We start from the raw sequence: 141153 nt of genomic DNA on the forward strand, positions 1-141153 counted from the left end.
GGCAGGGATTGGAACCAGATGAGCCTTAAGGTCCTTTCTAACCCAGCTCCTGCTGTGATTCTGAGCCCAGCACCTCGGGCCAGCTGAGGCTGTTGGCACAAACAAGGCCCACACTGAGTAATTCACCCCCAGCTGCCCCAAGTGTCCAGCTGGGTGCCTTTGGTTGAGTTTCTTTGTTCCATAGATGATTGTGGGCTGGGTCAGTGGGAGGCACCCTCAGCCTCTGGGTTGTGCACACAGGAGAAACTGAACCCTGGCTCACCTTGCAGTGATGCCTACATGGAAAGGTGGAAACTGGGCAGGCCTTGGAGGGATGTGGTTGTGACAACAACCCCGAGGGCAAGCTGGAGAGATGCCCAATATTGGGTACAAACCCACTGAGGAATGAAGGCTCAGAAGCATTTCTATACCCAGTGTACACCGGTAAAGATAACTACACACATTATAAAACCTCAGAATGGATTGGGCTGGAAGGAACCTTAAAGCTCATCCAGTGCCACCCCCTGCCATGGCAGGGACACCTCCCACTGTCCCAGGCTGCTCCCAGCCCCAATGTCCAGCCTGGCCTTGGGCACTGCCAGGGATCCAGGGGCAGCCCCAGCTGCTCTGGGCACCTGTGCCAGGGCCTGCCCACCCTGCCAGGGAACAATTCCTGATTCCCAATATCCCATCCATCCCTGCCCTCTGGCAGTGGGAGCCATTCCCTGTGTCCTGGCACTCCAGTTCCTCATGAAAAGTCCCTCCCTGGCTTCCTTGCAGCCCCTTCAGACCCTGGAAGGTGCTGTGAGGTCTCCACACAACCTTCTCTTCTCTAGGCTGAACAATCCCAGCTCCCAGCCTGGCTCCCCAGGGGAGGGGCTCCAGTCCAGAGCTGCTCCCAGAGCTCCATCTCCCGTGTTTGGGGGGTGCCAGGGCTGTATGCAAAGTCCCAGGCAGGGTTTCACATGGATACAGGTACATCCACACATTGTCCACAGATCTGGTGGCAGCTGAACCTCTGCCTAGCAGGGACAGAGCCACCACCTCCCCATGCCGTGGATGTTCAGTTTTCCCCGGCACAATCCTTCCCTCACTGAGCAAATGAGTTCGCTTAATAAAAATCCATCTTTCTGCTTCCCAGATGGGACGGGGGCAGATGGGATCTGCCTGTGCAGGAGCCCTCGTGCCCCCAGGCCAGGGAAGGGGGCCGGAGGGCTCGGCAGGGTGGGAATCCAGCTACAGTGAAACCCTCGGGCTCTGTGGGTAAACTGAGGCGAGCCGCTGTCCTTGCTGCCCGCGGGAGAGGGATCCCGAAGGGCAGGGATGGCGAGAGAGCTCAGCCACAGGGAGGAGTTCTCAAAGGGCTCTCTGACATCCTTCCCTCGGGAAAGCAGCGGCTCCGCACCCGCAGCAGCCGAATCTGGTGAGGAAGAGGAGGCACCGCACGTTCGGATGTCTCTCGCCGCCTCCCCGGCGCGCAGATCCAGAGCAGGGGCAAACACCCGCCGAGGTCTCCGGTGCCTCCCCAGGGGCTCCGAGCCGCGGTGCCCGGGGCGGTGCGGGCGCGGCTGCGGCGGGAGCTGGGGAGGAGGGAGCGGGCCCGGTGCCCGCCGAGCCCGGCCGTCCCTCTCCGCCGCTTCCTTTAGGTGGCACCGCTCCTCCAGGAATGAGCTCCCGGCCCCGCGCAGCCCTGCCCGGGCCGCGGCCGCACCGCGGGGGCTCCGCCGCGCACCGCACCGTCGGAGCGGCCCCTCCTCCCCTCGCCAGCCCGTGCCCGGCTCCCCCGTCCTCCCGCTCACTCCTCCAGCCAGTAAATCCGATCTAGGCTGATTCCTCTCACGTCAAACCACATGATCCCATAAAACATTCATCGCCTCTCCATCCCCGCTCGCTCGCCGCTCGCTCCCGGGATCCAGCGCAGCCGGCTCCGCTCCCCGCCGGGATCCGCCGCAGCCCCGGCCCCGTGCGTGCGGCGGGCGGGCGGGCGGAGCGAGGAGGAGGCAGGCGAGGCAGGCGAGGCGAGGCAGGGAGGGGGAGCCTCGCCTGGATGCTGACTCCAGCTCGGGGGCTGCTCATTCCCCCGATGAGCGAGGGCACCGGGAGCGCCCCCCCCTCCCCGTGCGCCGCCGCTCCCCGCTCGGGCTGAAGTTTGGCTCCGGGATCTGCCCCGCTTTCCCAAGGATTGTACCGCTGCCGCTCCACTTTGCGCCTCCAGACGTGCCTTCCCCGACCCCTAAGATGAAGAGGGCGATAGCTGAAGGTACGTGCGCCCCGGTCTCCCTCCGCCGCCGCGGCTCCCCCGGGCAGGGCACGGCGGCCGCGGCCCCAACTTCGCCCGGCGCCGAGAACTTCCCTCGCCGCAACTTTTTTTTTTTCCCCCGTGGGGTCTTCGGGAACGGCCAAGGTCCCACGAGGAGAAGAGGGGCCGGGGGCCGGGCCGGGAGCGGGCTCTGGGGCCGGGAGAGGCGGCGAGGAGGGCGCGGGGGGAGCGGGAGCGCCGCGGCTGCGGGAGCGGAGCGGAGGCGAGGCCGGAGGGGGAGCGAGCCCCGGGCACGGCTCGGCTCCAGCCGCGGAGCAGGGCAGCGGGAGGGAAGGAGGACAGAGGGATGGTGGAAAGGGAGCAGCGGGCTAAGCCCCCTCCAGCCGCCCCCCAGCCTGGCTTGGCTCAGATCGGCCTTGGGGTGACCGGGCGAAGTTGGTGCCTCCGGGGGAAGCGCGTCCGCACCCCGCATCCCGCATCCCGCACCCCGCATCCCGCATCCCGCACCCCGCACCCCGCATCCCGCGGCGGAGGGGCCGGGACGGGCGGAGAGGGGATGGGGCAGCCCGGCTTGCCCCGCTCGCAGCCCGGCCGCCGGAGCAGCCCCGGCCCCGCTCCCCGAGCCCGTCCCGCTCGCGGAGCCGCCGCACGGGGAAGTTCCCGGAGGCTCCGGGGGCTCCGCAGGGTCCCAGGGTGCGGTGGGGGCTCCCCGCAGAGCCCTCCCTCAGGGTTCCGCCGCTTCGTGTTCGGGAGCCAGAGGCTGGGGAGGGCTGGGGTTGCGGGGCTGGTGCCCCTTTCCATTCGCTCGCAGCGCCGGGGGACAGGCACGGAGCTCGCAGCCTGGCACGGCCGGACTCTCTCCGCACCTTTTCCATGCACTTCGGCGATAACCTTCGCTTCCCGGGCCCTTGTGCGGGCTGGGGCTGGGGCTGGGGCTGGGGCTGGGGCTGGGGCTGGGGCTGGGGCTGGGGCTGGGGCTGGGGCTGGAGCAGGGCTGGCACAGGGGCCGGGGCTGCGGCGGCTCCCGGAGCTCCCCGGTCCCGCCGTGCCGTGGCCGCTTGCGAGGGCTTCGGGGGCACTGGGAAGCGGCCCCGGCTCGGGGGGGACCCCGGGAAGCGGCCCCGGCTCGGGGGGACACTCGCTGCCGGGCTCAGCCCGCCGGAGCAGCAGCGTGTGCCGCCCAGGCGTGTTCGCTGGGAGCCAGCCCAGGATTGCAGTTCGGAACGGGAGGGACCAGCCCGCGGTGGGAGCTCCCGGGCTGGCCGGGGCTGGCCAGGGGAGGTTCGGGCGTGCGGAGCCTCTGACTCCGCTCTGTGCCGTCTCCGGCTCGCTTCCCGTTGCCGTCAGCGACACAGATATAATTCTCTTTTCCTTTCTATTTTGGAGGGCACTCTGGCTGATTTATTTGTGACGATCAAAGGACACATCCGAGCTGTGCTCCACACCGCACACTGCCTCCTCGAGAGGCTTTGTGTCGATGTGAAACGTGAAATGGCCAATTTATTGCTGTTTGGGGAACACCTCGGGAGCGGGCTCGGCTCTGGCAGCTTCTCCCCGGCCCGGAGGGGATGCTGAGAGCGCAGCCTCCATTTGCCGGGGCTCGGGGGCTGCCGTGGGTGTGAGCCCGGGGCTCGGTGCCCCGCTCGGCCGGTGCCGGGCAGCGCTGGGTGTGCCCCGATCCCCTCGCTCCATCCCCGCTGCTGCTGCTGCTGCAGCGCTGCTCTCCCCACGCACTGACACTCCCGGCTGCCGCCAGCGCCGTGTGGAACAACACGGGGAAAAATGAAATATAAAAACTGTGTTACAACGGCTTTATTTATAGAACGAGGCTTGGAGGAGTTTGGGGTTGAATTATTTGCTTTTTTGCTGCAGTTTATGAATTGCTCCTGTGAGAGGTTGGCTTGCTGGCAGGTTTGGCTGGAAAGTCCTCACGAACCTGGGGGATTCTGTTTAGCTGAGTGTCCATCCTGCTGGATCTGGACTACATTTCCCACTGTGGGCTGCCAGGATGCTTCAAGTGCCTTGTAAGCCAGAAATAGCCACCAGGGGCAGTTGGACAGGCAGAGCTTTCCCTGTTCTCAGCACTGGCTGCCTTATTAACACGATTCATTTTTACTCAAAAAGGGCTTTCTATGCTTATTCTTTTTTTTTTTTTTAACCCAAATACAAACCCCTATAATAGGAGAACCTACATCAACATCACCGATGGGAGAGCAGCCCTTTTTTTTCCTCTTGAGAGAAGACACCATTCATTGCATTATTCTGTATTTCCTGTCTTTATAATGTAAATTTTTTATCAAGGGCCCGCTGCATTTTCTGGGCTTTGTCCCCGCTTTCCCAGCTGGCGGCACAGAGCTCAGACCATGGGCCCATCAAAGGCTGTGTTTGGAGAGGATTTCTAAGGAGGAATGTGCTTAAAGAGGAATTTTAGGGCAAAAAGGTGGAGGTGCTGTTGCACCACTCGGTGCCTGGGCGTTGAACCGGTGCAGACATCGTTGTTCCCTGCTGGATCTGGGATGTTTTCCCAGACAAAGCTGGGCCAGAGGAGGAGTTAATGAGAAGCAGTGAGGAAGTGTGGAGGGCTGTGGGCAGCACGTGCTGAAGCAGCCGGGCCCCTCGTGAATTCCCTCAATGCCGAGCTCAGGAGCTCCAGGCTGGGCTTGGGAAAACCTCCCGGGAGCCTGGTGTGTCCATAAAGGAGTGAAAGGAGAGGGAGTGGCTGGTGGGAAGGAGCAAGGGGACATTTGTCACACAGCATCTCTGCCCTGCTCCCTGCCCTGCTATACAAGGGCAGGAGAGTGGCTGTGGCTCCATCCGCTCACCCTGTGGAGCTGGAAGCTGGCAAGGACCACGGGGATGCCCAGCTGAGATCCCACATTCCCTGTGCCAGGCTGTGCCTGCTGCCACAGGCCCTGGGTAATCTTCTTCTGACCCCAACCACGACTTGGGCCTCAGCTTTCCAAAGGAACAACCAGAATCCAGCAGCACAGATGGGAATTTTCCACATTTTTCATCTCAGAAGCAGCAAGAAGCCTGTGAGCTGGGGGCAGGGCAGGGGAGGATGCTCTGAGGCTGCTGCACCCCTGCACACACAGCCCTGCCCAGCCCTGCAGAGCCCTGCTCAGCCCTGCTGCCTGAGGGCACTGGGGCTCTTCCCTTCCCTTCCCTTCCCTTCCCTTCCCTTCCCTTCCCTTCCCTTCCCTTCCCTTCCCTTCCCTTCCCTTCCCTTCCCTTCCCTTCCCTTCCCTTCCCTTCCCTTCCCTTCCCTTCCCTTCCCTTCCCTTCCCTTCCCTTCCCTTCCCTTCCCTTCCCTTCCCTTCCCTTCCCTTCCCTTCCCTTCCCTTCCCTTCCCTTCCCTTCCCCCTGAGGAGAGGGAGGTGGCCCAGAGCTGTGCCCAGAGCAGGAGGAGGCAGGGCAGTGCCCGGAGCTGAGCTCTGATTTCTGCCCTGCTCTGCCCCGGAGCTGCAGCCGGGATTCACCTGCAGGGGCCAGGGAGGAGCTGCTCCCTGCAGGCTCAGGTGTTTGTTTGTCCTCTTCCCCTTGGATTTGCAATGCTCTCTGCTGCTGTCACCTTCATGAGACAGATCTCCGAGTGCCAGGTGCCTCTTTAGATGTTCCTCAGGAGGTTTTCTCTTTATGCAGGGGGCACAGCCCCCGTGGAACAGGAGCACCCTGCAGCACTGCACAGGGGGCTGGCACAGGCAGCAGCTCAGCCTGGGGCCTGCAAGGGCTGGGACTGAATTTCTGGGAGTGCTTGTCCTTCCTGGCACTTTCTGGGAGGGCTTGTCCCTCCTGGCCATGTGGGAAGCTCTGTGCTGTGTCCCAGAGCAGGTGGAGCTGCCTGGGATGTGTGAGGAGCAGGGGGTCAGGGCTCCTCCATCACAGACACCCAGCACTGTGGGAGGAGGAGTGAGGCTGCTGAGACACAAAGCCACCTTCTCCTCCCCTTTCCTGCTGTGGCTGCAACTCCTGGAGGTTTCCAGAGGCTGAGGGAAAAGGGGACAATTGTACTGAAAAGTCTTAATCAGCTGAAAGAGGCTGAGGGTGGGTCCTGCCGTGCCTGTGCAGAGGTGCCGGAGGAATTCGTGCAGAGTTTGCTCAAATGTGCAACCTCACCTCAGCCTGAGCTCTGTGTGCCTGGCGCTGCTCTGACACAGGGGAATGGGGCTCTGGGGGGCTGGTCACCCTCTGGGGGGGTTCAGAGGGGTCTGGGGGCTCAGGGCAGGTGACAAAGCTGCGTCCCTTGGGCTGTGGGCAGCTCTCGGCCAGAGCCTGCCTGTGGGCAGGGCACAGCTGTGGGGTGGGACAGGAGGGCACAGCTTGGGGTGGCACAGGCAGGGCACAGCTGTGGGGTGGCACAGGCAGGGCAGAGCTGTGGGGTGGCACAGGAGGGCACAGCTGTGGGGTGGCACAGGCAGGGCACAGCTGTGGGGTGGGACAGGAGGGCACAGCTGTGGTGTGGCACACACAGGGCACAGCTGTGGGGTGGCACAGAACACATCTGGTGGTGTGGCACAGGAGGGCACAGCTGTGGGGTGGCACAGACAGAGCACAGCTGTGGTGTGGCACAGACAGAGCAGGGCAGAGCTGTGGGGTGGCACAGAACACATCTGGTGGTGTGGCACAGGAGGGCACAGCTGTGGGGTGGCACAGACAGGGCACAGCTGTGGGGTGGCACAGACAGGGCACAGCTGTGCGGTGGCACAGGAGGGCACAGCTGTGGGGTGGCACAGACAGAGCAGGGCACAGCTGTGGGGTGGCACACACAGGGCACAGCTGTGGGGTGGCACAGAACACATCTGGTGGTGTGGCACAGACAGGGCACAGCTGTGGTGTGGCACAGGAGGGCACAGCTGTGGTGTGGCACAGACAGAGCAGGGCACAGCTGCGGGGTGGGACAGGAGGGCACAGCTGTGGGGTGGCACAGACAGAGCAGGGCACAGCTGTGGGGTGGCACAGACCTTGACCTGCCTGCTTTGCTTTTGGAGTGCTCCTAGAAGGCCTCTGGAGTCTGCTCTTGTTCTGCCTCCCTGGTATCCTTGACCAGGTCATTGAGCCTTTCTGTGATGTGGTCTCAGCTCTTCCAGCTCTGTCCTCACACAGTGATGCTGAGTTATGTCCCCAGGGACCCAGGGGATGCTTAAACTCAGCCCAGAGCTGGGGTGTGGAGGCTGAGCAGTCCCTGATCCCTCCCCAGCAGTGCCACAGAGGCAGGTGGGACACACTGATCATCTCCTGGGGGCTGCTGCTGCATCCACAGCAGCTCTGTGTCTCTGGGCTGGCCCACCTTCCTCCCAGCCTTCACACTGCAGATTGTACAGCTTTTATTGTCCCTCTCCTGGAACCAGGAGATTAGCAAAGCACTTGAGTTTTATTTGGAATCCTCCCTGGTTGTCAAGGAAAGCAGAAACACTCCACAAGCACATGCAAAGCATCGAGGAGACTGGAAACAAAGAAACACTCCAATGCTGGGGTTTTTAGTTCAGTTTCTGGAGAGCTCAGCAGTTTGAGGCATCCCCCTGATGCCTCTCAAGGAGCAGTGCTGGCTCCTGTCTGCAGGGCTCAGGCAAGCCAGGCTCAGAATGTTTGCTTTCATGAAACCATGGAATATTTTGGATATTATAATCTCAATACACCTCTTGCTCAAGCACAGCTGATTTCACAGCCAGATCTGGCTGCTCAGGGGCTTGTCCTGCCCAGCATGGATGTATTACCAAGGATGGAGCTGCCTGTCCTCCTCCACAGCCTGGGTGCAGCCCCAGCCCTTTGTCACCCGGCCTGGATCAGCACCATGGGTGCTCCTGTCCTTTTGGTGGCCTGGGGGTGCCTGGCTCTGTCCCTGGCTCTGTCCCTGGCTCTGTCCCTGGCTGGGGCAGGGCTGGGGCAGGAGCAATGGGGAACTTTGTGCTGGTTCCCTGTGAGGTCAGAGCAGGTGCTGGGGGGGCATCAAAGAGGGGTAAAAGCAGGGGTGACAGCCAGATGCCATGGCAGGGACACTCAGGGTGGCAATGGGACACTCAGGGTGGCAATGGGACACTCAGGGTGGCAGTGGGACACTCAGAGCAGCAGTAGGGACACTCAGGGTGGCAGTGGGACACTCAGAACAGCAGTAGGGACACTCAGGGTGGCAATGGGACACTCAGGGTGGCAGTGGGACACTCAGAACAGCAGTAGGGACACTCAGGGTGGCAGCAGGGACACTCAGGGTGGCAGTGGGACACTCAGAACAGCAGCAGGGACACTCAGGGTGGCAGTGGGACACTCAGGGTGGCAGCAGGGACACTCAGGGTGGCAGTGGGACACTCAGAACAGCAGCAGGGACACTCAGGGTGGCAGTGGGACACTCAGGGTGGCAGTGGGACACTCAGAACAGCAGCAGGGACACTCAGAACAGCAGCAGGGACACTCAGAACAGCAGTAGGGACACTCAGAACAGCAGCAGGGACACTCAGGGTGGCAGCAGGGACACTCAGGGTGGCAGTGGGACACTCAGGGTGGCAGTGGGACACTCAGAACAGCAGCAGGGACACTCAGGGTGGCAATGGGACACTCAGGGTGGCAGTGGGACACTCAGGGTGGCAGTGGGACACTCAGAGCAGCAGCAGGGACACTCAGGGTGGCAGCAGACCCTTGCAGACGTTGTCCTGTGCTGTGTTTGCTCTGTGCTGCTCCTGCCCCTTTGCTGTGGGCTGTTCCAGCCTGCTGTCCCTCATCAATGGTGATTAGCACAGCTCCCCTGGGGCTCTGCAGTCCCCAGATGCTCCCTGTGCTGACACCCTGCAGGGACAGGGACCTCTCTGAGGACACACGGGCCTGGCCACATCCCAGAGCCCTGGAGGTGCTGGGGGAGGCTCCAGAGCGGGGCTGCTGCACCTCAGCTCAGCTCTGCTGGGGATTTCTCTGTCCAGGCTTTGCAAAGCTCCAGCGATGGAGCCTGGCTGGCCTTGCCCAGCGCTGCAGCTGATGGAAAAGCCTCTCCTGATGTCTGACCTGCAGCTCTTGGCTGTGGCTCCTTGCTGTGTCACCTGGCCACACAAAGGTGTGCTCTGCTCTGCCATCCCTTCAGCTGCCCTGGAGCAGCTGGAGGCTGCAATTAAATCTCCCTTCATCTTCCCTTTGCCCAGCCCAACCATCATAATTCCTGCTGCCTGACCCTGCAGGACATACTAGCACATATATTGGGAATTAGGAATTGTTCCCTGGCAGGGTGGGCAGGCCCTGGCACAGGTGCCCAGAGCAGCTGGGGCTGCCCCTGGATCCCTGGCAGTGCCCAAGGCCAGGCTGGACATTGGGGCTGGGAGCAGCCTGGGACAGTGGAGTTCCAGCCCAGCCAGCCCAGGACAAGGGCTGGACTCAGCTCCTTCTTCCTTCCAGGAGCTGCATCCTGAGAGCATCCAAACCCTTTTGGTGCTTGTTGACTGGAGCTGACTCCAGGAACCTCCTTGTCCAGCATTTCTGTCCTTGACCCGTGCTCTGAGAGCCTTTATTGTCAGCTGTGCTCTGATCCCACCGCAGCTGCAATTCCACAGCAAAGCAGAGGGATGCAGGCCAGAGGGAGGCTCAGGGCCTGCATGGAGTTTCCAGCCCAACCCAGCTTTTCTCCTGCCTGCATGGAGTTTCCAGCCCAACCCAGCTTTTCTCCTGCCTGCATGGAGTTTCCAGCCCAGCTTTTCTGGGTCCCGCTGGAGCTGGACACGTTCCCTCCCTGGCTCTGGGAGTCCTGGTGCCTTTCCAGCGCTCTGTGCTTGGTTTTCTCTCTCCCTGCTGCACCTTCTGCTGGAAACAAAGGGATGTTTGCATTCCAGCGCGATGCTTCCCTTTCTTCCCTGAGTGCAGGGGATAATTACAGTGCCTTGCACTAATTGATCCCTTATTAGTGCTAATTGTGATTTACGTGGTGCTTTAGGAAGGGGCATTTCTGTGGCAGAAGTGATGCTCTAATGTCGCACTTGTGATGTGTCACCTCATCTCCCGTGAGCTGCTCATGGGGGAAGCGGGTTCACTTTTATTTTTTTGTTAAAAACCAATCTTTTGCAAGAACCATCTGGCTGCTAAATTCTCCTCCCGGAGCTGTGCGGTTTGCAGGGAGTTCATTTGCGTCTTTAGCTACTAAAGAGGAAGTAAAAGTGACTGATTAGTCTGAGACTGGGACCATTCATATCAAAGTGACAGATTTTGCGAGCTGGATTTGGGGAAGTGTTTAAAACTGGTGTGTTTTCATTAAATTGTGAAGGCTGTGGGCAGAAGTGCGCTCTGGGCGCTGCAGCTCAGGCTCAGCCCTGCACCCTGGGTTCTTCTGTCACTGTGAATTGTGGGGCTGCTCAAATTTCCCTCTGCTTGTTTGATGACTTTAAATATTGATTTTAATTGTGCCTCTTTCTGAAGGCTGTGAGTGATGGTGGGAGCCATGGACAATGATCCCTGAGCACAACACAGCCACGTGCACCGGGAGGGGGGAGCTCAGCCTGGCTCTGCACAGGGGAGGGAGAGAAGGAAAATACCTGTGGAGCCCCCAAACTCAGCTTTCCCTGCTCCCATGGGGGCTTTGCAGGGATGTGCCAGGAGCTGCTGGCCAGGCTGGGCTCTCAGAAGCCCTTTGGGGGTGCTGGGGTGAGGCTGGGAGGGCTCCACACTCTCCCCTGTTCAGAGGGGTCATTGGAAAGCCTCAGAGCAAATCCAGAGTTTGGGAATGTGGGATTTGTCTGTGCAGAGAGAAATGGTCAATGGGAGACAGCAGGACCTGTGGGACTTGCACTGCAAGGATCTGGAGGGACAGGACAAGGGAATGGCTCCAAACTGAGAGAGAGTGGGTCTAGATTGGAAATCAGGGATGATCCTTCCCTGGCAGGGTGGGCAGGCCCTGGCACAGAGCAGCTGGGGCTGCCCCTGGATCCCTGGCAGTGCCCAAGGCCAGGCTGGACACTGGGGCTGGGACAGTGGGAGGTGTCCCTGCCATGGCAGGGGTGGCACTGGGTGGGCTTTGATGTCCCTTCCAACCCAAACCCTTCTGGGTCCCTGGGGCACTGGCATGTTTTCAGAGCAGTGGGAGCTGTGCTGTCCCTCTCCCTGTGCCCGGGTTCATTCCCAAGCACACATCCTGATGGATCTGGCCCTGATCAATGCTCTGTGGCCGTGTAAACACGGTTAGCATTGGCTTTACACTAGAGGGCTGTCTGTCCCTTTCCCTTCTGAGAGCAGCCCTTGTGCCGGGCTCCCAGTTTGATGCCGGGGTGGGCAGTGCTGCAGGTGGGGTGTGGTGCTCGGCTCTGCTCTCTGCGCTGCCCACAGCAGCCCTGCCCGGGCTGCAGGAGCCCTTTGGAGCTGTTTCTGGCCAAGTGGAGCTCTCTGGCTCTGCTCCCTGTCCAGCCCAGCAGGAAGCAGCAGCTTCCACACAGGATTCCTTCCCCTCCTGCTCTTCCAGGCTCCTTCTGCTGTCAGGAGTGGGGCACTCTGGAGCACAGGGTGCTCTGGGTTTCCAGAGTGTGGCATTTCCTGCTGCTGCCCTGCCCTGCCCTGCTGAGGATCTGCAGCCCTGAACATCTGCACATCCAGCTTGGGCTGACAGACAGGAATTGCTCTGGAAATGGCTCTGGGGGCTGGAGGAGCCTTCAGTGTCCCAGGGCTGAAAGATATTTGCTGTGGGAATCTACAAAACCAGAGAGTTTTGGGGAAGTTGCAAAAGGCAGGCCTCAGAGACAGTAGAACTGTGACTGGAGCTAAGCAGTAGGCATGAGATTGGTCAGCAGAAAAATTATTCAAACTGTAGAAAAGCAAGGACAGATAGAACAATTGTCTGTGTATTAATGCTTTGGTAGAATAACTCTCTAAGCTACAGAAAAGTTTATCTAGTGAGATATTAAGAAGGTTGAAGCTTAATAATGGAGCTCTGTGTGTTGTGTTTTAAGGCTCACAAGCAGGTATTGTATTTGAAATAAGCAAGGATTGTTTAACCAAATGTACCTGTGCTTATAGTGATTGGATAGAACTACTGTCAATGTGCTTTTGCTTTGTGGGATTGGTTAAGAAGCTTATAAAGTGAGTTGTAACATTAAATTCTTTGTCTGCTGCCTGGGATGTGAGCTGCTGGCAGCTTCCCATTGTCATCACCATGTCATGAGGCTGATGCTGGAAAATAAAACAGCTCAAGGCACGTTCCAGCAGTCCTGTCCTGTTTGTGATTTGTAAATAACCCCCTACCAGTGTCATTTGGCAGCTGCTGTGTCGTTATAGGACACAAAATAAAACCATGTGGACACACAACTCTCCAAGGTAGAAAAGAGTGTGTTTAATTTGTGACTCTAACATTTATAGATTTTCAAAAGTGACAGTGGATTGGAGGGTGACAGTGCCACCTCTCCAATGACACTGGACAAACCAACAGTGCATCAAATTTTTGTTCTTCCATAAAAGAATGTAAAACAATCAGTTATTTACATAAAGTGTATGAGAAAGTTGGTTACAAGAATGTAAACACCAGAAGGCTTAGAAAAACTTAAAAAATCAGGGCAACACTTCTGCCTGAAAGTTCAGCTGGGACAGCTCCTCTGGCTCTCCTGTCACCTGTGGGGCTGGGACCTCTGGGGACATGGCCACCATGAAGCCTGCTTGCTTTGGTCCCTGCTGCCATTTGTTTCATGGAATCACAGAATATCCTGAGCTGGGATCAGGATCATCCAGCCCTGCCCAGACCCCCAACAATCCCACCCTGTCCATCCCTGGCACTGCTGCCCAAAGGCTCCTGGAGCTCTGGCAGCCTCGGGGCTGTGCCCATTCCCTGGGCAGCCTGGGCAGTGCCAGCACCCTCTGGGGGAAGAACCTTGCCCTGATCTCAGCCTGAGCTGCCCTGGCCCAGCTTCCTTCTGGTTGAATTGAATTGATTTGTTTCATTCTGTCCCCACTCCCCTTTAAGCCAGGTAAAGACAGAACCAGCTGGAGCCTGCCTGTGCCTGACAGACATGGTGTGAATTCAGGCCTGCCTGGAGAATTCCAGCCCCAAACACAACCCCTCAGTGCCTGCCATGTGCATCATGCCATGCATTTGTGGCACTGCTTTTTCCTCCTCCTTTGTGGCACTGCTTTTTCCTCTTCTTGGATGCCTGGGCAGTCCCTGTTTGGCTCAGTTTGGGCAGAAGTGGTGAGAATGGAGAGCAGCCCTGGGCAAGGGTGAGCAGGGCTGGGGGTGGGAATGAGCTGGGATGGCCAGGAGGGGTGGAGGGGGCACTGGTGGGTGCTGGGAGCATTCAGGGGCTGTGCCCAGCACACACTCAAGTGTTGCTGTAGGACATGAAAGAACACAAGCTCACACTGCTGCTCTCAAAGTGAAGAAAAAAGAGAAGTTTATTTTCTGACTCCAACATTTATACATTTCCAAGAGTGACAGTGGATTGGAGGGTGACAGTGCCACCTCTCCAATGACACTGGGCAAACCAACAGTCCATCAAATTTCTCCTTCTCCATAAAGGAATGCAAAACAATGAGTTTTTTACAGAAAGTGTGTGAGAAAGTTCATTACAAGAATGTAAACATCAGAAGGCTTAGAAAATCTTAAAAAACCAGGGTGACACTCAAGTGCCGAGGGTGGTTCTTTGGCACAAGTTGGTTTAGGAGCTCCAGGCACTTCTCTCCCTCCCTCAGTTTGTCCCTGATGTGTCCTGAGGGGGGGCAGGGGTGAACGATGGTGATGCTGAGCTCTGAAGGGTGGCACTGACCCCAGGGGTGGTGGTGGGACCGTGGGGACCAGGGCTTGGAGCTGCTCTGCATCCACCACCCACAGCTGGGGCAGCAGCAGTGGCAGCAGTGGCAGCAGTGGCAGCAGTGGCAGCTGTGTCCCAGCTGTCCCTGGGCTCAGGACAGGGATGTCCCCAGGCCCAGGGTCCCTTTGCGGGCATGGCAGAGGGATCAGGCTCAGCCCTGCAGGATTGGTGTTCCAGGCTTGATGTTCCAGGCTTGAACCTTGATTTCTGACATCAGGGGTGAAGTGAGAGAAGGAGGAGAAGGAGAAGGAGAAGGAGAAGGAGAAGGAGAAGGAGAAGGAGAAGGAGAAGGAGAAGGAGAAGGAGAAGGAGAAGGAGAAGGAGAAGGAGAAGGAGAAGGAGAAGGAGAAGGAGAAGGAGAAGGAGAAGGAGAAGGAGAAGGAGAAGGAGAAGGAGAAGGAGAAGGAGAAGGAGAAGGAGAAGGAGAAGGAGAAGGAGGGCTTGGAGGCAGAGCCTGGCTGAGGGGTGCAGCTTCATCTTAGGTGACCCCCAAGGCCACACCCTTGGGTTTGATGTCACCCACAAGGCCAAGGACCACTTCTCCCAAGCTTTTACCAAACCCAGCTTCTACCATGACACAGATTTTGCAGCTGAGGCACTGGGGGCAATGTGGGGTCTGGAGATCAGGCAGTGCTTGTTTGAACATCATTCCCACTAGTCAGGCACTGTTCCTGTTTTCCTGAGCCTGTGTCCTCTGCTGGGTGCAGAGAGGTCCCAAAGCCCTGGGAAGGGGCTCTGGGAGGGGCTGGGGGTGCTGCTGGCCTGGGATCGTGTCCAGTTCCTGTCCCCTTCTCTCCCAGGCTGCAAGGGAGCCCCAAGGGACAGCCCAGCCAGGGAGAGATGTTTGTACCAGTGGCACCATCAATGACCCCGAGCTGCATGGGGAGCCAGCCCAGGAGAGCCTTTCCTTGGCCATGGTGTTTCATGGGAAATGCTTTGCTTTCTCTGTGATTATTTTTGGCTTTCCTGGAGTTTCTCCAAGGCTTACAGTTAATCCTGAGCTTTGGGGTGGCCAGCTGGGCTGCAGGGACAGAGTCTGCCTCAGAACACTGGGTTTGGCCATTTCCTGGGGAGCTTGGGTGTGCTGGAGCTTGGAAAAGGTTAACCTGGGCACACCTGGGGTGTGTGCAGAGTGCTCTGCATGGAGACACAGCTGGGCCAGGGGAATGTCCCTGCCCATGGCAGGAGTGGCTCTGGATGAGCTTTAAGGTCCCTCCCAGTCCAAACCATTGCAGGATTCTGTGATGCTGTTTTTGTAGTTATGAGGACCCCCCAGCTCAGCCTGTGCCTGCTCCAGCCCTGCCCCCTCCCAGCTTCAGGTGCCCCCCAAGGCAGCTCCTGGGAGCTGAGCCCTCTCCTCTGAAGTGCTGGGCTCTGCTGGTTTCACCTGCATTTCTGAGTGTTCTACCCTGCCTCTCTCCTGAAATCAAGGCCTCAGCGTGGCCCATGTGAGCCCATGACTCCCTTGCTGGGACATTTGGCCCCAGCCCTGCTCCTGAAGCCAGCCCTAAGGCTGGGGTGGGAGCCCTGCTGTGACAGCCCCCGAAGCTCTGTGGGATGTCTGGGTGTGTTCCACCCCTCTGCAGGTGTGGGATGTGTGCCCTGGGGCTGTGCTGGCCCTGGGGTCACCCCGTGGGACAGGGGCAGGGCCAGCCCTGCTGTCCACACCATGGTTTAGTGACAGAGGGGCCAGCAGCCCCCCAGCACCTGCCCTGTGTGTACCAGAGCACGAGGCCCTCCCAATAATCCCTGCCAGCTCATCCCAGCCTGTCTGCCTGCTGAGGAGGGACACCAGGCTCTGAGTGCCCCTGCTGGGGCTGAGTGTCCCCAGGGGTGACCTGGTGCCCTGTGGCACTGCAGGGACAGTGAAACAGCTGCTCTAAACCAGGGGCTGCAGCTGAAAACGCCCTGGGAGCCCTCCCTGCTCAGGGCTGCTGTTTGCTGTGCTCTCTAACCCAGAGAGATCTGTGAGTGAAAGGTGTGAGCCCAGCACTTGGCATGGGCAGAGCTGGGATGATATTGGTATTACCAATCTTGCAGACAGGAATATTGGCTTGTCTGGCCCTGCTGCTGAACCAAATCACAGCAACTGTGCTGTTTCACCCCACAGACACTTTTGGCTGGCTGGGTGTGTGGTGTTTCACCCACAGACACTTTTGGCTGCCTGGGTGTGTGGTGTTTCACCCCAGAGACACTTTTGGCTGGCTGGGTGTGTGGTGTTTCACCCCACAGACACTTTTGGCTGCCTGGGTGTGTGGTGTTTCACCCACAGACACTTTTGGCTGGCTGGGTGTGTGGTGTTTCACCCCAGAGACACTTTTGGCTGGCTGGGTGTGTGGTGTTTCACCCCACAGACACTTTTGGCTGGCTGGGTGTGTGGTGTTTCACCCCACAGACACTTTTGGCTGGCTGGATGCTGCAGCTGGGCACTGCAGACAAGTCCAGGCCTGCAGGAGCTCTGGTGGTGCTGGGATGGAGCTTCCCCCCATAACAGGGGCTGCTCCTCAGGTTTCCCTCTGTGGAGAAGCTTTCAGGCGATGGTGAAGGAAAGGAGTCGGTTCTGAGGGAGGCTTTGGATCCAGAGCTTTATTCTGGCCCTCAGGCCTCTGAATGCAGCACCAGCTCCAACAGAACTCCCTGAGCCCGTGGCTGCTGCTCCTTTAACCCCGGGGAGAGGGGCAGGGAAGGGGCAGGCAGCCACCAAGCAGGGACAGGAGGGGAGGGACAAAGGGACAAAGGACACCTGGATGGCCCAATGCCCCCCAGGGGTAGAGGGCATCCTTTGGATCTGCCCAATCACTCGAGGCCCCTCTGGAATGCCAGGACTGACAGACAGTGCTGGGAGGGGGAAGGAGAGGTGACTGACACACCTGGCAGGGAATTACCAGGGGAGGGACCCGGGGTTCTGAGGTGAACCCTGAAATCACAACACAACGGGAAGGGATGGTGCAGCCAGGGCTCCAATGGCACAGGAATTGCCACCGTGCTGGGAGCCAGAACCTGCCCGGGTGTGCAGAGAGGACAAGGAGTGAGCAGGGATTGCCAGGGCACCCACAGCTCCTGGGACAGAGCCCCAGCCAGCTGTGGGGCCACTCTGCCAGAGCAGGTGCCTTGGGAGGAGGAGGGACAGGCACAGCCCCTGGGGACCGCGTGGAAAAAATCACAGAGCAGGGGCATGCCAGGCTGGGGGACACTGGGGCTGCTGGGGGACACTGCACACGTGGGGCTGGCTGTGTGACACAGGCTGGCTGTGTGACACTGGGAATGGGTGTGTGACACTGGCATTGGGTGTGTGACACTGGAGCTGGCTGTGTGACACTGGCTAGGTGTGTGACACTGGGATTGGGTGTGTGACACTGGGGCTGGCTGTGTGACACTGGGGCTGGGTGTGTGACACTGGGGCCGGGTGTGTGACACAGGCTGGGTGTGTGACACTGGCTGGGTGTGTGACACTGGGGCCGGGTGTGTGACACTGGGGCTGGGTGTGTGACACTGGGATTGGGTGTGTGACAATGGGACTGGCTGTGTGACACTGGGGCTGGGTGTGTGACACTGGGGCCGGGTGTGTGACACTGGGGCTGGGTGTGTGACACTGGGGCCGGGTGTGTGACACTGGGGCCGGGTGTGTGACACTGGAGCTGGTGTGTGACACTGGGGCCGGGTGTGTGACACTGGGGCCGGGTGTGTGACACTGGAGCTGGTGTGTGACACTGGGGCCGGGTGTGTGACACTGGGGCTGGCTGTGTGACACTGGCTGGGTGTGTGACACTGGGGCTGGGTGTGTGACACTGAGGCTGGCTGTGTGACACTGGCCGGGTGTGTGACACAGGCTGGGTGTGTGACACTGGGGCTGGCTGTGTGACACAGGCTGGCTGTGTGACACTGGCCGGGTGTGTGACACTGGGGCTGGGTGTGTGACACTGGCATTGGGTGTGTGACACTGGGGCTGGGTGTGTGACACTGGGACTGGCTGTGTGACACTGGCCGGGTGTGTGACACTGGGATTGGGTGTGTGACACTGGAGCTGGTGTGTGACACTGGGGCCGGGTGTGTGACACTGGGGCTGGCTGTGTGACACTGGCTGGCTGGGTGACACTGGCCGGGTGTGTGACACTGGGATTGGGTGTGTGACACTGGAGCTGGTGTGTGACACTGGGGCTGGGTGTGTGACACTGGGGCCGGGTGTGTGACACTGGGGCTGGCTGTGTGACACTGGGAATGGGTGTGTGACACTGGGATTGGGTGTGTGACACAGGCTGGGTGTGTGACACTGGGGCCGGGTGTGTGACACTGGGATTGGCTGTGTGACACTGGAGCTGGGTGTGTGACACTGGGGCCGGGTGTGTGACACTGGGGCCGGGTGTGTGACACTGGGATTGGCTGTGTGACACTGGCTGGGTGTGTGACACTGGCGCCCGGTGTGTGACACTCTGCACACACGTGGGGAGCAGGCAGGGCATGGGGACATGGGGACAGCTGCACCAGGGGCTGCCCTTGATCTCTTGTGGTATTTTCTGGGTCCCCCATCGTTGGGAGGAATAAATGAATCAGAGTCCACGTTCTCAGAAGCCTCATTTATTATTTTATGATCTGTATTATATTAAAGAATGCTATACTAAACTATACTAAAGAATAGAGAGAGGATACAGACAGAAGGCTAAAAGATAATAATGAAAAACTGGCGACTGACTCCTCAGAGTCTGACACAGCTGGCTGTGATTGGTCATTACGTTAAAACAATTCACATGAAACCAATCAAACATTGACCAGATGGTAAACAATGTCCAAGCCACATTGCAAAGCAGCAAAACACAGGAGAGGCAATCAGATAATTATTGTTTTCATTTTCTCTGAGGCTTCTCAGCTTCCCAGGAGAGAAATCCTGGGCAAGGGGATTTTTCAGAAAATATGATGGTGACAATCTGTCATGGGACAGGGCTGAAAATCAGCCTGGGATGGGCACACAGCTCATGAAGGTGAATGGGCCATGGCTTGTTTGTCACCCAGGAGGGACACAAAATCAGGGACATGATTCAAAACCAATGAAACAAAATGGTTGTGTTGCACACAGGGTAAGGACAGGCTCTGCCAGGCCCCTGGGCTGGGGTCAGCACTGCATGGGCAGTGTGTGAGCCATGGGTGTGGAGCTGGTGAAAGGCTCCTTCTTCTCCTTCTCCTTCTCCTTCTCCTTCTCCTTCTCCTTCTCCTTCTCCTTCTCCTTCTCCTTCTCCTTCTCCTTCTCCTTCTCCTTCTCCTTCTCCTTCTCCTTCTCCTCCCCCCATCTCTGGGAGGAAGTGGGAAGGGGGACAAGCCCTGGGTGAGGAGGAAATGTGAAGTGCAGCTGTGAGTTGGTGCCTCCTCCCTTGGGAAATGACAGTTCCTTATCCCTTGTCTCCCAAAAGGCACAAAGTGCTGAGGACACCCCGAGGGTTTGGCATGCACAGACCCTCCAGGGGCTGCAGCTGCAGAGGGAGAGGGGACAGGGGGACAGTGTACAGAGACAGGAGGGTGACAAATGGCAAAGGAGAGGGTTAATGGACAGGAGAGGCCTCCTGGGCTGCAGATCCAGGGCAGGTGCAGCAAGGGCCACGTTTGTATTTTCAGGAGACCATCCAGCCTGCAGCTCTCCCACCTCTGGCAGGGCTGCAGTAGAGCCAAGGCTTGGAGAGAGCCCTGCTCCCTGTGGGAATGCAGGGAGGGGGCACCAGCAGTGCCCACCAGAGCAGCTCCTCCTGCAAAACCAGCAGCTGGAGCCCTCTGGCCCTCTGGGAGCCCTGTGCTCTCCTCAGGTGACAGTTCTGGGCTCAGGGGCATCCCCAAACTCTGCTCCCTCTCAAGCAGTGCCACCTCAGGTTGTGTTCCAGAGGAGCTTTCCAGGAGGTGGGACCGGGAATGGGGATCCCTCAGAGTACAGCACAAACACCTGGAGGAGCAGCCAAGGCTTGGCCAGCAGAAGGTGACAGGAAATGCTGGATCAGGAAAGCTCTTTTAACAGTTTAGTGGTGCCAAAGGATGAAGGATGGACTCCATGAACCTGGAGGTGTTCTCCAACCTCAGGGACCCCGGGGTTCTGTGGCTGGTGCTGAGCTGGGGGTCCTGTGCCACCCTTGAGGGGACCCTCTGTGCTTTGTGCCCTGCCCAGGAGCTCTCCCTGTGCTCTGGGAGCCTCAGGCTGAGCCTCAGGGCTGTCCTTGCTCAGCCAGGGCCAGCCCTGCCCTCCTGGCTTGGTCACATGGGTGTGTGACCACCCCAGGGGTGTCCTGGGAGCTCTGTGCTCATCTGGGCCCTTTGGAGCTCTGCTGGGCAGGTTTCTGTGGGTTTGGGGCCTCCCTGGAGGGCTGCATTCCCAAGGGCACTGTTGGAGCAGATGTTGTGTTAGGAAATGCAGAGGTGGCTCCAAGGCCCTTCCCAGGGAGCGTCCACGCTGTCCCTCCATGGGGACAAGGAGCTGGTGGTGGCTCCATGGCCCTCCACAAGGTGCATCCACGCTGTCCCTCCATGGGGACAAGGAGCTGGTGCTGGTTTCCTCCTCCCTGCCCTGGGCTGCTCTGCAGAGGCAGGGCCAGTGTGGGGTCCCTCCACTGCCTGTGGCCCTTTGCTTTGCTCCCTCCCAGGACCAAAGGCCACTGTGGAGAGTCACAGAACCATGGAATTAGGGCTGGAAAAGATCTCCAAGGTCATCAAATCCAACCCCTGACCAACACCAAACCATATTGTGAAGTGCCAGGTCTGCTCACTTTTTGAACATCTCCAGGGATGGTGACTCCAGCCTGTTCCAGGTCCTGACCAGCTTTGAGTGAGGAAATTGTCCCTGATTTCCAGCCTGAAGCTCCCTTGTTGTGCAGCCTGAGGCCGTTTCCCCTTTCCCACTTGCCCAGGAAGGTGCCTGGTGCCACCTGAGCAGGTCCCTGAGCCCTGCTGGCACAGGCTGGCAGCAGCTCCTCCTGCCTGTCTGCCTGCCTGGCTCTCTGGAGCCGCACAGGGAATATGCAAATTTAACCTTTGCATTTTCTGTGCTGTTCTTTTCCTGGGAAATGTCACCGGGGGCACCAAGCTGGGATTGCCTGGCACTGGGGGAAAGAGCAGCAGTGGTGTGTGCCTGGATCCTGGGGAGGATCCAGCATGGAGCTGCCTCCTCCAGGGAGGGCTCTGGGAGCTGCCCTGCCCTGCCCTGATGTCTGCAGGGATGGTGACTTGGTTTGGAAAGACAGGAGTCTGCTAAGGAAGGCAGGAGCCTCCCCTGAAATGGAGAATGTAAACCCTCCCCACCCCTCTGAATTGCTGTAAATTTTAAATTAAGGGGCTCTCAGGCAAAAATATGGGAGCAGGAAATAGAAGTTCTTTAATAGCGAAGGAAAAAAATAAAATGATAAAATAAACAATGCAGTGCACTAGAACAACACTGCCAGAGTCAGAACCCAGCCTGACACCCTGTGGGTCAGGCTGTTGGCACAGTCCCATTGGAATTGTGGCTCAGCCCTCCTGCAGTGCCAGGGGTGGCTCTGCTGGAGCAGGGATCCTGTAGAGAAGGATGGATTCTGCCTCTGAAGATCCAGGGGAAGGAGAGGCAGCTGCTGTTCCTCTGGGCAATCCCGTGCAGAAGCCGTGCTGGTCTCTCAGAACCTCTGGATTATATCCGGGTAGGAATGCTTGGCTCCTCCCTCTGGGCTCACATCTCCCAATGGGATGCTGTAGTTCTTATCAGCCATGCAGGGACATTCAATGGCTGTTATCAGCAGATGTCCCCTCCCAGGGAGGTGTGAATGTGGTCACTCAGAGAGAGAGATAAGGCAAACTGCCCACTTGACAAAAGATAATCTGCCATACAGATGGGAATGGAAAACATCTTGCATTGCAATCTTCAACAGATGGATGGATGGGATGGGATGGGATGGGATGGGATGGGATGGGATGGGATGGGATGGGATGGGATGGGATGGGATGGGATGGATGGGATGGGTGACTGGAGCCAGAGGGAGGTTGTGTCCCTCGTGTCCCCAAGGCTGGGGGAGCTGTCAGCAGTGCCACATCTCCGGCTGCTGGGAGAGGCTTGGGAGCCAGTGCTGTGCTCCAGGGATGGATCCAGAGGCAGCTGCTGTGGCAGGAGGGAGCTCCCTGTTTGCCCAGAGAGAGAAGGGGAATCCCAGCTGGCAGAGCTGGCAGTGGCTGATGGGACTGTCCCAGCTGAGCCCAGACTGAGGTGAAGGGCTGGGATTCCTGGGAAGCACCTGCAGGACAAACAAGAGTGGGATTGCAGTGGGGGCAGGACTTACTGCAGGAGGGAGAGGAATTTCAGCACCAGAATAACCAAAGCCTTTATTAACACCCCTGAAGGTGCTGCCACATTGGCTTTGTGGCTTTTGGGAGCCCCTGCCAGGGTGGATGTGTTGATCTCTGCACCATTCTCATGGAATAATTCCATAATTCCACCGAGGAGCAGCTGAGGGAGCTGGGCAGGGGCTCAGCCTGGAGCAAAGGAGCCTCAGGGGGCCCTTGTGGCTCTGCACAGCTCCTGCCAGGAGGGGACAGCCGGGGGCTCGGGCTGTGCTCCAGGGAACAGGGACAGGAGCAGAGGGAACGGCCTCAGGCTGGGCCAGGGCAGGGGCAGGGTGGATTTTGGGGAAATTTCTAAAGACTGAAAGGGTGGTCAGGCACTGGCACAGCTGCCAGGGCACTGCTGGATCCCCATCCCTGGAAAAGCTCAGGAAGCTGTGTGGCTGTGGCACTGGGACATGGCTCGGTGCTGAACGTGGTGCTGCTGGCTCGAGGGTTGGACTCAACAGTCTCAGGGGTTTTTCTACCCCAGACAATTCTGTGGTTGCCATGGGCTGTGCCAGCCCCAGCTCTGGGTTCTGTGATTCTCCATGGGCTGTGCCAGCCCCAGCTGTGGCTCTGAGCAGGCAGAGCACACCTGGAGAGCCCCATGAGCAGCTCGGGGGGGTGGCCCTGGTGCTGTGTCCTCTGCAGAGTGACCTCAGCTGCCACTTTGGGTCTGTCTCTGTGTGGGACAAGTGCTCAGGGCCAGCAGGGCAGGAGCTCTCCAGGGACAGCCAAGGCTCCCCCAGGAGCAGCAGGGGCAGCTCTGGGCCAGCAGGACCCAAGAAAGCAGAGCAGGAGCCTTCACAAGCAGCCCAAAGTGAGCCAGGCAGGATGGGTGAGTTCCACAGGAGGACAGATCCATCTCCTGTTGGGGAAGATGAAACAGGAAAGCCTTATCAATATGATTGTCTGGCAAAAGATTGTAAGAATATAGAAACTATAAGTGAGATTGAAATGAAAGCAAGCTTTGAGATCCCTCAGTTACTGAACAACTGGAAAACAATGGTGTGGCCAGCTGAAGGTGATCCCCTTTTGATGGAACAACACCCTCTGCTTGCAGACAGGCCCAAGGGTCAGAGCAGACCCTACAGCTTGGCAGAAGGGGCCCAAAGAGGAGATTTTAGAGTTTAAAATGTAGCACAGGATGGTAATGTAATGATTCTTATAGGCTGTATGTAAATGCTATAGGATTTGTATCTTGTACTAGATTGGTGAGAATTAGAATATTCAGCACAGAAGAAGATTTATGGTGTTGTAATGGGAACCTCACTCTCTTACCCTTTTACTCTCTCACCCTTTTACTCTCTCACCCTTTTACTCTCTCACCCTCTCATCCTCTCTGCCCCTCTCTTCTCTCAGCCCTGCTCCAGCTGTGCCTGGCAGTTCCCAGCAGGGCCCTGCCCCCAGGCCCTTTGCAATGAACCCCAAGTTCCTGACCTGGCCCCAGAGATCTCTGCTCTCCATCCATCCCCACCCTCCTACCCTCTGACGCTCCTGCAAAATCCCAGCTCCCAGAGGGGCTGGGAAGCAGTAGAGTCACAGAGGGTTTGGAAGCAGGACAGATGCCTTGGAGGTGCCCTTGGAGCAGCCTGGGCTGGTTGGGGTTGCACTCCCAGCTCCAGGGCTCTGGGGGCAGTGGGGGCCCGGGGGACCCCCAGCCCTGCTGAGCTCCTGGGTTTTGGCTGCCCCTGAGGAGCAGGTTGGGCTGTGCTGGGTGATGGTTTTCAGAAGGCTTTATTTATTATTTTATGATATATATTACATTAAAACTATACTAAAAGAATAGAGAAAGGATTTCATCAGAAGGCTGGCTAAGCTAAGAATAGAAAAGGAATGATAACAAAGGTTTGTGGCTTGGACTCTCTGTCCAAGCCAGCTGACTGTGATTGGCCATTAATTAGAAACAAGCACATGAGACCAATCCCAGATGCACCTGTTGCATTCCACAGCAGCAGATATCCATTGGTTACATTTTGTTCCTGGGGCCTCTCAGCTTCTTAGGAGGAAAAATCCTAAGGAAAGGATTTTCCATAAAAGATGTCTGTGACAGTGCTGTGTGTGCTGCAGGTCTGCACATCAGAGAGGAGCAGTCACAAACCCACTACGAGGTGTATCCAAACCTCCTTAATTCACATCAATAACCTCAGCAGTTCCTGGCAGAGGGGCTGGAGTGCTGGGGAGGGCTGCAGGGCAGGGATGGAGCCATGGAGCAGTGAGGGGGTCCTCACCCCCAGGAGCAAGGCAGGGAAACAGAGAGAGCAGGGCAGGGTCCACATGGGAAAGCTGCTGCTCCCACAGTGCATGAGCAACTTCCAGAACCCTTGGATTTGCCAGATCATGGAATATCCTGAGCTGCAGGGGATCCACAGGGATCACTGGGTGGCTCTGGGGGGAAGGACCCATCCTGGGACTGAACCTCGGTGCTGTCAGCACCAGCTGAGCCCAGCCCTGGGGCTGAGGGGCTGGGAGAGCTCCCCAGGCTCTGCCCTGGGGCTGGGATGGGAAGGGGGGAGCAGGGCAGGGATCGGTTTCCATTGCTGGGCAACCCCAGAGCACCTGGCCATGGTGGGACCACTCAGGGGACTCTGGGACTGGCTCCTGGGGACAAGAGAGACAGAGCAGGGCCAGGCAGGCTCTGCAGGGTGTGGGATTATTTACAGCCAGGGGAACGGCCCCAGAGGCACCTGGGCACTGGAGCATCCCCAGCTCACAGCAGGGGCTGCTGGGGAACATTCCCTGCCCAGCAATCCCAGGAGCAAGGCCTGTGATAGCCACAGGAATTTCTGGTGATAGCCACAGGAATTTCTGGTGATAGCCACAGGAATTTCTGGTGATAGCCACGGGATTTTCTGGTGATAGCCATGGGATTTTCTGGTGATAGCCATGGGGTTTTCCTGGGCCTATCCATAGGAAACAGGCAGAACCAGGTCAGCTTTGTAATGCCTGAGAGAAGAGCCTCATCCCAAAGATGAGAGCAAAATCTAGCCCTGTTTTCATGTGAACCATTTTAAGGAGCATCTTTAGGCTGTGTGGCAGGTGGGAATGGCCAAGGCCTGGTTTATTTATTCTTTACTCAGAGGGTGGGCAGGCCCTGGCACAGGGTGCCCAGAGCAGCTGGGGCTGCCCCTGGATCCCTGGCAGTGCCCAAGGCCAGGCTGGACACTGGGGCTGGGAGCACCTGGGACAGTGGGAGGTGTCCCTGCCATGGCAGGGGTGGCACTGGATGAGCTTTGAGGTCCCTCCCAACCCAAACCAGTCTGGGATTTTGTGATTCTGAGCTCTGGGGCAGAGCTGCTGCTTCCCAAATCCCTTCAGGAGCAAACATGGGCTCTGGTGCAGATGTGGAGCTGCCCCTGGCAAGGGAGGCAGCAGAGGGTTCAGAGGCACTGCCTGTTTTCCCAGCCAGGGAGAAGCATGTCCTGGTGTAATTGCCTGGCTTATTTGGAAAAAACTCACTGTAGTTCCTAGAAATTCAATATTGAAAGCACTGAGTAGGACCCTCTGTGGATTAATTTTGAGGAGAGAAGAAGAATGAGGAATTTAATGCTCACTCTAATGAATGTCAATCTTCTCTCTTAATGAATAGGAATCACAGTTTGCTGCACATTGTTGGGAAATGAAAAGCATCCTAAGTTCCATTCACTTCCTTTTTTTTCCCCTTTCCCTTTCTTTCTTTTCTCCCCTCTTTGAGTGAGATAATGCTGTGCACAGCAGATGTGAACATTCATTTGTGAGCACGGAGGATTTTTATCTCTCCCTGTACAAGGCAAGGCTCTCCTTCAGCTGAGCTTTGTAAAATTTCCTGTACAATCCAAACATTGCTTCAGAGCTGGATCCTTCACAGCCAGCTGGGGTGGGGTTTTTCCCTTTTCCTTGGGAAACCATCCTGACAATGCAGAGCAGAGCTGGCCCAGCGTGTGCTTGATGTGTTTGCTGCTCTCAGCCCTGGCTTTGCTGCTTGGAGTGGCAGAGGTGAGGCTCTGGTGCCACTGTCACCCTGCAAGGGACACAAAAGGACACAACCCCCCCCCATACCCCATGGCATCCCTTCCCTTGGCAGAGGGATGCCCAGGAGTGATGCCAGGGGGGATTAAAGCAGCAGCTCTGGCTTTGGGAAGGGGCTGAGGCTGGCACAGGGCAGGGCAGGGGCTCCAGCCAGGACAGGGGAACTGCCCAGCACTGCCCAGCCCTGGGCCTCAGCTCCTGCCTCTGCCTGGGGATGGACGGCCCAGGGCCTCTGCAGCAGCACAGCCCCCCCATTGCAGCAGCACAGCCCCCCCATTGCAGCACAGCACCCCCATCTCAGCAGCACAGCACCCCCATTGCAGCACAGCACCCTCATAGCAGCACAGCCCCCCCATCTCAGCAGCACAGCACCCCCATTGCAGCACAGCACCCCCATCTCAGCAGCACAGCACTCTCATTGCAGCAGCACAGCACCCCCATTGCAGCACAGCACCCCCATCTCAGCAGCACAGCACCCCCATTGCAGCACAGCACCCCCATTGCAGCACAACACCCCCATTGCAGCACAGCACCCTTATTGCAGTACAGCACCCCCATCTCAGCACAGCACCCTCATTGCAGTACAGCACCCCCATCTCAGCACAGCACCCTCATTGCAGCACAGCCCCCCCATCTCAGCTGGGCTGGGGAGGTCTGTGAGCAGCAGAGCCCTCTGAGTGCCAGGAGCCTCCTGGTTCTTGTCCTGCTCCTTGGCAGCTCCAGCCCTGGGGGAGAGCCACGGGCCAAGGGATGTCCTGGAACTGCTGAGGGGCCAAGGGATGTCCTGGAACTGCTGAGGGGCCAAGGGATGTGCTGGAACTGCTGAGGGGCCAAGGGATGTCCTGGAACTGCTGAGGGGCCAAGGGATGTCCTGGAACTGCTGAGGGGCCAAGGGATGTGCTGGAACTGCTGAGGGGCCAAGGGATGTCCTGGAACTGCTGAGGGGCCCAGGGATGTCCTGGAACTGCTGAGGGGCCAAGGGATGTCCTGGAACTGCTGAGGGGCCAAGGGATGTGCTGGAACTGCTGAGGGGCCAAGGGATCTCCGGGAACTGCTGAGGGGCCCAGGGATGTCCTGGAACTGCTGAGGGGCCAAGGGATGTCCTGGAACTGCTGAGGGGTCCAGGGATCTCCTGGAACTGCTGAGGGGCCAAGGGATGTGCTGGGAACTGCTGAGGGGCCCAGGGATCTCCTGGAACTGCTGAGGGGCCAAGGGATGTCCTGGAACTGCTGAGGGGTCCAGGGATCTCCTGGAACTGCTGAGGGGCCAAGGGATGTGCTGGGAACTGCTGAGGGGCCAAGGGATGTGCTGGGAACTGCTGAGGGGCCAAGGGATCTCCTGGAACTGCTGAGGGGCCCAGGGATCTCCTGGAACTGCTGAGGGGCTAAGGGATGTCCTGGAACTGCTGAGGGGCCCAGGGATCTCCTGGAACTGCTGAGGGGCCAAGGGATGTGCTGGAACTGCTGAGGGGCCAAGGGATGTCCTGGAACTGCTGAGGGGCCAAGGGATGTCCGGGAGCTGCTGCGCTCCTGGCTGAGGGCTCAGCCCAGCCAGCCTGCACATCTGCCCTTTTCCATCGCTCTGTTTGGATCAGGGGGTCACCTCAGACCCTGGGGACAGTCTGGGGTCACCTCAGACCCTGGGGACAGTCTGGGGACACCCCAGCACAGGCCCTGGCACTGGAGACAGCAGCAGCAGCTGCTGGGGCTGCCAGAAGGCTCCGTGGCTTCTGGGGCTTTGGGAGGGACTTGGGGTGTACACAGGGGCTTTGGGGTGTATGTCAAGGTTTGGGGTGTACATGGAGACTTTGGGGTGTATGTCAAGGTTTGGGGTATACATGGAGACTTTGGAATGAATGTGGAGGTTTGGGGTGTACATGGGGGCTTTGGGGTGTATATGGAGGTTTTGGGGTCTCTGTGAGGTTTGGGGTCTCTGTGGGGGCTCTGAGGTGGGAGTGGAGGTTTGGGGTGTGTATGAGGGCTTTAGGTTGTATTTGGAGGTTGGGGGTGTATGTGGAGGTTTTGGGGTGTCTGTGGGGGTTTGGGGTACATATGGGGCCTTTGAGGTTCATGTGGGATGTTTGGGGTGTCTGTGGAGGCTCTGGGGGGTCGGTGAGGTGTGGAGCACACACTGAGGCCCCTCCTGCTGTCCCCAGCACCCAGGCTCAGACACGGAAGGGATGAGTGGCTGCAGGAGAGGGAAGGGAATTCTGAGGAGCCGTGGGACAGAGCTGAGGGCTGGCCCATCCATCCTCCAGGAGTGGAGCCCAGGCAGCCCCTGGGAAGGGAAGTGAGGTGTGAGCAGAGCCTGCAGCACCCAAGGCACTCTGGGATCAGGGTGAGAAACCCCAATCACTTGTTTTTTAAAATCTTAAAAGTTTAATGATAATAAAATGGTTCTAAAAATAGCAATACAATTAGAGTAATAATAATATGGACAATTTGAATTAGGACAATATGAGACAATAGAAACAAAGAGTTACAGACAGCCCGGGTACCTTTTCTGGGCAGCATAAACCCAAAAAAGGACCCACATTAACAGAGGATTAACCCTTAAAAACAACAGCCTGTTGCATATTCATACACCTCATCCATGATGCATAAATTCCACTCAAACACAGGATTCTGTCTGGGCAGTGCCAGCTTCTTCCTCTGAATCCTGACGGGGTCTCCAGGGCTGAGCAAGGCAGGAAGAAGTTCATTTATTCTGATGATGGGGCAATAAATTCTCTTTTTCTGAAAGATTCAGGTGTCCTGTGGCTGCTATCTGGTGTGAGTCCTTTCTTTTTAAATAGTATCTTACATAGCATAGTTTCTGTTTTAACATTTTGTTATAACCTAAAACTATATTTAACACACTACTAAAAAAATTAATACAGCATCACTTTCAAACATAACACATATAATATTCATTTCAATATTTGCAAGAAGCCAATCATAAAAGAGGCATTTTTCAGAACCAGGATGCAGATCAGGAGCAGGGCCAGGGGTCCCTGTGGCTGTGCTTTGGGATGTGGAGGGGAAGGGGGCAGCCTGGCAGGAAGGGCTGCTCTGGAAGGGGCTTTCCCCTGGTCTGTTCCGTGTGCAGATGGCTCCAGCTGAGCGGATGCTGGCTCAGAGCCAGGGGAGTTTAGAGTTGCACTGTTTTAAAATATTTATTAATGTGAAGATGTCGTTAGCACTTAAGCCGAGGCAATACTGTAGAAGTCTTTTTGCTGGAGTGGAAGTTAGTGATGCTGAAAAGCCATTAAACTGTAAATATAAACTATATTAAGTGCTCAGGAGCAACCTTAAATATCCCTCAGCTGGTTGCTGTGCCTGTGCAAGGCTGAGTGTCTGAGAGAGGATTATTCACAGAGATCTCTCTGCACAGGGCCTGGCTCTGCCCAGGGCCTCCAGGAGGGGCCTGAGGGGATTTACAGGTGAGATTTTCAGCTCAGGGGTTGCTGTTCAGTGCCTGATATCCCCCAGAACCGCAGGGTGCCACAGGCAGGGATAAGAAGGAGAGCATTCAACCCTGCCCAGCCTGGCCTTGGGCACTGCCAGGGATCCAGGGGCAGCCCCAGCTGCTCTGGGCACCTGTGCCAGGGCCTGCCCACCCTGCCAGGGAACAATTCCTCATTCCCAATATCCCATCCAGCCCTGCCCTCTGGCAGTGGGAGCATTCCCTGTGTCCTGTCCCTCCATCCCAGACCATGCACACTGAGCCCTGGAGAAGGAGCCTGTGGCTGAGATCCTGGGGTGGTTGCTGTCCCTGGAGATGGCTCACAATGCATTCAGCCCCTGCTGACGCTCCTGCCTGTCCCCATGGGCTCCCTGCCCAGTCAGGATCAGCCCTGATACTCCTGCCCTGCCAGATCAGGAGCTGGGATTTTCTCAGGAAGGGCTGCCAGAGCTCAGGGAGTCGGTGAGTGCAGTGGCCCCGAGGCCTCTCTCCATTCTCCATCCCTGTGCTCACAGGGACGGAGCTGATGGGGGTGGTTGGTGCTGACCCTGCCCTGGGGTCTCTGGGGTCTGGCTCTGCCCCCCAGTGTCTGCTCAGCATCCCCCAGAGCTGGGCAGCAGCAGCCCCTGAGCCCTCCTGTGCCCGGGGTCCTGCTCTGTGCCAGCCCTGCTCTGCTGCCCAGCTGTGCCCAACCCTCCCAGTCTGGGTTCAGGGGAGGCCATGGATGCTCCGAGGGCTGGAGCCAGGCTGGGAGAGCTGGGGGTGCTCACCTGGAGAGGAGAAGGCTCCAGGGACACCTCAGAGCCCCTTGCAGGGCCTAAAGGGGCTCCAGGAGAGCTGCAGAGGGACTGGGGACAAGGGATGGAGGGACAGGACACAGGGAATGGCTCCCACTGCCAGAGGGCAGGGATGGATGGGATATTGGGAATTAGGAATTGTTCCCTGGCAGGGTGGGCAGGCCCTGGCACAGGTGCCCAGAGCAGCTGGGGCTGCCCCTGGATCCCTGGCAGTGCCCAAGGCCAGGCTGGACACTGGGGCTGGGAGCACCTGGGACAGTGGGAGGTGTCCCTGCCATGGCAGGGCTGGCACTGGATGGGCTTTAAGGTCTCTTCCAACTATTCCTTAATTAACAATTCCATGATTCTGTGATTCCATGGATTTTGTTAACCCCAGGAGCTGCTGGGCAGCCTGGCCTTGCAGACCCTGCCTCCCTCTGCTGCTGGACCCTCCTTTTGTGCTCCAGCCTAAGGCTGGCACTTGATTTAGTAAACTCCCTGCACCCAGGAGAGCTCACATTTCAATCTTTAAATCCAACCTGAATAAAGATTGCAGAAGTGAGGAGCCCCCACTCTGGCTGCTGAGAGCTCACAGTGATATGGATTTCTTAGGCAATTAAATTGCACATAATAGAGTAACTGGATTGTACAAATTTAAAGAGCACCTGGAATATGCAGGCATATTCTGAAATTTCTAATCTCATATTTCAGCTCTAGCCCATTAATCTGTCATATTTAAGGCCTTTATTTCTTTTCTGTTCACCCTGCTGCAGAGTTGGGATATTGCTGGGAAATGCAGCTCTTCCATGTCTGCCTGGATCTCCTGGGCCACGGCCTGAGCACATTTTCCTGCTCACATCCTGTGCTCCATCCTGGTTTTCTGAGGAGAGTGGAGCAGGGCTGGGACAGTGCAGGAGCACCCTCAGCAGGGACAGCCCTTGCTGGGGACAGGAGCTGCAGCCCCACATCCCTGTCCCCATGCCCAGCCTGCCCACCCCTGGCTTTTCCCTTCTCACATCCAGCAGCCCCCCAGTGCTGTGTGCCCCTGCAGTGTGCAACCCCCTTCCCTCTGGGCTCTGCTGGCCCAGCTCAGCTCCCTGCTGGCCCCTGGGCTGCTCTCCTGGCCAGCTGGGCACCAGGGGGGTCCCCGTGGAGAGGGAGGGAGCTCAGAGCCTGTGCTGCAGCCAGGAGCCTCAGCAGCCACAGCTGCTGCTTCCACTGACTATTTGTGGGCTGAGATACAGCCAGGGGGATCTGGGCCCTGAGACTGGGGAGGATCTGGGGGAACACCTGCAGGACAGGAACTCCAGCCCTGGCCCAGCTGCCCAGGGCAGGAGGAGTCCCCATCCCTGTGGATGTGGGGGAGCGATGCCCTGGGCAGGGCTGGGGGAGCAGAGGATGGAGCTGGGGATCTCAGAGGGCTTTCCCAGCCCTTCTCACTCCATGACTGTTTGGTTTGTGCCCCCCACCCCGGGTGTGGCAGCGGTGTCTGTGCCTGTCTCACCCCCACAGGTCCCTTTCCTGCCTGAGTGACAAATTGCCTGTGTGGAACATTCCAAGTGTCCTCTGCAGGAGCCCCAGTGCTGCTGAAGCCCAGCAGGCCCCGTGGCTGGCAGTGGATGCCCCATGCATTTGTGGGTTTGGGTCATGGAGTTATCTGGGAGATTTTTTCCCTTTACAAATGCCAAGAGCAGCCCAGCTCTCCCCACAGGAGATCCCTCAGGGATTGCCTGGGGTACAGTGCTGGGACAGTCCCTGGGGTGGGGCATTTTCTGGGGTCCCCGTGGCAGGAAGGAATGAATCTGACTCCATGTTCTTAAAAGGCATTATATTATATTATATTATATTATATTATATTATATTATATTATATTATATTATATTATATTATATTATATTATATTATATTATATTATATTATATTATATTATATTATATTATATTATATTATATTATATTATATTATTATATCATATTATATATTACATTATATTATATTACATTATATTATATTATTATATCATATCATATATCATATTATTATGCTATACTAAAACTATACTAAAGAATAGAGAAAGGATACAGACAGAAGGCTTAACAAGTTACTAATGAAAACTTGTGACCCTGGCTAGAGTCCTGATACAGCTGGACTGTGATTGGTCATTAAGTTAAAACAATTCACATGGAACCAATCAAACAATGACCAGTTGGTAAACAATCTCCAGACCACATTCCAAAGCAGCAAAACAGGGAGAAGCAATCAGATAATTATTGTTTTCATTTTTCTCTGAGGCTTCTCAGCTTCCCAGGAGAAGAAATCCTGGTGAAGGGATTTTTCAGACAATGTGACAGTGACACCTGGTGTGGCCCTGTGCCCACCTGCAGCCAGTGTTGGGCTCTGCTCAGCTGCAGGTTTTGTTCCAGCAGAGGGGAGGGCCCAGGGCAGGGCCGTGTCCCTGGAGGCTGCTCAGGGTAGCACAGACAGGAATTCCAGCTCCTGCTCAGCCCAAAGCTCAGGCTGTGTGTCTGTGCCAGCCAGGGCAGCCCCAGCCCTGTGGCACCTGTGGCACCTGTGGCACCTGTGGCACCAGCTGTCTCTAGGCTGCTCTGGGGGGTTGTTGTGGGGCAGCCCTGGGCTGCCTCCACTCCCCTGACCCTGCCCCAGCCCTTTCCTCAGGGACTGTGCCTGCAGGAGCACTGGGATGGGATCTGACTTTGGGATTCCGTCTGCTTGTAAATCATAAAGTCATGAACAGCTTTGGATTGGGATGGACACCAAATCCACCCAGTGCCACCCCTGCCATGGCAGGGACACCTCCCACTGTCCCAGGCTGCTCCCAGCCCCAGTGTCCAGCCTGGCCTTGGGCACTGCCAGGGATCCAGGGCAGCCCCAGCTGCTCTGGGCACCTGTGCCAGGGCCTGCCCACCCTGCCAGGGAACAATTCCTAATTCTCAATATCCCATTGTCCGGAAAATTAATCTGCAAACAGAGGAGCCCTGTAACTTTATTTGAATAAAAGGAGAGGCAATTGGGCATCTCCCTGGGTCTCTCACATTGCTAGAGAGCACAGCCTCCTTTTTATCCCAATTTCCTGCCTGAATTTCCCTCTCTTTCCCCACTGGGTGAGGTACCTGCGAGGTACAGACTTCCCAAATGGCCTGGTACACATCCCCTTCTAATGTGCATCCCCCTCTTCCTTTTTCTGCATCTCTGTTCTTTTTCTCTAAGTCCAGGGATTTAGCACAGCCTTGGGTGAGCTTGGTCTGTGTCAATTAGTGGAACTCCTCTGGAATTTATGGTTCCTCCCACTGCTTCTTTCACCTCTCAGTATCTGGTTTTATCTACCAGCAGGCTCACAGGTTGTTTTAAAGACACCTCATTCCTTTCACCATCCAGCCCTTCCCTCTGGCAGTGGGAGCCATTCTCTGTGTCCTGTCCCTCCATCCCTTGTCCCCAGTCCCTCTCCAGCTCTCCTGGAGCCCCTTTAGGCCCTGCAAGGGGCTCTGAGCTCTCCCTGGAGCCTTCTCCTCTCCAGGTGAGCACCCCTAGCTCTCCCAGCCTGGCTCCAGCCCTTGGAGCATCTCTGGTGCCTCCTCTGGACTCTCTCCAGCAGCTCCAGGTCCCTCCTGTGCTGGCCCCAGGGCTGGGGCAGCTCTGCAGGTGGGGTCTCACCTGAGGGGCACAATCCCCCTGCCCCAGTCCCTGCTGGGGTCAAACAAGGAGCTCCTGGAGCTCAGCTGCCCCCCAAACACATCCCAGGCTGCAGGAGAGCCCTGGCCCTGCCCTGCCAGCTCCTCCTGGGAAATCCCATGGGGTACCCCCGAGTTCAGGCACCCCCAAAAGGCTCTCTGTCGTTTCTGCCTCTCTGGGGCAGGAGGAAGGTGGAGCTGGGAGCTTGGGCTGTCCCTGGGGTGGCTCTGGAAGCTCTGGGATCCAAGGCAGAGGGGCAGTGGCTCAGGAGGCTGTGCCATTGTGAAAAATGCATGTATTTTATGATTGGCTTTTCTCAAATATTAAAATGAATATCATATGTGTTGTGTTAGAAAGTGATGCTGTATTAATGCTCTTAAGTAGTGTGTTAAATATAGGTTTAGGTTATAAAAAATGTTAAAATATAAACAATGCTATGTAGGATACTTTTTTAAAGAAAGGTGCTGTTAGGATTTGGAGGAAGAAGCTGCCACTGCCCAGACAGAATCCTGTGTTTGAATGGAATTTATGCATCATGTATGAGGTGTATGAATATGTAACAGGTTATTGTTTTTAAGGGTTAATCCTCTGTTAACGTGGGTCCTTTCTTGGGCTCGTGCTGCCCAGAAAAGGTACCTGGACATCCGTAACTCTTTGTTTCTATTGTCTCATATTGTCCTAATCCAAATTGTCCAAATTATTATTACTCTAATTGTATTACTATTTTTTATAACCATTTTATTACTATTAAACTTTTAATATTTTAAAAACAAGTGATTGGCGTTTTTCACAGCCACACATGCCATCCTCCTGGGAGCCAAGGACAGAGGGGACTCAGGGGGCTGTGTCACACATCCCACCCTCCTGTGTCACCCTGGTTTTTTAAGATTTTCTAAGCCTTCTGATGTTGACATTCTTGTAACGAACTTTCTCACACTTTCTGTAAAAAACTCATTGTTTTGCATTCCTTTATGGAGAAGGAGAAATTTGATGGACTGTTGGTTTGCCCAGTGTCATTGGAGAGGTGGCACTGTCACCCTCCAACCCGCCGTCACTCTTGGAAATCTAAAAATCTAAAAAATAATCTATCTAAATCTAAAAAATCTAAAATAATCTACCTAAATCTAAAAAAAAATATAAATGTTGGAGTCAGGAAATAAACTTCCTTTGTATTCTTCACCTTGAGAACAGCACTGTGCGCTTGTGTTCCCTCGTGCCCTGCAGTGACACTCCTGGGGCAGCCGCAGGGCCCTCCCTGTGTGGCTCAGGACTCGCAGCCCTGTCTGCCACAGCACCTGCAGCCTCAGCTGGAGCAGCAGCGCCCTGGGAGCTCCTCTGAAACCCAGCCCGAGGGAAAGAGGCAAAAACCTGACCCGCTTTTGTTTGCTGCGCGCAGCCCAGGCTGCTTTCAACTCCTGGCCTCGATTAGGGGAAGCTAAATTGTTTTCCCGTGGAATTGTTCGAGAGTAAAGAGAGGTCTCGGGTGTTAATTCGCTCTTTGTTTTCGCTCAGGGAACCACGGGGGGTTGGAGCCTGGCGGCTCGGTGAGCGAGGCAGGCAGGTTTGTGTTGGTTTGTTTGCAAAATAAAGTTTAGGGATCGACTCTGCCGAGCAGAACGAGCCAGGATGGAAGAAAAGATGTGAGCGCTCTCTCAGGAGAGCTTAAAAGCCTGCACATCTCGCAGACGGTTTAGAAATTCAGAGCTGACCCTGCTTGCTTTGTTTAAAAAAAATTAAAATATAAATAAAAATCTGCTGCACAACCCCGCCCCCGTGGCTTTCTTTGTGAGGAACTTCTGACAGACTCGGAAATGCTCTGCCTGCTGAATAAATTATAAACCCCATCCTCGGGCAGAGGCTGCACAGCCAAAAGCAAATTAAATCCTCTTCATGGCAATCTCGAATGGAGACATTTGCTTCAGTTGGAGGAGCGTGCATTCAGAGGATTTACCTTTGCTCAGCCTCTCAGGAGGGGAATCTCTGCCTGGGGAGGGCTGGGAGGGCAGGGTGGGTGATGCTCTCAGAGAGGGCTCAGGAGCTTCAGAGCCAGGGGAGCCGGGGCTGGGCTGGCAGGGGCAGCCCTGGGTGATATAAACACGGGCAGGAGACCTTTCTGCTTTTTAATGCCTTTATTAAAAGTGATCAGAGCGGGTGGGGAGAACCAACGGGTCACGCTTACGCTGCTGCTGCTCCCAGGAGTGACAGAGAGGAGGAGGAGGAAGAGTGCAGCTTCATCCACTAGTCTGCAGGCAGAGCTGGGGGCTCCATCCTCACCACAACATCAGGAATTTCCCCGCTTTTAGGTTTGACATTCGAGCTCCTCTGTCCAGCCGACATCTTTAGATTAGGGTGAGGGGTAAAAAGGGCCTTAGTGGATACTGGATTCTGTTCCTCACGTCCAGACATCACTTTGATCTGTCAGTTCCATGTTGGCTCGTTGTTTTTAGGGGTTTTTTCTAGGTTTGGTCAGGGGCTTCTTCATTTTCATGCCAGCTCCGATGTCCCCTCCTCTTCACCATCCAGGTGCCATCCTCCAGGAAGCAGCAGGGTGCCACTGACAAAAGGGGGATCCCCAACCATCAACAACAGGTAGTTAACAAAAACACAGACCCCTGGTGTCACACAGACCCAGGGTGTCACACCAGCCCTGGTGTCACATAGACCCAGGGTGTCACACCAACCCCTGGTGTCACACAGACCCTGGTGTCACACAGACCCTGGTGTCACACCAACCCCTGGTGTCACACTTCCCCTGGTGTCACCTCCTCTGGTGTCACCCAGACCTCTTGTGTCACACAAACCCCCTGGTGTCACACAGACCCCTGGGTGTCACACCTCCCCTGGTGTCACACAGACCCTGGTGTCACACCAGCCCTGGTGGGCAGAGCTGTCACACGAACCCCTGGTGGCTGCTGGGCTTTGGGAGCAGCCAGCAATGGCTCAGCAAAGATCTGGGAAGGTCTCTCCAGAGTGGTCCCCAGGGAGCCTCGCTGGGGGAGCCCAGCCCTGTCTCAGGCACTGGAGGTCCCTGGGGTGCCACACTCGGAGGGGGGTGCTGCTGTCCCTGCTGTCCCTGCTGTCCCTGAGCCTGCTCAGCATCCCAGACACCCCAAACCCACGTGGCAGGGGATGCTCCAGGGCTGCTGAGCACCTCTGAGCTGGGGGTGAGCTCCCTCTGGGCACCCAAAGAGGGGAGAAGTGGGTCCAGAGCTGCTCCAACTGTTGTGATTCCCCTCAGGTGACAGGAGAGGCAAGAGCCAGAGGTTTGTACATTAGATTGTGCTTGAATTTAACAGCACTTGGTGCTGCAGAGCAGTCCCAGCTCCATCCCCTGCTGCTGCTCCCTGCACCCAGCATGTGCCAATGCAGCTGGCTCTGCCCCCAGCCTGGTGCCAGGGGAGTTCATAGAGAGCACAAAGGAGAACAGAACCCCCCTGGATCTTCTCCACGAGCAGGGGCTGTCAGAAATATTACAGATTGATCTGTATTTTATCTGGGAGGGAGGATGGCTCCTTAACATCATTAAGTGGTGACCTTTAAAACTCATCTTGTGCTGCCAGCCGGGCAGGCAGGGGATGGAGCGGAGACGGATGGCGGCGGCGGGGAATCAAATAAATTGTTTGCTGAGATCACTGCGGGTGTGTTTGCACTGGTGTGGAGGTCCCTGGGCCACTGCTCACTGTCTCTTTCTTTTTTACAGCAGAATAAATCCAGTTTGGTGCCCAAGATGAATTTTCAGGGCCATATGTCATGTTTTACAAGGGGCTGACAGCTCAAATTGGGGCAGAATAATGGTGCCCAGCCTGAAGTCACCTCGATGGCTTTATTAGATTCCTCATCCCCTAGCAGATGAGCAGGCTGGCTTTGGGGGCTGCTTTCTGCTGGGAAACTGATCCTGTTTAGTTCCAGCTTTGAGTGTTGGTGTGTGGGAAATGCTGCCAGGCCAGGTGCCAGTGCCAGGGCCAGGCTGGATGGCTCACACTGGGGTGCTCCAGGTGTGGGGCCTGTCCCCTGCACCCCTGGGACAGGGGAACATCCCTCACAGCCTGGGACTGTGAAGGGGTTGGTCCCACAGGGGTCTGGGCAGGATTGCCCTGTACCCTGTGAGCTCCTGTGTGGGGTCTGGGGGACTGCCCTGTACCCTGTGAGCTCCTGTGTGGGGTCTGCCCTGTACCCTGTAAGCTCCTGTGTGGGGTCTGCCCTGTACCCTGTGAGCTCCTGTGTGGGATCTGGGGGACTGCCCTGTACCCTGTGAGCTCCTGTGTGGGGTCTGGGGGACTGCCCTGTACCCTGTGAGCAGAATGGTTGTCACTCCCTGAGGGGCTTCAGTTGCCTCAGGGCACTGGGGGACTGCTGGATCCCCTTCCCTTGGGGCTGTGGTCAGGGTTGTTATTCCTGCCATAGCATGGAGCTGGATCCAGGAGGGTGAATCCCAGTTTGGGTTCATTTCCAGGAGGATAAATCCCAATTTGAGTCATAGCCATAGCCTGGAGCTGGATCCAGGAGGGTAAATCCCAGTTTGGGTGCATTTCCATTGGTGTGGCTCTCATCCCTGGGGCTCCCAGCACAGCCTGGGATGGTGCTTGGAAGGGGGGGTGGAGGGGAGGATGGAGAGGGCAGAGGGAGCCCAGGCAGCCTTGGGGCAGGAGGAGGACGAGGACGAGGAGGAGGAGGTGCTGCATCCTTTTCATGGCCCTTTCCTTGACCTCTAAGAGGTCACTGAGGACTCAGAGCTCATTCCATGCACTCAGTGAGAACAACCCAGGGGCACAGGGACAGAGGAGCTGCATCCCGAGGGGTGACAGGCCCTGAGGACACAGGAATAGCTCAGACACCAGCCCTGGTCCCCTCTGGGGACAGAAACTGGGGGTTCCCCCAGGCCCTGAGCTGCTGGCACAGCTCCTCTGGCCCCTGGGCTGGGGTGTGTTTGTCCCTTGTCCCAGGGCTGTGCTCCCAAGGGAGGTGAGGACAGAGTTCCCGTGTCTCCAGTGAGGATGTGCCTGACTTTGGGATGTCTTTGCAGACTCAGACAGCTCTTAAAGCAGAAGGTTACCCTAATTTATGGTGCCTGGATTTATGGGAGGTATATATCAGGCACAGTGTAATAGCTTTGCTGAGGCTCATCTCCTGGGGGGACATCCTGGAGTCTCTGGGAGCAGGGACAGCACTGGGAGCACTCACCAGCAGGGAAGGGACAGTCCTGGCACTGCCCACACTGCCCAGAGTGCCCAGCCTGTGCAGTGGGATCCAAAGCCCTTTGCCTTCTGGCACTGAATGGGAAACTTCAGAAGGGGAGATTTCCCAAAGCTCTACCCACCCAATCCATGCCCTTCCTGCAGGACCCTCCTGCAGTGCCCTGTGCCCACCCCTCTGCATGGCCCTGCCCCCAGCAGGGGCAGTTTGTCCTTCCTGTCCCTCCCTGCTGGTACCCAGAGCTGCTGGTGCAGTTCCTGGGCTCTCTGTGCCTCCTGGCCCTGGCACCTGCCCCAAGTGTCCCTGCAGGCAGTGCCACCTCCTGCTGCTCCTGCCCGTGGCAATGCCCCCAGTGCCCCTTGGCTGGTGGAACAGGCAGAACACCGCAGGGGCAGATTGGCTCCTCTCTCCCTTCCCATTCCCAAAGCCCCTGGGAGCAGCCCTTGGGAGGGTGGGGATGGAGCTGTGGGGACATCTCTGTCCTCTCCCTGCCCTGAGCTGCTGTGCCCCATTGTCCCCACACTGAGGGATGGCCCAGGGGCTGCCCAGGCTGGGGAGGTGCCCAGGCAGGAGAGCTGAGGGTGCTGGAATCATCTGTGGAACAGGATCCTGGGGCAGCCAGCAGGTCAGGAACTCAGCTGGGGCTCTTCTGGGAGCTGAGAATCCCAGCACTGCTGGAAACCTTAACAGGACCAGTGGGAGCTGCTGGGCTGGAATGGGGATCCCAGCACTGCTGGAAACCTCAGCAGGAGCCGGTGGGAGCTGCTGGGAGAGCCTGGAGCAGCCCAGGGCTGGCAAAGGCTCTGCTGGGCGCGGTGCTGGGGCGATGGGGACCGAGCTGGGCTGGAGCAGGCTGCACTCCCTGCAGGATAAATCCCTTTGTGACTCATTCCCGACGCTGCAGGCAGGGCCTGGAGCAGCTGATGGTGCAGAGGCACCGGGAGCTGTGGGCACAGGGAAAGAAAGGTGAGAGCATGGGCGGGGACAGGCGGGGTCCCGGGCACCGGCTGCTGCAGCCCCGGCCCACAAACCTTCCTCACATGCCAGAAAGCAGAAATGGCTGGGGCATCTCTGCTCCCGAGCCTTTGCTCCCACTGATATCCTGAAAAGCCTGAAATCAGCAGGAATTCCTTGGATTTCTCCTCAGACCCACCAGGGCAGGCTGAGCCCTTTCCCATCGCGCCGCCCCCTCCTGCTGGAGCTGCACTTTCAGAGCTGCTTTGCTGCGGCTGTAGGAGGAGGGGGGATGAAAATCTGCTATTCCTGGGGCCCAGGCTCTCCTGTCCTTCCTCCTCCTCCTCCTCCTCCTTCCCTGCAGTCCCTGTGTGGAAATGGCTGTGCCCACTCAAGAAGTTGGCACTGCTGCCTGAGGATGTTCTGCTTCTTTAACGGAGCCTCAGCAGTTACAAAAACTTGTCTTTAAAAATTCATGCTGTTCTGTATCATGTTAAATATTTATTCTAAAGGAACAATGCGTTCCCCCCTCCCCCCTTCTGCTATGATACCTATTTTGCATATGAGCTGATTAATTATTAAGCATCTACATTTTATTTTGACAAACAGAAGACGTGCTCCAGTCAGTTGGATGCTGTTGTGTTCTGCTGAGCTGTGAATTCACCTTCCCTCTCCAGGCACAGAGATCCTCCCTGGCTGTGTCCTGGGGCTCCCTTGGTGTCCTTAACCCTGCAGAGCCCTGGCCATGGAGAAAACTGCAGGATCCCCTTTCCCTGCCCACCCAGCAGGGAGCCAGGCTGGCTCCTCAGCCCCAGGTGTGTTTTTACCTGCCCTGTCCCTTGGCTGTGCCCAGGTGAAGGTGATGAACCTTTCCTGATGGGGACATCGCCTGGGCTGGGGCAGGAGAAGGTGCTGCTGGTCCAGCACACACCAGGCTGTGCCAGGGCAGCAGGGAGAGCCTGGTGCCAACTCCCACCCCTGGGCACCAGGGAATGGGGGAGAACTGGGATGTGCTGAGCCTGAGGCAGCTGGGTCCCTGCTGGAGCTGCTCCATGACAAACGTGGATGGTGGCACGAGGTCCAGGGGACATTTCCTGCAGGGGAGCTTGGAGCTCCTCTGGGGGAGCCAGGACCCAAATTCCCTGAGTGATTCCTGGGGTGGGAGGGAAGAGCTGTGTCCTTGGAGTAGAGAGCTGCCCTGGGACACAACCGGGCCTGTCCTCCCTGAGCCCTGGGGACACAACCAGGCCTGTCCTCCCTAAGCCCTGGGGACACAAACGGGCCTGTCCTCCCTGAGCCCTGGGGACACAAACGGGCCTGTCCTCCCTGAGCCCTGGGGGACACAAACGGGCCTGTCCTTCCTGAGCCCTGGGGGACACAAACGGGCCTGTCCTTCCTGAGCCCTGGGGACACAAACAGGCCTGTCCTCCCTGAGCCCTGGGGACAGAAATGGGCCTGTCCTCCCTGAGCACTGGGGACACAAACGGGCCTGTCCTCCCTAAGCCCTGGGGACACAAACAGGCCTGTCCTCCCTGAGCCCTGGGGACAGAAATGGGCCTGTCCTTCCTGAGCCCTGGGGACATAAATGGTCCTGTCCTAAGCCCTGAGCCCTGGGGACACAACCAGGCCTGTCCTCCCTGAGCCCTGGGGACACAAACAGGCCTGTCCTCCCTGAGCCCTGGGGACACAACCAGGCCTGTCCTCCCTGAGCCCTGGGTACACAACTGGGCCTGTCCTCCCTGAGCCTGCTGGGCACTGCCCCGCTGGTCCAGCTCTGGGGCTGGAGCCTCCTCCCAGCAATTCTGTGGGAGAGGGAAGCACACAGTCTGCAGCTCAGCTCACTGGGGCCCAGGGGTGTGCTCCTCCCAGCAGGAAAGGGCAGAGGTGGGATAGGTGGATCTTGGGTTTTTCGTTGTTCATTGCTACCCCCAGATGTGCAGGATGTCTCTGTTTCGGCCCATGCATCTGAAGAACGAGTCAGAGCTCTTCAGTTTTCGGTCTTGAAGTTGTTTATTAATTCTGTTGTTTATTAATTCTTATCTATAAAATTTTCTTTCTGCCCAGCCGAGATCTGCTCAGCAGGGCAGCCACAGGCACTCTGACCGCCCCAAGGTGGTGTTGTCCTTTTATACCACAAACTATGTATAACATATTTACACTTAATTCCCAATACCCATCACCTATGTTAGACAGTGCATTTCTACTCTAAACCAATCCCAAAGTGCCAACATCACAGCAGAAAATGGAGAACAAGAAGAAGAAGAAGAAAGGCTGGACACACCCAAGTTCCTCCATCTTGTCCCCATAACCCCCATACCAAAAATCCTAAAATCTACATTTTCACCCTGTGATAATTTTATTCTTATACTATTCAAACTTCTGTGGCTTTCACATCCTCATACAAAGCTGGTAACTTGCTCCAGGGGTCAAAATCAAACCCACAGGTGTTCTGGGCTGTGTGCCAGGGTCTCTGAGCCCCCCGGCGAGGTCCTTGGCAACTCTGGAAACCCAGAGGAATGCACTGAGTTCTCACAGGTGGAGAAGAAGAGCTCTGGCATCCCGGGGCCCATCCTGCTGCAGGGGCACCCCATGGCACTGCTGCTCTGACCCTGCAAACTCGAAACAAGGGCTGAGCAAAGATCTGATCCCAGGGCAAACCCCACTCCAGGATTATTAGGAATTAATCCTGCTTAGAAAATGGGATTACTGTTCAGGAGAGATGCTGAAAACCTAGCATTTGTATTCCTTGTGAGATTCCAGTGTTAGCCCCTCTTCTCCCCGCCCCAGATTTCCCAAGGAAGAACAAAAATAACTCTGAAGTTTTCCCATGGAAATGTGATCTCAGCTGCTTTGCAAACATGGGAGCATCTCTCTCTATCTCTGTGTGCTTCCCAAGCAGGCTTTGCACCAATAAAAATGCAGCCACGGGATCCATTTTGGAATCAATGCTCAGGAAAGCAGGAAAATGAAGCAAATCGGGCTGAGGTGTTTGTTTGGGGAGCTCTACCAGAAGAGATGCGATCCCTCAGTGCGTGCCCTTGAAAGGGTCTGTCAAAAACCCCTCCTCGGGCCCCACCCTTGGGACTGGAATCGCAAAGTGAAGAGACCGGGCAAGGTGGAGATCTCCAAAGCATTTGGAACAGATTCTCAGGGAACCTTTGTCTCGGGACGAGTTTGGGAGCTCTGTCACAGCGAGCAGGGACTGCCCGGGGGGCTGCGGGCAGGGGGCATGGCTGGGCAATGAATGCTCTCATTAACAGCTGGGCAATGAATGTTCTCATTAACAGCTTCATTAGCGAGCGGTGGCACCACGGGGGGCAGGAGCTGAGAGGTGGCACAGGGCTGAGAGGTGGCACAGGGTTGAGAGGTGGCACAGGGCTGAGAGGTGTCACAGGGCTGAGAGGTGTCACTGGGCTGAGAGGTGGCACGGGGCTGAGAGGTGGCACAGGGCTGAGAGATGGCACAGGGATGAGAGGTGGCACAAGGTTGAGAGGTGGCACTGAGCTGAGAGGTGGCACTGGGCTGAGAGGTGGCACGGGGTTGAGAGGTGTCACAGGGTTGAGAGGTGTCACAGGGCTGAGAGGTGGCACTGGGCTGAGAGGTGGCACGGGGCTGAGAGGTGGCACAGGGCTGAGAGGTGGCTGGGGCTGGGAGGTGAAGCGACAGCTCTGCGGTTCTGGAGCCCCGCGAGAGGCTGCAAACCCGGCACAATGCGATCAGGATCGGGATCGGGATCGGGATCTGGATCGGGATCGGGATCGGGATCGGGCTCGGGATCGGGATCGGGATCGGGATCGGGATCGGGCTCGGGCTTGGGCTCGGCTCGGTACCCATGGCCCGGGGCAAACCGGCCGTGGCACTCGGTGCTCTGTGTGCTCCTGTGTGGGGCTGTTCTGATCCACAGCTGCACAGAGAGCCCCGGGGTCACTCTGCCGCTGCTGCACTGGAATTCCAGCAAATCCCTGGGAACCTGGGGGTGCAGAAGGCACCAAGCCTGAGCAGGGCCCTTGTCCCTTCACTCCACAAGGAGCTGTGGGCAGGGCTGGGTTTGCGGCCTGCCCCACCCCTGCTTTTGGGAATGTTGGGAGTCCCACCTTGAAAGGGCCACTTTGGGGAGTCAGGCCCTGGCTGGAGTAGAAACAGAGCTGTGACATCCCCTGGAGGACCCAGAGCAGGGAACTGCAGGTGCTGGGTCCAGCCTGGGCGGGGTCGCCCCTGAGGGGCTCTGCTGGGACAGGGATGGAGCAGGGTTCAGCAGTGGAGTGTCCCAGGGGAGTGACAGGACAAGGGACAATGGATTTGAGCAGCCAGAGGGCAGGGCTGGATGGGATATTGGGAAACAGGAATTGTTCCCTGGCAGGGTGGGCAGGCCCTGGCACAGGTGCCCAGAGCAGCTGGGGCTGCCCCTGGATCCCTGGCAGTGCCCAAGGCCAGGCTGGACACTGGGGCTGGGAGCAGCCTGGGACAGTGGGAGGTGTCCCTGCCATGGCCAGGGTGGCACTGGATGGGCTTTAAGGTCTCTTCCCACCCAACCATCCTGGGATTCTGTGCCATGGGGGAATGGGAAGACTCTTCCAAAGGCAGGCCCGGAGCCTCCCTGCCCGGGCTGGGCATTGCAGGCTCTGTCTGGGGGCAGGGCTGCCTGGTGCCCGCTGACCAGGCTCAGGAGCAGGGCCAGCAGGGGGGCTCAGTAGGCACAGCTGAGGTGCAGGAATGCAGGAATGCAGGCTGGGGTTTGGACAATGCCTTGGAAGGTCCGGCTGATGGAGCAGCTGCTGCTTCTCCCTGCCTTTGTGGCTGGGGTCGATGACTGTGACTTTCCTTGAACTGAATTCCCAGCTGGAAGCAGGGCCTGCTTTGCTACCTCTGCTGGATTAAAGAGCCTTTGAGTGTCCACTGGTTTCCTCCCCTGGAAGTGCTCAAGGGCTGTTATCAGGTCACCTTTTAGCTTTTCTTCAGGGCACACTCAGATCAGGTGTCTTTACTTCACACCGTTTTTCCTGGCTCTTGACATCATTTTAGGCTCTTCACAACTGGTCTGAATCTTGTGCCTTTCTCTGAACTGCCTTGGGACAGATTTCCACTGGAGCAATATTCTAATCCTGCCTTCTCCCTGGTGCAGGGTGGGCCAGTTCCCTTCTGGACTTGCAGGTGGGATTAATGGTGGAGCTCAGTCCCAGCACTGTGCCTTGAGCTGGCCTTGGCTGCAAGCTCCATTTCCTGTGAGCAGTTGCTGGTTTTGGACAAACCATGGCAGACTCATGGATGGGTGGGGCAGGAAGAGCTGGATCTGCTCTGTTTGGGCACAGAAAATGAAGCTTTATTTTACTTTATTCCCCTCTCTGGGAACTGAATCTTGGCTGAAGGCTCATCCAGGAACAGCCAGTGCAGGGTGGCAGAGGCAGGGCTGAGCTCCATGCCCAGCCCTGCCCAGGAGTGACTGCCAGTGTCCCTGAGCCCAAAGCCATGAGCTGCATCCCAGCTGCTTGTGGCAGGGAGAGAGCTGCATCCTGAGGTTTCCAGGGTGAAGGGAGGGAAATGTCATTCCCCTGGAGGAGCCAGAGATGCTGGCTCAGCTGGAGCTGACGTTCCAGGGCCTTTGCCCACCCCAGAGAGCTGGGGACCGTGGCCAAAGCAGGAACTGCTTGTGCAGCCCAGGCTGGTGGGATGGTGATCCTTGGGAAGAGGAGCCAGCCCCTCTTCTTTGGCCCAGACCCTTTCCTGAGGCTGCCAGCACTGCCTGGGGCAGACCTGAGACATTGGGTGGCTTTCTTTGATACTTCCAGGACAGGCAGGACAGCCCTGAATCCCAGAATCCTTGAGCTGTCCTCCTGCTGCCCCTGTCCCCCAGAGGCTGGGCTGCGCTGGGCTGGGCTGGGCTGAGATGGGCTGGGCTGGGCTGGGCTGGGCTGGGCTGGGCTGGGCTGAGATGGGCTGGGCTGGGCTGGGCTGGGCTGGGCTGGGCTGGGCTGGGCTGGGCTGGGCTGAGATGGGCTGGGCTGGGCTGGGCTGGGCTGGGCTGGGCTGGGCTGAGCTGGGCTGAGATGGGCTGGGCTGAGATGGGCTGGGCTGGGCTGAGATGGGCTGGGCTGGGCTGAGCTGGGCTGAGATGGGGGTGGGTTGGGCTGAGATGGGCTGGGCTGAGATGGGCTGGGCTGGGCTGAGATGGGCTGGGCTGAGCTGGGCTGAGATGGGGGTGGGTTGGGCTGGGTTGGGCTGGGCTGAGCTGGGCTGAGCTGAGATGGGCTGGGCTGGGCTGGGCTGAGATGGGCTGGGCTGGGCTGAGATGGGCTGGGCTGAGCTGGGCTGAGATGGGCTGGGCTGGGCTGGGCTGGGCTGGGCTGAGCTGAGCTGAGCTGGGCTGAGCTGGGCTGGGCTGGGCTGGGCTGGGCTGAGATGGGCTGGGCTGGGCTGAGATGGGCTGGGCTGAGCTGAGCTGAGCTGGGCTGAGCTGGGCTGGGCTGGGCTGGGCTGAGCTGGGCTGAGATGGACTGGGCTGGGCTGAGATGGGCTGGGCTGAGCTGGGCTGAGATGGGCTGGGCTGGGCTGGGCCGGGCTGAGATGGGCTGGGCCGGGCTGGGCCGGGCTGAGCTGGGCTGGGCTGCGCTGGGCTGGGCCGGGCTGAGCTGGGGGTCCTGGCTGCAGGGAGGGTGCAGAGCTGTGCTCATGTCTGAAAGGACACAAAGCCCTGGCAGCTGGGCAGGACAGTCTGATTTTAGTCAGAATGGTCTCAAATCCTACAAATCCTCCATCCCAGGAGGGACAGTGCCCACTGACCTGTGCTCCACCCCAGGGTGCCTGATCCTGTGTCCTGTGCTGAGCTGTTGGGGTCTGTGTCCTTGGTCACTCTGAGCTTCACTTCCCCTGTTCCCTGCTCCTTTCCATGGATGCTCTGTCCCCAGCAGCAAGGAGAATTCCCTCAGCTGCAGGGAGCTCCAATCTGGTGGTGGACATGGTCCCATCACATGTCCTGATGGTGGAAATGGTCACATCACATCTCCTGAAGTTGGACATGGTCACACCACATCTCCTGATGGTGGAGATGGTCACACCACATCTCCTGAAGTTGGACAAGGTCACATCACATCTCCTGATGGTGGACAAGGTCACACCACATCTCGTGATGGTGGAGATGGTCACATCACATCTCCTGAAGTTGGACATGGTCACACCACATCTCCTGATGGTGGAAATGGTCACATCACATCTCCTGAAGCTGGACATGGTCACACCACATCTCCTGATGGTGGACAAGGTCACACCACATCTCATGATTGGTGGACATGGTCACACCACATCTCCTGAAGTTGGACATGGTCACACCACATCTCCTGATGGTGGAAATGGTCACATCACATCTCCTGAAGCTGGACATGGTCACACCACATCTCCTGATGGTGGACATGGTCACACCACATCTCCTGATGGTGGAGATGGTCACACCACATCTCCTGATGGTGGAGATGGTCACACCACATCTCGTGATTGGTGGACAAGGTCACATCATATCTCCCTCAGCCAGGGGCTTGTCCTGCCCCAGGGGACACAGACAGGCAGGGACACTCAGGTCTGCACAAAGCTCCAAGCAAGCACTGCTTGCTTCCCTCCTTTCCCATGCTTGGCCACGTTTCCTGCAGGAATCCCCTCCCCCACGGGTCCTGTAACATCCATTTTGGGTTTCCCATGGGTTTGGGGCCAGGGAAGCTCTCCTGGACACAGCACGGGGAGGGTGATGACTCCATCCTCCCCCACTGCCTGCTCCAGGCCCTCTCCTGGGAAAGCCCCCTCTGGAAATAGCAGGCTGAGTGTTTCCAGCTTCCAGAGTGCTTCAGGAAAGAATCACATCAAGGGCTCTTAATGCTCGACCTTTCCCATCTCCCTGCAGCTCCTGAGTGCCAGGCTCAGGCTGGGAAGTGCCTGGGGACACTTCTGCCCCCACCCAGCCTGTGCTTGGCAGAGAGCAGAGCTGCAGCTGGACAGAAGGACTGCCCTGGCACCCCCAGCTGCTGCTGCTGGGGACACCTGGGCCACCCTCTGCAGGGCTGCTGAAAGGTTCTGGCAGAGCTGCACACACGGCTCTGCCAGGGCACTGCCTGGGGACAGAGAGACTGCTGGGTTCTACTGGTTCATACTGGGTTGTGCTGGGTTGTGCAGGGCCATACTGGGTTTTACTGGTTTGTACTGGGTTATACTGCGTTGTGCTGGGCCATACAAGATCATACTGGGTCATACTGTGTTGTGCTGGGTTGTGCAGGGCCATACTGGGTTATATTGGGTTGTACTGGGTTATACTGGGTTATGCTGGGTTGTGCTGGGTTATATGGGGTTACACTGGGTTATACTGGGTTATGCAGGGTTCTGCTCAGTCATACTTGGTTGTATTGGGTTGTGCAGGGTCATACTGGGTTATATGGGGTTATACTGGGTTGTACTGGGTTGTGCAGGGTTCTGCTTGGTCATACTTGGTTGTATTGGGTTGTGCTCGGTCATACTGGGTTTTACTGGGTTATACTGAGTTGTGCTAAGTCATGCTGGGTTGTGCAGGGTCATACTGGGTTGTACTGGTTCATACTGGCTTATACTGGGTTGTGCAGGGTCATACTGGGTCATTCTGGGTTGTGCTGGGTCGTGCTGGGTCGTGTATGGGTTATACTGGGTTGTACTGGTTTTCCCTGGGTCATGCTGGGTTATACTGGGTTGTACTGGTTTTCCCTGGGTCATACTGGGTTGTGCTGGATCATACTGGTTATATGGGGTTATACTGGGTTGTACTGGATTATGCATGGTTCTGCTGGGTCATACTTGGTTGTACGGGGTCATACTGGGTTGTGCTGGATCATACTGGTTATATGGGGTTATACTGGGTTGTACTGGATTATGCAGGGTTCATACTGGGTTGTACTGGATTATGCAGGGTTCTGCTGGGTCATACTTGGTTGTACGGGGTCATACTGGGTTGTGCTGCTGGTTTGGGGCTCTAGGTTTCCCTGGATGAAGTCGGGGGAGCCCAGTGATGCCAGGAGTGTGGCATTGGGAGCTGGAGGAGGCCCCTGGGATCCCTGCAGGGAACTCCACAACTCCTGACAGGAGAGGGGGTCGGGCTGTGCTCCAGGGAACAGGGACAGGAGCAGAGGGAACGGCCTCAGTCTGGGCCAGGGGAGCCTCAGGGTGGACATCAGGAGGAATTTCCCCATGGAAAGGGGGGTCAGGCCTTGGCAGGGGCTGCCCAGGGAGGTTTGCAGTGCCCATCCCTGGAGGGGTCCCTGGAGGTGGCACTGAGTGCTCTGAGCTGGGGACAGGGTGGGATCAGCACAGATTTGACTTGGTGACTCTGGAATGCTTTTCCAGCCTGAATGGTTCCATAATTCTGTGATTCCAATTCCACCCTGCAGGAGCAGCTCCCAGCAGCTCCCTGCAGAGGCAGGGGCTGTGTGGGGCAGAGCTGTGGGACAGCAGCCCCAGCTCAGGTTCCACCTTGGAGCTGCAGGGCTTTGGAGTGGCTCAAGCACTGAGACACTGGAGTGCAGGAGCTCCTGTGGTCAGGCAGGGCTTGCTGTCAGCAGCTGGAGCTGAAATGTTTGAGAGCAGGAGGTGCCTGCTGGGACAAGGTCGGTCTGGGACAGCTGGATCCGAGGACAGAGTTGGCATTTCCCTCCTGACCAGGTGTGAGAGACAACTCAGTCCAGGGAGTTCAGTTGTGTCAGCTTTGGGGAGGTCAGAGGCACAACTCTGTCCTAGGGCTGTGCAGGCTCCAGGCAGGAATGGGACAGGCTGCTGGGGGCAGCATTCCCTGCCCACCCTGGCACACCCAGGGGCTGCAGGACACTGCCCAGGCCACAGCTCCATCCCGGCAAGGCTGGGCATGGGAATGGGCATGGGCATGGGGATGGGCATGGGCATGGGAATGGGGATGGAAATGGGAATGGAAATGGGAATGGGGATGGGCATGGGAATGGGAATGGGAATGGAAATGGGAATGGGAATGGGAATGGGAATGGGAATGGGCATGGGCCTGGGAATGGGGATGGGCATGGGAATGGGAATGGGAATGTGGATGGGCATGGGGATGGGCATGGGCATGGGCATGGGCATGGGAATGGGGATGAGAACAGGAATGGGCATGGGAATGGGAACGGGAATGTGGATGGGCATGGGCATGAGAATGGGGATAGGAACAGGAATGGGCATGGGAATGGGAATGGGCATGGGCATGAGAATGGGAATGGGAATGGGGATAGGAATGGAAATGGGAATGAGCATGGGCATGGGAATGGGGGATGGGAACGGGAATGTGGATGGGCATGGGCATGAGAATGGGGATAGGAACAGGAATGGGCATGGGAATGGGAATGGGTATGGGCATGAGAATGGGAATGGGAATGGGAATGGGGATAGGAATAGAAATGGGAATGAGCATGGGCATGGGAATGGGGAATGGGCATGGGGATGGGAATGGGCATGGGAGTGGGATTGGGCATGGGAATGGGCATGGGAATGGGAATGAGCATGGGAATGAGAATGGGAATGGGAATGAGCATGGGCATGGGAAGGGTTGGGGCTGCTGGTCTTAGAGGGCTTTTCCAAGCAGACTCCATGAGTGTGCACCCAGAGGAGGAACATCTCCCCAAAGGCACACACCTTGCCCTGGCCACTGCTCCTGGCCCTGCTGGGGGATCTGGTGATCCAAACCAGCTGCAAAATCCAGCTTTGCACAGAATCCCCTGGGTGGGTGGTGGCAGTGGCTGAGCTGTGGCCCAGGGCTGTTGTGTGCAGAGAAACCAGGGTAAGCACAAAGCAACTGGGGAAAAAATGATAAAAATAAATAATTTTTTTTTTAAGTTTTTAAAATTTAAATGAGTTTTATTTCTTTTCATGTTGCAAGGCTGCATTTTCTTTCCCTTATTTTCTGCTCCTCTTAGAGGCTGGTACTGCTGAAGTGGTTGTTTTGTGCTTTTTCCTTTAATTAGCTCCTTAGCAGCTTCCCAGCTTTCCTATGGAGACTTGTTCTTCTTCTGAAGTTGATTTCTTAAGGTTAGGCTTAAAAAAGCTCACCCATACGGAAAGACATGAAGTGAAAGGGAAAGCCAGGCTGTAGGAATGATGCAGACACGTTTGCTGGGCCTCGGTGTCCAGTTCTGATGCACTGGGAGAGATCCAGGGGCTGGGATTTGACCTTACAGGTCACAAAGATTGATCATCATCAATCATCAATCAACACAGAAATGGTCAGAGGACTGAAGCACTTTTCCTATTAGGAAGGGCTGAGAGATTGGAATTACTCAGCCTGGAGAGGAGAAGGCTCCAGGGAGAGCTCAGAGCCCCTTGCAGGGCCTGAAGGGGCTCCAGGAGAGCTGCAGAGGGACTGGGGACAAGGGATGGAGGGACAGGACACAGGGAATGGCTCCCACTGCCAGAGGGCAGGGATGGATGGGATCTTGGGAATGAGGAATTGTTCCCTGGCAGGGTGGGCAGGCCCTGGCACAGGTGCCCAGAGCAGCTGGGGCTGCCCCTGGATCCCTGGCAGTGCCCAAGGCCAGGCTGGACACTGGGGCTGGGAGCAGCCTGGAACAGTGGGAGGTGTCCCTGCCATGGCAGGGCTGGCACTGGATGGGCTTTAGGGTCTCTTCCAACCCAACCCATTCCATGGTTTTATATCCAATCAGAGTTTCCAGGTTGGACTTTTTGGGACTTGGGCACCTCAAGCATTGAAATTCTTCAGCAAACCCCTCCCTGTTCCCTTTGGCTGGAGCACAGGGCTGATTTTATCCTGCTCCCTTTGGAAATGTCAGCCCCTGTGCTCAGGAGTTTTACAGGCACCTTGTACCTTGCAAGCCAAGATCACTTTTTAATGCTAACAAGGAATCAATTTGTTTTGAATGTGCAAAGATTTTATGCCACTAAGAGAGAAGGGTTTTTAATATGGATATAATAAGCCTTATGCTATGTCCATGGTTTGAATAATCCATGGATTTCTCATTGTCCTGCCTCAGAAAAAAGATGCTGGAGTAAAGGAAAAGCTGCTGAGAAGGGCAGCCAGGGTGCTCAGAGGGCTGGGGTGGGCACAGACCCACATAGAGGTTTTACATCTTTTTGCCAGAGGTGTGCAGGGCAGGGCAGGGGGCACTGAGGAACTGGTCACAGTTCTGACCCTGGTGGCACTCGGGGAACAGGTGAGGCTGGAGCCTCACCACACATCCATCACCTGTGCAGGGCTTTGCCCCAGGATGCTGTGGGAGCCAAAGGACAGAGTGAGTTTGAAGAGAGGAAGGGCAAAGTGGCTCTCTGGGATCCACTGTGGCTGTGGAGCAGGTGGATAATCCCAAATGTGGAGTCTCCAAGCTCTGCCTGTTCCCTGTGCCAGGGCACACTCTGCCCTGCCTCACCTGCTCAGACCCACGTGGAGCCTCTGCTGTGCCAGGGCAGGATGAAAGCCCCATGAGCTTTGTAGTGCTTCAATATTCCAGTGCTTGTACAAAAAAAGAGTTTTAAAAGGGTTCACAGGAGCAGCCCAGACCCAGATTCCAAGCTGCTTGAAACCCTGCAGAAACAGGGATTTAACTTTCAGAAGCTGCAGATTTCATCATGGCTCACGTCTGTCTTTTTTTCTTCTTCTTCTTTTTTTTTTAATGGTTTTCTAAAATTACCAAAAAGCACCCACAGATGGTGGAGTTCTGATTGGTTTATTGTGTGTGAGTGTGAAAATCCACAGCATGTTGGTGCTCCCAGCTTGGTCTCCAGAGACACACAAGCCCTGCAGCTGATTGGTGAAATGAATATCACAGAATTGTGGGATGGGTTGGGTGGGAAGGGACCCTGCAGCCCATCCAGTGCCACCCCTGCCATGGCAGGGACACCTCCCACTGTCCCAGGCTGCTCCAAGCCCTGTCCAGGCTGGCCTTGGGCACTGCCAGGGATCCAGGGGCAGCCCCAGCTGCTCTGTGCCAGTCATGGCTCACATGGCCAGCACAAATATCCTAAATTATTGCAGGTGTTCTGATACAGCTGGAACTCTTTTAAATGGAAGCTCCAAATAACTTCATTGACTTTGCCAGTCCTCCGTGCTCTGCTCTCCCAGCTGGAAGTTTTGCTGGGAGTGGGATGAGAACAAGAGCTCCCCTTCCCCAAGCCTGCTCTGAGCCAGGGCCTGGCTGTCACCTCCTGAGGACATTTCTGTGCTCAAGACACCTGATGGCACCAGTCCACAAATGCAGGGTGGTGCTGTATTTGTGGGGTGCCCTTGGCAGGAAGGAATGATGAATCTGACTCCATGTTCTCAGAAGGCTCATTTATTATTTTATGATACTATATGATATAAAAGAATACTAAAATAAACTATACTAAAGAATACAGAAAGGATACAGACAGAAGGTTAAAAAGATACTAATGAAAAACTTGTGACTCTCTCCAGAGTCTGACACAGCTTGGCCCTAATTGGTCAAAGAGTAAAAACAATTCACATGAAACCAATGAAAGAAACACCTGTGGGTAAACAATCTCCAAACACATTCCACAACAGCAAAACACAGGAGAAGCAATCAGATAATTATTGTTTTCCTTTTCCCTGAGGCCTCTCAGCTTCCCAGGAGAGAAATCCTGGCAAAGGGATTTTTCCAGAAAATAAGACTGTGACAGGGTGGGACAAATCTGTCCCAGATTTCCATCCCCTCTCTGTGTGAGCTGGGGTCAGAGTCGCTCTGGCTGGACCATGTGGCACCTTCAGCAAGATGCTGTCACTGCTGTCCTGCTGTCTGTCACTGCTGTCCTGCTCTGGGACAGGACCCCTTCCTCCCTGGAGCTGGTGCAGGGCTGTGTTTGGGATTTGGTGTGAGGATAACGCTGAGAACACTCTGAGCTTATGGCTGGTGCCAAGCTCTGTTCACTCCAGATCCAGGAGTTCTCAGGATGCCAGGCTATGGCAGTGAGCTGGGATGGAACCTGGCCAGGAGAGCTGACCCACAGTGGCCACAGGGATGTTCCACACCACAGAAGGTCCTGCTTGGGGTAGGAACCAGGGCAGGGGTGGAGTCTCCATCCCTGCACATGCAGATGTGGTGATGGAGGAACTGTGCTCAGTGCTGCCCTGGGCAGTGTCTGGTTAATGAGGGCAGTGCTTGAGCTCCATGGCCTTGGGGGTCTTTTCCAGCCTTAACTCTGTGACTGTTCAGTGCCTGAAGGGGCTCCAGGAGAGCTGCAGAGGGACTGGGGACAAGGGATGGAGGGGCAGGACCCAGGGAATGGCTCCCACTGCCAGAGGGCAGGGCTGGATGGGATATTGGGAATTAGGAATTGTTCCCTGGCAGGATGGGCAGGCCCTGGCACAGGTGCCCAGAGCAGCTGGGGCTGCCCCTGGATCCCTGGCAGTGCCCAAGGCCAGGCTGGACATTGGGGCTGGGAGCAGCCTGGGACAGTGGGAGGTGTCCCTGCCATGGCACTGGATGATCTGTATGGTCCTTTCCCACCCCAATTCCATGATTCTGTGGTGCTGTGACTCTCATGTATACCCTTGGCAGGGAGAACTCAGAGCTCTCGTGCAGGATCCAGAGATGTCCTGGGGCCTCTGGAATCCCATCCCAGACACCATCCCAAGGAGCTTTTTATTCTGCTGCTGGAGCTTCCTTACAGTGGCATGCTGCTGCTGCTGGCCCTGGAGCAGCTGAGGCCTGCTGAGGAAACGCTCTTCAGTGGATTTGAGAAGGAAGCTCTTGGATAAGGAGAAGAGACCCTCAAGTGCTGATTTTCTGCCCAGTTGCCTCTTCTTGCAAGAGGCAGTTGAACTGCAGTGGGAAGAATGTTTTGCAGCACTTTGCAGCTCACACACTACACCAGGCCCTTGGTGTCCCCACTCATTTGAGCTCATTTTTCTCCTCCTTCCCTTTCCACAGGAACCTTTTCACTCCTTCACAAAGAACTTGCAATAAGAGCATTTCCGAAATCATTGTTTATTCAATATTTATGACAACCTTGGAATGCAAATTAAGTTGTAACAAATGAGCACACAGGTGGGTGCTTTGCTCCTACACAATTCCTGAATTACCCTCCTGGAGCCCTGATTTTCCATGGTTTCCTTGCAATGCTCTGATGGTGCCTGGGAGCTCTGTACTTCAGCACTCTCTGTGAATTTCCTTCCATTCCTGCCCTCCAGTCCTCCAGCAGGAGTGGGAGGTGTCCCCCTGAGCTGGACTTGACACATCTTGAGCAGGAAGAGAATGGAATCCTGGAATTCTTTGGGTGGGAAGGGACCTTAAAGCCCATCCAGTGCCAGCCCTGCCATGGCAGGGACACCTCCCACTGTCCCAGGCTGCTCCCAGCCCCAGTGTTCAGCCTGGCCTTGGGCACTGCCAGGGATCCAGGGGCAGCCCCAGCTGCTCTGGGCACCTGTGCCAGGGCCTGCCCACCCTGCCAGGGAACAATTCCTAATTCCCAAGATCCCATCCATCCCTGCCCTCTGGCAGTGGGAGCCATTCCCTGTGTCCTGTCCCTCCATCCCTTGTCCCCAGTCCCTCTCCAGCTCTCCTGGAGCCCCTTTAGGCCCTGCAAGGGGCTCTGAGGTGTCCCTGGAGCCTTCTCCTCTCCAGGTGAGCACCCCCAGCTCTCCCAGCCTGGCTCAGAGCAGAGGGGCTCCAGCCCTTGGAGCACTGGGATGTCCTGCTGGGCTCTCCCAGGTTTCTGACTTGACATCTCCAGCAGCTTGGAGTGTCCAGGATGAGGTAACCACTGTGCCACAGCCAGGGAAATCTGTTATTGGCATCCAGAGGTTCAGGATATCTGTGTAAGCTGTCCCAGTGAGTTCTTGGTCTGGACATCCCCTGTGTAAGCCCAGGCCCAGCAAAGCCAGGTGTGGGTGCTCTGCCTTCCCTTCACCTCCCCAGCCTCCTGTGAGCACCTCTGAGGAGCCCAGCTGGCTTCTCTTCCTCCCCTCCTTGTGCACACACACAAACTCTTCCTCTGGGGCTTCCCAAGGGATCCCTTCCCTATGGCACTCCCAGGCTGTGCTCTCCTGCCCAGCTCTGCCACCAGGGTGCCTGTGCCCCATGCTGGGCTCACAGCTCTGTTGGGAGATGCTCCCCTGCTCTGTCCTGCACAGGCCCAGCCTGGCATTCTCCAGAGCAAAGACTCAAACAGCAGCACTAAAATCAAGAAGAAAATCCTGTATTTGTAGCACCAAAACTTTGATGCTTTCTGGGTTTCTCTCCTCTGACAGCTGCAGCAGGAACAAGATCATCAAGATTTAATTCAGCCTGTGGCTTGAATGTGATCTCTGCACTTGTCCTGCAGCCCTTTCCCTTCTCCATCTGCCTCCCTGCCTGCATCTCAGCATGGATCACATCCAGCCAGCTGGATGGAATGGAGCTGTTGTCCACCCAGGAGCCACCCCTTGCTCTCTTTTATTCCTTGAACTGCTTTTTATTGCTGGGGTGTTGTGGAGAAGGAGCAGCTGTGATGTCCCTGTCCCCAGCCCCACTCTGTGCCTGCCAGCCCTGGTTCCCAGCTCTTCCCTGGAGGTTGGGTTTGCAGTTTGGGTGTCAGGAACAAGAGCTCTGAGCTCCTCCCTGTGCCCTTGCTCCAGCTGGGATAACCTTTTGTCCCTCCCCGTGCTTACACCGATCCCAGAGGCATTCCTGACACCTGCAGAGGAGCTGGGACACTCCCAGCCCTTCCTGCAGCTCTGGAGGATGAGGCAGGGCTGGGGCTGGGGCTGCCACCCCTCCTGCTGTCAGGAACCAAACCTCTGGGGGTAGAGATTTATCCCTTCCCCTTGCTCCTGAACAAAACCCTTCCGGGCTGCCTGAAGTAAATCATAAAACCTGGAATCTCCTGGGTTGGAAGGGCCCCACCAGGATGATCCAGCCCAGCTCCTGGCCTTGCCCAGACCCCCCAACAGTCCCAGCCTGGATTCCCTGTCGCTCCCTGGCAGTTTTTGCCCTGGGGGTGCAGGGAAGTACCTGGAGGAGAGGACCACGAAGGTGATGGGAGATGATTTAAAGGGCCTGGAGAGCCAGGACAAGGGGGAAGGGGTCCACACTGATAAAAAGTGGGGTTAGATGGGATATTGGGAATTAGGAATTGTTCCCTGGCAGCGTGGGCGGGCCCTGGCACAGGTGCCCAGAGCAGCTGGGGCTGCCCCTGGATCCCTGGCAGTGCCCAAGGCCAGGCTGGACATTGGGGCTGGGAGCAGCCTGGGACAGTGGGAGGTGTCCCTGCCATGGCAGGGGTGGCACTGGGTGGGCTTTAAGGTCCTTCCCACCCAAACCATTCTGGGATTCTGTGCTGACCCTGTGGGTGGTGGGGCAGCCCTGGCAGCAGGGACAGAGCTCCCTGGGGCACTGCAGATGCCAAGGGGATGCATTCCCTCGGTGCTGGTGGATCCCAGTGTTGAGAAGGCCCTGTCCCTGTGTCCGGGCAGCCAAACCCCCCCTGCTGGCCCTGCCCCATGTCCTTGGGTGGGCCCTGAGCAGGGCACGGCATCTGTGGCTCCCGGGAGAGCAGCGTCCGTTCCAGGTGAATATTAATCCTAACAGGAGGAGGCAGAACCATTGTTTACCCTGCTTTTGTTAATCAGTTTGTTTCCCTTCGTGATCCCAAAATGAAATTAAAAGGCTCTGTTTACATTGCTGAATTATCATCTGCTCCAGCAGGTAAAGCACTTTGGTGGAGAATTAATGGAGCCGCGGACAGATTTGTGTCAAAAATATGTGCATATTTTCCCAGCAAAGGATTTGTTTAACTGAGCTAGAATCTCATGGCTTTGTGTTTAAATAAAACATCAGCCACCAGCCACCCACAAAAGCTGCTGGAGGCTGTGGCCCTGGAACGAGTTCACCTTTAAAACAGCTGAGCTGGAGCCTTTTCTCCTGCTGCATTCTGAGGTGATGCTCCAGGAGCAAAGGCACCCTTGGAGTGCAGCTGAAGGATTTGTAATCTTCTCCAAGGAAACACCCAACCCTAATACCAGGGAAACACAAGGGAATGTGCACAGGGTTCATCCTGCAGCTCTTCTGCTGAATTGTCCTGGGGGCAAGGTGGGAATTTCTGTCAAATTCTCTCCTCTTGTCCCACAGCATAACCCAGCACAGGGCTGGGCCCTTGCACCTGCCTCAGAAGGCTGAAAAATATCCAATTCTGCTCAGTTTTGCTCCAGCTGCACTAAATTTATAAGCCAGCACAAGGAAGACAAGATCTAAAAACCAATTTAGCAAAAAATAGCCTTTGCAACTAAAAATTAATGCTTGGAAAGGCCTAAATGAAGCTTGAAAATAGCTTTTTTTTTCCCCTCTCCAGCCGATGATTCACGTGCCTATTTGCAAACAATTCAAATGCAGTAAATTGAGAGGAAATATAAATCAGGTTCCTAAGTGAAGCTGCATAAATCCAATAAATGATTGATGAGAGGATCCTGTTTGAAGGCGCTGCTGTCTGTCTCCAGTGCTGAGGCAGAAAATAACGGGGCCTCCTCCTCTTTGGCCCTGGCCAGTGGAGCAGGGTGCAGTGACCCCCGATCCCCCCGTGCCCCTGGCCACGCTGCCCAGGCAGAGCTGCAGAATGAGCCTGTGCCCACCCCACAGATCCCTGTGGGCTCTCCCTGGGCAGGAGGAGCAGGAATGGGCAGAGGAGCCAGAGCTGCCAGGGCAGCCCTGCAAAGGCTTCAGTGCTCCCCAAGAAATGTGGCACTGTGCCTTGGTTTGAACAGACAGGTGTCTGCTAAAGAAGGCAGGAGCCTCCCCTGAAATGGAAAATGTAAATCCCCTCCTCTGAATTGTTGTAATTTTGGAATTAAGGGGCTCTTGGGCAAAGATATGGGAGCAGGAATAACAGTTCATTACTAGGAAAAATAAAAATACAAATGCAATAGTACAAAAAAAGAAAACAAACCACAGCCAGAGTCAGACCATGCCCTGTCCCCTGTGTGCCAGGGGGTGGCACAGCCCCATCCCATGGGGGCTCAGCCCTCCTGCAGTGCCAGCTGTGCTGCTGCTGGAGCAGGGATCCTGCACAAGGGGGGAGTTTTCCTCTGCAGCTCCGGGGCTGCTGGAGATGGGCCTGGGCTCCCTCTGGCCATGCAGGGCAGCAGAAGCTGCTCCTCTGGGAATGCACTGGGCAAAGGCTGCTGTGCTGTGCCAGGCTCACATTGGATCCAGGTAGGAATGCTTGGCTCCTGCCCTGGGCGCAGCATCTCCCCATGGGATGATGGAATTGGATCAGCCCTGCAGGGACACTCAGTGGCCATGGACAGCAGAGATCTCCTGCAGGGAGGATTGGCTGGGGGAGAGATAAAGGAAAAACTGCCCCATGGACAGCAGAGAACTGCCCCAGCTCTGACACATGGGGACAGAACACAGACATTGCCTTGCAATCCAGGGCACACTGACTTCTCACAAGGGCATGGAGTGAGGGGACAGGGGGCGTGGCTGTAACTGGGATGCAGTAGATTTAGATGGGATATTGGGAATTAGGAATTGTTCCCTGGCAGGGTGGGCAGGCCCTGGCACAGGTGCCCAGAGCAGCTGGAGCTGCCCCTGGATCCCTGGCAGTGCCCAAGGCCAGGCTGGACATTGGGGCTGGGAGCAGCCTGGGACAGTGGGAGGTGTCCCTGCCATGGCAGGGGTGGAATGGGATGGGACTTAAGGTCCCTTCCCACCCAACCCATTCCATGGATCTGTGGTTCCATGGAGCTGATGCAATGGCTCAGGAGCCCCTCTGGCTCCAGGGGAAGGAGCAGCCCTGTCCTGCAGAGGACCTGCTGGTTCTGCAGTAGGACCATGCTGTGTCCCTCCACTCTCATGGCAGGTCCTGGGGAGAAGCTCTGGTCCCTCTGTGCTCTCGGGGACACTGGGCTGTGTGTCCCCTGCTGGCACAGAGGAGCTCCCAGCTCCCTGCCCAAGGGCAGCACGAGGGCGGCTGGAGCTGGTGCATTCCCAGAGGTGATGGCTGTGGCAGATGAATGGTAGCACAGAGACCTGAAAACCCTTCCAAAAATTCATCCAGGAGCTGCCCCAATCCAGTCAGGGCTCCTGCAGTCTGTCCCAGGGCTGGTGGCATGCTGTGTATCCAAACCTTTACTTGGAGCTCAGGGGATAAGCAGTGTCCATCTCTCAGGATACATCTGGAGGTGGGGGAATAGCCAGGGCATGGCAGCTGGTCAGCAGGGAGGGGCTGTGGCCACATCACCTTTCTCACATGAAGTTCTTGGTCACAGAATCCCAGGATCACTGAGGCTGAAAAATCCCCCCAGACCATCAAGTCCCAGCTGTGCCCAATCCCCACCTTGTCCCCAGCCCTGAGCTCTGAGTGTCCTGTCCAGGCCTTCCTTGGACACCTCCAGGGATGGGCACTCCAGACCTTCCTGGGCAGCTGTGCCAGTGCCTGACCACCCTTTCCATGAAGGAATTATCGCAAAATCCACCCTGCCCCTGCCCTGGCCCAGCCTGAGGCCGTTCCCTCTGCTCCTGTCCCTGTTCCCTGGGAGCACAGCCCGACCCCCCGGCTGTTCCCTCCTGGCAGGAGCTGTGCAGAGCCACAAGGGCCCCCTGAGGCTCCTTTGCTCCAGGCTGAGCCCCTGCCCAGCTCCCTCAGCCTCTCCTGGGGCTCCAGCCCCTTCCCAGCTCCGTTCCCTGCCCTGGACACACTCCAGCCTCTCAAGCTCCTTCTTGAATTGCAGGGCCCAGAACTGTGCGCAGCCCTCGGGCCCTCAGCAGTGCCCCAGGATCCTCATTCCCCGTGTCCCAGAAGCTCTGGTGGGCAAGGCCGGAGCAGGGCGGGTCTGTGTCCCCGGCCGGAGCTCCTGTGGGAGGGGCAGGGCAGTCGGTGGATCCTGCTCCTCCTAAACCCCTCTAAAACCCGCCCAAACCTCCTCCAAACCCCCCAAAGCCCTCCCAAGCCCAGCCTGCAGGGAGATAGATCGGCAGCAGCAGCAGCAGCAGCTGTTGGAAAAGCCCCCAGGGCAGAGTCTGGAAATGGAGATTCCAGCTGCCAGCACCCTGCCCCCAGCACGGAGCTGAGCCCAGAGCATCCTCCCCAGTGCCCTCGGGTGCCCTGGCGCCCGTCCTGCTGCCATTGAACGGTTCCAGAGGGCTGGCAGAGCGGGATGGGTCACAGCAGCCCTGAGGGCACGGCAGGAGCAGCTTTTTCCATCCCCACTGAGATGGGAGCATCAGAACGGGACCAAGCTCAGAGGAGTCACTCTGCAGCCGTGTGGAGCAGGATCATCTTGGGGTGCCACCTTTTCCATGTCTCCCCAAGCCCTCTGAGGGACCATGGGGACCGTGAGGGGCAGGGCTGTGCCCCACCAGTCCAGAGCAGATCTCTGTACAGACCTTTCACCTCACTGCCCTCATCCTGCCCCACCAGCAGCATCCCAAAAACGTGAGGAGTGAGGATGAGCTGTTTAGGAGGCATCAGTGCAGCCAGCATTGCAATGCCAGGGTGCTGGGAAGAGCCTGAACACAATCCAGAGCCTTGGCATTGGGAGGTTCAAGCATTTTTTCAGCATGTGACAGGCCAAGGCAGCTGCCACCAGCTCCTGCTCCCAGCCTGGCATAAATCAGCAGCAGAGGAACAAGGTGACTTGTCTCCACTCCAGGTTGTCCCTCTTTGGAGCTGGCACTGACACAGTTTTCATGAAAAATTTATTTTGCAAGAAAATGGGTTTTCAATCAAAGCAAGCATTTCTGCATGAAATATTATTTACATTGACATTTCCCCATTTTTTCTCAATGATACACTTCTCTTCCTTCCTTCTCCCACTTTCTTCCAAAGAGACGAGCCCAAAAATAATTCAGAGGCAGTGTTAATTTTTCAGTGAAAGTGTCTGGCTTTGGGTAACAGAGGACTGCATATTTTGAGAGAAAATCAAATATTTTCCCTCCAAAGTGAGAAAAAGTGAGTTTTCAGAAATGAAACCATCAACTGGTAATGAAGTGGGGGTATCAGAACGATCTGGGGAAGGGTTTGCAGAGAGGAATGGGGGATGCTGTGTCCCAGAGCAGCTCTGGGCACGGGGAGGGGACAGCAGTGTCCCTGCCCTCGGGTCCATCTTCCTCCTCATGACCCAGAGCCCACAATGTGACAAATTCATAATCTGCAGCAGAAATAATCCAATGCATTTTCTTTTTTTTTTTTTTTAACAGAAAAGGGGGAGGTGTTGTCTTGCACTAAATGGTTTATTTAGTTGTTGTTTTGCCCATCTCCTGCTCCTGCCCAGTCCTTGGTTTGAGCCTAAGGAGGCTCGATGGGGCATCTAATTGAGGCACCTAATTAAGGCACCTAATGAATCCACTCTGGTGGCACAGGAGGGTGGAGGCACCGTTCTGGTCCCTGGGGACAGCAGCTCCCACATTCCCACAGGTCCCACGTGGGCTGGCTGCTGCTGGGGCCATGCCAGCCCCTGGTGCCCTGGATTCAGCTTCCTCTGCCCCATTTCTGCCTGGCACATCCAAGTGCTCAGCTTTCCAAAAGTATTCCACAGGCAAAGGCTTTGCTTCTCCGAGCCACAGGGGATCATCCCTGCCTGTGCCTGGATCCAGAGAGCAGCACCTGCAGGTTCTGCACCCTCTGGGTGCTGGGCTCCCCTTGTGGGGCTCAGGGCCAGCCTGGGGGACTCCAGGGGCACTTGGAATGTTCAGCTGGAGCAGAGGACACTGAGCTCAGAGCTCACCAGGGGCTGCAGCTCCTCCCAAGGGCAGCTCCAATCTCTGCCCTGGGACAGGGACAGCACCCAGGGCATGGCTGGGGCTGGGCCAGGGCAGCTCAGGCTGAGATCAGGGCAAGGTTCTTCCCCCAGAGGGTGCTGGCACTGCCCAGGCTGCCCAGGGAATGGGCACAGCCCCGAGGCTGCCAAAGCTCCAGGAGCCTTTGGGCAGCGCTGCCAGGGATGGACAGGGTGGGATTATTGGGGGTCTGGGCTGGATGATCCTGTGGGTCCCTCCAGCTCAGGAGATTCCATCATTCTGTGAGGCCATCACCTGTGATCCCACAGCAGCCCTGAGCTGGGTGTTCATCCCCTCTCCCTGAGCCAGAGAGGAACAAAGGTGCTGGAGCCAGAGAGGGTCTGAGGCCATGGGCAGGCAGAGCAGCTGGAGCTGAGGCACTGCCCCATTCCTGCACAGGGATGCTCCCAGCTGCCCTTCCCAGGAGCAGAGCCAGCTCCAGAGGGGCCTGGGGGAGGCTCCCCGTGCCAGCTGTGGCTGGCAGCTGGCTGGGCATGCGGCCTTGGGAAATTCTTGCTATTTTCCAGCTCTTGCTCTTTTGCAGGGCTAGCAGAATTTCTCAGTGTGGAGACATTTGTCAATTTGCATAATTAAAGCACTGCAAACTCATCCAGATTCACAGATCTCTGCGCTGGCTCCCTGGAGACTCCCCACTCCTCTCCCATGAATTATTTATCGGCAGTGCTGGTTCTAACAGGGCCCTTTGTCTGCGCCTTTGCTCCACATTTCAGAGCTCCCAGGTGGAGATGAGGAGGCTCCCCCGAGGCAGAGCTGGGGACAGGAACAGCTCCGTGTCCCACAGCCCTGTCCTTCCACTCTGCTGGGTGGGATCCACGGGAATTCCTGGAGCTGCAGGGCTGCTGTGCAGAGGGAGCTGGAGGTGTTTGGTCCAAGGCTGGGCTCCATGGTCCTGGAGCTCTTTTCCAGCAGCAGGGATCCTGTGAGTGAGTGAGCAGCGGGGATGCTGTGACTGAGCTTCCTGTGCAGATGGAGGTGTTGCAGCAGGGCAGCCCCAGGGCTGTCCCCACACTGCTTCAGGCCTTGGCTGTATCATCAGCTCAGGGTGCCTGGTACCTCTGTCCCATGTCCCAGCCTGTCCCTGCATGGGACCTGAGGGCTGGGGATGTCCCTCCATGTCCCCTGAGCTGGCACTGCTGGGGCACCTCCAGTGCTGGGGCAGCTCTGGGACCCTCCTGACAGGAGAGACCTGGAGGGGTTGGAGCGTGGCCAGGCCAGGGAACGGAGCTGGGAAGGGGCTGGAGCCCCAGCAGAGGCTGAGGGAGCTGGGCAGGGGCTCAGCCTGGAGCAAAGGAGCCTCAGGGGGCCCTTGTGGCTCTGCACAGCTCCTGCCAGGAGGGGACAGCCGGGGGGGTCGGGCTGTGCTCCAGGGAACAGGGACAGGAGCAGAGGGAACGGCCTCAGGCTGGGCCAGGGCAGGGGCACGGTGGACACCAGGAGGAATTTCTGCATGGAAAGGGGGGTCAGGCCTTGGCACAGCTGCCCAGAGCAGTGCTTGAGTGTCCATCCCAGCTTTCCAGCAGCCACGTGGATGTGGCACTTGGGGACAGGGGTCAGTGGTGGCTGTGGCAGTGCTGAGCTGACAGTTGGACTCAATGGTCCTACAGGGCTTTTCCATCATTAACAACCCTGGGATTTCATGGTTCTGGAAGGAAAGGGGCAGTCTGAGTGCTTACTCTGACCCTGTGTGCTCCCAATCTCAGGGGCTGCTTTGCCTCTGGTGAGAGCACCCAGTGATGACTTTCTAGAAACCACAATTCCCTGGGTCAGGTCCAGGAAAAAATGGAGATAACATGAGGGAACAGCCAGAGGGAGGGAGAAAGGCAGGAGCAAATGGTGAGTACACAGAAACCTTGCCTGTGTTTGCAGGCTCTCCCTGCTGGAGTTGAGTGTGTACTTGTAAATCCCACAGCAGAGGAATACAAATATTTGTGCTGCAGAAACACTTCCCATGAACTCCTGGAGCTCCCCTGCTCAATTCCTTCCAGCCTTTCACAGGCCTCTTGTACTTCCTGGGCTGTGGGACATGGAGCTGCTTTTGCAGGGACAGGAAAGAGGGAAAATGGTTTTGAATTTAAATAGGAGAGATTTAAATTAGATGTTAGGAAGGAATTGTTCCCTGGCAGGGTGGGCAGGCCCTGGCACAGGTGCCCAGAGCAACTGGGGCTGCCCCTGGATCCCTGGCAGTGCCCAAGGCCAGGCTGGACATTGGGGCTGGGAGCAGCCTGGGACAGTGGGAGGTGACCCTGCCATGGCAGGGGTGGCACTGGATGAGCTGTAAGGTCCCTTCCCACCCAAACCATCCCATGATTTCTCTGTTTCCCTGGATCTCTCAGTGGTGCCTGCAGAGCAGTGTGGGGCTGAAGCAAGAATGAAATCAGAACTCAGAGCTAGAGCTGAGTAATTCCAGGTAAATCTGGGTGGCAGCTGCTGAGTGCAGCTTTGCTGGGCTGGGTGCAGGTCCTGGGGTGGAGCAGGGCAGCAGGGGGTGATGCTGGCACATGGAGGGCTCCAGGGAAACCAGAGTGGCACCTTCCAACCCGACAGCCCAGACTGCCCTGTCAGCCTGGGGCTGGAGCTGCTCTGCTGAGGGAGTTGGCAGCTTCAAACTCAGCCCTAAGAAGGTGCAGTGTGCCCAGACTCCAGGTGCCTGTGCAGTTCTCATCCCTCCCTGCCCAGGAATAAGGATTCAATAGCACCAGCACTTGTTCTGTGAGCTCCTGGGCAGTGGCAGCCCCATGAGCAGGAATGGCCCATCCCTGAAGGTGTCCAAGGGCTTGCAGCAGCCTGGGACAGTGGGAGGTGTCCCTGCCCAGGGCAGGGAGGTGACATGAGATGGGCTTTAAGGTCCCCTCTGTTAGGAAAATTAACCCACAAACACCAGCGGTTAATGTCCAAAAAGGAGACAGAGGAGTCCTTTGACTTTATTGCAATCAAGGGAGAGGCCATGGGGCATTCCCCTGGGGTATCTCCAATTTTTGGAGGACACAGTCTCCTTTTTATCCCAATTTCCCAGCCACATTTCCCTTCTCTCTTTCCCCATTTCTGAGGTACTTGAGAGGTTCAGACTCCCTGATATACCTGATACCAAAGATCCCCTTCTAATGTATAACCCTCCCTGTTAATTTTTAATTCTTATGGAATTTAGGGGTTTTCCTTCCCCATTGTTTCTTTCATCTTTCAATGTCTAATTTCATTTATCAGCAAACCTAAAGTTTATTTGTAAAAGCAAATCTCTTTTTCCATTCATTAATCAGTGGAATCCTTCCCATTGTTTCTTTTATCTCCCAGTGCTGGTTTTATCTACCAGCAGACCCACAGCTTGTTTGGAAAGACAAATCCACCATTCCTCTCACCTCCCACCCAAACCAGTCTGGGATTGGCTGAACTGGGAGCACTGGGAGTTGGCGCTGGCTGGGAGATTCATGGTGGTTTTTTGTCAGGAGCCCTTGTGGCCATGGCAGGGGGCTGAGAGCTCTGCTGGGGATGCTGGGGAGGTTTCCCTGCATGGAGAGCTGCAGGCTGGCCTCTGGGGGCTGCAATGTTTATTTTGGCCAGCCCAGCGCCGCCGGCTGTGCTCATCACAAGGTGTGATCACGCCTGCAGAGAGGCCTCCAAGAATCATTTTCAGCTCCCATCCCCTTGGTTCCAGCAGACAAGGCGAGAAATGGTACAATGCAGTTGGGGGCTATTGTGAAAAGCCTCTGCAAAGGATTTCTCACAGTGTGATGGAAGCTGGAATACTCATCTGGGCTCCTCTGGTTCTTTATTTTTATTTATTTATTTATTTATTTATTTATTTATTTATTTATTTGGTTTTCCCAGAGCCTGCTGTTGCTGATGTATTATTTATACAGCAGGAAATTAGACTCTGAGGACTCAAGTATTCTTCAAATAAGCTTCCTAATTCTGTCAATTAAGAATGCACAGGCTGCTGGGGTTCTGGCAGGGGATGAGCTGTGCAGGAGTGAAAGCTGCCCCTGGTCATTGCTCTGATGTGCTGCTGCAGAGATTTTCAGCTGGAGGAAAAAATCTCTTGGTCCCAAAATCAAAGGTGTGAGGTGCTGGGAGCGTTCTGTGGAGCAGCTCTGGCTGGTCCCAGGGGCACAGACAGCTCCCTGTGCTCTGGCAGGGGGATGCTGGAGTGCTGAGTGTGTGGTCACTCCCTGCTCTGCTCTGCAGTGAAATCTGGGGCCTTTCCTTGCTGGTAACAAACAGCCAGGGCTGGGAGCCTGTCAGGGATGAGTTTGGGGTCATTTACTCCCTAATTAATGCAGTAATTCTTCATGTGCTCCCGGTGTAGCTCTAGAGCAAATTAGTTAATGTGTAATTAATACATAAAAGAGCATCTTTCCTCCTTCACTGCCTTTCTTTGACCAAGCACTTCTAAATGAGTTTGGAATTCTCCTTCTGCAGCAGGGCTGGGCACAGGGCTGCAGGATGGGCTGTTCCACCTCCCTCAGGAAGGGGAAGATGAGGGCCAGAGGGAGCAGGGAGAGCCTGTGTCCAGCATCCAGCTGGGAGTGTTGCCTTCTGTGGGAGCATCGGGGGTGGGATGGTGGGGATGGATGGAGAGCAGAGATCTCTGGGGCCAGGTCAGGAACTTGGGGTTCATTGCAAAGGGCCTGGGGGCAGGGCCCTGCTGGGAGCTGCCAGGCACAGCTGGAGCAGGGCTGAGAGAAGAGAGGGGAGAGAGGATGAGAGGGGAACAGAGTAAAAGGGTGAGAGAGTAAAAGGGTAAGAGAGCGAGGTTCCCATTGCAATACAATAAATCTTCTTCTGTGCTGAATATTCTAATTCTCACTAACCAATCTAGTACAAGATACAAATCCTACAGCATTTCCATACACCCTATAAGAATCATTACATTTCCATACTGTGTTACATTTTAAACTCTAAAATCTCCTCTTTGGGCCCCTTCTGCCAAGCTGTAGGGTCTGCTCTGACCCTTGGGCCTGTCTGCAAGCAGAGGGTGTTGTTCCATCAAAATGGGATCACCTTCAGCTGGCCACACCATTGTTTTCCAGTTGTTCAGTAACTGAGGGATCTCAAAGCTTGCTTTCATTTCAATCTCACTTATAGTTTCTATATTCTTACAATCTTTTGCCAGACAATCATATTGATAAGGCTTTCCTGTTCCATCTTCCCCAACAGCCTTCACCTGCAGAGGGCTCAGCCCAGCTGTGCCCCAGCATTCCAGAGCCAGGGAAAAGCCCCGGGGTCGCTGGGCTCAGGGAGTCTCTCCAGCACATCTCAGTGTTCTGGAGCATTCCTGCACAGGAACCCAGCACAGGCAGAACTGGATGCTTGTCCTGCCCTCGGGCAGCTGTGAGAAAGGTGATACCTCTGAGGTGTCCCCTCCTGCCTGTCCTGACCTGGACATGTCCCTGCCACCACCGGCACTGCCTGGCTCTGCCTGAGGGAAGGAGCTTTATGGCTGCAGCACAGTTTTTCTTTTTTATCATTGCTGTGGATTTAATGTCCACTGCAAACGCAGATCTCTGCATCTGGAGGAGGGGTGGAGGCTGTTCTGCCTGCTCTGCTCAGGAAGCCCTCAGGAGGACAGGGACACAGCCTCAGGTGCTGCAAGGGGACAGGACAGGACTGTCACAGCAGGGCAGGGTGGGCTGGGGGATCCCCCTGCTCCTGGGGGCTGCCAAGGGAATCCAGGGCAGGATGGATTCCCGTGTGCCCTGGGAATGTGGAACCAGCCCTGTGCAGGCAGAGATGTCCCCAGCACCCTGCACCCTTCCCAGTCCCCAAAGGCTGGCAGGGGACACAGCCTGGGCCAAGTGACCTGGGGATCCTTCGCCACAGGGCAGAGAGAAATAATTCCCACTGAGGGTTCTGTGACCCTTTGTGCCCTTGGATCCCCCTCCCTCTCCTCTCAGCTAAACAAGTGTCTCCTCCCAGCCCTCTGCAGCCCCATCCTTGTGGAAAACGAGCAGAGCTGGGAGCACGGCTGTGACTGTGGAAGCAGTTTGTGCTCCTGATGGCAGTGCAGAGAGATGGGTTGGGATGGGATGGGATGGGATGGGAGGGGATGGGATGGGATGGGATGGGATGGGATGGGATGGGATGGGATGGGATGGGATGGGATGGGATGGGCTATCCCAGCCCTTTGGACTCACATCTCAGCAGCCCCCAGCCCTGGTGAGCTGCAGGAGGTGCCTGGGAGGTGGATGTGGGGCACGGCCTCTCCTGCTCTCCATGCAGCCAGAGCCAAACCCCAGCTGTGTCCCTGTGCAGGCAGCTGGGCACCAGCAGCAGAGGTGCTGCAGGGTGGCAGTGACCCTGCAGTGCTGGGGGAGCGCAGTGTGGCCCCTGTGCTGCCTCCCCAGCTGCTGTGGGAGGGGGAACAGCCTGGGTGCAGCCTCAGGGTCCCTGGAGCAGGGTGGGACAGAGCAGAGCCATGAGGGGAATGTCCCACCACCCCTGATCGGGGGGCTCTCACCTTTTGTGGCCCTGGCAATGCCCAGCCCCTCCCTGGGGGTTTTCCAGGGCCTTCCTCCCTGGGAGTCCTGCCTGCCACAGGACTCAGTGCTTTTGGCCATCCCCATCTCCCCTCGGTCCTCCCACTCCTGCCAGGACGTGCTGGTGCCTTCACTGCCTCTTCCCCTGTGCTTGGTGGGGCAGGAGCAGCCCATCCTCCCCCTGGGCATCTCCTCTGGGAGAGCAGCAAATCCATAAATTGGGAGCAAAGCTCAGCTCAGACCCACAAAGGCTTCAAGGCCTGGGTTGAGCAGGAGACAAAAGCTGCCAGCAGGCTCTGGCTCCCAGCTCTCCCTGCTGAGAGGAGCTCATGGAATCTGAGCCACACGTGGCATTGGAGCTCTCTGTGCCCTTCATGCTTGTGGGGGAATAAAGGCTTTTCTTGTGGGCTCTGTGAGCCGAGCCTCTCCCTCTGCACACGTTTGCTATGGAAACCAGGCCCTGCTCTGCCAGCTCAGCCCTCAGCAGCAAGGAACAGAACCAGGGCTTGGGAGACAACAAACACCAGAGAGCCCTGAGCCTCTGCTGCGCCTCACCAGGGCACACCTGGGGCAGCTCCCTGTCTGTCTGGCCTGGCTCCCAATTTGGGAGGGCAGGAGTAGGGAGAGGGACTGGGCACAGGGAGGGCAGAATGTTGTAGTGTGTTTTTATACTTTGTAATACTTTGAAGTAGTTCTGGTTTGTATCCCCATATTTTTCCCAAATGGTTTATCCCAGACTGTACCCCCTCCCTTTACCTGTGTAATCCCTCTCCCTGGATGAGATCATCCCCAAATCCCCACCCTGGCTCTCTGTCAATCACTCAGCCTCCCATCCCCTCCATCCAGAAGTTTCAGTCCAGGATGTCGAGTGATTAGCCACAGGCTAGGGGTCAGCCCCACAAGCCTTGCCCCATACGCTGTCCTAAATGTCCATCCCCCAGTACCCATCCCTTAGGGTCACTTATTGGTCAGTAAAATGTTATCTGCTTTTGGTTTCCACCTCCCTTTAAATGTCACCTTGGCACATCTCCCTGGGGCTCTGGGCAGGAGGCCCCTGAGGTGCAGGAGCTCCTTTGGGACTCCTAATAAGACCTTGGATTAACCCCTGCTAAGAGTCAGCCCTTTATCTTCTACTGATGTCTCTGGTGTCTCTTGTGCTGCAAAGGCACCAGCCCAGGTGCCCTCAGTACCCTTGGGGCACACACAGAGAGTGTCTCCCCCCAGCCCAGGTGCCCTCAGTACCCTCGGGGCACACACAGAGAGTGTCTCCCTGCCAGCCCAGGTGCCCTCAGCACCCTCGGGGCACAGAGAGTGTCTGCCCCCAGCCCAGGTGCCCTCAGTACCCTCAGGGCACACACAGAGAGTGTCTGCCCCCAGCCCAGGTGCCCTCAGCACCCTCGGGGCACACACAGAGAGTGTCTGCCCCCAGCCCAGGTGCCCTCAGTACCCTCGGGGCACACACAGAGAGTGTCTGCCCCCAGCCCAGGTGCCCTCAGCACCCTCAGGGCACACACAGAGAGTGTCTCCCTGCCAGCCCAGGTGCCCTCAGCACCCTCGGGGCACACACAGAGAGTGTCTGCCCCCAGCCCAGGTGCCCTCAGCACCCTCGGGGCACACACAGAGAGTGTCTCCCCCCAGCCCAGGTGCCCTCAGCACCCTCGGGGCACAGAGAGTGTCTCCCCCCAGCCCAGGTGCCCTCAGTACCCTCGGGGCACACACAGAGAGTGTCTCCCTGCCAGCCCAGGTGCCCTCAGCACCCTCAGGGCACAGAGAGTGTCTCCCTGCCAGCCCAGGTGCCCTCAGCACCCTCGGGGCACACACACAGAGTGTCTCCCTGCCGTGTCAGGGCTGCCCCCCCGGTCTCTGCCGACTCGGGACCGGCCGAGGGTTCCTGAGAGGCTCGCAGAGGGACAGAGACAGCAGAACAGCAGCATTCTCCCCATTCTGCTCATTTCTAAACAGATCCTTTTCTCCTCATTATTTCTCTTCTCAGTGTTTTCCAGCCCCTCCAGACAGGGATGCACAGAAATATCAGGCAGTGTTTAAAGAGGCAGCACACTTACAAACTAGGAGATGTGTCATTAAAAGCTCGGATTATTCCTGCTGTTCTGCTTTTGCCAGGAGCGTGGTAGGGACCTGCCAGGCAGCTCCTGGGAATGTCAGAGGCTGTGGCTGAGAGGAGCTGCCCAGCCCTGGGGATCATTTTCCTGTCATTCTCAGACACCTTGGCATGGCAGGAGTGTCCTGCAGTGCTGAGGAATGGGGGAACCCAGGCTTTGCCTGCACAGCCTCTGCTGCCAGGGCTGTCCCCAGTGGAGCAGCTCTCTGCAGAGCCAGGAGGGACAGGGAGCAGGCTCTGTAAAACAGGGGGCAAATCCTCCTCCCCTCAGGGCCTCGCTGGGGGCTGCAGCAGGGGTGTGTGGAAAACACCTTCACTCTCCTGGGAACATTTAAAAAGTGTAATAAAGGACAGTTGGAGACAAGGACCACAGAGCAAGGGTTATTATGGCCCCCTGTTATCTTCGGGATACCCCTTAAATACCTTTTAATTCCATCAGCCTGTTGCATATTCATTGACCCTCATGCATAGTAAACTTTTCCCCAAACCTGTTCACACATTCCAAGAACTGTTCAGCCTGGCTCCTCCTTGGATCTGCCTTTTTAGAGTGTGTGCATTCCTTGGCTGTGGTTTTAGTCCTATTTTACCACCTCCAGTTTTTGGGCCTTGCTCCACACTGCCTTCAGCCAGTGAGTGCTGATGGTTGGCAGATCTGTCCAGGTGTGCTCATCCTGTGTTCACTGGGTGTTATCCCATCCCAGCAGGCACTGTAACACAAGCACACTGATATCAGCTATTGCACTACTCTGTCTAGGCTTAATTAACAGCAGAAATAAAACCTAAATCAGAGTTACTTTAACACTGCACATATAAATCAATTTTAATATTTGCAAAAAGCCAATATTATGATATGTATCTATAACAGGTGTCACTGCAAAAAAAACAAAAAAAAAAAGAGAGGTCAGCCCCATGTGGATGTGTACATCCAACCTCTTTGTCCAGTGATGTTTATTTGATCGTTTGAAAGTCCCTGCAGGTCACCTTTGCCCGCAGTGGAGTCCAGGCTGGTGTTTCCTCATGAGCAGCAGTGTCCCAGAGCCTGGAGCCCAGAGTGATGCCCTCCTCTAAAGCCCAGTGATGAAATGCAGCTACAAAGCTACAAACACCCCCCGACCTCTGGCGTCTGTGGGGCACAGCAAATCCGTGCTCGAACCACAGCTGGCCCTTGAAAAGGGGGAGAAGAATCCACGCTCGCCTGGCTCAGCCCCAGGAGCCGGTCTGGGCAGTCCCCGGCTCTCCAGCCAGGCCCACATTTCAGGCAGGAACGCCTGAGCTGCCTCTGCGGCCACTCCAGCTCTGTAAATCAGCTCCCCCCGCCCGCCTGCCTCCCCAGGAGTGCTTAAATCAACCCTAAATGAGCTCTTTTAAGGAAATGCGGGCAATCAGCGCTGAGTTATTGCGAGGCACAAGGGCTTTCTTAAAAGCGACGAGCACTTATTGGTCATCTGCACTCCAGAAGGCACAGCCCTGTAAATCAGAGCCCGCGGGCCAGCCTGGAGCTCAGCCTGTGCTGGAGCATTGTCGGCATTGTCCTCCCTGCCTGCTGGCTTTTCAAACAATCCTCTGTCCTTCCAAACCATTTCCTGTCCTTCCAAACAATTTCCTGCCTTTCCACACCATCCTCTGTCCTTCCACACCATCCCCTGTCCTTCCACACCATTTCCTGTCCTTCCACACCATTTCCTGTCCTTCCACACCAACCTCTGTCCTTCCACACCATCCTCTGTCCTTCCACACCATCCCCTGTCCTTCCACACCATTTCCTGTCCTTCCACACCAACCTCTGTCCTTCCACACCATCCTCTGTCCTTCCACACCATTTCCCGTCCTTCTAAACCATTCCCTGCCCCTCCACACCATCCCCTGTCCTTCCACACCAACCTCTGTCCTTCCAAACCATTTCCTGTCCTTCCACACCATTTCCTGTCCTTCCACACCATCCTCTGTCCTTCCACACCATTCCCTGTCCTTCCACACCATCCTCTGTCCTTCCACACCATTTCCTGTCCTTCTAAACCATTCCCTGCCCCTCCACACCATCCTCTGTCCTTCCACACCAACCTCTGTCCTTCCAAACCATTTCCTGTCCTTCCACACCATTCCCTGTCCTTCCACACCATCCCCTGTCCTTCCACACCATTCCCTGTCCTTCCACACCATCCCCTGTCCTTCCACACCATCCTCTGTCCCTCCACACCATTCCCTGTCCTTCCACACCATCCTCTTCAGTGCTCAGCTCTGGTTTTGAGCCCTTCTCCTGCTCTTTCCACACTGCCCTGCTCGGAGCCTACAGGAAATCGGAAAATCATGGAAAATGTGCCCTGTTCCTGAGGAAGGGCTGTTGCTCTCTGCAGGGCTGGTGTGATTGGGGGACCTGTCCCTGAGCCTTTCCTCACCCACCCTGTTTGCCAACAGCTGCAAACCTCAGGAGCAGGGAAGGAGATTCCCAGAGAGCACAGTTTGGGATATTTCAAACCCCTCCTTCTCTCTGAGGTTCAGCTAGAGTTCATGTTTCATCTTTTTTGCCAGAAAAATAAAATATCATCATAAAGTTGTGAGGAGCCCCTGAATGCAGAAGCTGGCACCTCAGACAGTGCTCAGTACCCTGAGATCAGTGGTAAAGCCTGAAATGTGCTGAGAGCTGCAGCGTGGGAGTGCCTCACATCCCCTGCCTTGGGGCTGAGCTCAGGGGGGCTCCTGCCCCTCCCTGCCTCTCCTCCTGAGCCTGAGGAGCAGGGATGCTCCAGGGATGCTCCAGGGATGCTCCAGGGATGCTCCATCCTGTGTTTAACAGGAACACAGACACTCCCCACAGCCTGATCCCATCATTTCCCTGCCGGGGCTGGCAGTGAGTGACAGCTCTGTCACCTCCCTGAGGGAGTCATCCCCCGTGGGTCAGCCTCTGCCAAGGAAACCACAGGCCATGTTTGGACTTCCTTCTCTGGATTCTCCTGCTTTAAAAGCATCTCAGAGTTCCCTCTTGTCTGTAATGTCAGGGCAGTGGCTCTCAGGAGTTCACAGTTTATTGCAGGACACGTGAGCAGTCTCTGTTTTGTCCTGCACGTTCGAAGAATCAGTCAGAGTTCTTCAGTTCTTGGTATTTATTTTATCTTATCTAGAAAAATGTTTCTCCTGTCCAGCTGAGGTCCACTCAGCAGGACAGCCAGAGGCACTCTGCCTGCCCCCAGGGCAGTGTTATCTCTTTATACTAAAAACTTTGTGTACAATTCCTTTCCAATACCTATCACCTGTGTTGGACAGTGAGCTTCTACTCTAAACCAATCCCAAAGTGCCACCATCACAGCAGAAGATGGAGGTAGAGAAGAAGAAGAAGAAGAAAGGCTGGACCTGCCCAAGTCCCTCCATCTTGTCCCCAAAACCCCTATTCTAAAAACCCCAAAATCTACTTTTTCACCCAGTGATAATTTTATTATTACACTACTTAAACTTCTGTGGCTTTCAGGTCTTCATACAAAGCTGGTAATTTGCTGCACAGGTCATAATCAAACCCACAGGTGCTCTGGGCTGTGTGCCAGGGTCTCTGAGCCCCCTGGCAGGGGTCCTGGCAATTCTGGACACCCAGAGGGTTGCACTGAGTTCTGACAAGTGGTGATAAATGTCATCTGTCCCCCAGGATACCATACCTGCAGCCAGCTGTGGGTTTCTGGCAGGCTGGGGCAGTTTTGGGGTGCAGAAAGGGCAGCAGGAGCTGGAGTTCAGCACAGGGAGAGGCTGCAGGAGCAGTGGGAGGGCAGAGCTGAGTGGCAGCTGTCAGGAGATCAATGTCTGGGGATGAGAAACCCTCAGTGACCTCGCTCTCTCCAGGGCCTGGCACTTCACTGAAGTATTTATTATTTTTCCACACCGAGTGTGCCCTCTTGGGTGCCCAAACCTGGTCATGGTCACCGAACCAACCCCAGCTCCCAGGCCCTGCAAGGGGCTCTGAGGTGTCCCTGGAGCCTTCTCCTCTCCAGGTGAGCACCCCCAGCTCTCCCAGCCTGGCTGCAGAGCAGAGGGGCTCCAACCCTTGGAGCATCTCTGTGGCGTCCTCTGGACTCTCTCCAGAGCTCTGAATCCTCCTGCTGTTGGACCCAGGGCTGGGGCAGTGCTCCAGGTGGGCCAGGGGTCAGCAAAGCATGTGAACTCCAAATAATTGGTGACAGCTTGACGGTGACACCTCCCTGAGCTTTGCCATCAGGCTCAGAAGTGGGGGAGCCAAGGCAGAGGCTGCAGATCCATGGCCAGCAGCCACCCCAAAAGATGGACAGGTGGGAAGGGAGAAGGGAGGGAAGTGGTGATCTGCAGCTCTTCCTTCCCATCCCAGATGCATCAGGCAGAGCAGGGGTCCCAAGGGAGCAAGCAGAGCACAGCAGGAGCACACAGGGGGGAAGGAACCCTTCTCCCTGCCCTTCTCAGTGCAGCACTTCTGCTTTTTAATTCCCAGCTGTGTCGTGTCAGATACAGGAACAGTCCTCAGAGCAGGGCCTGGAATAAACCTTCTCCTTCTGCTCTCTGTCCTGCTCTCGGTTCATCTCCCGCCTCATTTGCTGCAAGCTCTGGTTGTATTTGTCATGGCAGAACTGTTTCAATTTCCAGTTCTCCTTGACAAGGCTCCTGACCCAGCCCATTTGCTGCTCTCAAATCCGCTTGGATGTGGCTGAGAGCTGGACAGCTCCATGCTCAGTGCCCTCCCTTTCTCTGGAGCCTCCCACCAAGCCCTGAGGTGCTCAGGGATGCACAGGCACAGCTTTGAGCAGGGGGATTTGCCTGGAAAGTGCAGGTGGACAGAGTTTCACAGGACACCAGGAGCCTCTCCTCATGCTGTAATGCTCCTGCATCAACATTTTCACTGTGAATTGGTGTAGGGGCTGTCTTTTGAAGAAACTGGTGATTTTTAACCTGCCCATGGGGTCTGACAGCTCTGCTCCCAGGGTTTATGTGCCTTGGAGAGCACCTGAGGGATGGCTCTTCTCGCCCAGCAGTTGTGGGAGTGTGTGAGAGTGTGTGTGCAGAGCTGTGGTGCTGGGCCAGAGCTGCAGCTGATCGTCCAAGAGGGGCTTGGTTGTTAAAAAATCCTGATTTACACCCGGGGGCTTTGCTTTCCACCCTTTTAATTCACCTTCCCATTTTCCTAGCATCTGTCCTGTGCTGCTGTTCAGAGTGTCTGAAATGTTCAGATCTCTTCATAAGCAAGACTCTCTCCATTTTCACCTTCATTTCTGCCTGGGGATGGAGCCCAGCAGTATCTGGGGCTGTTTGTGCTGTGTTTGGCAGCTGTGCCCAGCTCAGCCCCTGCCCTGTCACTGCTGAGTCAGGAACAGGAGTGAAGGTGACACACAGACTGCAGGTCTCTCAGAAGGCTGATCCAAGTTTATTAGAAACCCATTCCTTTTCATACACCTTTGCTGACTGGTCATTTAATCAACACCCCTCACACCACTGGCTAATTAAGGAGACACCCTTTGGTAAACATCTTATGAGAAACAACTGTTCCAAACACCAGCTGCAAGATTTCATTCTTACTCTGAGCTTTCCCAAAGTTCCCCACAACAATTCCTGGGAAAGTTGGACCCTGGGGCTTGGAGCAGCCTGGGACAGTGGAAGGTGTCCCTGCCATGACTGGGGTGGAATTCCATGATCTGAAAGGTCCCTTCCCACCAATTCCATGATCTGAAAGGTCCCTTCCCACCCAGAGCATTCTGGGACTCTGTGATTTGCCTGTAAAATCATCCCTCAGACCAGCACAGCACCACAGGGCAGCATTGTTTGGCCTCCTTTTTGTCATCCCTATCCAAGGGAAAGGAAGGAAAGGACGTTTAGTGCTCCACAAAAAGAAATATTTCAGGAGAAAAAGCTTGGGGAAAAGGGGACAACAAAATGCCACCTTTCCAAGGCAGAACTGTGGGCAGAGTGTGTCTGTCCCAAGTTCTGCTCTCCCCAGAGTCAGAACTTCCCTGGAATCCTCCAACTTAAAGCAGCTGCAGTCCAAGTGCTCTCTGCAGTGAAAGACTAAATGACTTACACCCTTTCCAAAGGCAGGGAAGGTTTATCAGGCTTTCTCTCTCTGCCCAGGCTGTCAATATCCACATTCCCCAGCCCCTGTCACCCCAGCCTGGGGCTGGCACTGGGCTGGCACCAGCCCTGGGGTTCCCTCCAGCCCAGGTGTCTGCAGCTGATGCAAACTTCCTGTGAAAAACCCCAATCACTTGTTTTTAAATTTTTAAAAGTTTAATAGTAATAAAATGGTTATAAAAATAGCAATATAATTAGAGTGGTAAAAATTTGAACAATTTGAATTAGGACAATATGAGACAATAGAAACAAAGAGTTATGGACAATCCGGGTACCTTTTTCTGGGCAGCATAAACCCGAACAAGGACCCACGTTAACAGAGGATTAACCCTTAAAAACAACAGCCTGTTGCATATTCATACACCTCATCCATGATGCATAAATTCCACTCAAACACAGGATTCTGTCTGGGCAGTGTCAGCTTCTTCCTCTGAATCCTGACGGGGTCTCCAGGGCTGAGCAAGGCAGGAAGAAGTTCATTTCTGCTGATAATGGAGCAATAAATTCTCTGTTTCTGAAAGATTGAGGTATCCTGTGGCTGCTATCTCAGTGTGATTCCTCTTTTTTTAAAAAAGTATCTTACATAGCATAGTTTCTATTTTAACATTTTGTTATAACCTAAAACTATATTTACCACACTACTTAAGAAAATGAATACAGCATCACTTTCAAACGTAACACATACAATATTCATTTCAATATTTGTGAAAAGCCAATGATAAAATACGAATTTTTCACACTTCCCTCTCAGTCTGAAGTTGTTTTCTCTGCCTGTAATGTCAGAGTGGCCGCAGAGGCCGTGCTCTGAAATGTCACATTGTTTGTGCTTCCTCCGGGGACACCGGGGCAGGGATTGCAGCTGAGGGTCAGCTCCCACCGTCCCTTTAAAGGCTGGGCCTTCATGCAAATGTTGGCAATGATCTCAGGCAGAGCTGTGGCCCCTTCCCTCCCCCTGCTGTCATTCCAGACAGTCCCTGGGACAGGGTGAGGGATGGAAAACCCATTCTGGGCTCCAGCTCCCCACCCCAGGGGGTGGAGAAATGCAGAAGAGGCAGAGGTGGGGCTGTGCCCTTCCAGTGGTGTCCCACTCCCTGGGCAGCTGGTGGGACCCTGTGCTCCATCAGAGTCCTTTAAGGTGCCACACATTGTCAGAATCTCCAAAATCCCAGTTACAGGGTCCCAGGGTGGCTGAGGCTGGAGGGAGCCCAGAGGGTCCCTGGTGTCCCCTGGTGCCCCAGCAGGGCCATGCCAGAGCTCAGGGCACAGCAGGGTGTGCTCACAGCTCTGCCATGGCCCCAGGGAGGAGCCCCCAGAGCCTCTCTGGGCTCTGCTCAGGGCTGGGCACTGCCCAGGGCAGCAGCTCTGCCTCCTGGCCAGGGGCAGCTCCTGGGCTCAGGCCCTGCCCGTGCCTCTGGGGCCATTGCTGGGCCTGGGGCAGAGCCTGGGGCTGCTCTGAGCCCTGCACACAGGGACAGACTGGGGGACACACGGACACACAGACAGGGACAGACTGGGGGACACACGGACACACAGACAGCGACACAGGGACACACAGACAGGGACAGACTGGGGGACACAGGGACACACAGACAGGGACACAGGGACACACAGACAGGGACAGACTGGGGGACACAGGGACACACAGACAGGGACAGACTGGGGGACACACGGACACACAGACAGGGACACAGGGACACACAGACAGGGACAGACTGGGGGACACAGGGACACACAGACAGGGACACAGGGACACACAGACAGGGACAGACTGGGGGACACAGGGACACACAGACAGGGACAGACTGGGGGACACAGGGACACAGACAGGGACAGACTGGGGGACACAGGGACACACAGGGATAGACTGGGGGACAGACAGGGACAGACAGGGACAGACTGGGGGACACAGGGACAGACTGGGGGACACAGACACACACAGACAGGGACAGAATGGGGACACACGGACACACAGACAGGGACAGACTGGAGGACACACAGACACACAGACAGGGACAGACTGGGGGACACAGGGACAGACAGGGACAGACTGGGGGACACAGGGACACACAGACAGGGACAGAATGGGGACACACGGACACACAGGGACAGACTGGGGGACACAGGGACACACAGGGATAGACTGGGGGACAGACAGGGACAGACAGGGACAGACTGGGGGACACAGGGACAGACTGGGGGACACAGACACACACAGACAGGGACAGAATGGGGACACACGGACACACAGACAGGGACAGACTGGAGGACACACAGACACACAGACAGGGACAGACTGGGGGACACAGGGACAGACAGGGACAGACTGGGGGACACAGGGACACACAGACAGGGACAGAATGGGGACACACGGACACACAGGGACAGACTGGGGGACACAGGGACACACAGGGATAGACTGGGGGACAGACAGGGACAGACAGGGACAGACTGGGGGACACACGGACACACAGACAGGGACAGACTGGGGACACACGGACACACAGGGACAGACTGGGGAACACAGGGACACAGACAGGGACAGACTGGGGGACACAGGGACACACAGACAGGGACAGACTGAGGGACACATGGACAGACAGACAGGGACAGACTGGGGGACACAGGGACAGACAGGGACAGACTGGGGGACACAGGGACACACAGACAGGGACAGACAGACAGGGACACACGGACACACAGACAGGGACAGACTGGGGGACACAGGGACACACAGACAGGGACAGACTGGGGGACACAGGGACACACAGACAGGAACAGCCAGCCAGGCACACCCAGGCACCCCCAGGGCTCAGGCCCCTCTCTCTCCCTGGGCTCCTCTCCAGGCTGAGCAGCCCCAGCTCCCTCAGCCTTTCCTGGCCCGAGCTGCTCCAGGCCCTGCTCAGCTCCAGGGGCTCCACCCCAGCCCAAACTCGGCCCTTTGCTCTGTTCCTCTCACCCTGGCAGGTTTCTCCTCTCAGACTGGGGGTTTATAAAAGCTCACAAGTCAGAAATGCAGATTTCCTGCCTTTTGTCTTTAATTTCACTGTGGTGCTGAGCTGCTCGTGCTGGGTGAGATCTGATCAGCGGTGACACAAAGTGGATTCAAACAAGTGCTGGGAGCTGACAGCCTCTTATTTATATATGGGTTTATTTTTTTAATCAGAGCCCTACACCACTGATTTATTAATTTCTGCACATCTCAGATGCACCAAGGCTTACAAGCATCTCAACAGAAACCTTTTGTGTCCCTGCTTGCCAGGGCTTTTCAATTCTCTCTTTCTCATTTAGATTTTCTTCTCAGTCTCCAGTGAATGCCACTCAGCCATGGGCTTTGCTCCTATTGTGATTGTCAGGAATGGTTGAATTCCCACCCCCAGGCAGGAGGGATCCCTTCCTTCTCCAGTTGTGGGGCTGCTCCTCCCAACATCCAGGGATTATTTTGACAGCTTAGAGAAATTGCTTTGATTTTGTGCATTAATGCTGCTCTCAAGCCTTAACACCTTTTTTTTTTTTTTCTCTCAAAGCTTGCTTTATTGCCTCCTCTCTGCTCTTCAGGAGCTGTTTTAAGTAGTCAGACTTCCACATTTGCCTTGAATATCTTCTCCCTCTTGTTTGAAGTCCCTGCCTTTGGAAAAGGGTGTAAGTCATTTAGTCTTTCACTGCAGAGAGCACTTGGACTGCAGCTGGTTTAAGTTGGAGGATTCCAGGGAAGTTCTGACTCTGGGGAGAGCAGAACTTGGGACAGACACACTCTGCCCACAGTTCTGCCTTGGAAAGGTGGCATTTTGTTGTCCCCTTTTCCCCAAGCTTTTTCTCCTGAAATATTTCTTTTTGTGGAGCACTAAACGTCCTTTCCTTCCTTTCCCTTGGATAGGGATGACAAAAAGGAGGCCAAACAATGCTGCCCTGTGGTGCTGTGCTGGTCTGAGGGATGATTTTACAGGCAAATCACAGAGTCCCAGAATGCTCTGGGTGGGAAGGGACCTTTCAGATCATGGAATTCCACCCCTGCCATGGCAGGGACACCTTCCACTGTTCCAGGCTGCTCCAAGCCCCAGGGTCCAACCTGGCCTTGGGCACTGCCAGTTCCTGAGTCCCATTGTGACACAGACTTCAAGCTGGGACTATTTTGCCCATAATTATCTGGGATTTTTTGGCTTCCCAGCTCTTTGCAAGCTGCCAGGGGTTGTCCTGGTGTGCCTTTGCTGTGTCCATGTGGTACCATCCCACACGGGGTTCCCTGTCATGGCACAGCTCAGTTCGGAGGTAAATTTGAACTGAGAGGTCACACAACATTTTCTCTCTTCTCTTCTCTTCTCTTCTCTCTCTTCTCTTCTCTTCTCTTCTCTTCTCTTCTCTTCTCTTCTCTTCTCTTCTCTTCTCTTCTCTTCTCTTCTCTTCTCTTCTCTTCTCTTCTCTTCTCTTCTCTTCTCTTCTCTTCTCTCTTCTCTTCTCTGGAAGTCCTGGAGTTCCTTCTCCTCCAGCTTAGTTAATTCACTGTCCCACACTGCTCCATCCTGTATTTCCAGGATCCTCCAGCTCTTTGGACACACAGTTAGGACATTTCCACCTGTGCTGCCCCAAGTTCACCTGTGGATAAATTCTCTCCCCCTTTCTCTGAGTTTCTTGGTGGTGTGGTTGAGGAAGAACATCAGCCCCTAAGAGCTGCTGGAGCAGGGATCAATGACAATTGGATTCTTTCTGATCGGCTCCAGGAGCCCCAGGCAAGGAGTAACATTTGGCAACAGAAGCTCAGAGCAAAAATTCCCTCCCATTCCCCCAGCTCTTCCCTCTCTCATTATCAGGCATCACCTCTCAGCTCCTGGCAGCTCCTCACACACAACTCTCTTATCTGCAGCCTTTCCCCTTCCTGATGAGCTGGAAGGAGGCTCATTTTCCCCACAAGGAGCAGTTTTCCAGCCTAGAACAATCTGCCAGCTCTTACCATAGCCCTCCCTGTCATTTCTCCATCCCCACTAAAGCTGAAACCTTCCCCAGCTCAGTTTAATTAACCTGCTATTTCCTGCCCTTCTCATTAGATCATTAACGAGATTTCTAATGAGCTGGGTGTGATGGTGGCCCCAGGGGCCTGTCCCAGCACGTGTCCTCCTCTCCATCCATCAGCCACTGAGCCCTGGGCTGGATCTCCCAGGCAGAGCAGGGATTCCTCCATGGGGTGATGTGGACAGGCTGGGTGCTGGCAGTCTGGCCAGAGTCAGATGAACTTCCCCAGGCATTGCTCTGGGAACTGTGAGAGACAACTGCTCACTCTGAAAATTTAAAGATGTTTATTAAACCTTGACAAAAACACAACAAAGGACTACATAAGGAAAAGCTGCAGCACTGGGAGCTGCCCTCATGCACACCACATGGCCCATTCATCTTCAAGATGGATGCTCAGTGTTTTATACCCCTGGGGCTGCACCAGCCAGCCCTGGCCCCTCCCAGAGTCTGTCACTCAGCTCTTCTGTGCCATTTATCAGTGCAGACTGCTTTGTACCTGCATTGGAGCTCAGGTGTTGCCATGCTGCACCCCCAAGCACCCCCAAGCTTTTCCATTCCCACCTGCCCCGTGCAAGGGACACCTGTGCAGCTTCTTTGTACCTGTCCTGGACAACAATACAGGGGGAAAGGGAACTGTGGGGAGAACAGAGGACATCTAAACTGCAATAACATAACTGTACATCACTAAAGCCTTTCTTAATATTCACACAATAGTGATCCCTTAATTGTGAGAGCCAATCATCTCATTATCCATCTATAACAGAACTTTTGAGAAAGATCAGAGAAAAAAATTAAAACAATCCTTAATCTTTACAACTAGTGTTTTAAACATGTTGTTTATTTGTAAGATGTATACCAAAAAAAGTTATTCCTAATTAACCAATAGTATAAGAAGTATTAATTAAGGACCAATCAACTCCAGCTTTGTCAGAACTATCTATTAAAAAATGTGCAATATCTAATAAACTCAACATTTTACCTTCTAAAAACAGAAGAATTTCTATCACTTCATTCATCCATCCTTAATGCCAGAAGAACAGAGAGGGGTTCCCCCAGTCCAGCAGAGCTGTCAGAAGGAGCTGCTGGTCCTGCAGTGGTGTGGTCCTGCCTGGGGGATCAGGGTGCAGGGCTCTCCCTCAGGCCAGGCTCTGAAAGGATAAAACAAAGAGATCTCCCTCCCTTGTGCTCCTTAGGGATGGTTCAGGAATGGTGCCTGGACACCTCTGCAAGGCTCTCCATGCCCAGCTGGCCAAGCAGGCCCTGCGTGCTCCACCAGCACCTGGGGACGGAAATGTGCTCCACGAGAATTCATGTGCCAGAAAAGTGCCTGGGATTTCATCTACATTTGACACCTAAACTCTAAACTTCCCAGGGAGCTGGGAGACTTGGAGAGGTGCAGGGGCAGCTGCAGTTCAGGTTCTGGCAGCTCCTGGGGACATTTGCCACTGCCAGAGGTCCCCTTGTCCCAAGGACAGGTCACTGCTGCTGCTTCACTCATGGAACCACAGAACTGTCTGGGTGGGAAGGGACCTTTAAATGCCACCCCCTGCCACCCCTGCCATGGCAGGGACACCTCCCACTGTCCCAATGTCCAGCCTGGCCTTGGGCACTGCCAGGGATCCAGGGGCAGCCCCAGCTGCTCTGGGCACCTGTGCCAGGGCCTGCCCACCCTGCCAGGGAACAATTCCTGATTCCCAATATCCCATCCATCCCTGCCCTCTGGCAGTGGGAGCCATTCCCTGGGTCCTGTCCCTCCATCCCTTGTCCCCAGTCCCTCTGTAGCTCTCCTGGAGCCCCTTTAGGCCCTGCAAGGGGCTCTGAGGTGTCCCTGGAGCCTTCTCCTCTCCAGGTGAGCACCCCCAGCTCTCCCAGCCTGGCTCCAGCCCTTGGAGCATCTCCATGGCCTCCTCTGGACTCTCTCCAGCAGCTCCAGGTCCCTCCTGTGCTGGGCCCAGGGCTGGGGCAGCTCTGCAGGTGGGGTCTCACCTGAGTGGGGCAGAGGAGCAGAATCCCCTCCCTTGGTCCCAACTCTGTGGGATCAGGCCAGGACATGCACAGAACAGAGCAGGATTTGTCCCTGGTTCCATTGTCACCCTGATTTGCTGTCACCCTCCTGCAGAGCCCCATGTGGCTCTGAGCAGGCTGTGCACAGGGGAAGAGGGTTTGGGCTGTTTTCCCAGAAAAAGGGCTGTGTGAGGGGCTGTCACCCCAAATAACAGCTAAGGAGGAAAGTAGGAAGGAAGGGGCCACAGGTGGTGAGGCAGAACCAGCAGCATCACATCCTGGGAGGAAACATTTGCACAAGCAGTGATTTAGGATTTGGGCTCTGGAGCTGAGGGGAGACTGGCTGAGCTTGCTCTGGAAAAGTCCTCCAGGAAGGGAAGGCAGAGACAGAGGCATCAGAAGTAGTGACAATTTGCAATTCCCAGCTTCACCCCAAAGCATTCCTGCTTTTCCTGTGAGAGGTCCCATGATGCCCTCCATGAGGCTGGGAGGGGATTTGCTGGACACTTTTTGTGGAGTTTTGGGGTTGAGAGGTGGGAATGCTGAGTAGGCCTGGGAAGCAAGGCTGGCACCAGGACCATTTTGGGAAATGATGTCTGGAGAGCTCCTGCTGGAGCCAGCAGGGTTTGTGCTCCTTGTCCTTGCTCCTGTCAGAAGCTGCACAGATCATTTCCCCAGGGAAAGGAGAGTTGGCTTTCACTTTGCCAGGAAAAAAAAGAGCAGGAGAACATGAGGAGATGGGTTTTTTTTGTTTTTTTTTTTTCTGCCTTCAAATCCACAAGATTTACTCTTCTTTTTCCTTGACTTGCATAATATGAGAAATCCCCCCAAAACCCTTGTGAATATGTTGGGATGAGCTTTTCCAGGCTGGAGGAGATGGGATATTCTGCTTGGAAATGAATATATTACCCATGAGGTGCCATTTGGGTGCCTGATGTTATTGCTCCTGCAGGTTTGAGCTTTCCACTGGCATTTCTGTGATTCTACTGTAATTTCTATTCATAATTTGACCAATTTCTTCCTTTTTTTCACTTGAGTTCATTCCTTTGACGAGATTATTCATATGTCCCCCACATCAGCAGTTGGTCCTTGGTCTCTCTTTCGTGCTGCAGGAGGTGAATTAAACAAAGATGGCAAATGAAATGGAAAGAAATTCACTTAGTCCCATGAAATATTAACAGGCACTTATGGGAAGGGAGCCCTGCTGGAGGGAGGGACCTGCAGGGTGGGAATTCTCTGTCCCCTGGACACTTGCAGGGCCTGGCTATGGGATGGTGATTGTCTTCAGTCAAATTTGTGGTTTGGTTCTTTCAATTGAGTGTGGTGTTGTGAGGGTTCCCAGGACAAGGTGAGAGATGAGAATTTGACTCCCAAGTTCTCAGAAGGCTGATTTATTATTTTATGATATTATAATGTATTAAAAGAAATGCTATACTAAAACTATACTAAAGAAAGAGAGAGGAGACATCAGAAGGCTGGACAAGAATGAATAATAAAAACTCGTGACAGACCAGAGTCCCGACACAGCTGGACTGGGATTGGTCATTAAGTTAAAACAATTCATGCGCTGGGTAAACAATTCTCCAAATCACATTCCAGAGGAGCAAAACAAGGAGAAGCTGAGGCTTCTCATCTTGCCAGGGGAAGAAATCCCGGTGAAGGGATTTTCCAGAAAATATCATGGTGACAATTGAGGAATGAGCCCCAGGGGCTGAGCTGAGGGCCAGGCTGAGCCTGTGTGCCTGGGGTGGCAGGGGAAGGACAGGTGGCCCTGCCACCAGGGCTGGAGGGGTGACAGCAACACCCAGCCCTGGGGACAAACAGCTCCCGTGGTAGGAGAAAATACTGATTATTCAAGGAAACCTTTTCTTTTCTCTGCAATCATCCTGAATACTCCAACAACTGTGGAGGGGGATGGCCAGCTGGGATGAGAGCCCATCCTCCAGGATGGTTTATGGACAATAATCCCACAGGGATGGATGCTCCAGCCCTTTCTCAGGAGTGAGTGTGGGAGCAGGGCCAGAACTTGCTGACAAGATCCTGGCTCTAATTCCTTATAAACCTGAAAACAAGAGGATTCCCAGAGGCAGGGAAGGCTAGGGAAGGTTGGAAGCAGCAAGTGTGAAAGCCTCAGAGGTGAGGAGAGGCTGCTCAGAGCAGGAGCTGTGCTGTGGAGAAAGAGGAGATGTTAACAGAGCTAAGGATCAAAGGCACAGAAATCCAGAGAAAAATACCTGGAAAAGCACTGGAAAAATACCTGGAAAATACCTGGAAAAGACTGTCCAGGGAGTCACCATCCCTGGGAGTGCTCCAGAAACGTGTCCCCGTGGCACTTGGGGACATGGTTCAACAGCACTGGGTTGGCATTGGACTTGGAAATCTTTGAGGCCTTTTCCAACCTGATTGAATCTACGATTCCATGAAACACCAATAATTTCCACTGCTTTATTTCCCAGAATTTTTTCCAAACCCGGTTGTCTTTTTTTTTTTTTTTCCTGATGTTGTTTTTAAAGGTATTGCTGTCACAATTATTTATTGATGGCATCACCTCAATGCCAGCAAGCCTGGGGCTTGGACCGATGTCCTGGTGGATGAGATGTGCACAAACTCCCCCAGCCTCTGCTCATGGATCTGGATTATCATAATAAATTCAGATTTATGTCAGGAGCTCGATTTCCATGGTGGAGAATATCCTGTCTCTGGAATCAATGGACAGTTATTAAATGGATTAAGAAAAAGGCAGCTTAAAACCCTCAAAATGCGATTGTTGGTGGAGGATCAGTGCAGAACAAGCTGCTTGCACAAGAGCTTTGCAGGATTCAGCTTCCACCCTGCTGTATTTCCCTGTTTTCATGAATGATCCAGAAAATATCTATAAATGACTGCCCGTGCAGTTGGCAGCTGGCTGGGATTTTGCCCTGATAGATAAAGCTGAAGGCAGGGCTCTAATGCAGAGCAACTGCAGCTGCCTGGGAGGGGGACAGCAGGAAAAAGGGAATTGAAATCCAGCAGGTGCCTGGCCTGGGAGCAGGGAATGGGGGCCTCTCCAGCACCTGGGAGCTGCAGGGCCTAAAACTGATTGAAGGCCCCATTGGAGAGCAGGTGATGATGGCCATTTAATGCCCTGTGGTGGGGAAATGGAGGGACACAGGGAACAGGGGAGGCTGCAGGTGGAACAGGAGTTTTATCCACCTGGAGGGAAAAGCAGGAGGGGGCTCTCATTCCTCTGCCTGCAATGAGACCTTGAGCTGAGGACTTGGGGCATGGAAGTCCGGTGTGAATTCCTGGTGGAATTCTGTGGGATCTCAGGGTGGATGTGAGGTGAGGGCAGCTCAGCCCAGCACCGGGGGCTCAAACCCTGCTGGGCTGCAGGATCCTTCCCCCATTGCTCACATCCTGATTCCCAGGAAAACAGGCAGCTGTGTAATTAGCAGCCTGTTGAGTCCTTGCTCAGCTTGGCACGTTTCAGAGGAATATGTTTATTTCTAGAGCTGTGGGTGTCGTGCTCCTCACCTGGGGAGCGTGGCTGAGTGAGCTGTACTCACCTGAGCCACACACACTTACCAAAAACCAGTCCCAGCTTGGTCTGGGAATGAAAGGACGAGCCAGGGATGTGTGCCTGGAGCTGGGAGAGATGCTGGGGGAAAGGGGAAAGGAGGGTGTGGCATTCACATTGTCTGGAAAAATCCCTTCACCCAGGATTTTTCTCCTGGGAAGCTGAGAAGCCTCAGAGAAAAGGAAAACAATTCTTATCTCATTTGCTTCTCCTGTGTTGTGCTGGTGTGGAATGTGTTTGGAGATTGTTTACCCACAGGTGATTGTTCCATTGGATTCTGCTGGGAGTTGTTTTCACTCTTTGGCCAATCAGGGCCAAGCTGTGTCAGGACTCTGGAAAGAGTCAGGAGTTTTCATTATTATCTTTTTAGCATTCAGTATGTGTCCTTTCTGTATTCTTTAGTATAGTATAGTATTCTTTAATATAATATAGTATCATAAAATAATAAATGAGCCTTCTGAGAACATGGAGTCACATCCTTCCTTCCTTCCTTCCTTCCTTCCTTCCTTCCTTCCTTCCTTCCTTCCTTCCTTCCTTCCTTCCTTCCTTCCTTCCTTCCTTCCTTCCTTCCTTCCTTCCTTCCTTCCTCCCTCCCTCCCTCTCTCCCTCCCTCCCTCCCTCTCTCCCTCCCTCCCTCTCTCCCTCCCTCCCTCCCTCTCTCCCTCCCTCCCTCCCTCTCTCCCTCCCTCCCTCCCTCTCTCCCTCCCTCCCTCTCTGGGGGGAACATGAATACAATAGGAGGGAGAGGGGGAGCATGGCTGGGCTGGAGGGGCTGGGTATCCCAAGGGGGATCAGGGATGTCCTGAGCCTGCTGAAGGCCACGTTGAGGTGGAGACCTCACAGACCCAGCTCCGGTCCTCCCCTGCTCCAGGTGACAAACCTGGGGATATCTGGAGAGCTCTGGTCCTCCAGGCCCAGCAAGGGGAGCAACAAGTTGTGAGCAGGGCAGAGAAATCTGCTCTCCAGTCCCCTGTGCCTGCTCTCTCCCGTAGTTGTTCTCTGGGACCGTGGCTGTGTCCAAGGTTGGGGTTGGAATGTTCTCCCCCTCCCTGTCCTGCCTGGGCTGCCTGGGGCTGTTTGCTCACTCTGCATCCACACACACAACCTAACTGAGGCCATGGGGGATGTTTGGAACAACTTTCCCTTCCAGGCTCTTTGCTGAACTTCATCCCTGCACTCCACATGATGCGGATGCTGGGGCTGCGAGCAAAAACTGAGATAATGTTATTTCAGATGGAAACCAAGGAAAATGCTGCCTTGGGCAAGGGGGCTCTTCCAGAAGCTGTGGGGGTGGGGTTTGCAGCTGGCAGGGGGTGCAGTCCCAGATGGCTGGGGGGGAGCAGGTGTAAATTCCATCTGGAGCTTCACCTCTCCTCTCCCTGAGTCACTCACACACAGAGCAGCCACCAACGCCAGCTTTGGAGCTGCAGGAACCTCTCCTTCTTCCTGAGAAGGTTTGGAAGATTCCTGGGGTACTTTGTGCCCCATGGGAGACCTAAATCATCTCAGGAAGCTGCATTTCCTTCCTTTGGACACCTGTTTGTCCCTGATTTTTTACAGATATGGCACAGATAATCCCGAATTCTGGAGGAGCTGCTTGTGATTCACAGTGAATATTTTGTCACTTCATTCTTCCCAGTGTGGGGATGGAAGGGTGGCAGGATCACACATGATCCTGCTCGTGCAGTGTGCTGGATGCATCCCATCTGGATAGGATGGCAACGAGGACTGGGCTGACTGAGGGTGCCCTCAGCAGTGCTGGAACCAGGGACAGCTTTTCTGGTCTCCTTCTTAGGGATCCGCTGGGTTTGGCTTTACTGGGCTGGGTGTGAGTTTTGGCCATGAGACTCTTGGGAAAAGGCAGCATGACAGGGACAGATTTGGGGGAAAAATCCTTCCCTGGCAGGGTGGGCAGGCCCTGGCACAGGTGCCCAGAGCAGCTGGGGCTGCCCCTGGATCCCTGGCAGTGCCCAAGGCCAGGCTGGACATTGGGGCTGGGAGCAGCCTGGGACAGTGGGAGGTGTCCCTGCCATGGCAGGGGTGGAATGGGATGGGACTTAAGGTCCTTTCCCACCCAGACCATCCCATAATCCTGTGACAGCTGTGACAATACCATGGCCATTGGTGGCTGTCACTTGGAGAAAGACCAGCTGTGACATTTCATGTAACCCTGGGATGGTTTGGGTGGGAAGACACCTTAAAGCTGAACTCATTCCAACCCCTCTGGTTCTCCCAGGCTCTGAGGAAGGACCCCTCCCTCCTCCTCCTCCTCCTCGTCTCCCTGTGTTCAGTGTGGCTGGGCCCAGCCTGGCAGGTGCCCAGTGCAGCCCTGGGAGGTGGATCAGGATCACAGCAGCTACTCAGAGCTGCTCTCCAGGATGAATTCAGGATTTGGAGAGCTCAGCAGATGCCTGTAGCATTTCAGGGATCTCTCCCTGCCCTGCTGCCTTCCTGCCCATTCCCTTCCCCTTTGGTGCCTCAAGTTTTCCAAATGCACATTCCAGGCCATGTGCTTTCACCTTCCCTTTGGGCACTGGGCTTTTTCTGCCTCTCATCCAGCTCCCACAGCCTTGGGTCCCTGCCTTTGGCACAGCTGGCCCCTGCTCTGTGCATCTCCAGGAGATTCTGCCCTCTCCTCCCACTGTCACTGTGGAATTTGGTACCTGGCAAAAGCCAAACTCAGCTGCTCTGAGCCAAATCCCCACAAACCCCATGTGCTCCCTGTCCCTGCTGCTGTGCTACAGGGGCCCTGTGCTGTCCCACTGCTGGAGAGGGCACCAGGACAAGGCTTTGCATTGTGTGTTCAGGAGAGCTGGACATGTCCATGGTTATTCCAGCTCCAGACAGGATCACAGGATCCTGACAAGGGCCACACTCCTGCTTGCACTGGGGAAACCAGTTCTGGGGAAGGCAATGGGAATACTGGGAATTTGGGTGGGCAGCAGCATCTGAGACCTGCAGTGTCTGCACAGAAAGGAGCAGAGTTGATCTGTGCCAAGCCCAGGACTGGAATAAACCCACCTAAGAGGCCTTTTCCACAGGAATTCTCCATAGTTTACTTTAAGCTCATCATTTTCTCCCTTTAAAAGGTCAAGAGCTTTCCCCTTCCAGTTGTGCCACAAATAGAAAGAGGTCAGGTGGCAACCATGCAGATTTATTTTGTATTACATGAGAACAGCTGAAAATTCTGCTTGTGCTGATGGGCCTGGCAGAGAGAGCCCCACCAGGTGAGGGCAGAGCACTCACTGCAAAATGGGCTGGTGTAGCCATTGGATTTCCCAGTGCCTATCCATAGGAATAACTAGGTCAGGTTTTCAGTGCTGAAGAACCTCAAAGATTATTCCTGATTTCATGAAAATAATTTTAAATACCATCTTTAACCTGGGTGGGGTTGGCCAAATCCTTATTTATTGTTCTCTGTAAGGGAGGGGAGGTGCTAAAATGGAATTTCCAGAGAAGCTGTGGAACTTCTGTAAAATCCATCTCAACCCCTGCACACATTTGTTGAAACCTTTGCAATTGTCCATCTAAATCTGTGCAAAATTCCATCTGAATCTCTGCAATTGTCCATCCAAAGCTCTGCAAAACTCCATCTGAACCTCTGCAAAATTCCACCTGAACCTCTGCAAAATTCCACCTAAACACCTGGAAAATTCCATCTAAACCTCTGCCATGGTCCCTCTGAACCTCTACAAAACTCCATCTGATCCTCAGCAATTTTCCATCTGAACTTCTGCAAAATTCTCTCAAAATGTCTGCCCAATCCCATCTGCACCTCTGCCATGGTCCGAGCTTCCCCTGCACCCCAAGTATTGCACTGTGGAGTACAGCAAAAACATCTGGAGCAGCATTCCTACAGGGACCCGGGGCTTGGAAGAATCCCCAAGAGGGGAAAGAAGGTTTTCTGTCTGGTAGGGAGCCAGGGAAGCTCTGTCTCAGGCCCCTGTTTGCCCAGGGCTTGGAGAAGGTGCCAGGGAAATGCTCCCACAATTTAGAGCTGCATTCCCACCCCTGTCTGCTCCTGGATCCCACCTCAGACCAGCCCAAATGTCCCTGGCCTGGCTCCCTGCAGCTCTTCTCACCTTCTTTTATTGGAATCAGGACTTCTCCCATTCCCTGGCCTCCCAGGGCACTCCTGGGCTGTAATAATTGATAATTGTTATTGTTAACCAGGGACCTGCTGACTCCCTCGGTATTTCCCTCAGAAGGGTTCTGTGGCCTTTTCTCTGAGCAGCTCTCACACCTCCGTGCCTTGCAGCAAGCCTTGGGAATTCAGCAGCATGGAAACCCTCTGGCTACAGAAGGAACTTTAATTTTTGTGCTCCTTGTTGGGTTCTCATTCAAATGGGCTGAAATACAAACTGCTCGCTCTGCCCTTCTCCTTCCTCTCCCTGCTGCTGCCCAGGGAAATGCTGGCAAAGCACCAAAAGCATAACCCTGACCAAATGTTCTTAGGCTAAAGCCAGGCTGCTGCCAAAATTTTGGGAGTGAGGGAGAGCCCGTGGCAGGGATGGGGAGCCCCACAAGTGGAGCTGCTTTGGCACATGCCAGGGAAGGATGGAGCTGTCCCAGGGAAGGCTGTGCTGCCCTGAGCTCCTGGAATGAGCTGTGGAGCTCAGCCCCAGCCATGCTGAAGAACCAGTGCTCAAACCGCCCCGGAGGCTTGGGAGAATGGAGGGGAAGAATTGCACAAGGTAGAACTCGTGTTTACCTTCTTCCCTTCAAAATATCCTTGCAATATTAAGTCTACAAACCACATTAAGGGAGTGGGATTTAAGAGGGGAAGATGAAGAGCTGAAGTGAGGAGCTGGCACATGCACTGCCTGGGATGCATTACGGAAATGACCTTTCAGCCCTGAGCACAGCTGGGATTTCTCCTGCTCAGACCTTGCTCAGGATGTTCTGGAGGGGCTGTGCTGCCAAAGGCAAGGAAGAGCTCCTCAGTCTCAAAGGTTAATGGGTCTGGATGCTGTCCCAGAGGATGTGGGATCAGGGACAAGCCAGGGCCGGGTTCAGGTGCCTAAATCACTGCCCCTGCTGCTGCTGCCATCCCAGCAGCTCCAGGCAGGGCTGGCACAGGTCTCACACGGAGCTGCACCAATCCTGCCCCCAGCACTCCTGCTGCCTCAGGCCCCCAGCTGTGCCCGAAAGGGAATTAGCTCCCCATTTTCAGGCTGCTGGGATTCATCCCCGGTGTTCTGGTGTGAGCTTGGGCTCGAGCTCCAGCCCCTGGACCTGGAGCATCCCCAGCAGAGCCAGATCCCCATTCAGAACCCCAGAGCTCACCCACCCCAGTGACCTCGCTGTCTGTCCCACCTGAGGGGGGTGTCTGGCACCCCAAAATGCCCATGGAGATACAGAGGTGCCCCAGGACCTGCTTCAGCCCCAAAATGCTGTGCTGCAGCTGCCTGGGGGTGGCAGCACCTGCTCTGCCCCACAGCTGTGACTCTGGTGCCTGTCCCAGGTGTTTCATGGAGGCAAAGCTTCACCCCCATCCTCTCTTCCGGGCTGGGGCCGCTCCAGCTGCACCTCCATGCTCCATCCTTCCTCTCCGCAGCAGAAGGGAGGGAAATTCCAGACCGCTCCGAGCCCATTGTCCTTCCTCGCTGACCTCTCCATCCACCTCCACTTGAAATGCATCAAAGCGCTGCCCTCTTCCCTGTGGCACAGGCACAGCCCCACCTTTGGCCACGGGACAAAGCGAGAGGCACCAGGAGCGGCCGAGGGCGGAATTTCAAACGATGCCCATAGAATTTCAAACGATGCCCGTGGAATTTCAAACGATGCCCACAGAATTTCAAACCATGCCCACTCCGAGTGGGGAATTCGGCAGCTCCAGCGTGTCCCTGCTATAAACAAAGGCGAAACGCTGTGTGCATCAGCAAAAGGCTTTGTATTGTCAAATGTTCTCTTTATGTCCGAGCAGGAGAGAATTCTGATGATTATTGACCCTGCACTGCAGGAAAGCCACATTAGAGTATCTCCAAATCAATGGCAGAGCAGAGCAGCGGGGAGAGGCCGCGCTCTGCAAAGGGCATCACATTGCAGCTCACTCTGGCCTCCTGAAAAAAAGTTTGCAAAGCATCTGTTGGAGGCCCCCGGAGCCTTTTCTTTCTAATTGCCACGTCTGACAAGGCGATGGCCCGGGGGAGCGGTGGGGAGGCAGATAATGGACCCACTTTAATTGCTTCCAGTTCCATGAGTCAGAACACTCGGGAATGGCAAAGGGGAAGCTGCAGCTTCACTGAAGGAGCTTTCTGGCTTTCAAGAAAGCTCTGGAGGAACAAATGCTAAACTCAAAGCCAAAGTCTTGGAGGGACTGAAGGTTCCAGGTTCTGGAATTTCTTTCATGTTTTGCTTTTGATAGGAACTCTGGAGTTAAGTTTTAATCATGTTCTGAAAGAGGGAGGGATGGTTTCTCAGCTAAGAGAGGAGGGGACAGGTGTCATTCCAAGAGCCTTTTCCTCAGGGATGGGCACTGAGATGGGAGCTGAGGTGGGGGAGTCCAGCTGGAGGTGGAGGTGGAGGATCAACACCCATTGGTGGTGATACAGATACAGCACTCGGGATGGATTTATCGGGAAGGTGAAGGGAGGATGCTGCTCCCCACTGGGAGCTGAGTGTGGCATGTTCTGGGAATGGGCAGACAGGGAACCTTCTGGCCTCCCTCCTCCCTGACAGCCCTGAATCACAGAATCACAGAATGCTTTGGGTTGGGAAGGACCTTTAAGCTTATCTTGTTCCACCCCCTGAGACCTTCCACTACCCCAGGTTGCCCCAAGCCCCGTCCAACCTGGCCTTGAATGTCTCCTGTCCTTCTGACCTCAGGGCAGGGGCGTTTCCTGGAAAAGTAAGGAGCTCACAGCCAGAACTGAACCCAGTGCTCCAGGAAAACAAATGAAAATATCCCTGTGCAAGGTCTGGGTGGCCGATGGCACTTGGTGTCCACGGGGATCTGGGACACACTGAGAGCAGGCCCAGCTGCTGGTTGGACAGCAGTCACTGGAGAAGGGTTTGGAGGAGCAGGGAAAGCCGTGGCAGGGTCCCTGGGGTCTCTGTCACAGCACACCCAGCCTGGCTGGGCACAGAAGGGTCACCTTGGCTTCCCATGGCTTCATCCACTCCTGCCCTTCCCCCTGGCCCTGCCCTGGCTGGGACTGCCAGGCTGGGCTGTGCCATGGGTCAGCCAGGACACGGCTGGGCTGCACGGTGGGAAAGCCACTGGAAAAAGGCTTTGGGGGATGATTGACAGGAACTGTCTCGCTGGAAGGAGCTAATCCGAGCAGCTCATGAACACCAGGTCCCTAATTAAAGCGCACAGCCTGGCCCTGCTGTAATTAATTTCCCAGCAGCTCTCAGTGCCACTGACTCAGCGCTGCTGGCAGCCTCGGGGCATGGGGGTGGGACAGGGGGCTGAGCCTGGCAGCAGGATGTGCCCTGTCCCTCCTGGGCACAGCCAGGAGCTGCCCAGGGGAAGGGGGACCCTGTGGGTCACCTGTGCCCGCTCAGCTGTGGGACAGCTGGCACAGGGCAGGGTGATGCTCATGGCTCACCTCTGGCAGCAGCTCTCTCCCCGTGTACACATGGATTTCCATGGATGTACCGTGTCCTCAGCTGGAGCTGGGACAGGGATGGTGTCACTGTGCCTCCTCTTGCTTGGCAGTGGGTTTTTGCATTCCCTCTGCCGTTTCCCATTTTTTCCTAAGGCCTGTGGGATGCACCCGGGCTGTGGCTGGATTGTCCCCAGGCCGTGGCAGGGAGGAGCAGCCTGGGGACAGCTGGATGCTGCCCCAGTGTCCCAGTGTCCCAGTCCGAGCTGTTTTGCTGCAGTGGGAGGTGTTGCATGAGGAGGTGACTCCAGTGTCACCCCCAGCCCCATCACCCAAATCACAGAGCTGCCGAGGGAGGCTCCACAAAGTCCCATTTCTCTGCCCACGGGGTTTCATTATCAGCTGCAGAGGGATGGCCAGAGAGTGGCCAGCGCTGTTTTAATTTCCCAGGAGGCTGCTCTTGGTGTGCCATGGCTGCAGCAGGGAGTCTCAGCTGTCTCCTTTTACCGTGCTTCATGCAATGGGACGTGACACGTCAAAACATGACAAGGCAGCCAAAATGTGTCACAACACTGCACTCAAACTCTGCCTTGCAGGGTTGCTCAGCAGCTGATAGCATCAGGCTCCAATTATCTCTGCATGCTGAGCTGGGTTTTTATCCCTTGTGGAATATGATATATGGGAGTCTCCTGCCTGTATTGGACTATTGGATCACATCAGATTTATTAACCACACACGGTGAATGGTTCTGACCAGACTGACACCCAAAGTTGGGATCCTGGCCTGTTCTTGCAGGAAGGAGACTTTCCCACCTCAGCTTTTCCAATTGTTATTCCTTCAGTGAAGATTTGGTGAGGTTTCTGTGTGATTAAAATCTGTTATTGTTGGTGTTTGACGTGGTTCCATTGGCCACGTCAGCACCTTCCAAGCTCTAAGGGAGGTGCAGCCACTGCCTTCAGATTCCCCCTGGGAATTTGCAAAGCTGGATTTGGCTCCAGTCTCCCCAGTTCATCCCATTCTGCTCCTCTGGGCTTTCCTGTCTGGCTTTTTGCACTCTGCTTTTCCACCTTACTTTGTAATGAGGCAACAACATTCTGGAACAATGTTTTGAGTTCTTCAAAGGGAAAACCCTCCCACAAAAGAGGCAAGACCCTCCTATAGAGAGGCAAAGCTGGAGATTCCCAGCGGTGGGGACGGGGATGTGTCCTTTGGCCAGAGGTGCTGTGATGAGCTGGGAAGGAGTCACAATGTCCCTGCTCACATGTGGCATTCCCAAATGGAGACTCCTGCTGCTCTGGCTGCTTTCCATTCATTTTATCTCCCATTTGAAGGAATCAGACTAATTACTGGCTGCTAATTGCTGGGAAAGCAGTGCTGGCACTGCCTCCCTTCCCACCAGCAGCAGGGAACAGCCTGGCTCTCCTCAGGCCGCTCAGCGGGACCTTCAGGGACCCTCGAGGTCCCTTTGGAGAAGGTGCTGCTGTGTCCATCCCCTCCCTCCCTCCAGGCTCATTTCCAGCTCCCAGCTGGGGAATTTGGTGACCCAAAATGCTTCCCTGGGATTCCAGTGCATCCCAACTCCTGAGGAAGTGGGTGAACATCACCAGGAAAAAAACTGTTCCTCTCTGGGGTTTTCCAGCCCTGTGGGGCTGCAATCATGCTTGGGACACATGGAATCTGTTCCTGCCTTGCACACTTGGTGGGATCCCTGAAGGAAGCCTTGCAAGTGACTTTTTCCTACAACAGCACAATGGAAAATCCTGCTGTTTCCTCCTCTTCCTCAGTGGCTGCACAGGTTCAAAGGAAAAAAATATGGGGAGAGAGGAAGGAGGAATATGTGGCTTAAAGTTTTGAGCAGAAGGAAAGGATCCTTTTGGCCCTGAGACTTCTCCAGGCAGGTCTGACCTGAAAGTTATTCTGGGAATGTCTCACAGTTATTTCTCCCAGGAGATCAAATCAGTCCAAAATTATTTGTGGAAAGTCACAGTCATGTTTTGAGAGCAGTGTGGGGACACCTGCTTGTTTGGAAGAGTTGTTCTGTGACCCTGCAAAGTGAGGAGCTGGTGGCACTGCTGGGATGGGATTTGGGGTTTCCTGGTACATCCCAGGTGCTTTTCCAGGGGCTGAGCTGTGCCAGGTGTGCCCATGGCAGAGGGAAATGCCCCAGAATCTGGTCCCTTTGCTCACAGGTAAGATCTTGGGAACAGGGCTGGTGTTGGATGTGCAAATCCAAAGCCCTGATCCCACACTTTCACCTCCTGAGGGTGCAGGGCAGAGGAGGCACTGGGACTCCATCTCTACAAGTGTACACTGATTTAAGCTCTTGAGCTGAGTGGCAGAATCCCATTTTTAATCCTACATTTTAATCACTGGCTGCCCTGGCATCTGTTTGTGGTTGGTGGTGCCACACTCGGAGGGGAAATTTCAGGCTTCTCTGCCAGGAGAAGCGCTCTCCATGACCCTGCCTAATCCCCACCCTATTTCTGTCCTTCCTCAGGAAGCAAACTGCTGATTTTGGTGCTTTGCTTGAACATCCCATCAGAAGTGGAGTCCTGCCCCGGGGCGTGTGTATGCTACAGTGAACCCAAGATCACCATCAGCTGCCAGCAGCAGGGGCTGACAGCCATCCCCACGGAGATCCCCATCCAGAGCCAGCGCATCTTCCTGCACAACAACCGCATCACCCTGGTGAGGGCCACCAGCTTCACCTCGTGCCGCAACATGACCATCCTGTGGATCCACTCCAACAACATCAGCCTCATCGAGCCCGGAGCCTTCTACGGGCTCACCAAGCTGGAGGAGCTGGACCTCAGCGACAACACGAACCTGAAATCCATCAACCCCGTCACCTTCCGGGGGCTCGTGCACCTCCACACCCTCCACCTGGATCGCTGCGGGCTCCTGGAACTCTCCACAGGGCTTTTCCGAGGGTTGTTCTCCTTGCAGTACCTCTACCTTCAGGATAATAACCTCCAGATCCTGCTGGACGACACCTTCATCGACCTGGCGAACCTCACGTACCTGTTTTTGCACGGGAACAAGATCAAGAGCCTGTCGGAGAACGTCTTCCGCGGGCTGATCAACCTGGACCGGCTGCTGCTGCACCAGAACAGGGTGAGCGTGGTGCACCGGCGCGCCTTCCACGACCTGGGGAAGGTGATGACCCTGTACCTGTTCAACAACAACCTGACCGTGCTCACAGGGGACACCATGGCCCCCCTGGTGTCCCTGCAGTACCTGCGCCTCAACGGCAACCAGTGGATCTGCGACTGCCAGGCCCGCTCGCTCTGGAATTGGTTTAAGCAGTTCAAGGGCTCCTCCTCGGAGCTGGAGTGCCACCTGCCCCCTCGCCTGGCGGGGCGGGACCTGAAGCGGCTGCAGAGCTCGGAGCTGGACAGCTGCGTGGACTCCTTCAACCAGATCCGCACCAGCGTCTTCAGCACCAAAACCAGGTTGGGGAAGCTCCCGACGGGGCTGCCCCCGCTGGGCTCCCACGACGGCTCCTCCAAGTGCTGCCAGCCAGAGATGGACAAGTCCTTTATTTACGAGGCCAAGGGCAAGGCAGGGCCCTCCTCCCACAGCAGCCGCTCATCCAACAACCACCTCAAGGAGAAGGAGAACATGTCCAGGCCCAAGTACATGGAGACGGACCGTTCCAAAAACGGCAGCAACAAGCAGATAAACGATTCCCCCTTTGGGACCTTCCCCAGCATTGTAGACCCTCCTTTGACCAAGTTGAGACCCGAATTTCTAGAGCCTATTGAACCTTCCACAGTCCCAACCAAAAAGAGGCAGGGCTGCTCTAAAAAGAACAGATCAAAGGCCCAGTGCCGCCTCACCCAGCAGGGGAACAGCTCCACGTTACAGCTCAGCCTAAGCCTTTTGATCCCCCCCTTGGTGTGGAGCTTACTGTTATTCTGCTAAAATTAACTCTTTTCCTGGGTTGATGACACTTTAATACTCGACTTTTGCTGACCTCCATAAATGTTGCAAACAAAAGCAGGACTCCCATCCACCCTGAGAAAGCTTTGTTACACAAAACTTAACTGGATGCCTTTATTAAAACAAACAAACAAACAAACAAAAACAAAACAAAACAAAAAAGACAAATACTGAGATGTACATAATTTATTTGTCCTGAAACCTGTGAATTATACCTTTGGTCTTCGGAACTGCACTTGCCCACAAAGCAGCTTTTGCTACAGCAGATGGTAAAGAAATATGGTTTATTTACAGGAAAAAAAAAAAAAAAGAAGTGTAAGAAATGCTCTGAAAAGAATGTCTAAAATCTGTTTGTAACTCACCATCTCACTGAACAGTGTTGCAGGTTCCCATTTGCAGAGGTAATGGATTTGATGCTGTTTTAATCCTATGTTGATGACTCTTGCAGTTTTTCCGTCTCCATTCCATCCTTCACACCACGTTTACAGGCAGCATTTGTTAAAGAATGCTGCCTGCCCCTTCACAAGATTGCAGTATATATAGATATGCATTTTATTTTACTTGTGTACAAGTATACAAAAAAACCTATAAAATAAAGATTTCTTTTTCCTAAGTGGTTGTCATCTGCGAGGGGTGAAGGACTGGGAGCAGCTGAAAAGCTGAAGATTTAAAAGGATGTGGAGTGTGATCTGAGAGTTTAACACCACAGTGATAAATAAGGCATTTTTGGATGGTTATGCAACCTATGACTGGTGCCAGCAAAGGGTTTGGTTGTGTGAAACATGCCCTGCTCATGCTCCTGTTTCCCTGCAAACTGTCCCACCTCCTCCCAGCATCACTCAGGTTCCAGAATGATCAGAAGAGCAGGAAATGCTGGCCCAGCCCCTCAGAGCTGGGGTAGAGGAATGTCAGAAACAATCCCAGGATTTGGGCAGGGCCATTTTTCTCCTGCTCTGCACAGATGGGCTCAGCTGTGTGGTAGGTCCTGAGTGGAGCAGCACTGGGATTTAGGGAATAGGGGGGTTCTCTCCAGAAACACAGGGCCTGGCAGCTCAGATGCCCATCCCTGGAGTCACTGTGTCACTGGCCTCATCTCCAGGGTGACCTTGGGATGCTGAGAAAATAAACCATTGCTGTCCATGTGCAGTGGATGCCACCCCATGGGACCCAGTGGGCCATAAAGTGGAGCTGGCTGTGCCCCCCTGGCACTGCAGCCACCCCTGGGCAGGATAGGAAGGGTTGGGCACAGAGCTTATCAGGAGGCTGCTTTTCTTTATCAAAGCACAGAGATTGTCCTGTGCCCCTCTCTCCTGCTGGCTTTGGAGGTCTCTGAAGGCAGGAGCAGCCCGTCACACACAGCTGCCAGGGGATGGGGGCCAGAGAAGGGCAGTGCCACAGTGCCAAGGGAATGTGCGCTCCAGGGTTATGGGTGGAAGTCAGACTGGGGGGCTCCAGGTTGCACCATCCCTTGGGGTTCCCAGCACTGAGATTGGTGCTGAGCTTCCCAGAAGGAGTGAGGCACTGCAAGCCAGGAGTGAAGGCCATCAGCAGGCCCATGGCTTCCTTCCAGCCTTGTCCTGGCCTCAGGAGGAGGGAGCAGATACCGTGAGGAGGAGCAGGAGGATGCTTGGATGGCTGATCTCCAACCTGGGGATGCTGTGGGGCAGGGCCTGTGCCCCACTCTGGGGTGCTGCTGGCTCTTCCCTCCTCTGCCACAGCCAGTTCCCACCTGGGTGAGTGCCAGGGAGTGCCCAAAGTGCTGCAGTTGTGATCCGTCTCCAAATCCATCCCTGGGGCTGCCAAAAAGGTGTGGCACAGACCCCTGGCAGTGAACATCTCCCTCGTGTCACCACAATGGGGACAGGCCTGTCTCTCCAGCTGGGCAGGAGCTGCTGTGCAGGACAGCCCTGGGATCCCAGCAGATCCCATTCCTGCCAGCCCAGCTCCATGACCCAGCCTCTGCAGAGGCTCCAGCTGTATTTGGGTGCAAATTCATGGTCCTGCCAAAAGGATGGGGCAGGAAATCAGTGCCTGTGCTGGGACAGTGCCAGATGAGCTGGCCAGCCCTGCCAGCCCTGCTGTGTGTGCCCAGTTTGGGGTGCACTTGCTCACACTCACAGGCCACTGACTGGGACCTCCCCAGCCCCTTCCTGCCATTCCTGCTCGGATCTGTCCCATCATGCCAGCATGGAAGGATTTCCCAAGGTCCTGTACTCTCTGCCTCATCCCAAGAAGCACCATCGAGACTCTTGAAGGACTCAAACCTACACTGGAATCTGAAGCTCAGGAGCAGAGAGCAGCTTGGTCAGCAGTGCCCCAAAGCCCATGGAAAAGCTGGAAGATCTGCTGGATGCTGTGACATGGAACCTCCTGTTTGGGTCATAGACTCAGTGTGACTCCCTTGTACAGCAATTAGTGAGTCTTGTGGTCCAAATTCCTGCTCCTTGGACACGAGGAAAACAGAGCAGGTGTCAAAAATTCAGGATGAATCTGGAAGGAAAAAATTGAGAAAAAAGAGACCATTGTGGCTTTCCCCCAGCAGCTGAAGGGCAGAGCTGGGAGCTGGGCTTGCCCTGCCCAAAGCAGGGTCCTGGGCAGTTGGGCTCCCTGTGGACAATGCAAAGCAGACAAGGAATTCCTGTCACTCATCCTGAATGGAGCAGGAGCTGCTCTCTGCCAACCCAGTGACACCATTCCTGCTTTCTAGAGCTCGGCTCTGCTGTGCTTTCAGTGGCTCCTAGGACTATACATTGGCCACAAGCCCAGGAGAGTCCCTCGTGCTAATTTCCTAGATTTCCTGCTGTCCAGATGCCAATTCTGTGTTTACAGCCATTGAAATGACAAATATTGGAGAAGGGGATGCAGTGGGCAGGAGGAATTCCCATAAAAGCTTGGTGTTCCAGAGGCTGAGCCCTGGTATTGCTGAGGTAGGAAAGGAACTCAAATGAAGGGAGTTTCACCCATGCTTTGTGCTTTGCTGGGGTTGGCACAATTCTTTCAGATACTCCCAGATTTATTTTACACTCAGATGTCACTGAGGTGAGTGGGATTCACCCAGCAGGGCTCAGGACCTTGTTGGCTGTTCCCCATCTCAGGATCCTTCCTCTCCCTTCCTTTCTCACCATGCAAGTCACACTCAATGTTCTGCTCCTGTCACTGATGCCAGCAATGAAATCAGAGACAAAGGCAGCAGCAAAGAGCCAGGAGGGATGGGATCCCTGGGAAGAATGGGCTCCTCATCACCAGCAGAGAGCTGCAGCACTCAGCACCCACTGTCCCCTGGCACTGCTGAAGAGGCAGCCACACCACAGGCCCTCAGGCAGTGCTGGGAACACCCCATGTTCATCCTTAATTCTCCAGAATTTGTCTCCATGGATTGCTGGCTGGTAGTTCCAAGCAGGAGGAGAAGCAGAAGAGAAACCCTTCTTCCAGGCTTTTAGGTCCATCTGGAAGGACAACCCAAGCTGGCAAGGACACGATTGTGCCCCTCCTTGTTGTGGTCACATGGAAGGGTGTTTATCTCCACCCCTCCCTCCCCCTTCCCATCCTCAGCACAGGGATGGGGCTGTTCCTCTGCCAGTGGATGGGGAAGTGGATTCCAAAGGCCTGTACAGGTGGGATTTGGCCCATCCTGAATGGGGTCCCTGGCACACAGGTGTGGTGACCCCATCTCTGCTGCCAAGCTACAACACCTGATGTGGGCAGGTTTTATGGAGAGGAATTTCATCCAACTGGTTTTGAAAGATTTTCTTTTCTTTTGCTAATGGATGAATGTGATTCACTGGGATGAAATCTTCATGGAGGGATGCTGTGCCTCTGATGCCATTTCCATCAGAGAGACCTTTCCCATCAAAGCTGGAGACAAGAGAGGGATAATGCAACGTGGAAGAAGCCCCCTGATGGCCTGGTTCAGCAGATGTCCTGGCCATGGATCAGGAAGGACTGAGCTGCTCTGACACCCGTGGCTCAGGCAGTTCAAGTACAAGCTGTGTGCTCCTGAGGATCGCTCCCTGTTCCTGTCCAGAGCCCCTCCAAGCCTTTGGAATATGAGCACTCTGAGCGTGGGCAGAGACAGAGCCCCATGGGGCTGGAGCTCGTGGCTGCAGCTGCTGAGTGAGCCCTGCTGGAACAGCCAGCAGGGGACTGGGAGAGACCAGGAGCAGGACAGGGGCAGCCAGAGGGATCATGGGCAGGCAACTGGGGCAGGGCCTCTGTCCACTGCCCACAGCAGCCTCTGTCCCCAGCAGTGTTCCAGGCATTTTGCTCCATGCAGAATGACAGAATCATGGAATATGCTGAGCTGGATAGGACAAGGGTCATGGAGTCCCCCCCAGCCCTGCCCAGACCCCCAACAATCCCACCCTGTCCATCCCTGGCAGTGCTGCCCAAAGGCTCCTGGAGCTCTGGCAGCCTCGGGGCTGTGCCCATTCCCTGGGCAGCCTGGGCAGTGCCAGCACCCTCTGGGGGAAGAACCTTGCCCTGATCTCAGCCTGAGCTGCCCTGGCCCAGCTCCAGCCATGCCCTGGGTGCTGTCCTGCTCCCCTCGGTGCCTGCTCTGGTGGTGTCTCTTACCTTCAGACTTAAGCAATCCACAGCTGCCTCAAATGTGTTTGTTTCCCACTTTCCTCTCTTCCCCTGGATGTGGGAGGAGCTGCCTTTGCCTCTCCTGCCCTTCCCCTGGGACAGGAAGCTCCCATTTCTGAGCTGTTCCCCCCCAACAACACCACTGGGGCTCAGCTCAGCTTCTTGAGCTGAAATCAGCTCCTTAACAAAGCTTGTCTGAGTCCTGCTTAGCTGCAAAAGGGTCTGGAGACCCTTTCCCCAGGCTTTTCTCATCTGAGGCTGGAGTCTCCCCACTCCTCCTTGGAGTTGGGGAACCAAAGGAAAAACCCCAAATGCCACAAGAATGAGGAGAGCACTGAGAGCTGTGTCAGGGTGCTCCTGTCCTCACCTGCATGGGGATGCCTGGGCTGCAGGCAGGTGGCATCTCTGCTCCATCCTTCCCCAAAAGAAGGTCCTGGGGCAGATTCCCAGCTGCCTGTGGCTCCCCACAGGGATGAGATCTCTGCTCCTAAAGAGATTCCCCATAACCCTGTGAGCAAGCTGTGTTTCCACATCTCTGCTCTGACACGGAGCAGATTATTCGAGCTGCTGAGTTTTGCTCCAAACAAACATGATGCATAGAAATAATAAAGGCTGGAAGGGTTTTTAATTCCAAGCTGTGTTTCTGGATTAGTTCCCCATCATTAGGCAGTCAGGGAGTAGAGTTTTTGCTGTTCTGCCTCCTTCTCAAAATCAGGAAGGGGTAAAAAAATCCCAGTATCATTGAGAGCTGGGGGTGGGCAGGAGAGCAGAGAGCAGGCAGGAGAGACAGGAGTTTTTTTAGGGATGATATCGGACCACGGTGCATCATTGCTGGTGGGAAGCTCTGGAGACAGCAGGAATTCTGCCTACAACCATGGTGAGGGCAAGAAATCTGTGAAAACCTTTCTTATAAATCCAAAATCAAACATTTGAGTCTGGCTCAGGCCAGAAACTCTAATTAGAGCCCCCTTGATTTGTGCCATAAGTAGGACACTGCAGGGGGAACTGCTGAGGCAGGTGAGACTTATTGGAATTGCATCCCAGGGTATCTATAAATAGGGATAACAGAGGCTGGGCAAAAAGAGGCACAATGAGAATAACGGTGCACCCTGCCCACTCACTGAAGGATGAGGCACTTCAGATCTCAGAGTGACCCACCTTCCGTGCCGGTGGAGAGACTTGTTCTAGGTCAGCAGGTACCAAAATGGCCCAGCTGTCATCAAGCACAAAAACAGGGTCGTTTTTTGGGATGAAATCATCGCTTTTGATAGCCTGCTGCACTCCACATGGCAGCAACACGGGCGCTGCTTGCATGACTCACGGGCTGGGCTCCTGCGCAGCCTCTCGCGGGTGGGCGGCTCCATCTGCCCGGATTTCCTGGAGTCAGGGTCCTCCTGCAGGGCCTCATTGGAGTCAGGGTCCATCTGCCCGGATTTACTGGAGTCAGGGTCCTCCTGCAGGGCCTCATTGGAGTCAGGGTCCATCTGCCCGGATTTCCTGGAGTCAGGGTCCTCCTGCAGGGCCTCACTGGAGTCAGGGTCCTCCTGCAGGGCCTCCTTGGGGCAGGGTCCATCTCTGCCTGGATTTCCTGGAGTCAGGGTCCTCCTGCATGGATTTACTGGAGTCAGGGTCCTCCTGCAGGGCCTCATTGGAGTCAGGGTCCATCTGCCCAGATTTACTGGAGTCAGGGTCCTCCTGCAGGGCCTCCTTGGGGCAGGGTCCATCTCTGCCTGGATTTACTGGAGTCAGGGTCCTCCTGCAGGGCCTCCTTGGGGCAGGGTCCATCTGCCCGGATTTACTGGAGTCAGGGTCCTCCTGCAGGGCCTCACTGGAGTCAGGGTCCTTCTGCAGGGCCTCACTGGAATCAGGGTCCATCTGCCCAGATTTACTGGAGTCAGGGTCCTCCTGCAGGGCCTTACTGGAGTCAGGGTCCATCTGCCCGGATTTACTGGAGTCAGGGTCCTCCTGCATGGATTTACTGGAGTCAGTGTCCTCCTGCAGGGCCTTACTGGAATCAGGGTCCATCTGCCTGGATTTACTGGAGTCAGTGTCCTCCTGCAGGGCCTTACTGGAATCAGGGTCCATCTGCCTGGATTTACTGGAGTCAGGGTCCTCCTGCAGGGCCTCACTGGAGTCAGGGTCCATCTGCCCAGATTTACTGGAGTCATGGTCTTCCTGCATGGATTTACTGGAGTCAGGGCCCACCTGAAGGGCCTTACTGGTCTCAGTGTCCATCTGCAGGGGTTTACTGGAGTCGGGGTCCTCCTGCAGGGCCTCACTGGTGTGAGAGTCCATCTGCAGCACCTCACTGGTGTCAGTGTCCATCTGTACAGATTTACTGGAGTCAGGGTCCATCTGCACACATTTACTGGCCCCAGTGTCCACCTGCAGGGCCTTACTGGTGTCAGGTTCCACCCTCATGGGGTTTATTTGTGGCCAGTTCCACCCTCAGGGGTTGATGTGTGCCAGGACCCACCCGCAGTGGTGAGCTCTGGGTCTGGCTGTGGGCAGGGCTTTGCTGACTGCTCAGTTCCTCTCTGCTGCTGTGGCTGGGGCTGGGTTCCACCTGTATTTGTTGTTCTGTGGCTGGTCTGGAGTGTTATCCCTGGAATTTCAACGAGGGAGGGAACGACTGCAGAGTCTGGTGTGAGGAAGGAGGGCCAGACTTTTCCGTGGGAGTGGGGAGCTCACGGTTTTGAAGCAGTGAGGCTGCACCTCTGGGGTGGTGCTGGGGTTTAAACTGAATTCCTGCAGCTCCCTGCTAAGCTGGGACATCCTGCTCTGCTTTCTGCTCCAGCCTCTCCAGTGCAGGTTCTTCTCACCTCTGGAGAAGCAGCAGGCGTTCCCTGGCACCGGCAGCAGGAGCACAGCAGTGATACAGGGAACCTTTGCATGTATCAGGAGCACCTATCACCAGGTGCCCCAACAGGCTGGGGACCCCCCTGCTGCCCTGGGCAGGGGCTGTGCTGGGCTTTCCTGTGCCCGTGGCTGCCAGGAGGGGCCCAGCACCTTCCTTCCACAGCACCCACCATGGGCAGTGCCCCCAGACCCTCTGAGCCCTGGGGCACAGCCAGGGAGATGCTGCAGCCCCCAGCAGTGTCACCTGAGCTCGGTGACACCACAGGTGTGTCCTTCAGTCCCTTGCCAGGGCCGGCTGGGTGCGTGGGCTGGCTCTGCAGACACATCCAAGCAGCAGGAGAAGGGCAGGACGCTGGGCTGCTCGCTGCTGTCACCAGAGCCCAGCCCTGGAGTGGCTGCCTGAGGACTCCCATTGAGCTGCACGCTGCTAAATAAGGGCAGAGCTGCTCTTTTCTCCCCGGCGTTTCCATTCAAACCACAACAACAATGGAATATTTATGAGCTGTTTGCAGAAATGTCAAGGAGAGCCAGCAGTTGTATGAACACCCTCTCGGAGCAGTGGGCTGGGAGAGTTACCCCGTGTGATTCTTGCTCTGAGTGCTGCGTGGAATGGTTACAAACCCCTGTGACATTCCCGTGTCCTCACAGCCAGACAGGAATTGATCCCCATCACTCCACAGGAGCATCCCCACGCTCTCCCCAGCCAGCACTGGGCCCTGGGGGCTCTGCCTGCCCAGGAGGGCTCCCAGGAGGTGCAGGAGGCTGGGCAGCAGCAGCTCCTCACCCCTGCCAGGCGGTCGCACCACTTCCAGGCTCACTTCAAGGCTCCGGGACTAAATGTTCCCTTTGGCTTTGGGCAGTAAAAGCTGGAATTCTAACGAGGTTTCAGAGCCAGACTGTTACATTCTGTATTTCACTAAATGCCTTTTCTTTGCTCTTTTCCTGCCTTGCTGCCAGACTGACCTTGCTGGGATGTGGGAACGAAGGAGAAGCAACTTGAAGTCTGGGAATGCATTCTCACACACACCCTGATCTCTGTGAATTTGGGATGGGAGTGGAAAAAACCAGGATGTTTAACTTTTCTCTGTATGTTTTGTGTGTCACTTTTAGGAATTTTCCAACAATTCCAGCTTTTCTCTGTGTGTTTTCATTTGTCTGTCACTTTTAGGAATTTTCCAACAATTCCAGCTTACCAGAGGTGTTGAATCCCAGCTTTCTCCACTCTCCATGAGGGTAAGTTCTAAATTGTTGGTTTGGTAGGACCTGAGAGGTGCTATGACCACATTGCTCTTGGCCAACTCTTGTCAACCAGAGGAGTCAGGAATATTTAGGTGATGTCAGAGGACCCTTCAGTTTTTGATTTGTTCTCTCCCTTGGAATATATTCTTTATTTCCAGCAGATCTGTGGGCCTTAAACAACCTATGAGATGATTTCCAGCCACTGGGGGAAAGAAGAGCCATCCCAGAAGGAATGGAGGTTTTGTAGGATCACGGAATATCCTGAGTTGAAAGGTGCCCACAAGGATCATCAGTCCAACTCCTGGCCCTGCACAGACACCCCAAGAAACCCAGCCTGGTCCTGGCTTTCTGGGAGAAAATATTTGGGAGAAAAAGTGGCCAGAGGGTTCAGGGAAGGAGCAAAGTGACCCTCAGCAGCCCCGCTTTCCCTTGTGTTGGTGGTGCAGCTCCTGCCTTGCCAGGGCCCTGCTCTGACTCTGGGTGCTCCTGGTCCTGGCCAGCCTGGTTCAGTGTCTCCACCCAAACCCTGGGCCCAGGAGCTCCAGTTTTGTCCAGCCTGGTGCCTCCAGGCCATACTGGGGAGTGCAGCTCTGCACTGGCCATTGCCCTGTCTCTCCTGGCTTCTCCATGGACTGATTTCATGGCTTCCCCTTGCAGCTCTCTGGGCTCCTGGCTGGCCCTGGCCACCATCCCTTGATTTGTTCCCTCACCCAGGGCCTGTGGGAAAAGCTGTGGCTGGAGGGGCCTTTTCCAGTTGTGGCATTCTAATCCTGGCCTTCCCTGAGGGAGCAGCTGCTCCTGCTGCTCCCTGACACATCCCAAACCTCACAGGATCCAGCTCAGAATGGGTGAGCAGAACAAAAAGCCACCCAGGTGGCCAAAAACTTGTCTGAAATGGCCTTAGCTTTGTCCAGAGCTGCTAAATTCTGCTGCTTGCAAAACCTTTTGTGGTGCTGGAACAATGCATGTGTGTATAAGGAGAATCTAGGCAAGATTTCTACTTTCCAGTTATTTTTGGTTTGCTTGGAAAAAAATGAGGAGGAGAGTGGGCTCCAAACCACGTTCCAAAGGCTGGAAAGGAAGCATCTGGTGTGCCCAGGGGTTGTCATAGTGAAGATGAGTGACACATAATAATGATGAATCCAGAAACTTTCACCTTGATTTCTCTGCCTGGTGGAGCTTTGAAGTGAGCCTCTAATATTATGTTAGCAGTTTATTGTGTGTGCTTCATTAAAAATACATCACAGGCCTCTTGGAGCTGGAAGGGACGCAAATTAGGTCAGCGAGTCCAGGCTCCTGCTGCTCTGCCAGGGCTCTGATCCTGCTAATAACTCCAGCCCAGCCCTGGCAGGTGCTCGTGTGCTGCCAATTCCAGCTCTGGGCTGACAGGGAAAACACGATTTCACTCTTTAAAACGTTCAGTTCTTGTTAAAAGGGGTTTGTTTCATGTTCCCTGCCTGGCCGGTGTTTGAGTGTGAGGGGGCAGCTCTGCCCCAGCCCTGAATCCCCCCCTGAGCCTGGGCTGAGCCCTGGGGTGGGCAGCAGAGGAGGGGGGATTCTGCTCCTCTGCCCCACCCAGGTGAGACCCCACCTGCAGAGCTGCTCCAGCCCTGGGTCCAGCACAGCTGGCCCAGCACAGGAGCTGCTGGGGAGAGCCCAGAGGAGGCACCAGAGATGCTCCAAGGGCTGGAGCCAGCCTGGGAGAGCTGGGGGTGCTCACCTGGAGAGGAGAAGGCTCCAGGGAGAGCTGAGATGTCCTGCAGCTCCCTCTGTGCTTTCAGCCAGGCAGAAGCAGGCTCTGGATTCAGCCCTGGAGCAGGGCAGGTGTTGGGGTGTGACATGGAGCTGCTCTCCTGTGGGACATCTCCTCCAGGCTGGAAGCACTTTGGTGGAGGAGTGAATCCAGGAATGTGGCTGTGGCAGTCCTTCCTCGTGGCTTGGCCCCAGCCCTGCTGTTCCCTTGGCCACTCCTTTGGGATATAGTGCAGGTTTAGGTGCCTCAGCACCACCAAGGGAACAAGAATCCCTTTGTTCTGAATTCTGTGATACCAGAGATGAAGGGTTTGCCTCCAGCTCTTCATCACTCTGAGCTGGAGGACATGAGGGACCGAGGAACCCCAGGGCTTGCTGCCACCCCAGTGTCCTTCTGGGCTGACTCTGGAGGGGTGAAACTCTTTGGTCAGTGGCACCACAGCATCACCCATTTCGTGTCTAGCCCGGGCTGCTGGTGCTGTGACTGAGCCCAGGGTTAGGTGGCATATTGGTGAGAAATTCCTGCCTGGCAGGGTGGGCAGGCCCTGGCACAGGTGCCCAGAGCAGCTGGGGCTGCCCCTGGATCCCTGGTAGTGCCCAAGGCCAGGCTGGACATTGGGGCTGGGAGCAGCCTGGGACAGTGGGAGGTGTCCCTGCCATGGCAGAGGTGGCACTGGATGATCTTTAAGGCCTTTTCCAACCCAAACCAGGCTGGGATTCTGGGATTCTGTGACCCACCAACTCCATCAGCTCTCCTGTGGGCATCCCAGGGAATCCAGGCACCAAGGCCTGCACCTGGAGCTGTGGGTCCTCCTGATGTGGGTCTGGACCTCAGCAACCTTGGAGATGCATCTGAGATGTGACTCAGGGCAGAACAATCTGACCCAGAGTTCTCTGCCCCTGGAATAAGGTTTGGCTGGGGTCAGTGTGGGGCTGGCACCGCTGGGGAGAAACAGAGCAGGTCTGCAGGACAGGCACCAGTGGGGTTTGCCCTGAGGGGCCATCACAGCCCAGAGCTGTTGTCTCTGCTCTGAGGGCCATGAGCAGGGCCTGATCCTGTGGGGAGCTCAGAGCCCCTGAGAGCCCAGGGACCCCTGACTCTCACCTGCCTGGCAAGCCCCAGCACCCCGAGGTGTCCAGCCTGGGCTCCGTGGCAGAGGACACTCATTCCAGCTTGAGGATGCTGCTGTTTTCCACTCTGGCTTCCCGGGGGAAGGACAGCACAGCCCTTCATTAGCTGTAATGAGTGTCTGTCTGTCTTGGGCTGGGGCCACGGGCTCTGGGCTCTGCTGAGCAGCCCGGCCTGACCTAGAAAAACCCTTAATGTGGTGTTGGTTCTGCAAGGGGCAAGGCTCTTCTCCAATCACCAGCCCCATCCTTCAGCAGCAGAGCCACTGCAGCCCAGTTAACTGAATTAGGAAATCAGCACGCCGAGCTCTTTGCAGGCTGGGTGTAATGGCTGTGGACAGGAGACAATAACACGGAAACAAAGGGCACAAAGGGCTGTGATGGGGTAACCGGCATCCCCTGCACCCCCAGGCCGTGGCCAAGCCCTGCTGCTCCATGGGGCTCTCTCCTTCCCACGGAGCCCCTCTCCCTGGGGCTCTTTCTTTGTCATCTCTCAGCCTCAGAGAAACTCTCACATTTCCAAAGCATTTCAGCTGGAGAGGGGGCGTGGTGGGTTAGGGTTTTTTTTTCTTTTCTTCTTTTTTTTTTTCTTTCCCCAAGAACCTTATTTTGAGGCTGTCCTCCCCCTCTCCCCTGCTCCAGGTCTGCTTTGCCTTGTGTTGCCCACTGAAGATGTCAGAGCTGCTCCCGAGGGGATGGAGCCCAGGTGCTGTGCTGGACATCCCTGGAGGTTCCCCAGGGAATGGGATCAGCCCCTGGAAGGTTTGGGAAGCTGTTCCTTTAGGGTTTCCAGGGCCCTTCCTTCCCACCTCGAGAGCAGCCAAAGCAGGTCACCAGAGCCCTGGTGACAGGAGTGTCACAGAGACAGGCAGGGCTGCTCTTCCTCACCCCGTTCCCTCCAGGAAGGGCTCAGCCCTGTGTTGTCACTGTTCACAGAGCAGCGGAGGGTCTGGGGGACTGAAATGCCCCAGGTGGCCTCAAAGGGTGAGAGCAGAAGTGGGATTTGGGCACAAACTGCTGTGTTTACATCCAGGGCTCACATAATCATCAGAATTTAAATCCTGAATTGAGCAACAACAGCATCTTTCCCAAATATATAAATTCACTTATGTATGGTTTGTCCTTTGTGTTTCCTCTCATGTCTCACCACCAGAGGAATATGTCAGGTCTGAGTGGATTTTGGAGACGTTTCCCCCCTTGGGAGAGGCAGCTGGAGCTGGAAAGCCTGGCCTGGGGAGCGACCTTGAGGTGGGATGAGGCAGGAATTCCAGGGCTGCCCCGAGTAGGGTCAGACACCTGGCAAGCATTCCCTCAGATGAGGAATGAAATGATCTCATCGTGTCCCCCGTGGCCTCACCTCAGTCAACCTCGAGAGCACCGGGGGTGGAAGAGCAGCTCTGTTCTGCTTCCCCCGGGCACCGTTTCATGTGTGGCCTCTTTCCCCCAGCCCTGCTCTGGATACAGCACTAAAAATGGGCTGCTGCTCACTGCCCAGCGCTTCCCAGCCAGCCAGGAAGGTGTGTCAACGTTGGGAAATAGGGAGGTTATTTTATCAGCATTGTAGGCAGTGTTTTTTTCCAGGTGCTTGGAGAGTGGGGCTGGGGTTGGTGACCTCTGAGATGCCCAAAATGTACCCGGTTCGTTGGATTGTTAGAGCAGCAAAGTGCCAGGAAGCTGCTCCCAAACTCCTCCTTTTCAGCAAACAAAATATCTGTGATTGGACTGCTCTGAGGATGACACACAAGTTAAAAAAAAAACAACCTAAACAAAAGCCACAAGAATAACAAAACCCCCCTCAAAATTGTGGCATTTGTATTCTTTCCATCCCAAACATTCAGCTAACAGGCAGCATTTATAAAATCATGGAATGGTTTGTGTTGGGAGGAGCCTTTAAAGGACGTTTGCTCCCACCCCCTGCCATGGCAGGGACACCTTCAACCATCCCAGGCTGCTCCAAGCCCTGTCCAGCCTGGCCTTGGGCACCTCCAGGGATGCAGGGGCAGCCCCAGCTGCTCTGGACAAATTTCCCTTTGTCTCTGATGAGAGTGTTTTGGGGTGCAGGTTCATTCCCTGAATTTGTACCCCACACCAACCCTCAGCATTTCCATGGCCACGTCAGTGTCTTGAAGCTTTTCCAGCATTTTTTTGCTCCCAGTGCCACCTCCCAGGGCAGTTTGGAAGTCTCAGTGCTCCTGCCTCAGTCTCAGCAGGGAGCTGAGCCACCCAACATCCCAGTAATCCTTGAGGCCAGAAGAATTGGACCCAATGGAAATATCAGCATTTTTCCAAATTTATTTTTTTTTGCCTCAGGAGGATTGGAAAGACAAAAACTGTGTGTTCAACAAAAAAAAAAAAAAAAAAAAAAAAAAAAAAAAAAAAAAAAGCTGTGGGATTGATTCTATTTCAGGTTTGACATTGGAAGCAGAAGCTCAGTAACAGCGGCCTGCAGTGAGGTGCCAGTCCCTGAGAGAGATGGGTGGAAGCCACCTCCTGTCCCCTGGGAGCTCTGCTGAGGGTGAGGAGCACAGGCCTGGTCCCTGCTCTGCTTCTGCCCCTGTGAGAGCGATCCCAGCAGGGCCAGGCAGCAGAGAGGACACTGGAGGCCAGGGGAGGGCCCAGGGTGTCCCCTTTGCTTCATCTCGTGGTGCACGTTGGGCTCGGTGTGAAATCCCCCAACTCCCTTCTCCTCTGGGGCCATTTCCCAGCAGCAGCACATATCTGTGCCAGGCTATTCCCATGGGCATGAAGGTGGCAGTCCCACCTGTCCCTGTGCCCTCAGCAGCACCCTGGCATTCCCTCCCCTTTGGCCAGAGCCCTGCTTTCCCACATGGAGCAAAGACGGTGCTTGTGCCTCAGTGTCCCCATGGTGCCACATCCCACACTGACTCCCTGGTCCTGGGGTGTAAACTCAGCCCCCAACACCACCCTCAGCGTTCCCATGGCCACACGGTGCCCATGGGTGTTGTAGAATCATGGAAACAATCACAGAGTCACCAAGTTTGGAAAAGACCTCCAAGGCCATCAAGTCCAACCTTTGACCATGCCCAGTGGTCCCCAGGTCCCACCTCTGCTCATTTTTTGAACACTTCCAGGGATGCTGACTCCACCACTGCCCTGCCAGCCTGTGCTAATGCCTGACCACCCTTTCAGGGAAGAAATTTTCCAAATATCCAACCTGAACCTCCCCTGAAAGCTGGAAGCTTCACAAACATTTTTGTGCCCAGAGTCACCACGCGTGGAAGCTTGGAAGGCTCAGTGCTCCCACATGTGTCTCAGGGAACTGAGTCACACAAAGACTAAAATGTCTCCAAAACATCTCAGTTCCTTTCAGGAGTTTCTTTTTTTCAGCTTCAAGAAATGGTTTGCATGTTGAGAATAGCCTGGGTGCCTCCTGCCTGAAATTAATGGGCATTGGTCAAGATGGAGCTGAGGGGAAAAAACCCCCCCCAAAAAATGGGCTTTTGCCAAAATGCCTGTGGACATCTGTAAATCTGATAAGAATCTGGATTCCTTTTCCTCAAGTTTTTGCAGGAAACATTTGCAACAGGAACATGCTAATGGATTTTTCACAAGGACACAGAGTGGCAGGACACAGGGAATGGATTTCAGCTGGAGGAGAGGAGATTTAAATTGGATATTGGGAATTGGGAATTGTTCCCTGGCAGGGTGGGCAGGCCCTGGCACAGGTGCCCAGTGCAGCTGGGGCTGCCCCTGGATCCCTGGCAGTGCCCAAGGCCAGGCTGGACATTGGGGCTTGGAGCAGCCTGGGACAGTGGGAGGTGTCCCTGCCATGGCAGGGGTGGCACTGGATGGACTTTAAGGCCTTTTCCAACCCAAACTATGCCATGATTCCATGAATCCACAGCACTGTAACTGTCACTGAAAAAAAAAGACAACAGCTTTAAAAATGAAAAATTTTAGTGGAAAACTGCAATCCCTGGGTGATTTCCTTTCCCAACACTAAGGGGAAATGTTGAAAAAAGTGGAATTTTGCTGCGAAGGAGTGGGAGCTGTTGCTGTTCTTCAGGCAGCTGGAGCATGAGCTCATGGAGGCAAAATAGAAGTGGAGCCTGTGCTCTGGGGGCGAAGGCGTCTGGGGAACAGGAGCAGATTGTTGCACCAGGGAAAGGCATTAGGATTCAACAAGTGCAAACTGACAGTCACGAGGAAGGAGCAGGCAGGGAGAAGATCAGGTTAATTAGCAGCCCGGAGGAATTGGAGGCCACGAGCTCAGCAGAACTTTGTGGAGGAATTAATTAAGGGTTTGTTTGGAGCTGAGCTTGACGATAAAGAAAAAACCTAAAAATCCCCTGTTGCATCCTGACGCTGGAGCTGGTCCTGGAGCACTGCCAGGCACTGGCACAGCCCCTGTTTACACCTCCAGGAGCCGGTGGACAGCAGGGAGAGTTAGTTGCAGAGAGGCAGACGGGGCTGTCAGAGCAAACCCAGAGCTGCCTCCTCCCTGCTCCCTGCTGGCTGGGCAGGATGGGGACAGGCAGGATGCAGGATGGGGAGGGATCATTCCAGGGAGGCTGGCATGTGCCAGGCATCACACCGGGACAGGGACAGCCCGACCCTGGGGACAGGCCAGGAGCACAGTCCCTGCAGGCTGCATTCCCTGCTCCCCATGGATAATCCACTCACCCTGCTGGACAAAGCACAGGGGCAGGGCAAGGGCTTGCAGAAAGGCTGTGCTGCTGCTGGGGCACCACGAGAATTGCCTCAGGAGGAGCAGTGGGAATGCAGCTCCTCCTCAGGGCAGAGGGAATTCCTGGCTGGACTTGGATCAGAGAATCCCCAAATGGTTTGAGTCGGAAGGGGTCATAAATCTCATCCAGTTCCAACCCTGTCTCAGGGCAGGGACACCTTCCACTATCCCAGGTTACTCCAAGCCTGGCCTAGGACACTTCCAGAACCTCAATTTTTGCTTCTGCGCTGCTGTGAGGTTCAAGGACCTTTGTGTGTGGTGTGACTAAAGAAGGACACAGTGACACAATACTGGACTCCAGGCCACTGAAGTCCCTCTCAGCTTGGAGCTGACAGATATAACCATGAAAGGGACCTGACATCATCCTCTGTTTTTAAACACTAATATTTGGGCATTACCTAATCCATGTGAAATGGGCTGGGAAGTGACAACAAACTCCTGAACACAAGTAATCAACACAGAACTGTCACTGAATGGGGACATTTCTGCTGGGATTGAAAGGAAACATTGAAGCCTTTGTACTTTTCAACTTTTCTATCAATTATCTAAAAATAAATGCGAATTTGCAGATAACATCGGGCCTGGCAGGATGGATGTGCAGATAAAAGCAGGCAGCTCTGCAGCCTGAGATAATTCCCGGGAGCGGAGCAGGGCTGCTCCATTAAAATGTGTTTTCTCACCAGCAGATGAGTGTTGGATGGTTTGGGGCAGGGCACCTGGAGCTGCTGCAGGCTCCAGCTCGGGCAGGAAGCAGGGGAAGGGATGGTGCTGGATGTCACTGCCAGGCCAGCACCTTGGGGTGGGGCTTCACAGCATCCAGGACAGGGGAACAAGGTACGAGGTAGAAAGGAGGAACCTTTGTACGAGGTAGAAAGCTGCTTTTCCTTTGACACTCTGCTTAGTGAGTTCCAGGAATGTTGATGCTGTGGGGTTAACTGGTGCTGTAACTGGTGTTACTGGTGTTACTGGTGTTACTGGTGTTACTGGTAGGCAGTGTGCTGTCAGCTCACAGCCAAACTGGGGCTCTGCTTTGGACAGCTCCCCGTGCCCTCGGGGTGGTGCAGCTCCCCTCAGGCAGGAATCACAGGGAGATGCCATCCCCAAATTCCTGCAGGACATCCCTGGAGGGGTGCTGGGTGCTGGGCTGTGTGTCAGGGAACGCCCAGGGTGCCCCACAGGGATCACTGGAGGTGTTTCCACCAGGCTTGGATGCAGCAGGACAGCTGTCCCAGAGCCCAGGCAGGTGTGACACAGAGCCCTCAGTGGGACCCAGGTCTGGGGTCCCTCTGGGCCAACAGAGGAAAGAGTCAAACACAACTTTTCAGCTTCTTTTCCGAGGGATGTGTGCCAGGTTGGACCCCAGTGGACACCAGTGTGGGATCCCTGAGGAGCAGCAGGAGTTGGGAATGCTCCAGCCTGGTGGTGTGGATGCAGATGACCCTAAAAATGTCCCTCAGTGCATCACAGAATCATGGAAAGGCTTTGGGTCCAAGGGACCTGAACAAGGCCTTGGGATGATCTATTTTGTCTCAGCTCTGTTGCATTTAAATCATTTCAATTTTACACCTGAGTAGGAACAGCCCTGGCTGAAGCTGTGTCCCAGGGGCTCCTGCAATTCTGTATTTCAAACCTGTTCCTGCTCTGTGGCAGGTTACAAATGTCCTGTGAGGGCATTTATGTGACATCAGGCACAGCTTGTCCAGCTTTGAGGCCAGAGCTGGACCTTCCTTCTGCCTGATCAGCACAAGGATGGAAGGAAACTGCCATTTCCATGGATGCAGGGCCCCAGCACAGGCAGGTGCCTGGAAAATAAACAGCAAAGTGCCCCTGGAAGAGGAATTTTAGTAGGAATATCATGTTTTGCAGCCATGTCCATGCAGCCTTAGGGGTTACAGAGGAGGGGCAGGGTCTGGCTGCAGCCACTGCCACGGGAGCTGCTCCATCAAACCAGGCTGGGAATCCTTCCTCAGCCTGCCCAGAGAAATAAATAAAGGGAGCTAAGGCCAGAGGAGAGGAAGGTGGGGGTGCTCTGGGATGCTGGGCTGGTTTCAGCTCTGCAAGGAGGCTTTTCTCAGTCATCTGTGGAGAACTAATGATACATGTAAAGAGGGAGCAGGAATGTTACAGGGATCCTGAGATCAGAGGGAAGATAAGCAGATGTAAACATCTCCAATTCCTACAATGGGGGGATTCTTTTTCTGGAGGTGCTGAAGAGAAAAGAAGAATTTTACCAGCAGCCCTAGAGCTGATTTGGGGTGACACAGCAGCCCTGAGCCTCCTGAGAGAGGGGGATTTATTTAGAAGACAACCACAGGCAAATATGTTCTTTTTTCTTCCCTTGCTTTTTGATGAGGAATATTGCTGGAATCAGCTCAGGGGAGAGAGGCTTTGATCATCCTTTCAGAGAGTGAAAAAGCTGCTTTGAATTCTGCTGCAAAGCAGGTCCCAGGAGGGGCTGTGGGAGGGATGCTCACCCTGGGGCACAGCCCTGGGCAGGTGTGGGGCTGTCTGGGGAGAGGGAGCAGCCCCTGTCCCCATCCTGCCCTTCAGACAGACCTGCAGGGGCAGAGGAGCCTTGAGAGCACAGAATTATGGAATTGTTTGGAATGGGAGGGACCTGAAAGCCCATCCTGTTCCACCTCCATGAGCAGGGACACCTCCCACTGTCCCAGGTGCTCCCAGCCCCAATGTCCAGCCTGGCCTTGGGCACTGCCAGGGATCCAGGGGCAGCCCCAGCTGCTCTGGGCACCTGTGCCAGGGCCTGCCCACCCTGCCAGGGAACAATTCCTCATTCCCAATATCCCATCCATCCCTGCCCTCTGGCAGTGGGAGCCATTCCCTGTGTCCTGCCCCTCCATCCCTTGTCCCCAGTCCCTCTGCAGCTCTCCTGGAGCCCCTTTAGGCCCTGCAAGGGGCTCTGAGGTGTCCCTGGAGCCTTCTCCTCTCCAGGTGAGCACCCCCAGCTCTCCCAGCCTGGCTCACCCTCAAAGGGCTGCAAACGAGGTGAGGAGCTAAAGGTGCCACACAAACCTGAGCTGCTCCCTGAGAGGAGCCCAGAGCACTGGGGACCTCCAGAAGACAACACAGACCAACCACCTTAGGCTCTAATTAAAGATAAAAGCATCCAGAATCCAATCCTGGTGTGGAGGAACCCAAGGCCCAAGTGGCCAAGGCTTCCTCGGTGGCAAAACCAGTGCCAAGATGAGCTCCTGAAAATGGGAGGGAAGGGAAAAAAGGGGTCAGGAACAGACTCCTGGCAGGAGCTGTTAAATCCATCTCTGCTTTGCATGGAACAGTTGTGGCATCAGGACATGTCCCAGAAGAACAGAACTTTGGTTTGAAGAGGGTCATAAACACTATCCCCCAGGAAAATGCCCTTGGGATTTTTAGAGTGTCTGAGGACAAAGAGGAACCACAGATCCAGTGCTGTGGGGATGTAAAAAACCTCAGTGTTTGTGGATTTACCTGCTTTGTCCTGCTCTCAGAAACAAGTGTTTGTTTAGATGGTGCTAATCGGAGGAGCATGAAAAAATTCCCAAAATAAATGTCTTTCTTAATTGAAGAACCAGTGTTTCTCTGAAGGAAATTGCTTTGAGGGACTGACACTAATTTTCAATTTTTTTTTTTTCATTCTCTGTTTCTATTTTAAGCAAACAAAAAGAAAACTTCACAAGACTTAAAGTGCACTTTGTTGAGTGGTTTTTTTTGTTTTTTCTCTTTGGCCACTGAAAACCCCATGAGAATGGTGATAACTCAGCTTCTCTCATGTGGATATTGGCTCTCACCTGATAAAATCAGCTTTTTTCCAAAGGTACCTTTATGAAATCGTGAATATTTAAAACCAAAACTTCACTTGTTAAACACAAGGAGCTCTCCTCTGCTTGCCCATGGTTTTGAAGTGGACAAAGTTCAAATGAGAGAGAAACTCCACATGGGAAAATGAAACCCACCTGTGAAAGGAATTGTAAAGAGATTTCTTTGCTTCCTGAAAATGCTGTAATTGAAAAAAAACAAACAAACAAATAAACAATCAGAGGCCACCTTGGTTCTCTTATCAGTTTTAGTGTTATTATTTCTCTGTGCCATTTCCAGGATTTTTCACCGACTGCTGGTGGAGACAAACCAAGGAAAATTTATTCCCAACACCTGCACAATGTGGCAAACTGATCCTGATAGTCATCCCAGATAATTGCTTTCTTTTGGGGAATGGAATGCTTTCTTTTGGGGAAAAGCCTGCTCTGGCACCATAGCTGTGGGCATTAAATGACATTTATCTCCCCCCATGGGATTAAACCCTGGGAAGGGTGGTCTGGGATAACCCCGGGAGCAGAGCTGGGCAATTCCATGGCTCAGCCTGGAGCAAAGGAGCCTCAGGGGGCCCTTGTGGCTCTGCACAGCTCCTGCCAGGAGGGGACAGCCAGGGGGTCGGGCTGTGCTCCAGGGAACAGGGACAGGAACAGAGGGAACGGCCTCAGGCTGGGCCAGGGCAGGGGCAGGGTGGATTTTGGGATAATTCCTTCCCTGAATGAGTGGTTAAACCTTGGCAGAGGCTGCCCAGGGGGGTGATAGAGTCCCCATCCCCAGAGGTGTCCAAGAAAAGAGCAGATGTGGCACCTGGGGACAGGGCTCAGTGGTTGAAGATTGGACTTGGCAACCTTGGAGATCCTTCCCAGCCTCAATGACTCCATGATCCTGTGATTCCATTCCTTGTGGGGTCAGAACCAGCTGGGCTGTGCCACCAAGCTCTTCCTCACCTTCCCACCACAGCCTTTGCTGGAGCTGATCTGGAGCTGCTGCGGAGATGTGGGAGGAGAAGACAAGGACACACCAGGAGCCCAAACTGCAGCCCCAGGGATGCTGTGGGTGCAGTCCCAGGGATGCTGTGGGTGCAGTCCCAGGGATGCTGTGGGTGCAGCCCCAGGGATGTTCTGGGTGCAGCCCCAGGGATGTTCTGGGTGCAGCCCCAGGGATGTTCTGGTGCAGTCCCAGGGATGCTGTGGGTGCAGCCCCAGGGATGTTCTGGGTGCAGCCCCAGGGATGCTGTGGGTGCAGCCCCAGGGATGCTGTGGGTGCAGCCCCAGGGATGTTCTGGTGCAGTCCCAGGGATGCTGTGGGTGCAGCCCCAGGGATGTTCTGGGTGCAGCCCCAGGGATGTTCTGGTGCAGCCCCAGGGATGCTGTGGGTGCAGTCCCAGGGATGCTGTGGGTGCAGCCCCGCTGAGTGACCCAAACCCAGCCCTTGCACTGGGATCCTCCTGGGCCTGGCTGCTCCGCCAGGAGCTGCTGTGTGCCCCAGCTCTGTCCCCAGCTCTGTCCCCAGCTCTATGCCCAGCTCTGTCCCCATCTCTGTCCCCATCTCTATCCCCAGCTCTATCCCCAGCTCTATCCCCAGCTCTATCCCCAGCTCTGTCCCCATCTCTGTCCGTAGCTCTATCCCCATCTCTATCCCCAGCTCTATCCCCAGCTCTGTCCCCATCTCTGTCTGTAGCTCTGTTCCCAGCTCTGTCCCCAGCTCTGTCCCCATCTCTGTCCGTAGCTCTGTCCCCAGCTCTGTCCCCAGCTCTGTCCCCAGCTCTGTCCGTAGCTCTGTCCCCAGCTCTGTCCCCAGCTCTGTCCCCAGCTCTGTCCCCAGCTCTATCCCCAGCTCTATCCCCAGCTCTATCCCCAGCTCTGTCCCCATCTCTATCCCCAGCTCTGTCCCCAGCTCTGTCGGTAGCTCTGTCCCCAGCTCTGTCCCCAGCTCTGTCCCCAGCTCTGTCCCCAGCTCTATCCCCAGCTCTATCCCCAGCTCTGTCCCCATCTCTATCCCCAGCTCTGTCCCCAGCTCTGTCCGTAGCTCTGTCCCCAGCTCTATCCCCAGCTCTATCCCCAGCTCTGTCCCCAGCTCTGTCCCCAGCTCTATCCCCATCTCTATCCCCAGCTCTGTCCCCCCAGCTCTGTCCGTAGCTCTGTCCGTAGCTCTGTCCCCAGCTCTGTCCCCAGCTCTGTCCCCAGCTCTGTCCGTAGCTCTGTCCCCAGCTCTATCCCCAGCTCTATCCCCAGCTCTGTCCCCATCTCTATCCCCAGCTCTGTCCCCATCTCTGTCCGTAGCTCTGTCCCCAGCTCTGTCCGTAGCTCTGTCCCCAGCTCTATCCCCAGCTCTGTCCCCAGCTCTGTCCCCAGCTCTGTCCCCAGCTCTATCCCCAGCTCTATCCCCAGCTCTGTCCCCATCTCTATCCCCATCTCTGTCCCCAGCTCTGTCCCCAGCTCTGTCCCCAGCTCTGTCCCCAGCTCTATCCCCAGCTCTGTCCCCAGCTCTGTCCCCAGCTCTGTCCCCAGCTCTGTCGCCACATTCCCGCCTTTGCACTTTGCCGCTGCCTTTGTTCTCCTTTCATCTCGCCTTTCTCACGGCAGCCAGGCAGCGCTGCCAGCCCCGCAATTAACAGTGGCAATTAAGAGCTGCCGAGGTAGGTGTTTCCCCTCCGAAGGGACCTGATGTTTTCCGTGCTGAGCAGGAGAGATTCCCACTGAGGGAGCTCATTTGTGCTGATTAGGAAGTGTTGTCCTTGCTGCAATCTGAGCTCAGGATAAAAAGTTGCAAAGTATCAAATTGGTTTTGTTTTTTTTTATCTACTGCCAGTCCCAAATCCCTGCCAAAATATGAAAGCACAGAAATTTCAGGTGATTGCTGCCCAGCCTGTGCTTTTTGGAGCTCAGGAAATGAGGTAGCAATGAGGAAAAGCAGCAGTTACCCAGGCAAGGCCCCTTCCCACATCCATTGGAAGGGAATGCTTGTAGTGGAAAGAGAGGATGCAGCCACTGCTCAGTAAATGCTGCCTCAAAAGGTGTCTGTTGAGCCTTTAGTGAATGATCAAATGGAAAAAAAGCTGGGAAATAATGGGAAAAGATAATCTGGGCCCAAATGGAAAAAGCCATCTGCAAAAATCTAATCAAGCCACCAGTGACACTGAGCCTTTGCAGGGACTTTTAGCTCGGAATTCAAACACTCCTGGTGTCCAGTAATGATGTTTTATGTCCTGTGCACTGAGTGCCAGTGTGGAATTAACCAGGAAAATATGGATTTTTATAATAAGGCTGGCTTTCAGTACCTGGAAAATAAGTTTAGGTCTCGCCCTGCTTGTTCTCAAAGTGATCTAATGTTGAGAGGGAAACAAGAACAGCCTCCACCACTGTCTGGGAGCTGATGAGAAATGATTAATCCAGTCCTGGCTGGAATAGCTTCTTAGGCATCCCCAGGACAGCTGGATGGATGGGGCACTGCACAGAGACAGAGCCCTGTGCAAATAAAACAATAAGGAAATAAGGGAAAGTTATTGATGGAGATTATTTCTCCCCTTACTCGATCATAACAGTTTTATATCTGTGTAAAAATGAATTCTGCTCGGTAATGTGGTCTCTGGGAGTTGTATTTATCCTGTTTATTGCTATCAGGAACTTATTCCTTTGCATAAATTATTCATGGGAATTAGACAAGCTTGTGAGGCCTCATTTGTGTGGGGAGGGATGGGGAGCAGGGAGGCAGCAGGAAACTTCCTGGGCTGGGTTCTTTGGAGGAAGAGCACTTGGAAACCACGGGAAGTGAGGGAAGTGTGAGAAACAGCTACTCACTTTTCATAGTTTAGGAGGGTTTATTAAACCTTATCAAAAATACAACAGAAGACTGAATAAAGAAAAAAGGTTACAGCTCTGGGAGCAAAAGATTTTCCCTGTCGTGCTCAGCCCCCTCACAATGGAGGTTTTACCCTTTTAACCCTTGAACCCCTCCCAAAGTTATGTCCATCAACCCCTTCTTTGCTGTCCAGTGGTGGAGATCTCCTCCTCAGATCCTGACTGGAGCTCAGGTGTTCCATGGTGACAAGCCAGCCCTGCCAGATGTCCCAACCCAGCTGTCCCTGGATAACCATGTGAGGGGGTACAACATAACTATAAATCTATAAAACCACTAAAATCTATAACCATTTGAGGGGGTACAACATAAATTTAAATCTATAAACTTTTCTTAACCTATGTACATGAGATTTGTCTGTTAATTGTGAGAGTCAATCATTGCATTACTCATCTATCACAGGTGGGAATGGATCCCACCAGCACAGGAGCCCTGGTGCTGCTGGGGTGTCTGTGCCACTCTGCAGAGCTCTGGGGGGCACAGAGAGGCCCTCAGAGGAGCAGAGAGCAGGAGAGGAGGAGCTGCCCCCTTTAAAGTGGCACAAAGCTCATCCCCAGCCTCCAAAGGTGCAACATTCCGTGCGGACAGAGCATTTGGGGGATTTCAGGTCCTGCTGGAGCAGCTGCTCTCCCTCAACCATAAAAAGGGGCTGGAAGGCTGTTGGGGAAGATGAAACAGGAAAGCCTTATAAATATGATTGCCTGGCAAAAGATTTTGAGAATATAGAAACTATAAGTGAGATTGAAATGGATGCAAGCTTTGAGATCCCTCAGTTACTGAACAACTGGAAAACAATGGTGTGGCCAGCTGAAGGTGATCCCCTTTTGATGGAACAACACCCTCTGCTTGCAGACAGGCCCAAGGGTCAGAGCAGACCCTACAGCTTGGCAGAAGGGGCCAAAGAGGAGATTTTAGGGTTTAAAATGTAACACAGGATGGAAATGTAATGATTCTTATAGGCTGTATGGAAATGCTGTAGGATTTGTATCTTGTACTAGATTGGTTAGTGAGAATTAGAATATTCAGCACAGAAGAAGATTTATTGTATTGTAATGGGAACCTCGCTCTCTCACCCTTTTACTCTCTCACCCTTTTACTCTCTCACCCTCTCATCCTCTCTGCCCCTCTCTTCTCTCAGCCCTGCTCCAGCTGTGCCTGGCAGCTCCCAGCAGGGCCCTGCCCCCAGGCCCTTTGCAATGAACCCCAAGTTCCTGATCTGGCCCCAGAGATCTCTGGTCTCCATCTGTCTCGACTGTCCTACCCCCCAGTGCTCCTACAGAAGGCCATCAGAGAGAGAGGGAGATGGGAGAAGATGAGCACTGGTGTCCCCTGTGGGGAGGAGTGTGTGACAGGGCACAAGCACTGCCACCCCAGGTGCCAGGCAGGAGCAGCCTTGGGATGAGGGACGGAGAGCAGTGACAGATTTGTCTTTCCAAACAAGCTCTGGGTCTGCTGGGAGATAAAACAAGCACTGAGAGATAAACAATGGGAAGGATTCCACTGATTGATGAATGGAAAAACGATATTTGCCTTTACAAATAAACTCTAGGTTTGCTGATAAATGAAATTGGACATTGAAAGATGAAGGAAACAACTGGGGAAAGCCCTAAATCCCATAAGAATTAAAAATTAAAAGGGAGGGTTACACATTAGGAGGGGTCTTAGGTATTAGGTGTTTTGGGAAGTCTGTACCTCTCAAGTACCTCTGCCAATGGGAAATGTGGCTGGGAAATTGGGATAAAAAGGAGACTGTGTCCTCCAAAAACTTGACAGACCCCAAGGGAAATGCCCCATGGCCTCTCCTTTTATTCGAATAGTTACAGGACTCCTCTGTCTCCTTTTTGGACATAAGCCTCTGGTGTTTGTGGGTTAATTTTCCTGACAGGGACAAACCCCTGGGACTGTGCCTTCAGCCCACCACAGGGCAGGGGCTGCTCCTGCCTTGCCCATGGGGGCTCCTGCAAACCAATTCTCTTCTATTTTAAAGTGCATTGTTATGCTCAAAAGCAAATTTCTTCCCTAATGTGATGGGATTATGATTTCAGTATTGTCCCAGTGTGGTTTTGGTGTCAGGAGCTGGGTTTGCAGGGCTGCTGCAGCCAGAGGGGATGGAGCTGCACCTCTGCCCACAGATCTCTCCTCCTCTTGGTTTTCCTGGGTGTTTCTGTGCCCACCTGAGCCCTGTGTGTGTCCAGCACAGCTGGGCCTGCAGGAATCAAACCCCAGGGATGATGATCTCAGCAAAGCTGCTCAGCCTGTCTTGATATCCCACCTGGAGCAAAGCTGGGAATTCCTCTGGGATTTCTGCAGCTGCTGGGTGGATTTTCTGTGCAGCATTCACAGGGCTGTGGTGCACACAGAGCTGAGGCTGTCATGGCTTTGTCCTTGGAAAGAGCAGCTCCCTGTGAGCCCCAGAGGCAGCAGGTTGCAGCTCCAGGGCCTGGTGTCACTTCTGAGCTCTCAGGTGGCTCATTCCTCCTCCAGGAGCCTGGGAAGCTGTGAGGGAAGTGGCCAAGTGCTGTGGGGCCTTGGCAAGGGAAGAATGGAATATCCTGGCAAAAGTCATGATGGAAAACACAGAGCAGGGAGGAGAAAGGTGTGATATGAGTAAGTGGCAGTTTCCTCTCAATGACACAGGAATCACTCAAAAAATCCTTCTCTCACTGGGGAGGAGGGTGAGGAGTCCCTTCTTTCCCCATGGGGTCATTTCCACATGGGAAGCAAATCCCCACAGAGCTGCCCAGCCCCAGCTGGGAGCTGCCCCCACCCTCTGCTGCCTCAGGGATGTTTCCAGCCCCAAACCTCTCAACTCCTTCCCAGCTGAGCTGGAGGAAGCTACAGGAAAACCACTGAGAAATGCAGGGCAGCTGGGAAGGGTCAATTCCTTATGGAGCAGCTGAGGACACTTGGAATGTTCAGCTGAGGGGTGATTTCACAGGGGCTGCAGCTCCCACCTCTGCCCTGGGCCAGGGACAGGAATGGCTGAGATCAGGGCAAGGTTCTTCCCCCAGAGGGTGCTGGCACTGCCCAGGCTGCCCAGGGAATGGGCACGGCCCCGAGGCTGCCAGAGCTCCAGGAGCCTTTGGGCAGCACTGCCAGGGATGGACAGGGTGGGATTGTTGGGGGTCTGGGCAGGGACAGGGCTGGGCTGGGGGATCCTGTGGGTCCCAGCTCAGGATATTCTGTGATTCTATGATCAATGTGCATCCCAACCCACCAGACACAAGAGCCTCAATCAAGGCACAGACAGCACAGATCAGATTGGTGATATGAGAAATGATAAAGCCATGACCCCACCAATGACTGGGAGATGAGCAGAGATAACAACTTAATGGGAGCTCACTCTGAGATAAGGAAGTGGGGATGGTGAACAGGAGCCAGGAATTTATTCATAGGGAAATGCCAAGTGGAGAGAAAGAGGTGCTGTGATTTCTGCACGCAACAATGGGCAGAGATAATCTGTGCCCCCAGAGTTGATATCCACATTGTTCAAACACGTTGTCATGCTGCAAAAGGGAGACAAAGCCTCACAAGGATGAGTCAAGGCTTGGAAAACCGAGTGTGCCAAACAGAAGCAGCTCCATCCTTCAGTTTATTAAAGTGAAGTTTGTGAATAATAGTACAGCACAAAAATCCCCCCAGAGGGTGCAGATTCCTGATAACAAAACAATGTCTAATTTTGCAGATAAGCACAGATCAAGATCCAGGGGTAGGAAATTGCAGGCATGGGAGGCTGAGGCTGGCAATGACGCAGGGACTCCTGATAACAGGAGCTCTTTAAAAAGCTCAGGATCTGTTCTTAGAACCTCTGAAAACCAGACACACTCTGCACCATGGGGCCCAGGCTGGAAGGGCTGGATCTTGCAGAGAAATCCAGAGCCCTGGGGCTACAAAGAGCCCAAAGTGAGAGATTTTTTAGGCAGCAACCTGAGATGGCATTTTAGGAAATTTTGGATATTTCTGAATTACAGCCTGAGGCAGGGCCACCCACGTGCTCCTGGGTGTTGCTTTGGTGGACCCCAACCCTTCAGTTTTCTCAAGGAAGGAGGGAATTCTGCCATGAATTCCCATTTCAGACCCCAACCCTTCAGTTTTCTCAAGGAAGGAGGGAATTCTGCCATGAATTCCCATTTCAGACCCCAACCCTTCAGTTTTCTCAAGGAAGGAGGAAATTCTGCCATGAATTCCCATTTCAGACCCCAATCCTTCAGTTTTCTCAAGGAAGGAGGGAATTCTGCCATGAATTCCCATTTCAGACCCCAACCCTTCATTTTTCTCAAGGAAGGAGGGAATTCTGCCATGAATTCCCATTTCAGACCCCAACCCTTCATTTTTCTCAAGGAAGGAGGGAATTCTGCCATGAATTCCCTTTTCAGACCCCAACCCTTCAGTTTTCTCAAGGAAGGAGGGAATTCTGCCATGAATTCCCATTTCAGGCAGAAGGAGCAAGGTCCTGCTGTGTGGGATGCCAGGCTGCTTCCCCATCTCTGAACCCCAAATATTTCCTGCTCACTGGGGGCATCCTGCTGCCAGCATTCCACAAACCAGGAGCAATGAGCTCCTGATCACGGATATAAAAATGAGAAGATGCTGCTGTCAGTCCCTTCTTCCAAGGTGTGATTTGGTTCCTCAGACAGTCCCTTTCCATGGAGATGGAAATGACACCAAAAACCCCACAGTGGAAAGCACTGGAAATCAATCTCAGAATGAGCAGTGAAAAGGAAAGCCCACCTTCCACCCATCCTGCCTGGAACCTGCATCCCCATCACCACAGGTGCCAGGACTTGAGCAGAGCTTCCTCTGGAATCCCTCCATGGAAGGAGGGATTGGGATTTGCTAGAAAAAAAGATGGGACCTGCAGCTGAAATCCTTGGAAAACGGTGTTCCTTTTGTTACATTGAACTCACAATGTAATTTCTCCCTGTTTTCTGAATTTCTCAGATTTATGTGCCCTTGTTGGCTGAAAGTAATGGCAGCAACGGGCACAGAGCTGTCCTGCAGTGGAAAAAAATCCCCAGGATGTCGCTAAGAAACTGCAAATATTTAATTATCGATAGCTCTGGGCCAGGATCCGTGGTGATTAGATCCCCTCCGTAATCAGTCTAATTGGGAACAGCCCTGAATGGAGGTGCTGGGCTCTCATTGAGGGCTGCTCTGCCTTTCCTGGAAACATCAATGCTGCCTCTGACGTGGGCTCTGCCTGCATCTCATTTCCCTTCCCTAACGCGGCTTTTCTGTGAAATCCGAACCACATCCATTCTCTGAATCACAGCCCCACCCGCCCTGGGCCAGGAGCTCAGAGAATAATTCACGAATAATTCACGAATAATTCACGAATAATTCACGAATAATTCACAAATAATTCACTTTCCTGTGCCATCCCTCGTGTTCCTGGGCCCTGGGGGGAGCTGGCAGCACTTTGGGTGTGCTGGTGAGGCTCAGATCTTCCACCTCCTTCTGCTCTTTGCAGATGGGGGCAAGGCTGCCCTGTGGGATTGTCAGGAGCAGGGATCTGCAAGGAATTGTTCCCTGCATTTGGCCAATGAGCCAGAAAGAAATACTAGTGTGAGGCTGACCCAAAACTACAACAGAGATTTTGGTGAAGAGAAACTGCTCCTTTGGGGTAAAATGCCAAATGAAACATTTTGTCTGACAACAGTTGGGTTGTTTATGTCGTGGGAGTTGTTTTTGTTATGATTTGTAGGAAAGGGGGAATTTTGGTCCTCAGCTGCTCACCTGGCTTGTGCTGGAGCTGGGATGGGAACTCAGAGGCTGCATGGACACAATTCACACTGAGATATGGGGAAGAGACACAGAATCCTGGAATGGTTTGGCTTGGAAAGGACCTTCAAGCTCATCCAGGCCCCCTCCCTGCCATGGCAGGGACACCTCCCACTGTCCCAGGTGCTCCCAGCCCCAATGTCCAGCCTGGCCTTGGGCACTGCCAGGGATCCAGGGGCAGCCCCAGCTGCTCTGGGAACAGGGATGGGGTGTAGGGGAGCAAGGAGGATGGAGGATTCTGTGAAATGTGACCCTCAGAGCAGGGGGAGGATGGGGCTCCCTCTGGAATCTGTGGGTGCCAGAGGGATCAGGCACCCAGCAGGATCCACCTGCACAGACACTGGAGCAGAATGAAGAAGTCTCCATCCCAGAAATGATCCAGAGTCCCATCATGGTCAGCACTGTGGGATCCTCCCTGCCAGGAATCCCTCAATCCATCCCTGCTGCCAGCAGGGAGATCTCTAAGCAGCCCCAGCAGTGATTTTCCTGCTGCAACCTGGATTTTTCTCCATTTGGCTCCATGTGCTGAGGCTGTTGAAGCATAAATTTGGGCTGATAAACTTCTCCTTTTCTTGCTGCTCCCCCAGTTCCCAGTTTCTTCCTGGAACTCTGGTGTGGGGCACAGTCACCCCCATCCCTGGGGGCTGCTCTACACTGGCAGGAGCTGCTCCTTGTCCAGTTCTCCTGCTCCAACTTTGCACCTGCAGCTCCTCACGGCTCCAGAATCCACATTTGGAAGCAGATTTTCCCTCAGCTACTGCAATTCCTGGATTTGGGTCCTGCTTTGTGGTGCTTCCCCAGCACAGGGCAGCACAGGGACGGGGTGGTGCCAACATCACTGAACTCTTTGAGCATTTGGGAATTGCTGAACTTGGAAAAGGAGGGAAGCAAAAGCATTGAGCACAGCTGGAGGTCAGGAGAGAGGCAATCTCCTGTGGGAAGGCCAATACTTGCACTGGCCTTGATGTCCAGGTCACAAACCCGCCTCCCTTGGTCTCTGCAAGGTGAACTGGGGCTGAGGCAGGAGTGGGGAGCACAAAGCAAAGGCCCTGAACAGCTGCAGTCCCAAAACAATCCCACCTGGACTTTGGGAGGGGTTTGGGAGTTCCCACCTGGAGCCAGGGTTTGGGGGCTCTTTGTCTTTCCCCACCCCTTGGTGGCTGATTCACCAAATCCCAGCCATGGCTGTTGGGTTTCCCAACTGGAAATCCAGCTTTGTCAGGAGGCTTGGGAGCATGAATGAAGGTTGTTTGCTCCTGGGAAAGAGAAATATTTACTTTATTCCCACAATAAATGTAGGATAAGCCCCAGGAGCTTTGCTCACCCAATCAGGCATTGCACACTTCTTTCCTTCTTTTTTCCATTGTTGGTTTATTTTCCTTTCCCTTTGCCATCTGCCCAGGAAATGGAAGCACTGTCCTGCCTTCCTGGGTGATGGAAATCTCCTAAGAAGAGCTGGAGGCACTCGCTGTGTTCCACAGTCTGGGCTCTCTCCTTCCTTCCTGCCCAGGATCTGAGGGATGCAGGGGAGCAGTGCCATGGTCCCAGTGCCCTTGGCCTTCTCCCATGGATTGGCTGTTCCCTCACTGAACAGCACATGGAAAAGTCCTCCTGGCAATTTTGGTGTCCATCCCCTTGGCCCTCTCCTCCAAAACCTGGGATTTCCCCCATTTTCCCCTGGGATTTCCCTTCACACCTGTGGCTCTCCGAGGAGGGCTCCATGGAGGGTCTCCCAGCGGAGCTCTGCTCCATCCATGGGCAGCTTTCCAAGCACAGGGAGATGCTGAGCACCTCTGGGGAGGGAGGACAACAACCCACACGTGGCTCGTCCCCAGCAAATGCCAAAATGTCAAACACAACAATTTTCTAGGGCTTTTCTCAGGAAAAACTAGCTGGGAGTGGAGAAGGTCCCTTCCTGTGTCCTTCAGTTGCCAGCCCTGCTGCAGATCTCATCTGGGTTTTGCAGATGAAAGGAAGAGAGGGGGGAGAAAAGCCTCTGACTGATTTGCTGACTGAGTATTTATTAAAATAGACTGGAGCAATTAAAGACAAAAACTCCCCAAACTTGGGATGCAAATTGAGGAGCTGGAAAACACAAAAGGAGAGGATTTGGTGGCAACTCGAATTCTGTACAAACCCAGGTCTTTCACAGAATCACAGAACTCAGTTCCAAGCTAAAGCCAAACTGAAATTTTTGGAAAAGCAGAAACGCAAAGAAGAATTTTTTATGGCTAAAGTAAAAATTAGTTTGACAAACCACATACATTTCAATTGAAAACTGGGACATCCTCTTTTCTCTCTCTCCTTTTTTAATTAACCTCAAACTCTCAAAAGCACAATGATGGGAACCCAAGGAATGTGACATTGCCCAAGTGTCTCTAATAAATGCACAAGCTGCAAAACAAATATGGATTTGCAAAACATTTTGTTTTCCCCACATTTCCATTTTCCCTGACTAGAAGTATTCCTGCAAAATTTCAGCCAATTCCCTCTCTAATATTCAGCTGCCTTAATGCAATCATTTAATCCTGATTTAAAGGCTGTGAAATGAAGGATGAAGAGCTGATATTTCTCTGTAACCTTTTGAATTTCTATATTCTGACTCCGGTCCATTGGATCCATAACATCCAGATTGCAGGAGCAGAAGGGATTTTTTACATTTATTTTCATAATTTAATGTTTGTTTTAGAAAAAGGAGGGGAGGCAAAGCTGCCAGGGCTTAATCATGCAGCAATCTTGAATCTCACCACGACTGGGGGAGGCAAAGAAGCTTTGGCATCTTTGCTGCAGTGCTAATTTGCATTGGGGAGGATCTTTCCCCTCCACAGCTAAAAAAGATGAAGTGTGAACTTCCAAAGTGACATTTTGGAGTTTGTGTGCAGCTCCTCCCGCAGCCAGGGCTGCACTCAGCACTCTGACTGCTGCTTTTATTGGGGCAGGTTTGTAAAGGCTGCTCTGGGGGAGGCTGCTCTGGAAGGGAATAACTCAGGAAGGGAAATTGAGCCCACAAATAAATGCAGGTGGTTGGAAAAGCCAGAGTGTGGACATGCAGGAGGTGGAAGGCTCTGATCACCCAGCCATGGTGTCCTCAGCAGAGCCCCCCTTGTGCCCAGCCAAGGGCCCTTCTCTGGGCCCAAATCAAGAGGCAGAAAAAGCAGCTGGGTAAATCCCAGGGCAGCCAATGTTCTGTACCTGCAGCTAAGGCGGCTCCAATGCCCCTTCCCCACTGGCAGGATTTGTCCTTCTGCTCTACCACAGAGCAAATCCTGTCCCTGTCTGGGGCAATCCACAGGGAGCCAGGAATGGCTGGAGAGAAGCTCTGGGAGAAGATTTGGGGCGCTGGTGGGTGAGAGCTGGACCTGCCCAGCCCTGAAACCCCCAAGCCTGGGCTGAGCCCCAGTGTGGGCAGCACAGAAGGGGGGATTCTGTCCCTCTGTCCCACCTGCAGAGCTGCCCCAGCCCTGGGCCCAGCACAAGGAGAACACGGAGCTGCTGGAGAGTCCAGAGGAGGCACCAGAGATGCTCCAAGGGCTGGAGCCAGGCTGGGAGAGCTGGGGGTGCTCACCTGGAGAGGAGAAGGCTCCAGGGACACCTCAGAGCCCCTGCCAGGGCCTAAAGGGGCTCCAGGAGAGCTGCAGAGGGACTGGGGACAAGGGATGGAGGGGCAGGACACAGGGAATGGCTCCCACTGCCAGAGGGCAGGGATGGATGGGATATTGGGAATGAGGAATTGTTCCCTGGCAGGGTGGGCAGGCCCTGGCACAGGTGCCCAGAGCAGCTGGGGCTGCCCCTGGATCCCTGGCAGTGCCCAAGGCCAGGCTGGACATTGGGGCTGGGAGCAGCCTGGGACAGTGGGAGGTGTCCCTGCCATGGCAGGGGTGGCACTGGATGAGCTTTCAGGTCCCTTCCCACCCAAACCATTCCATGATTTTATGAAGGCCACTGGAGCATCCTGGTCCTTGCTCCCCACATAATGCTGGGAGCAGCCATTGTGCCACCACCACTTTCAGAAGTTCCTGGCTCTGCTGGGAGCTGCATCCATGAGGAATTGTGTGAATGGATGTTCACCTTCATCCTCCCCTTGTCCTCCTCTGCAGCTTCACCCCCTCACCCTGGCAGCTCCCTGGCAGTGGAGTGTCAGAATGCCAGGATGGTGTCTGCCAGTCCAGGTGCTGCCCTTCCATTCCCAGTTCCTCAGGTTTCATTAGAGCTCTTCATTAAGCATTAATAAGAAGCTGAGGAACGGCTGCCATGTGGTGCCAGTGTGGAGCAGCCCCTGCAGCTCCCTGCTCATGACAGCCAAACCTTTATTCTGGGAATTTGGGCAGGGGCACAGGGATTGTGTGGAGCAGAGCAGGAATCACAGCTGTGGTGGGCAGGGAGCTCTGCTTGTCCCTCCTCAGAGCCCAGAAACAGGCCCAGAGCTCCTCTCAGGACATTTATTGGAGGGTCATGGAATTTTGGAACACCGATTACATATGGGCCTGATAAGAAGGACCCCAGAGTTTGGGTTTTTTTTTGTTGTTGTTTTTTAAAGACAGTCTGGTGGAGGGAAAAGGTTTTCCCAGTCTGGCAGATGGGAAAGGTTTTCCAAGAGTGGTAGAGGGGAAAGGCTTTCCCAGCATTTAAAGGACTTTGGCCATTTTCATGGTTATTGTGATGGAGAAGAGGATGGCATCCTGGATGTGGGGTTGTATATAATGGTTGGAAGCTGTGTTCCCATTTCCCTCCCTCCTCACTCCAGCTGGCTCTGGATGAGCCACATGTTCTGAGCACCTGGCCAGTGGAAAGTGTCCCTGCCCATGGCAGGGGCTTGAAATGGGATGGGCTTTGGGATCCCTTCCCACCCAAACCATTCCATAATTCTATGATTCTACTTTGAAAAGGTCTGGTTTGGGTTTGTAGCAACTCCAGGCCCTGCTGGAAGGGTCCCAGGTGGGTGCTGAGGGGAGCAGGGAGCAGTGGGTGAAGAATTCCATTTCAGCCCCCATGTTTTTTAATTCATGGGGGAAAAAATGACAAATTAAAAGAAAATACCCAGCATTCCTTAAACCCTTCCCAAAGCTCTGCCATGCATTCCATTTCCAAGAACTGGCAGGAAATCCAGGCAGGTGCTAAAGTCTGCTCCTCCCAGGCGTGGCTGCAAAGGCCACACCAAGGGCCTGTTTTGGTGGCTCCTGTGTCAGTTTGGAAAGACAGGAGTCTGCTAAGGAAGGCAGGAGCCTCCCCTGAAATGGAGAATGTAAACCCTCCCCACCCCTCTGAATTGCTGTAAATTTTAAATTAAGGGGCTCTCAGGCAAAAATTATGGGAGCAGGAAATAACAGTTCTTGAATAGGGAAGAAAATAAAAGGATAAAATAAACAATGCAGTGAACCAAACCAACACTGCCAGAGTCAGAACCCAGCCTGACACCCTGTGGGTCAGGCTGTTGGCAGCAGTCCCATTGGAATTGTGGCTCAGCCCTCCTGCAGTGCCAGGGCTGGCTCTGCTGGAGCAGGGATCCTGTAGAGAAGGATGGATTCTGCCTCTGAAGATCCAGGGGAAGGAGAGGCAGCTGCTGTTCCTCTGGGGAATCCCGTGCAGAAGCCGTGCTGGTGTCTCAGAACCTCTGGATTATATCCGGGTAGGAATGCTTGGCTCCTCCCTCTGGGCTCACATCTCCCAATGGGATGCTGTAGTTCTTATCAGCCATGCAGGGACATTCAATGGCTGTTATCAGCAGTGTCCCCTCCCGAGGGAGGAGTGGCTGTGGAAGAGATAAGGAATTTGCCCACTTGACAAAAGATAATCTGCCATACAGATGGCAATAGAATACATCTTGCCTTGCAGTCTGGAACAGCTCCTCACTGGGACATCCTATCCCTTGGATGGGCATTGGGGAAAAACCACCATGGAGAAAAAACAGGAAAAGGCAAAGCATTCTCTCATCCTCAGTTCTGCTCAGTCCTTCCCCAGCAGATCCTGGGAAGGAGAGGAGCTCAGGAAACCTGCTCAAACCCTCAGGAGCCAGAGGTGACCCAAGGCTGGTGGGGGGTTTGTTATGGAAAGTGATAGCAGAAAATCCTCGTTCCTTTGGTTCTTTGCACTGGAACATGGAGATGATCCATGGCCAGGGCCTTTGGGTGGTGGTAGTGACAAATCAGAGGAGCTGAGGAGCCAGAAGAGGGGATTTTACACTGAATCCATCAAGGGAATAATGCCAAACTGTCCATCCCAGATGGAGTCCCAGCCTTGCCAAGGAGCCCAGATATGGAATTGCTGAGCTCTCCCCTGCCTGGGAAGCCCTTGCTGGGGTTCTGGCCCCAGTGCCAGAGGGAAGGGAGGTGGCAGAGGAGATGCCAAGGTCTGAAAGGAGCTCCTAGGGAAGCTGGGAGCAGTGTGACTGCTGCCCTGGGAACACTGGGGAGTGTCAGAACCCAGGACATTCCTCTGGCTGCCCTGGGTGACTCTAGACCCTGGCAAGGGGCTCAGAGACCTTGGCATGGAGTCACAAACACCTGTGCCTTTGATTTTAACCCATGGAAACAATTACCAACTTTGTGTGAGGAGTTACAAGCCACAAGGGTTTGAGTAGAATGATAGTGAATTTGTCACAGAGTGAAAATGTAGAATTTTGGGGATTTAGAATGGGGGTTCAAGAGGCAAGATGGAAGAATCTGGGCTTGTCCTGTCCTTCTTCTCTTTCTTCTTGTTCTCCATCTTCTGCTGTGATGGTGACACTGTTTGATTGGTTTGGAGACAGACTGTCTAACATAGGTGATGGGTATTGGAAAATTATTGTAAATAAAGTACACGTAGTTCTTAGTATAAAATTTAACACCACCCCAAGGGCAGGGACTGTGCCACAACCTGACTGCTGGACAGATCTCAGCAGGTCAGAGAAGGAATGTAACAGATAAGAGAAAATAAACAACCTTGAGAAGAAGAACCGAGGAATCTCGACTTCTTCTTCAGTCATGGGGCTGGGAAAAAAGAGACTTTCTGATACCTCAGGGTCATCTCAACCACAGAAACCTGAGAGAGAGGAGCTGCAGTGCAGAATGGATGAGCAGCAGGGAGAAATGCTTCAGACACCTGAGCCCTTTGAAGGAGCTGGCAAACACAGACAGGAGGGTGATCCTGGATTTCCCAAAGGCCTCCTGCACGTTCCCTCATTTGGAGCTCCTCAGGAACCTTGGCTTGGGTGGGAACATATCACAGATTAAGGAGGAGGAATAGAGAGCAGCAATAAATGAAAGTGGTTGCCAGGAGTGCTCCCCAAAGGTCTCTGCTGGGATTTGGGATGTGTAATATTCCTAAACTACCTGAAAAGGAGCAAATGAAAAGGTGGCAATATTTGTATGGGATGTGTGTTAGAGATCAACCATATCTGAGGCTGCTGGTGGGAAAGGGAGCAGGAATCAACAACATCCATGGGCTGGGAGTTTATTGCTCAGGATAAAGATTGATAAAGGCAAAAGAAAGTAGATGGGGAAATAATCATCAATCTTTCTGACCTGAGTACATGAATGAGCTCCAAAAAACTCCTGGTTGGGAAGGGGAAGAGCTGGACAAGGATGTGAGGGCTTTGGTGGGCTCTGATCAGCAGAAAGCAGAGGGAACTTGGAAGGGTGAGGAATGAGGAGCAGAGCAGCAGGAAGGGATCTACACCCTGCAGGCCAAGGGCCATCCTGGTTGTCCCATTTCAACAGGATTATGTGAGAATTCAGGAAAAATCAGTTAGAAAAGGGGGGAATCAACAGAGACAAAAATCCACTCTCAGAGGGCAGAGTGCTCCAGCTTCCCAAGGAAGGGATTTCATGTCAGGATGGAGCCGAACTTGGAATGTTCATTGGCACCAAGGTTTCTTGGGACAGAGCCAGCCCAAACTGCAAATGATGATGTCAGAGTTTTCTTTTTAAGTTTTTTTACAGAATCATAGAATGCTTTGGGTTGGAAAAGGCCTTAAAAGCCCATCCAGTGCCACCCCTGCCATGGCAGGGACACCTCCCACTGTCCCAGGCTGCTCCCAGCCCCAATGTCCAGCCTGGCCTTGGGCACTGCCAGGGATCCAGGGGCAGCCCCAGCTGCTCTGGGCACCTGTGCCAGGGCCTGCCCACCCTGCCAGGGAACAATTCCTTCCCCATATCCCACCTAACTCTGCACTCTTTCCATTCAGAGTCACTTTTTTTTTTTGTTAGTTTTGTTTCTTTTGGTTTTTTGTTGTGTTTATTTGGTTGGGTTTTGGGGGCTGTTGTTTGTTTCTTTGTTTCAGAGGGTTTTTGATGTTGCTTTGGCAGAGTTTCTGGAAGCTGTCTTGCTTGCCAGTCTGACAAATCCAAACCTTCCCAGAGACAGAAGCACCAAAGTGGGATCCAGTTCCCTACCTGGAGATGGGTCCAGAACAGACATCTGTGTATGGATCACCCCGGGCCATCCCTTTAGAGCCAAGGAAAACCTTTGGGCTTGAGCCAATGAGTCCCCAGTTCTTTCTCCAAGCAGGATGAGGATGCAGTCTTAGATTCCCTGGGGACTGGGGGACCCTTCCTGACCCTTTATCCTGCATGGATGTGGCTGTGCTGCTTGAAGGCAAATTCCAATTTTCCTGGAATATTTTTTAGACATGTTCTCCCTTCAGCTCCACCCCCAGAAGCTCTTCCAGGTATCTTCACCTCCTGGGCCTGGTGCATCACATGGAAGTGGCAGTTTTCCAAAGGCAGTTTCCCAAAGGCCATGGCCAATCCTTCAGCTCAGAGGAACAAGTTCCCAAACACTTCTTTCCAAGCCCCAAGGCAGCTCTGGCAGCCAAAACAATCCAAGCCTGAGGGTTTGGGCAAACTCACCACGGAGATGCTGAGGTGTCCCAGTTCACAGAATCACAGAAGGATGGATGGATGGATGGATGGATGGATGGATGGATGGATGGATGGATGGATGGATGGATGATGGATGGATGGGGGATGGATGGATGGATGATGGATGGATGATGGATGATGGATGGATGATGGATGGATGGATGGATGGATGGATGGATGGATGGATGGATGGATGGATGGATGATGGATGGATGGGGGATGGATGGATGGATGATGGATGATGGATGGATGGATGGATGATGGATGATGGATGGATGATGGATGGATGGATGGATGGATGGATGGATGATGGATGGATGGATGATGGATGGATGATGGATGGATGGATGGATGGATGGATGGATGGATGGATGGATGGATGGATGGATGGATGGATGAATGGATGATGGACGGATGGATGGATAATGGATGGATGGATGGATGGATGGGTGGATGGATGGATGGATGGTGCAGTGCTGTCAAAGATCACCATCTGTGCTCCTGACTGCACCCTGCAGCTCCACCTCCACCATCCCAGGCTGGAAGAGACCTTAAAGATGGAGTCCAGCCCAGCCCCAACATCTCAACTAAACCCTGGCACCCAGTGCCACATCCAGTCTTGTTTTAAACACACCCAGGGATGGTGACTCCACCACCTCCCTGAGCAGCCATTCCAAAATTTTATCTCCCTTTCTGTACAAAACTTCTTCCTGATATCCAGCCTCTATCTCCCTTGGCACAGCTTGAGGCTGTGGGTTCTGGTTCTGTCAGTTCCTGGAGGAAGAGCCCAGCCCCACCTGAGCACAGGCACCTTTCAAGAGCTGTGCAGAGCGATGAGGTTGTGACATTCCCACTGCCCCCATGTCCGTGGGGCACCACAACACATCACTACTCCCCCTGGGACTGCTGCTCCTGGCTCTGGCAGGAGCTGGCACTCACTCCAAGCTCTCCTGAGCAGAGGGGATCCCTGGGAACCCCCGGCTGCAGGAGCTCATTAACAAGCAGGGCACACTGCCCGGCCTAGCAGCAGCCCTGAGCTGTGGCGGTGTCACATCAGCTGCTCAGCTCTGTGACAAATATTCCATGGCTCATTATCCTTGAGAGGAATCTCCCTCTCCAGTGCTTTTAAGACCTGGAGAAATTGGCAGGTGCTGTTTGCTTTTTGCTCAAGCAGCACCGGGTTCTCCAATTAGGGATTTGCTGGGAGCCCCCTCGTACACGGAGCCCGAGGCCAAAGCCGGCTGTGCCAGCGAGTGGCTCCCAGCTGACCAAATCCTTGCCTTTGGCACAGCTTCCATGAAAAACCTTGCACTTCAGCAGGGAAGTGTCAGCATTTTCCTCAGCAGCACCTGCCTGCCTTCTAATCAGAAAATGGGGCTGGTTTTGCTCTTGGAAAAAGCCAAATTAGGAACAGAGCAAAGGGGCCCTTTGATGTTGAGGAAAGCTGGAATGCTGCATGTGGAGAATCCGTGGGGATTCTTCCTGCTGACTGCTGAGGGCTTCTCCATCCACTGCCTCCATGTGCTGGGAATTTATCCTGAGTGCTCAGGATCAGGGAAAATGCAGGGGTCAGGGAAAGCTCAGGAAAGCCTGCAGCTCATGCAGCTGTCCCAGCATGTCCATGATGCTGCTCCCAGGCATTCTCTGGGAATGCCCAGCACAGCTCCTGTGTCCCCATGCACCATCCCAAAGCCACAGCAACACAGAATCAATGAGGTGCCATCAATTATTCCCTGCACAGCAAAGTGCTCAGGGATTTATGGCAAAACCAGCTCCTTTGGGCCTCTCCCATGAATATGCAGCTCATTGGATAAGGATCAATATTTGAGGGACACTGTTATGCTCATTATGGCCCCAAATCCCAACAAAAATGGGAAGTCCAGATGCCAGGTGAGGCTTTTATCACACTCAGAGGAGAAAAAAATCAAGGGACAAAAGAGGAAAACAGTGAGGAGGGAATAAAATCCAAGAAATGCTTAATGACCTCTTTGGGGACTCTGAGTATTTCTGAACAAATTCAGCAGCAATTCCTGGGATGTGCAGGAGAGGGGTCTGGGGGATGGGAACAGGGTGTCACTTGCAATGTGGACAGATGGGCAAGGATTTCCTGCCCAAACTCCCCCTGGATGGAAAGTTGGATTCTTGACTAAACCAAATTGATTTCAGAAAGTTCCTGATTCCTGTAGGGATAGGAAATCATATTTTCAACTGAAATTTTGAGGCAGAAGAAAAGGGAGAGCTTTGATGAAAAATCAGTTCTGAGAAATGAGCTTCTGTCTGCAGCGATTTCCCTCCTGATCCAATATTGTTACAGCTGCTTAATATTTCCCCAGTTAGGTCCTATTTTGATGGAGAATTGAATATTTTTTCCTAAACTACTCCTTTTTTCCCCCAAGTTTTTCCTGTGCAGGCTGTTGAAATTCTCACAAAACCACTTCAGATAAACCCTCGGCTTTAATTTTTTAATGACTGATAGAAAATGCTGAGGGAAATATTAAAATCATTTTCTAGAGACATTTTCATTCTGACAAAACCCAGCCCTGAAATTGAAATTTTCCTGGCTCCTGATGCCTCTTTAGGCTCTGTTTTTTTTGTCCAGCTGGTGCTCCCCAAGCTCCCAAAATCCTGGGGTCAGGCAGGCCCTGCTGGACACACACATGGTACTGAATGTGCCAGGGCTTTTCCTTAGGAATGTGCAGGGAAGGCTGGAGTGCCAGGAACAGAACCTGGAAGGGGATGTGTGAGGTCCAGCTGTGGGTTTGGGGATGCTCCACTTGGCTCTTGTT

General features: G+C 54.7%; 1 protein-coding gene across 1 annotated transcript; it reads left to right on the forward strand.

The window, feature by feature from the left end:
- Window positions 1-1812: 1812 nt before the first annotated feature.
- On the forward strand, window positions 1813-100427 carry RTN4R (reticulon 4 receptor). Its single transcript, XM_066562154.1, has 2 exons — window positions 1813-2239; window positions 98370-100427. Exons 1-2 carry the CDS (start codon window positions 2218-2220, stop codon window positions 99794-99796), a joined length of 1449 nt encoding a protein of 482 aa, XP_066418251.1. The 5' UTR covers window positions 1813-2217; the 3' UTR covers window positions 99797-100427.
- The last annotated feature ends 40726 nt before the right edge of the window (window positions 100428-141153 follow it).

Source organism: Molothrus aeneus, chromosome 18 (genome assembly GCF_037042795.1).
Source record: "Molothrus aeneus isolate 106 chromosome 18, BPBGC_Maene_1.0, whole genome shotgun sequence".
In the NCBI taxonomy this organism is placed as follows: domain Eukaryota; kingdom Metazoa; phylum Chordata; class Aves; order Passeriformes; family Icteridae; genus Molothrus; species Molothrus aeneus.

What these genes read in the sequence shown, in the direction of transcription:
- RTN4R (XM_066562154.1), top strand. Translation starts at nt 2,218, where the DNA reads ATGAAGAGGGCGATAGCTGAAG. An exon ending in GAAGAGGGCGATAGCTGAAG is followed by an intron (nt 2,240 to 98,369) that starts GTACGTGCGCCC and finishes GTCCTTCCTCAG; the next exon opens with GAAGCAAACTGCTGATTTTG.